Source organism: Pinus tabuliformis, chromosome X (genome assembly GCF_031772625.1).
Source record: "Pinus tabuliformis cultivar Carrire ecotype Pingquan chromosome X, CPIR1, whole genome shotgun sequence".
Lineage (NCBI taxonomy): Eukaryota > Viridiplantae > Streptophyta > Pinopsida > Pinales > Pinaceae > Pinus > Pinus tabuliformis.
This window is the reverse complement of record NC_142308.1, coordinates 1,725,952,505-1,726,096,683: the sequence shown is the minus strand read 5'-3', so window position 1 is coordinate 1,726,096,683 and position 144,179 is coordinate 1,725,952,505.

Here is a 144,179-nt window from a genome sequence, read left to right as displayed (position 1 = left end):
ATAGGACAAGCATATGTTATCCTCCTCAAGCTTGACAAAAATAAAGAGGTACTAGTCAGAAATGACTGGGGAAAAATTGGGAAGAACCTCAAAGCTTAATGGTAGCAAGTCGCTCTTGAACATGACACTTTTGCCTCCGTAAATATCGGGTTGGGTTATTATCATTCACCGGTCCCTTCACCATGGTCTCGCCATACCATCCATACATGGGGTAATGCTACCGATCCATCACATCAGTGTCGTTATATGTTCAAGAGATGTCATTCAGAAAGTGTCAACCGGGTCCCATCCACTACCATACATCATCTTTCATCCTTCCATGACCGCCACCCTGAATCATATTTCACAGATCGTTTTCACCATCATCACTAGCTCCGTTCCGTGTCACTGATGTGGGATTCATTAAGGCCCTCCTTTGACGGATCACTTCTTGTCGACATCAGCTCACTATCCAAGAAGTTGATCTAGGAACACCCCCTCAGTACTTTGAAGCTTGCATGCCTCAATGGCAAGTTTCTCACTTCCGGCGATAGGTATACATTAATGACCTTCGACCGGGAGACTTTGCGTTGTGTTCGACATCAGATCCTATATTCACGCCACGTGAATTGTGCTGCAGTACCTTGAGGGTCATCATCATTATCGGTGATTCCTCTCACGCTTGTTAACAGTTTACATTATTGACTGGTAATCAAGCGATGTCTTTCCATGTTCGACCTCAAGAAATTCTCACATGGATCGACTTGTACTAGAGTGAAGATCGGACAAGTTTGAAGACCCCGGATCTAGTTTCATCCATCCGGGCTGCGATATATATTCAGGAGATAAAAACATAGACATGTGTAGCAGATGATCATCCTACTAAAAGGATGATAATTAAAAGCAGAGAATTATCAGTCTATTATCAGACGATCGTCTGTTTATGTACAGCAAATGTATTTATAAAGCTGAGCATGGGAAATGCCCGCATCAGCTAGATCATGAAAAGAAAGTATGAAAAGATAATGTATTGTATTGTATTTTGTTACAGGTCACCTCCCGACGATTGAATGAACTTCGAATCCTCCTAATAAAGCATTTCACCCGATAAACGACCTCATACTTTAGGGGGCAACTGTTATAGACATTTTTGTGCCTTACAGCATGGAGCACGAAATGTCAATAATCTGAGGGATCCAAAGTCCCTAAACATGTTGTTCCTACCCCTAGAGGAACAAGGTCAGCAAACCACAGCACTACAGATCAGTTCTCCACTGAAAAACACTCAAAAACAGGTCAATTTTGGATCAAAGCAACTGCTCCATTAAGCATCTGCGCTGAATGTCAAAAGCTCTATGGTGTACCTGCGCTGCATAGCAAGTGCAACAAAGGCTACCTGCGCTGAGCGTACTTTGACATGTGGAGGAATCTTTTCTCAATGTGCCAGTGCCCAGGAAGCTTCCAAAATGACACTTGGATCAGAAGATTCGCCTAATGATGAGTAAAGAGGTTCTAAAACTCCAAGTGGAAGGTAGAAACTCCGAGTGGACTCAAGGACTGAAGAACAACTAGAGTTGAAGAGGACAACAAGTCACACATCAAGCTGACTTATCTTCACTCCAAAACTCTATATAAGGATCTCATCCCATGGGATCTGGAGGCCGGAATTTTGTGCAAAGAATTGCTGTTGGTTTACAGTTGTGAGTATTGGGTGATTGCTTGAGGGAGGTGAAGAGGAGATTTCTTTCCGTCGGGAAGGTGATGCTGGATTGGACCTCTCACAGTTGTATCACCGCCTGAACCTTACTTCCTTATATTAATAAAGCATTTGAGGTTCTTCTATTCGCATGTGTTTCAATGGTGTATTGTCTTACTTGCGTATTTGATTTATGCTAATCCTTGAATCAATTATGAATGCATGATTCTTGTAGTTTCCTTTTCCTGTCTTGTTCGCAGGATCTCGTGTAGCTGGGCCCGTGAGAAGACTTGGAGCTGGGAGCGAGCGGCAAATAGAGGAGATCGGATCGACCATTTGCACAAGACATCGGTAAGTGGATCTCTTCCTTTCATCTCTTGCATGTCATAAAGAAGTAACTTTAAATAGCTTTGCTTCTGCTGTTGCTAAGGAACTATCACCCTTAGAGTGGGATAGGGTCATTCCGTGTTGGATACTTTTCCCCACAACACTCCTCCTCCTGAAGAACCTTCTCATTTTCGAGGCTTGAAGCTTTCACCCTGCAATCTTGTATTCCTCTCTTCATAGAGGACTTTCACCATCTCTATCATGTCAAGGAAAGGCTTCCTAAAAACCTTCTCATCATCTATCATATTTGCAGGCTCTCCTTCAGGTGACATGCTTGCTAAAGCTTCAACTACTATTTGAGGTAGAACTGGTGGTGGATATTGTGGCAATCTTGCACTCCTTCTCCTTGACCCAACTTCAGGACCTTCAACTATCTTTCCTTATCCTCTCTTGAGCTTCAACCTTGTAAGCATTACATTCAATTGAAAATAGTTAAATCCTTCTTACACAAAGAAAACCAAGAGCTTTGATACCAAACTTGATCTGAATGGGAAAATTTGTTTTGTTGTGTTAAATTCCTCTTCAGAATATGTAAAAGTGCTTAAGGATTCATGAGGTTAAATGCAAGTTTTAACATGAGTTTTTGAGTGTTTTTATGTAACTTTTATGTAAACATTAACATAAATAAATGACTGAACAACAACATATAACAAACATGAACATCACCAAAACAATATCACAATAGAAAATGATGAAGGAGTTCACCCCGCCTGGGCTACGTCTCCGTGGTCTAGCTTCCAATGGTTTGGCCCTCTCTATTATACTCAAAAGTGTGAATACATCAGTTTACAATGCTCAAACAGCTCTGAAACCTATTCTAATGACTCCCAAAAGCCGAAAAGTGTTTGTCTAGCCTCTTTCTGCTCCTGATTTGGTCAAAAATTGAAGAAGTTATGAACTTCCCTAGCTCTTGCACTATCACTCTACAAATTCCCCCAAATCCAGCACCGGTCCTACAAATCTACCCCAGATTGTGCTAAATGGGTGCCAAATTCGTAGAATTCTAGGTGAATTTGTAGGCGCATTAACTCGTCTAGTAAGCCCTTAATTCTAAAAATTTAGGACATGTGTGATCTGAATGGAAAATGGAATCAATCCATGGTACTCATCGACCCATGGAATTTACCCATGGTATTGTAAATGGTATCCGCCCATGGTATTGTAAAATCCACTCATGGTACTCATCCACCCATATTATTCATCGACCCATGGAATTTACCCATGGTATTGTAAATGGCATCCGCCCGTGGTATTGTAAAATCCACCCATGGTATTCATTCACCCATGGAATTGACCCGTCGTATTGTAACTGAAAAATACTATAAGTAACAAGTCACATTTTGTAAAAGGACAGATTGTCCGCCACAATGTAGCCTTTACAATTCAGAGGCATGTAGTTGCCACATCTCTTCTCAGAGATAAGCTACCATCGCCCTAGCTGGTTTATTTTCCATTACTATTTTAAATAAAAGTTTCTTTGTGGTTTTGTTTATTAGGCATTATCTTATTTTTCTTCTGGCAATGCAAGTTTTTAAGATCTTGGGGGTCTCTACCCCAAGATCCATTTCAAGTTTTCAGATCTTGGGGGTCTCTCCTCCCAAGATCCATTTCAATCTTTTAGATCTTGGGGGCCTCCCCCCAAGATCCGGATTAGCGGTATCAGAGCAGGTTATGATTCCATAGGAATGACGGTTTGATGCATATTTTAGCTTCAAATTTTGCAGCAATATTCAACATACTTCAGGCATGTGCTACAACCTCCACAGAGCACTTTCTTGGGTCAAGCAGGAAGAATTTTTTTCTCATTTTTTTGCAGGAATTTTTTTTGGGCGGCGACTTTGAAGATCATATCTGCAACATTTGGTACAAAATTTACAAAAACAAATACCCGATCTGGATTCCTCTCGAAAAATCACCCAATTTAAAAAAAAAAAATGGGTCGAATCGGAGTTCGGATGTGGAAGATGTCGCTGATTTAAAATCAGCTATTTTATTAGAATTTTTGTGATGGCGGAACTATTCGCGAATCTGAGATCTCAGAGTGTCCAGATAAGGATTTCCATCACATGGGAAGATGCAAAATGATCCTTCTGCTTCCAAAAAAAGGTTATAATAAATATTCTGAGTTATATTGTTTGAGTTATGCCCATTTTAATTCTGGAGCAGCATTCGGAGTGGATTCCCATTGGAGACATGCCCTCCCACCCCACTTTAGTAGGCACCTGCTTCACATTGATCAGTTTCAACATAGCAGCATTCGGCTTAGGTTATTTGGAGACGTGCCCTCCCACCCCAGGCTATGTAGGCCCCTGCTACTTCATCAGCAACCAACATCATGGTTATGGGTCAACCGCATAAAATCCTTGTCATCGAAGTCCATTTGCTAGGCCGCACACTGTCAGAATCACAGTTGGTCACAAGCATTACAGGGTATCTCTATCCTTGGATCTTCGTTTATCAGGGTTTGGGGTTAACCACATAAAACCCTTATCTTTAGTGGCTCTCCATATTCCACTAAGGCTTCGCAGGAGGGAACTTTAAGCAATGGGGACCATTGCTTCTTAAGGAGGGAGGAATGATCCGAATGGAAAATGGCATCAACCCATGGTACTCATCCACCCATATTATTCATCGACCCATGGAATTTACCCATGGTATTGTAAATGGCATCCGCCCGTGGTATTGTAAAATCCACCCATGGTACTCATCCACCCATATTATTCATCAACCCATGGAATTTACCCATGGTATTGTAAATGGCATCCGCCCGTGGTATTGTAAAATCCACCCATGGTATTCATTCACCCATGGAATTGACCTGTCGTATTGTAACTAAAAAATACTATAAGTAACAAGTCACATTTTGTAAAAGGACAGATTGTCCGCCACAATGTAGCCTTTACAGTTCAGAGGCATGTAGCTGCCACATCTCTTCTCAGAGATAAGCTGCCATCGCCCTAGCTGGTTTATTTTCCATTACTATTTTAAATAAAAGTTTCTTTGTGGTTGTGTTTATTGGGCATTATCCTATTTTTCTTCTGGCAATGAAGTTTTTAAGATCTTGGGGGTATCTACCCCAAGATCCATTTCAAGTTTTCAGATCTTGGGGGTCTCTCCTCCCAAGATCCATTTCAATCTTTTAGATCTTGGGGTCCTCCCCCAAAGATCCGGATCAATGTGGGGGGCCACGTGCCCGGGGTTAAGGCCAATGGCCCGCCCCCGCTAGTTGGGCTCCCACTCTACTCCGCCCGCAGTACTATTTGGTGGCATGCGCTTAAGGGCTGGTCCTTTTCCCGGATGGCGCCAAACTTAATGTTTAAATAAATGTTGCATACCATATATAATAACAACTACATGTATGGCGTATTGGCAATGGCTTGGACTTAGAGTTTTGAGGTTGTAGGTTTGACCCCCGTCGTTGTTGCTTGGACCTTAACCCGATTTTTGGTGGCCCTTGGCTGGGCCACGTCGCATCTTGTGTTTTTCCACCAACAAACCAATAAAATTCGTCCAAAACTTCCCCTAGTCACTTGCCACTTGTCAACACAAAATTTGTTGGAGGTCAAACAATCACATGCATAGTCACCCTGCCACATAGACATGCCCAATCAGTAGTACGTTAGCAGGACGGACTGCTAACTAGGTTGTCTGCATATTGTTTTTAAAAATATCCTATTTAGGAAAACAAACAGAACATGTTTCTGGGAGCATGAGGAGTTTGTTTCACGTGAAAAGAGTTGCGTTGGATTTAAGATGACAAGCACTACGTGGTCGTTCAGGTTCCACACCAATCCAACAACTTTGAAATTTGAGCTATTTTTTGAGCACCTGATCAAATATGAATCGACATGGTATGGTATTGTTGCCCTGGAGAAGCCCCCATTGTTGTTTATGACCTTTGCCATCTGTGTTCCTTTGACCTTGTTAGTTTATCTTGGTATCCGACCTTTTTCTTTAAGAGTGCTTTCTTTTGTTGTGCTTGTCTTTGGAGTTGCAAAACAAATAGCAAGAACATTTTCAAGTTGGGATTCTTCTATTTCTTGAGAGGATGAAACAAGGTGTGAAATAATGTCATTGAAATAGTATTTCAAAATCTCAACAAAATTGATCTCTTCAGTTGCAGTATTTGTATGAAGACTCTTTTGGTTAAGAAATTCCTCATAAAGGGATTGTCTAAACTTGTGTAGTTACTTCTATTCTCCCTAGTCAACAACAGTCCTCTTTCAAAATCTTAGTCAAAATTATCAATATTAATCGAAATATCATCATAAATAGGTTGTTGTTGTGTGTAGGTTTTGATGTAGCTGAAAGCCCTGTAATGGTCATTAATGATTCCCCAAGGGTCATAGTCATGAAGGGGCAATGAATAAAACCAAACATGGTTGAGTTCTTCAGCCTCCTTAGATGCATGTTCTTGGTCCTTGAGGAAAACATTTCCAAAGTTAATTGGGAAGTTCGACAATTTGTTTTTCTAAAGCTTGCTCAATTTCCAAGCTTGACCATTCAAGGTAGTTTGATTCGATACCTCTCTTAAAGCGATCTTCTTTGGTATATATCTAGGAATAAGATAAGGGCTGACTTCACTTCCATAGACTTGGATATATGTGAATAATTCTTCCACGAACCAATCTCCTATGTCTTCTAAGGCCTTCACTAACCCTGGGAGAGTTTTCTCCAAACAAATATTGATGGAAAGGAGTCATCACATAAATGCAAATGTCATAAAAATGGAATTTGAAGTTACTTTCCCACAAATAGGGGCATAACTCTAAATAGGTAGTTTCTGATCAACTGGATAATTCCATTTCATGAGAGCAAACAAAATAGAAGCAATGATAATATCGATAATATAGGCTAACATGAAAAAACAATTGATCATACCCTGGAACAGATAGAATGGAAAACATAAGGGAATCTATTAAATATGAGAAAGAATTTTGGCCCAATTGAAACACTTTGAATCATTGAGTAGGATGTGTATTAAATCCATCCATTGCAATTTGCAATGCTCGGGGTCTTTCTCTCCATATAGACGGGATGCCATTTTGATGAGGAATCTAATGGGTCTTTTGAAAATGGTGACTGGATATTCTTTTGATGCCTTAAGTTTGAAGCCTTCTCTATCTTCTCATAACCAATGTTTAACAACTCTCCCATAATTCCCTTTACACTTCCTGAATACTGTGTTGTTGAAGTTATCGAGAAACTGGGTATTCAAGGAAACTTTGAGAGGATTAATCCTGTAAATTGTTGAAAGTACTTACAGATTCCAAGGGGCTATAACATTTTTGTTGCAGTCTAGTATAGTGCGGGTAGAAAACTTGAGATGTTGCATGGCCCATGCAACCATGTCTTAATAAGGAAAAAAAATTCTCTAGCACCAATTTTGTGGAGTTTTGTACCTCTATTTTTTCAAACTGGGTGTTTTTGTCCTTAGTTGAAATTTCAGGAGTTAACCAGCTTCGATTCTCAAAGAAATTATAAATTTCTTCCTACTTCAACATCCCTGTTGATCTGAAATCACCTATGAATGATGTCATTTAATTAATGTAGGTATTACAGACTCATGTGCTGGTGTGTGTGCCTATGTTATTTTAAGCAATGGATCGATAAGATTGCGAAATACACTCGCAATTGGAAAAAATAAGAGAAACACAACAAGCAAAATGAAAAAACACAACAATTTAAGGAGTTCACCCAATCCTCTTGGGTTACGTCTCCTGGTCCAACTTTTAGTGGTGGCCTTCTTTATTGTGTCTTTAAGCAGAGTTTTTACAACGAGGAGCTCAATTTGAGTCTCCTGTAACAAATGATGCTTAGTAGGGTGGTACTTGGATTCCCCAAGCCACTAGAGTACACAGACTCCTCCTTACCAAGTCTTGACCTCAACTGGTCTTAATGGGATGAGTCCAATTTGGTACTCAGTTCCCAACAGATATCCTCATAGGGATTGCTTGAACCTCTCAAGCCCTCTTGGTTTTGTCTGCTTGATGTTGCCTTAGCTTTGCAGGTCAGCTTGACTTCTCTATTCTCTGCTTCTCGCTTCACCCTCTGTTCTATCTCATTGTCTCCCCTTTGCTCTTTTTATATCCATGGCTTAAAGCCAATCTATCCCTTGACTATTCGCTTCCTCTTTCGTCTCTTCATATCGCCTGCCTCTGTCCGCTGGAATTCCCTACTTCTGTGTCATCACCACTGTGTAACGTTTCACAAAGAGGTGGCCACTTGTCTCCCTACGAACTGAGCGCCAGCTCTTCCTCGAATGGTTCGTTACTTCGGTTACTTTGTGAAATGATTCATTCACCAGCTCAGCAGTCATGTCAGACTACAAACGTCATATGCCTCAGCCTATTCCTCCATCAAATCCAGCCTCCCATTGGGTGCAATCTCCACCGTTTGATCTGGGGCCTCCAGATCCTACGGTCATCGCTTTTATTGCACGGGTGACTTGCTTGACCGTTAGCCCGCGATGAGAGCGGTTTTCTCTCTCATCCACCGGACACACATCATTCAATGTATGGCATCGCTTGGTCCTCTGCCAAACCCGCTTACCACCTAAAATGCCTCTGATATTCCATCGATTTTGGAGCATGGGACCCACCTGTCGGTTTTAGTGCTTTTCCCATGGTTTCGTCTGTTTTTCACATGACCAGGTGCCAAGGCTTTTCCTTTTCTGAGGTTTTAATCCTGCGATCGCGCATCAAAAACAACCTCTGTTTTCTGATCTGGACTCCCCATTTGCTATTTTGCACCACTGCATAGTCTCTATGGGCCAATGGTCAGCGCGCTTTGACCAAGGGTCCTCGTTGTTCCGTGTTGGTTGCAACTGCCACTGTCTAGAGGTCCATCTTGATAACTCGTTGTTCATAATATTTTTGGAGTCTGACATAATTTGAAACAATCATAGAACTCTAATAATTTTCAAGGATCCAATTCGGATGATGGCCTTCCCATTGAAAAAGCGTTTGGACCACCAAAAGTTGGTTTTCAAGCATCGACTAAGTGAGGGTACAATTGTCTCACTTGTCCAATCTCTATCCATTTTGCAATGCTTGGCTTTGAACCTCTGAGCCCAATTCTAAGGTACTCAACATCTCCCCTGCACGTCGTCTCACCTTCCTGTCTAGAACTGTGTCTTCCTGCAATTCATTAAGATATTCAGGTAGAAGATCATTAATAGAAGGCAATTGACTCTACTCTTCGGGATCCTCAATTAGTGAAGGTTCAAACAATCTCAAGCTATCTGCATTTACGACTGAGTAGATGTGCATGTAAGTTGGTAGATCAAGGAGAAAATCATTCTCACCAATTTTCTCAAGTATCTTGAAAGGTCCATACCTGATAGGCATTAGCTTTTTACCTTCACCTTGCATCCTATCCTTGCTGATATATAGCCAGACTTGATCACAAACTTGGAAACTATGCTCCATCCGATGCTTGTATTTGGCATGGCTCTTTTCTAGTTGTTCCTGTACTGCTTGGTGGATCTCTTGGATTTGTTCAATGAACCTAGTTGCCCTGTCCACATCGTTGTGTCTCTCAACTGTTGTGTCCTTACCAAAGACAAAATCCAAGGGAGACATGGGTGTGAAACCAAAACAGGTCTCAAAAGGAGATCTTTGTGTAGAAGAATGTTTTGCTAGGTTGTAAGTATGTTGCACATAACATAAATGTTCATTCCAAAGCTTAGGATGCTTACTGCAATATCCCCTAAGTAACTGGATCACTGTCCTATTGACTACTTCCATCTGGCCATCGGTTTGTGGATGGAAAGCTATACTTTTCTTCAGTTTGGTGTCCATCAATTCCCACAGACTTTACCAAAACTTTCCCACAAATCGGGTGTCTAGATCAGATATAATGGAAGTGGGTAATCCAAAATGAACCCATACATGTTGAAATAATAGTTTTGTAGTTTGTTCGGCTGTAATCTGTTTATTACAAGGTATCAAAATACACATTTTTCTGAACCTATCCACAACAACATACAGACAATCATGACCTTTCCTAGATTTAGGCAGTCCTCCAACAAAGTCCATGGAAACACTTTCCCAAGGATGAGAAGGAACTGGTAATGGAGTGTACAAGCCTAGTTTCTATTGCTGGGCTTAATTTTAGCACACATAGTACACCCTCTCACATATCTAGAAACTGTCTCATTTATTTTTGGCCAATAACAAAATATTTGCAGTTGTGCAACTGTTTTACTTACCCCAAAGTGACCTGATATTAGAGAAGTGTGTGCTTCTCGAATTATCTTTACTCTTTCAGTTTGTGGAATGCATAACTTCCCACAATGATATAAGAGTCAGTCCTTTACAGGATAATCTAATTCTTCTACTCGTTTGCCTTGACTTAAAGTTGCATATACATATTTAAAGTCTATATCTTGAGCATATTGTTCAATGTAGCTCTCATGTAACACATAATTATGCTCAAGTATAGTAGATGCATTTATAATAGGTCTAGATAACGTATCTACAACTTTATTGTGTATCCCCTTCTTATATCTGATGACTAAATGAAACTGTTGTAGAAAACCCATCCATCTATAGTGTCTAGATTGTTGCAACTTAGTTTGGGAGTGTAGATATTGAAGTGGTCGATGATCAGTATGTATAACTGTTTCTTTGCCCATTAAGTAATGTTTCCACTTTTTCACACTCTGTACTAATGCATACAATTCTTTATCATATGTGGGATAGTTAACTACTGCATAATTTAATGTCTCGGAATGATAACATATGGGTTTACCGTGTTGTGTCAACACTGCTCCCATGGCATAGTCACTGGCATCCGTTTGGATCTCAAAGGGTCTTTGAAGATCAGGCAGTGCTAGTACTGGTGCTGTAGTAATCTTTTCCTTCAAGGTGTCAAAGGCTTTCCGCTGTTTGCCTCCCCACTGAAACACCTTGTTCAATCGTGTTAAAGCATGTAACGGAGCTGCAATTAAGGAAAAGTTAGAAATGAATGTTCTCCAATATTGTGTTGCTCCTAAGAAGCTCCTAACTTCTGTAGAAGATTTGGGTTTAGGCCAGTTTACAATCACTACCACCTTAGAGGGATATATCTTCAATTCACCACCCCCTACTATATGTCCCAAATAATTCAAAGATGTTTTGCCAAATTCACATTTTGAGAGTTTAACATAAAGTTTTTCTCCTTTCAAAAAATCTAGTGTCTGCTTAACATGCTTTAAATGTTCTTCCCATGGTTTGCTAAATATCAGAGTGTCATCCAGATATAGAATAACAAAATCATCAAGAAAAGGTCTGAGTACATCATTCATGATTCTCATGAAAGTAGCAGGAGCATTAGTTAAGCCAAAAGGCATAACCAGCCACTGATACAATCCCTCCTTTGTCTTGAAAGTAGTCTTCCATGCATCTTGTTGTACAACTCTGACCTGATGATATCCACTATGCAATTCTAACTTGGAAAAATAAACAGCTTCTCTCAATTGATCCAATATATCATCTATGTGAGGAAGGGGATAACGATTTTTTATTGTTATCTTATTCAATGCTCGGTAATAAATGCACATTCTCCATGAGCCATTTTTCTTTCTCACCAAAACAATTAGAGATCCACATGTTGATGTGCTAGGTTTGATGAACCCCTTCTTGAGCAACTCCTGCACCTGCTTCTTGATTTTTGCATTCTCTAAAGCAGACAACCTGTACATTCCAATGTTAGGCAATGGAGCATCTTGCTGCAAATTAATTTCATGCACTATTTCCTTTTTGGGCGGTAGACCGTTAGGTTCTTGAAACAAGATATCATACTCTGAAACAACTTTTTCTAAATCATCTTGCTATTTAGCATTACAACCCTCAAATACATTGGTTTTATTAGGTTTCTTTTCCTTTACAACCATCGTTAAAAATTGTTTGCATGAATTTATCATTTGTTTCACCTGTCCTGAGTTTATGAGAGTGTAATTATTCTTGAGCTTATGAGCTCTTACAAAGTATTCGATTCCATCTTTAATGAGTGGATACTTGTTCTCAGCTCTATGGAAAATAGCTTTTCTGTCATACAAGTAAGGACTTACTGAAACAATTCCACATATATCCAAAGGAATTATGTCTAACTCAACCTCATCTACAAATGCTGACCCAAAAGAAAACTTGAGTTTGCATTGTCTAGTCACTTGTAGTTGTGCTTTATCACTTAACCATCCTAATGGGTATGGTTTCTTATGAGGTGTAGTCAGTAATCCCAAATTCTTTACAATTGCTTCAGAAATTAAATTTACTTGTGAGCCACTATCATACAAAGTATCAATCTTTTGATGTTTGGAAATAACTCGAATATGCAAAAGCTCATGTCTTTTTCTCTCATTTTCTTCATCAATAGTATATTGTGCATAATTACTAGTAGATGCTTCAGAATTCTTACCTTTTATACCTGTGGCTACAATGGTTGTTTCATCTCCTGAGTCCGACTCCAAATCTTTCTGAATAGCTACAGCAGTCTTCTTCTTCTTTCCCTCGAACTTCTTAGGTCTCAGCTTCAGATGCAGAATCCAACAGTGCTCATCATCATGCCCATCCTTCTTACAGTGAGTGCATGAAGACTTGCTTTTCTGTGTAGTGTTGGCCTTCCTTGCTTTCCATTTCTGTTTTCTTTTCTCCTTATTCTTGCTTGTAGTGGGTTGGGATGATCCCCCAACTTCTGGGTTTCCATTCTTTCCTCTAGCTTCTAGATGCGTAGCTTGAACAGATACCTCATCTATACTAGTGGGATTAAACATGAGGATAGTGTGCCTCATGTAGCTGTGTAGACCATCGATGTACTTCAACAGAGTCTTAGGTGAGTCTAATGAGATTCCTAGAATCAATGCTCTCTTCCTAAATTCTTGGGTGTAACCTTGTACACTTTTCCCTTTCAATTGTCAAAGAGTTTGCCAGCTCATCATGGCTTGCTGCATGTAGGCCAGTGGATAGAACTACTTTTTTATTGCAGAAACAAATTCACTCCAGACAGAAATATTCTTACCATGTCTCTTCATGTCAGCTTGGGTCCTGCCTTCCCACCAAACCAAGGCAGTGCCTCCAGGGCGTAGGCTGGCCAGCTGAATCTTGCTCTTATCTGAATCAATACTTTTCACTCTACAATAAACATCAATTTGTCTAATCCAATTGTCCAACTTCTATGCATTCAACTCTCCATCATATATTGGTAAATCAAATTTAACATCTAGTTTCATCAAAGATGTCTTCTTTTTATGTTCAGGGCTATTAGGAGGTGTGAGAAAGATTTCTTCTTTCCGTCTGCCTTTTGAGTGATCATGGAGGAGAGACTCTTCTTCTCCTTTATCTTTTTTTGAGCCTGATGAATCTTCATCTTTATGTTTTCTAAAGTCCTTATACATCTCCTCTACCATGGACCTTATGGCCAAGAAATTATCTATAAATTGAGGGTCTGGCCCCACAGAACCTTCCTCTGACATTGTCTTCTGAGGATAGACTCATCCAATTTCAGGATTAGTTTCGACCAACTCTCCTTTTCCTAATTTGAGCTTTGATCTAGTTAGCATTCAACAGCTAAATCCAACACAAGCTTGTCTAACCTTAACAGCCTAAAGCTCTGATACCACTTGATCTGAAATCACCTATGAATGATCTCATTTAATTAATGTAGGTATTACATACTCATGTGCTGGTGTGTGTTCCTATGTTATTTTAAGCAACAGAGCGATAAGATTGTGAAATACACAGGCAAGTGGAAAACAGTAAGAGAAATACAGCAAGCAAAATGAAAAAACACAACAATTTAATAAAGAGTTCACCCAATCCTCCTGCGCTATGTCTCCTGGTCCAACTTCCAGTGGTGGCCTTCTTTATTGTGTCTTTAAGAAATTTTTTTACAATGAGGAGCTCAATTTGAGTCTCCTGTAACAGATGATGCTTAGTAGGGTGGTACTTGGATTCCCCAAGCCACTAGAGTACATAGACTCCTCCTTACCAAGTCTCAACCTCAACTGGTCTTAATGGGATGAGTCCACTTTGGTACTGTGTTCCCGACATATATCCTCACAGGGATTGCTTGAACCTCTCAAGCCCTCTCGGTTTTGTCTGCTTGATGCTACCTCAGCTCTACATGTCAACTTGACTTCTCTGTTCTCTGCTTCTCGCTTCGCTCTCTGTTCTGTCTCAATGTCTCCCCTCTGCTCTTTGTCTGCACATGGCTTAAAGCCAATCCATCCCTTGACTGTTCGCTTCCTTTTCTGTCTCTTTAGATCACCTACCTTTGTCCGCTAGAATTCCCTACTTCTATGTCATTGCCACTATGTAACGTTTCACAGAGAGGTGGCCACTTGTCTCCCTAAGAACTGAGTGCCAGCTCTTCCTCGAATGGTTCATTACCTCGATTACTTTGTGAAATGATTCATCCGCCAGCTTAGCAGTCACGTCGGAATCCAAACGTCATATGCCACAACCTATTCCTCCATCAAATTCGGCTTCCCATCGGGTGCAATCTCCATCGTTTGATCTGGGGCCTCTAGATCCTACAGTCATCTCTTTTATCGCACGGGTGACTTACTCGACTGTTAGCCCGCGATGAGAGCGGTTTTCTCTCTCATCCGCCGGACACGCGTCATTCAATGTATGGCATCACTTGGTCCTCTGCCAAACCCACTTACCGCCTGAAATGCCTCCGATATTCCCCCGATTTTGGAGTGCAGGATCCGCCTGTCGATTTTAGCGCTTTTCCCACTGTTTTACCTGTTTTTCACATGACCAGGTGCCGGGGCTTTTCCTTTTCTGAGGTTTTTATCCTGCGATTGTGCATCAGAAACGGCCTCTATTTTCTAATCTGGACTCCCCATTTGCTAGTTTGCGCCACTGCACGGTCTACATGGGCCAACGGTCAATGCGCTTTGACCGAGGGTCCTCGTTGTTCCGTGTTGGCTGCAACTGCTACTGTCCAAAGGTCCTTCCTAATAGCTTGTTGTTCATAAGATATTTGGAGTCTGACATAATTTGAAACAATCATAGAACTCTGATCATTTTCATGGATCCAATTCGGATCACGTGCCATCCAGGTTTTGAAGGTGATGTCTGAAATGAGAGTTATGTTGACATTGTAGTCCTCTGGTTTTGGATTTCTAGCTCCCTTTAGGAATTCCTTAAGGTGTTGTATAACCATGATTTGATGTCGTATATTTTGCTTTCTTACCGATTTTGTGCCTTGAAAATGAATATAAAAAATCCATCTTTCTGTGAGAGATATCAAATTTACTAGTGCAATTATGTATGATACTGCATGTTTACTAGAAATAAGAAGCCTTGCAGTGACTTTGAACTTGATACTTTGTAATGAGGGATAAGTTTCATAGAACCACTTTAAACTGAGTGCGAATAGGAGAGTGCAAAATAGAGAGCGGAAAGCATGTTGCTAAATTTTGTATAAACCCTTGGGACGTCGAACAATAAGTTCTCATGAAACGAATTAATTATTCATTCAAGTGACGAGATGTTTCAACCATTTGCATGCGGAAATCGAGGTGATGTTCCGTGGTCGGAGTTGGGGGAATGTTTTTTTGAAACATAACGACTTGCCATTTTGTAGTTTTTTTTTTTTATTAAGGAAAGATAAAAGATAATTATGCTTGGCACACAAACCAAAAAATAAAATATTTTATGCTTATATAGAGCTAAAGGTAATCGGGTAGTTGGAAGTCGCCATATTGTTAAATCCAACTTTATATGAATGGTGACCATGATCCCATCCTCTACCGTGGTCAGGGAAAAACGGAGGCCAGTAGTCGGGAGGTCGAGTGTGAAGAAAATTCGTTCATTTTTTTCGACTATGTTGTCGCATCCCATTGTAGTCATGAATTGAAAAGTTAAAAACTTGTCAATTTTTTTATGAAATAGAAAGTCTCAACCTCTCACCTCCAATTTGCACATTGAATATATTTTTAGTTTTATCAAAAGTCAGGTAGTCAGAAGAGGGCTAGTCGGAAGTCGGATAGAAGTGGTAAGTTGGGTGGTCGGAAGCCGAGATAGTGTTAAAGTAATTTTTATGGCCACGGATAGCGTGACCTTGACACTCAGCGTAATCAGGCTAAGACAGAAGTCGGAAGTTGGGAGGTCGGCATCGAAGAATGTTCTTTCATTTTGTTCTAATACGCGACCCGACCCCCGTTTTAATGGGAGTCGGACAGTTGATAACCTCAATGGTGTTTTTGTGAAATAGAAAAGTTTGACCCCTAACCTCCGACCTCCGAAACTCTGACCTCCAACCTTTTTACTTTTTACTTTTTGTTTTTTTCTTTTTATTTATTTTTTATTTTTAATATGATTATTGATATTATTAATTAACTAATTAATTATTATTATTAAAATTAATAATAATGAATCAATTAATAATTATAATAATGATTAATATATTTATTAAACGAGTTGTCTGCAAGGCAGAGGAATTGTCTAGACGGCCAAAAGTGGCCAGAATTCGAGCAAAACAATTTCAAAAAACCATGTAGAGGCGGTGTTTGAATCATGTTTTTGATGGTGGAAATGGATTCACACCATCAAAAACTTCTAAGGCACCTAAAATTCTGAAGTTTGACAACTTTTACTTGGATTTACAAAAATCCTACCAAAATTTTTTCAAAATATGACCCTAATTTTCCAAAAGGGGTCGGAATCTAGGCAAAACAATTTCACAAAATCTTGTAGAGGCAGTGTTTGAATCATGTTTTTGATGGTGGAAATGGATTCAACACCATCAAAAACTTCTAAGGCACCTAAAATTATGAAGTTTGACAACTTTTACTTGGATTTACAAAAATCCTACCGAGATTTTTTCAAAATATGGTCCGAATTTTCATAACTTTCAGGACAAAAAAGCAATCTCTTTAGACTATGGCTTTATTAAATAGTATTTAATTTATTAATAATAATAATAATTTTAATTAATAATGATGAATATATTAATAATAATAAGAATGATTAATATATTGCATATCATTTTGGGATTCAACTGCGTTAAGTAAGTCATTCATGTATGACCATTTCCATGAGAGGTAGTCAATTTCTCATGATTTTTGAATAGTTCACTTAGCACTCATTGCATCGTGTGATGCTCACACGGGTGAAGAAGTGGGATTGAAACTAGTGAAATGAATCACATAGCGTGAATCATCACATCCGGGGCTCGCACCCGGTAACCAAAACTTCCTCGGAGGTCACCCATCCCAGATCGGCTCAAGCGTGATTAAAGCTGTTGAATCCCAAAATGATATCCAATATAACGCACTGGGTAAACGCCCTAATACTTAAATAATTAATATATTAATAAAATATTATTAAACATATTAATAATAATGAATATTTTAATGATAATATTTTTAATTTAATAATAACAAATAACATTTATCATGTATTTTAACCACATTTACGAATATAATTGTGCATATTACATTTATTGATTATTAATATACACTTATCAATATATACTAACCATATTTATTTTTTTAAATAAATGTGATTGTGATAATTAATTAGGGAGATTTATCTCTATTTTATTAGATTTATTTTTATTTTTATATATACTCTCAAAAAAATTGACGACATAATATTTTTACTAAATTCTAATAAAAAACTCAATATTAAAGAGTTTATTTTTTAATTATATATATTGCAAAATATTTAAGTTACAATTATATTAAATAATGTTTATTAAACTTAAAATTTAATGAAAATATTCAATTAATACCACATCCGATAATTGTTGTGGACATGAAAAACTTCTCATCGGCTTGGTTACCAAACTTCAAGAAAGTGGGGCACGCGTAGGAAACCACCTGGTTTACCGGCTGTTACCATCACAAGAGATAATGCATATCGGGGCTCCCATGTTTTTAAAACCACTATTTAGCCCCGTCAAGTACAAAAATTTGGGAAAGAGAATTTAAACGTATAATATTTTACTATCCCTTAAAAAATGGTGGGCGAGGTTTTGAAATTTGACATTTTTGGTTTTCTGGTTCCTTTATACATTCTTTATTTTATATAGTTTTGACTTTTATAAAATAATTTAAATAACTTCTATTAAAATTAATCACATTTGTTTATTTAATTAATTATTTTAATTTTTCATTAATAATTAATAGTTTTCGTTTTATATTTTATTTAATTATGTTAATTTAAATAAATTCTATTAAATTTAATCACATTTGTTTATTTAATTAATCATTTTAATTTTTCATTAATAATTGATCATTTTTATAATTAATAGTTTTCTCTTTATATTTTGTTTGATTATATATATATTTTTTTATGGATTGATTTATTTAGTTTTAATTTTTCACTTTGGATTTAGGTAATGAGACTTGGTGTAAATGGAATGGCTTGGAGGATGAAATTAATGAACCATGTCATTAATTTTTTTGTGAAGTTAATTTATGTTATAAGAGGCATAGTAGAGAACATGTAAGAAGATGGTGGAAAAGAGGAATAAATTTCTTAGGAATTACTATTAATGTATCATGGTTATTGGGTGTCCTATTAAAAAAAAAGTTCAAAGGTGTAAAGGATATGTTGTTTCTTATGATAACATATCAAGGAGGAAATTATCATTTGTTGCTAAAGTAGCTACAACCATTGCATTAAACACATTTGATAGAAGACTATATTTTCCTTTTTTAAAGCTTTATAACAAGCAATGAAAAATGTAATAATGAGGCTATTATGCATTGAGTGGTGGATGATCTATGTGAGAGGGAGTTTCCGTTATTGCTGCTCATAAAAACTACAATTATTTTGTTTTATGTATAAGTTTCGATGTTTGGTTTGTATGATATATAAGTGAAACTTAACTAAAACATTTAGATGTACATCTTCATGTTTAGGTGCCTAAGTTGAATTGGACATTAAATTTTACTTGAGCATGAGGGTGTTGGGTTCATTATTATATTGAGAGGAGGGAGGTGAATTAGTATAATACAAGTTTTACTTATTTAAACATTCAAGCAACATAAAACATCAATCTCATAAGAAAAACATGAAATGCAAGATAGACATGGAAATCGCTTCAAGAGAAAAATAAAAAACTTCTTTAAATGATAGTTCTTTGTAGCCACCAACCTACTAATACAATAATTTGTAGACACCAATTTATAAGAAGTGTGAATCCCTTTAATTTATAGGTACAAACTTGCACACACTTCATTCAAACCACCTGAAAAATTATGGTGCTTACAAACCCATGTTCTTTTTTAGTAAAACTATAGTCTGAGTGCTTCCACATATTTCTTTTTTCTATGCTGAAGTGTTTATAATACCAATGCTTTAATAGATAGATACTCCCTTCAGTCCTATTTTCCATGTAAGATTATATGCCTTAGCACTATAACATATGCTCATATAACACGTGCAATTGCTATTATATAGATATATTGATGAAATTCCCCAAATTAGTTAATACTATATATGTTTGCAAATTTGACCCTTTTCAACCCCTTTAATGGGAATCTTTTTTTGTTACAAATCAGGAAAAATTATGTTACCTAGAACCTTGAGCTAATGAATATCAATAAATCGAGATACAGGGAGTCTTGGAAACATTTATATAACTAAAAGTGTTGATATGTCAGGCTCCTAGTGGACAAACTTCCATTGTTTCCATATTTGATGTCAAATGTTGTTATTAGACTATAAACAAATGAACCTCAATTTTGGAAATGTATATTATAATATTGATAAAAATATTTAAATATTTAACAATAAAAACACTTGCAAAACATGGATTTTTGAAGTACACGACGACGAGAAATTATTTTGGTCATGTGTCATCAATTTTTTATGCCTACTCAGCTTGTTACATAACAAAATTCATCATATCAGTGAATTTAAGATTCAATGCAACAATAAAAACTCTAGTTGTTGATATGCTAAGGGATCTAAGCCCTCAAGTGCTACTCCTCAACACCCTCATGACTAGGAATAAGTCCAAGAGCTAATATATCATAATATTAATGATTTTAGGAGCCCATGAATTTTGCTAAGAATGCCAATATGGAAATGTGCCAAGGGGACTAAACCCCCAGATAATAAACCTTAAGCACTTTGTTACTGGGGTGTGACGAGATACTTATATACATGAATATCTTAAAATCATGATCCCTCCCCTTTTGGTTAAAATGCCATTATGGAAATATGTTGAGAGGGCTTACTATTCAGGTGCTAACCTTAAGCACCTTGTGACTAAGGGTTGTGACCAGGAGCTAATATATTAGGATATCAGTGATTTTACAAAGCCAATCCTTTGTAAAAATCTCAATGTGCCAAGGGTTTGGTAGATGGATTATCTACTAGTGAAAATGTCTTTGTCCGTTAATTGAGAAATATTGACCCGAAATAAAGTGATTTGTGAGCTATTCCACATTATCATAAAATTTGAGGTTCTAAATTTTTTTGACTTGCTATTTCTTCTCTGCCTCAAGCATCCTACTCATACCCTCTAATACTACTTTAATATCTTCTATTACCCGCCCTTACTTATCTACTCCTTTCCCATGTTCCTTGTGCTCATTGTAGATCAAATTTCCACAATTTGATTCACATGCTATTTCTAATCATGTTATCTATACCCATTTGATGTGCATTCATGTGTTCCCTTAATGTTGGGCTAACATATAGATATGGTTGGGTTGGCATATAAAAATGTCTTCAAACAAAATTATCCATATTATAAAGAGGGTCTTTGAAAAACATTATACATATTATAAAGAAGGTCCTTGAACAACATTATCCAAATTAGGGGTCTCCCCTAACTTTAACATGTATAAAAAAGGGTCTCATGTGCCCATCTTGGGTCTACCCTTAGCCTTGAAATCAACGAAAATACATTATTCAATGATGTCCCCCTTTGTCATTGATGGCAATCCTTAGACAAATTTGGGAGAGTGCTAAGGAACTCCCCCTATTTGCAATTTCTCCTTTTGATTGCAACTTCTTCATTTGTTTAAAATCTTTCCCCATTTGACATCGTTGGAAACAATCTACTCCCCTTGAATTGATGCTTCTCTTTATTTACAACAGTTCCCCTTTTCAAAAATCAAGAGAAAGGGACTCCTCCCCTTGAAGCTATGTTTCCTTTCATTAATGGGATGGGAGAGCTATCACTACTAGATTCTACCTTAGATATTCAAATTTCTCTATGGGATGGGGTTTGGGGAAGATATTTACAATCTATTCTTTAGTAGCAATTTATTCCAGCTTAACATTCTAATCAACTACTTGTTCTCTTAGTAAATGATATTTGATAGGAATATGCATTGTTTTTTAATGCATGACAAGGTTCTTGGAGATATTGATTGCACTTGTATTATCATAGATAATGATATAGGTTGATCATAATCCATTCTGATATCTTTCAAATTTTACTTCATCTAGAGGACTTGAGTATACCATGTTGGTACTACAATATATTCTGCTTCACTAGTGGACAAAGAGATTGAGGTATCTTTCTTGATCGACCATAAGAATAATGCTCTAACACTAGCGATCTTCTTGTCATTAAAACTTACTAGTGAATATGCATCGATATATGTTGTTAAGGTGAAATCCTTACTTCTAAAGTATCATAAGTCAAAATCCATAATTCCCTCCGAAAACTTGAAAATTATTTTTACTACCTGCACATGAGTGTCCTTTGGTGTAGATTGAAACCTTATAACCAAACCTACTATTTGCATTATATCTCATCTTGAATTTGTCAAATAGAACAAGTTTCCAATCATTTATTTGTAGAAGGTTTGATTTGCATATGGAGATTCATCATCTTTGATTAATTTACATCTTGAACCCATGGAATTGCGAATAGATGCACATGCTCCCTTTCCAAAATTATTCAACAATTCCTTAAGATATTTAGTTTAAGAGATGAATATGCCTTTATTTGAAAAAAAAAACCTACAACCTTAGGAAGAATGACGATTATCCTAACAAGGACATTCAAACTCTTTCTGCATTTTTGCTACAAAACTTTGACTCATTATGTCAACATCCGTTCTAAATATGATATCATCCACATAGAGAAAAATTATTAATATATTTTCATCATCTATTTTGATGTAAAGGTTGCTATATTTTACTCCCCTTTTGATTCCCTCATGTTATAAATATTTATCAAGTATTGAATCCTTGCCTTGGGAGCCTTTTTAAGACCAGTAAGAGCCTTTTTGAACCTGCATACATAGCCTTCATTTTTTGATAGCTGAAACTGGTTTGTTTGTTCAATACATCTTCTTCCAAATTTCCATTTAGGGAATATGATTTGACATCCATTTGATCAACATTAAAAAAATTAAAACAAAAAATGCTACGAACAATCAAATGGCTTCAAGTCTGGTAGTTGTAGCAAATATTTCTTCAAAATCAACACCTTCCACTTGAGCATATTTTTTGTAAACAAATCTATCCTTAGTTCTTACTACCTTTCCATCCTCATTTAATTTTTTCCTGAAGACCCACTTGGTGCTAGTTACATTCCTATATTTTGGTCTATGCACAAATTCCCATGTCTCATTTTTCTTAATCTAATTTAACTATTCCTCCATAACATTGACCCAATGCTTATCTTTACTAGCTTGTGAAAATTCTTGGGTTCTATTTTGGATAACAAGGCAAAGTTTGCATGCTTTTATGATCTTATGGTTCTTCTTCTAATATGAACGCCTGACTCTTTATCACCAAAAAATTAATTTTCTAGATGAAATTTGTTAACATACCTAAGTGGAATCTTTGGGTGTTCATGGCCTATCTCCTCTTCTTCTTCCTATTATTCATTTTTTTTTCTTCCACTTCTTCTTCTTCTTCTTCCTTTTCATGCTCTATGTTGATTGTTTCCTCTCCATTGTTATTTTCTTACGGATTATTATTTTGAGGAAATGTTTCATCTACTCTCACATTAAAACTTTTTACTATCCATTTGTATTATTTTGTTGTAAAACTTGTAGCACTTTATTCTATATGAATGACCAAGGAAGATTTTGTTATCTATTCTAAAATCAAACTTCCTAAAATTGCCATTATTTATCTTGATGTAGCATTTGCCTCCAAAAACTTTGAACTACTTGACAGTAGCTAGTCCATATTTCCATGATTCATAAGGAGTCTTGATATTATTTACTATGATCTAAGCTCTATTCATAATGTAACTTGTTGTATTAACTACTTCTCTCAATAAAATGTTTAGAATATTTTATTTATTCAAAATGTTTCTTTCCATCTCTTGCACATTTGTATTCTTTCTTTCAACAACAACATTTTGTTGAGAAGTATTTAGTATTGAAAAATGTCTTCTAATTCCACGTTTTCACGAAATTCACTGCAATCATTAGAAGTGAACTTTCCTCCTTTGTTTGATCTCAAGCATTTGATCCTTAGACCATTTTCATTCTCACAAATAGATTTGAAGGTTTTAAAATTTTCTAATGCTCCAAATTTTTCTTTAAGGAAATTCACCCATGCCATTCTTGTATAGCCATAAACTACAAGCATAACATATCTTTCACCTCTTATTGCTTGTGTTCTTATTAGCCTGAGGAGGTATGTATGAACAATTTACAAAGACTTGGTTGATGAATATTCTTTTGTTTTGAGAGTGAATATGGTTCACTTTCCAGGCAGATAAGGTTTGCAAATAGTGATATTTGGTTTTGAAATATTTGGCGTGCCTGTTAGTTCTTGTGGTTTTCTATGTTTCACTAGATTTTCATAACATATATGACCCATCTTTATATTCCATAACTAGGTTTCATCGAATTGTCCCATGTAACAATTTTCCCCTTTTACTTCATCTAGGATATATACATTTCTTGAGGTTCCAACTACATTTTCCACCAATCTTCCTAGTCCCACTATACTTATTTCACGTCATTTAGACCAAAATGTAAGATCATATCCTTGATCACACATTTGACTAACACTCAAAAGATTATGTTTTAAGCCCTCAACATAAAAAACATTTTGAGTTTTAGTCTTTATATTATCAAGACTAATTGTGACCTTTACATCTTCCTTGTTGATGCATTGTTTCCAAGAATCATAGTGCCTCCTTTTTCTTATTTGAAAGTAGGAAATTTACTTTGATCTCCTATCATGCGCCTTAAGCATCCACTATCAACATTCCATTGACTCTTTTTATTTTGAACACACAGTGGAAATATACATTATTCCAAATCTTCTTGCTTCCTCTTTCAGAGCTTTGTGTATTAATTTTGATTATTTTGTTGAGGAATCCTTATTCATTTGCTTCTAAATTCACTTGCCTTGCACCCATAGTTGTTATATTTATATCATTCGACATGATCCAATAGAGAAGAAAATGAATTATAATTTCTAACAACATTCTTATTGAAACACTAAGCTTGGTGTTCACATAACCATTCCTTGGAGTCTCATAGGATTGTTTTTCTATATCTCTCATATTACCATTTCTTACATATTCTCTACAATTCATTAATTGATGACCAAAATTATTACAAGAAAAACAATAAAGCCCAAGAAATTATTTTCCTACCTAGATGTGACACGCATATTTGAATAAATATCTCTTCTAAAATTATTTTGATTGTGAGAAATCTTATGTCTGTTCTCCTCATTACCTCCATTTCCAGTGTTTCTTGTATTGCTAATAGGGTCATGTCTCCACTACTTCTACCCCTTTTTCTAGAATTGTTTTCATTGTTCATATATTTTTTTAGCACATTATTAAATCTTTTATATTCTTTGTTACATTCCTTCTTTGATGTCTTTATTCTTGATTCTCCCTTGAAAATCTCATCATTTTATTTATAATAAGGACCAATTTTAATGAAGGGATACCTCTTACAACTGATAATTCTATGTAATATTTTAGTACTTTTTCAATATTTCAAGCTTTGAGTCAACTTAAGATTTTACTTCTCTAGTTATTTCCTTTGGGAGATGACTTTTGATTATATATTTTCACAATTTACTTGATTTTCTTTCAGTTGGAATATCAATAAATCTTCTATTCTTTTTTCCTCTTCTATTTCTACATTTATAAGGATTAAATGCTTCATCTAAATCATGATTGTTTTTGTTCATATTTTTTCTATAGTTCCTTTTGTTTTCTAATCTTTCTTTCAAGTCTATCTATTTTATCCAAGGAACTAAATAGTTATGCCTCAATATTAATTTCTCCATCCAAATATTCTTCCTTTGAATCTGATTTTTCTTTCTAAGTTAAATTCATTTCCTTGATCAACATTTTGAGCATCCGAGGCCATGAACATGAAATATTCTTACCCAACGTCAAATGTATAACAAACACTTTATTTCAGAAGCAATCATCATGTATAAAATTTAAAAAAATATTCTTGATGTAACTCCCCATTTTGTGTCAATGAGGTTTGCATATATCTTTATATTATTCTTCACTATCACTGTCGAATTGCTTTGAATATGGAAACTTAGTAGAAACATCACCCATTATTCTACAATTAAAAGATTTGAATTGAAGCTTACCTTTGTACTTTCTATATCATCTCTTGAACTTTATCGCAAATTGAACTTCTTTTGCATCTGAATCATAGCTACAATAATCAGAGTCTTTGTGCCTTTTTGAATTCTTTGACACTTTGAAGGGAAATTCCTTTAATCGTGAATTATTCTACTCCTTTTCTCATTTCATATGCAGTGAGGAGCCCATCCAATTCATCCATATTTAGGTTATGTGATTCTTTCATTTATTCAATAGCTAAAACCTTTTCATTAAATCTCAAGGGAAGAGATCTCATCACTTTCTAACAATTATTGGTTCCTAAATATTTTCATCAAGTCCTATAATGGTTTTAACAATCTCATCTACATGAAGGAAGAATCTTGCAATATATTTATCTTCATTCATCTTCAATCATTCAAATTGTCTTCATCTTCAAACAAAAATAACCCAGTGATCCTCTCATATATATATATATAGATATATATATATATATATATATATATATATATATATATATATATATAGATAATACTAGTGATTTCCCCATTACTATTGTCATTGTATCTCTTATTGTTATTGTTGTGTCCCTATTGTCCCCATATTGTTATTTTTGTGCCCTTATATTATTATTGTTAGGTCGGCTTTGGTTATATTGTGACCCCTTAGACTCCTATATATAGAAAGGAGGTTTTGTCATTTGTATCATCCAAGAATTGCTCATTTGTGTAATGTAAAGGAGGTTCCCCCTCGAAGAGGCTAATCTATATTTTCTATCTTTTTGTGAGCTAGTTTCATAACGTTTGGTATCAGAGCTTTGGATTCTAGGGTTTCGTTGCTCCAAAAAGGTCATCATGGAATTTGTTCTATAACTTTTTCACTACAAAGTTTCAGAAGCTAAAAAAAAAACCATTTTAGAAGAAATCAGAATGAACCTCAGATCTGAATTTTAGATCTGGTCTCGCTATATTTGCAGAGCTATGATCTGGGGAAATTAGGGTTTTTGCAAGCTCCAGAATTACATTCTAAACAAGTGACCTTGGGAAACTTGTCATAACTGTCTCTCTAAGCATCAGATTGAAATTTCGTAAGAAGCTATAAAAAGAGGACAGACTATATTTTTCTGTGTATTGTTTTCAGGTTCGCAGATCGAAACAGTGACGCGTGGCACTTCGTACAAGTTTTCTCTACTGAAAAAGTGTATAAGCAGATCATCTTGGGAGGTGGGGCATAAATATTCCTTGGAGAATCCAATTTCGATCAGACTGGTGGTATTGGAAAGAGAGCACAGAGGGATACTTCAGGTCGCAATTTCAGACCTTAGAGATCTGAAATTACAGAGTTACGGTCGTTTCAATTTAGAGCTCCTACAAAGTGAAAAAAGGTGTGTAGTTTTTTTTTTTTTTTGCATAAGTTTAGTTTGAAAAATTAGTTTGAAGGAATTCAAAGGGCATAGTGAAGAATTATTATCAGTAATTGATGCCCCGAAGAAAGAAAATGGAAACACCTAGTAAGCAACCTGGAAGCTCTAGCATGACTCATGAAGAAGAGGAAGAAATGCAACATGATATATCAAAATTACGAGATCAAGTGCAACAAGTTTCACTCGCACAAAAAGTAACAAAAGCTAAGATGGATGGTTTAAAGAAAGACATAGAAGCTAAGATGTATAGCGTGGAAGCTAAGATGGATGTTTTAAAGGAAGGCGTAGAAGCTAAGATGGATGGTTTAAGGAAAGATGTAGAAGCTAAGATGAATGACGTGGAAGCTAAGATGGATGGCGTGGAAGCTAAGATGGATGATTTAAAGAAAGGCGTGGAAACTAAGATGGAAGATTTGACAAAATTTCTTCAAGAAATGCTTACTAATAGCGAAAGGGTAGTAAAGGAAACTCATGATGAGAACAAAATAAATGTTAATCATGATTTCATAGACTCTAACTTTGGATTGAAGAACCACCATGTTCCAAAGATTGATATGAGGAATTTTGATGGCAAGGATCCCGCAACATGGATACTACAAATGGATCAATTTTTCGATCTCCATAATGTTCAAAACACACAAAAGGTATGCATTGCAACTTTATATTTGGAACCAAAACAGTTTGTATGGTATCGATGGCTTTGCTCTTGTAAACAAATTGTCACTTGGGCTAGTTTTACGGATGAAATGATAGCACATTATGAGGATACAAAAAGAAACACTTTTTTTAGCTAATTGATAAATCTCAAACAAATGGGTTCAATGATGGAGCAGATTGAGGACTTCCAAAAATTCAATATAAGGGTAAAATATATTCTAGAGGAGCATAGAATTGATGTGTTCGTAGGGAATTTAAAAGATAACATCCAACATGAGGTTTGCCTTTGGGAACCTGATTCATTAGAGAAGGCATTCAGGCTGGCAAGAAAAATGGAAAGAAAAATTATGGCAACAAGGAAGCCTACCGCTCACCATCATAAAGATGGAAGTGTTGTTGCCCCTAGCTATCCACAACCTACAAGGTTGACACCACAACAATTGGAAGAAAAAAGAGCAAAAGGGCTTTGTTACAAGTGTGATAGAAAATACACTAAAGGTCATAATTGTGTTGGGAAGAAATTATTTTACATATATTTTGAAGAGGAGGAAGAAAAGGAACAAGAAACGTCAAAAGAGGAGGATATGCACCAGGAACAAATCCTAGAGAAAGAAGCAATGAATCCGACCATATCTTGTAATGCATTGGATGGAACTGTCACTCCTCAAACAATCAAGATAGAAGGGCATATCAAGAAGAAAAAGGTAATAGTTTTGATTGATTTAGGAAGTACCCATAATTTTATTCATTGTAAGATAGCCAAGGAATTGAATTGCTTCCTGTATCCAACACCAGAGTGTCAAGTGATGGTTTCAAGTAGAGGAACCATAACTTGCTCAGGAAAGTGCCATAATATCAAGCTATCCATGGAAGAATATGTATTTAATAACCCAATGCTTTCCATTCCAGTGCATGGTGATGATGTTGTACTAGGAGTCCAATGGCTACAATCCTTGGGTACAATAGATTTTAATTTTCAAGAACTTTTCATGAAATTTTCTTCAGAAGGAAAGGAAGTTGAATTAAGGGGCATCGTAGGGAAACCAGGAAGGATAATTAGCTCTAACAGAATTACAAAGCTTCTAAAGAAAGAACAACGAGGCATAATTGCACAATTATGTTCACTAGAGGTTCCCACATCGAAATCTTCTATTTCTCTAGATCTCCAAAAAGTCTTGGACAATCATTGCAAGGTATTTGAGACTCCCAAAGGCCTCCCACCTATTCTTGATCATGACATGCTATTCAATTGATTCTAGGAAGTGTTCCTCCAAACATCAGGCCTTACAGATATCCCTAAGCCAAAAAGAGTGAAATTAAACATATGTTTGTAGAAATGATAATGACTAATATAATTCAACCTAGTCAAAGGTCTTTCTCTGCTCCAGTAGTATTGGTTCACAAGAAGGATGGATCATGGTGCATGTGTCCAGATTATAGGGAGCTCAACAAGCTAACTATTAAAGATAAATTTCCCTTTCTTGTCATTGATGAATTATTGGATCAATTTCATGGATCAATTTACTTCACCAAGTTGGATCTTCGTTCAGGATATCATCAAATCATAATGAAGACTGAAGACATTCCAAAAGCAGCATTTAGAACTCATGAGGGTCATTATTAATTTTTGGTCATGCCTTTTGGCCTTACCAATGCACCTTCTACATTTCAAGGTTTGATGAATTCCATTTTAAAACCCTTCCTTAGAAAAATTTTGTTAGTATTTTTTGATGATATACTAATCTACAGCAAGCCTTGGAAGGATCATGTTTAACATGTTGACGGGGTGCTCAAACTATTGGAGGAGAAACAATTATATGAAAAAATCTCCAAATGTTTCTTTGGGGTATAAGAGGTGGAATATCTAGGTCATATTGTATCTCGTGAAGGTGGTAAGTTAGACCATAAAAAAATTAAAACCATTAAGGAATGGAAAATCCCCACATCCATAAAGCACCTACGAGGATTTCTCGAGTTGACAGGGTATTATCGCAAGTTTGTTAAGAATTATCGGAGAATAGCAGCACCTCTAACACCATTATTGAAGAAAGATGCATTCTCATGGAATCCAGAAACAATGAAGGCCTTTGAACATCTTAAAGATGTTGGAAATAATACTGAGGGGGGGGGGGGGTGAATCAGTATTATCAACTCAGATACTTTTGGATTTCATACTCAGATTCATATACGCAGCTTCAGTTCAGTATATCAACGTATATATGCGACTGTGTTAAATGCAACTAGCGTATATGCAGTAATCTTATGATTCAATTAGCTTATCTTCAGTAAATTCATCAGAACATTATTAACCATAATAACAGTAATCAGGTGTAGTAAAAACAGAACAGATCATCACACACAAGAAGCACACATGAAGACCATGATATAAGGTGGAAACCCAATGTGGGTGAAAACCACCTGCTGCAATTCGTTTCTATCTTCCTTTATTAAGAAACTTCTTTTACAATGTACTGGTGCAGTCCTTTACCAGTACGCAGGCTACAACCTGCAGAAGGATACAACCTTCTCTCGTTCTCCAGGCTCTCCTGTAAGGGAGCTCCAACCCTCTTTGCTCTTGTACTAGCTGAGATACTAGTACGTAGGCGTCGGCCTACAATCTTCTCTCCTCCAGGTACCACATTTCATACATTTTCAGACTAGATACTCCTGAAGCACAACACTATAATATGAAGGCCACGTTTCATCCAATTTTCATACTGGACCCATAACTATCATTGAAGCTCAAAACAATCACTACTAGCATTATCAATCTCTGAATCACTGAAACACTGAAACCCTGTCAGTTACCAGAACACAGAGCAGACACAGAACTCTGAAAAATCATTCAGACCCAACTGCAACTTCAAATATCAAACTTCAAAATGTATACACTACTACGTTGAATCAAACCCACGTACACACGCGCTTTTTCCAAAGACAACCCGCGTACAGATCTAAAAATAATTTCTCATAACTTGCAGCTGTACCAGACATCAGTCATACTCATAACACTTATAGAACAATACATGCGTCAGTATGTAGATCTAGAATAAGCATCATAAAGATAGTTCATTTCGAACCATTTGATCCCGATCTCTCCTTAGATCTTGTTCTCCATCAACCGGTGAGATCCCTCCTTAGCTCAGATCAAGCAATGCATCATCAACCCATAACCTGCATCCTGGATCTCATACTTCTTCAGATATTCAAGACTTTTCGGATGCCCTTGCCTAATGATCTTCTTCTCCTTTTATAGTCTTAGGCCTTACTCAATACCACAGTCCAAAACCATAATAAATCAATACCAAGAGCCCAATACCTGGGATCAACACACTTGTCGAGATACCATGGTCCAAAACCATAGGTTGAAATACCGAGGACTAACTACCACGGACCAAAAGTAAGCTTTCCCACATGTACGCACTTTTCCTTGCGTGAAAGTGCGTGTATACGCATACGCTCCTTTTTCTCATCTTACCCACGTGTATACGCGCTTTCATCAAGTATAACCCGCGTATACCTTTCTTTTGACCTACTGCACTAGATCTGCCATCTGATTAAGTTGCCATCACCTGTATCATGCCTCTGAGTGAGTTGCCATCAAGGACAACACCTGTATCATAATGCCAACAAAAGAGACAATGTGCCAAGCACCGGTCTTAGCTACACCGAACTTCATAAAAACCTTTATTGTGGAATGTGATGCCTCAAGAAATGGAATTGGTGTTGTTTTAATGCAAGAAGAAAGACCCATTTCTTTCGAAAGTCATCCAACCAAAGGAAAGTATTTACACAAAGCTATTTATGAGAAGGAAATGTTGGTAATACTACATGCGCTTAAGAAATGGCAACCCTACCTAATGGGAAGACACTTCAAGGTAAAAACATATCATGATAGTCTTAAAGACTTTATAGAACAAATATTATCTTCAGAAGAGCAACAAAAATGGGTCACAAATATGTTGGGTTATGACTTTGAAATCATCGATAAAAAGGGAAGCAAAATGTTGTGGCAGATGCACTCTCAAGAAAGGATGAGGATGTGGGAGCATTTCTTTGTGCCATTTCCATTATCCAACTAGATTGGATAAATGAAGCAAGGGATGAATGGATGAATGACAAAGAAGTGTGGGTACTCATTCAAAAGTTACAACAAGATCCTAGTACATATGATACATTTAGCTGGAAAAATGACTCGTTATGGTACAAAGATCGGTTATACCTATGTAATAATTCCCAACTCAAACAAAAGATTCTTAGGGAATTGTACACCTCTCCCTTACGAGAGCATTCAATATTTCTAAAAAATTACCACAGGGTTAAGAAGGATTTTTTTTGGGATGGCCTTAAATCAGATATTCAAAATTTTGTGGCGAAATGTTTGGCTTGCCAACAAAATAAAGTTGAAACAATTCAGACCCCAGATCTATTACAACCTTTATCCATTCCAAGCCAACGTTGGGAGGAGGTTTCAATGGATTTTATCACAGTTTTACCCAAGTCCAAAGGAAAGAGTGTTATCATGGTGGTAATTGATAGACTTACCAAGTATGCACACTTTTTTGCATTATCTCATCCATTTAAACTGAGTACAGTTTCTATTGTGTTTATGGAAACAATTCAAAAGCTACATGGAAACCCAATGATTATTGTAAGCGACAGAGATCCCATTTTCACTGGAAATTTTTGGACAGAATTATTTTATTTTCTTGGTACTTAGTTAGCTCATAGATCATCTTATCATCCTCAATCTAATGGGAAAACAGAGATAGTAAACAAATGTTTGGAAGGATATCTTTTTTGCTTTGTATCTGATAAATAGACACAATGGGTCAAATGGTTGCCTCTGTTTGAATGGTGGTATAACAGTTCCTTCCATACTGCAACAAAAATGACCCCATTTATGGCACTTTATGGATATCATCCACCATCCATCACATCATATTTAAGAGAAAATTCTAAGGTTCAAGTAGTGGAAGATCACATCGAGCATCAACAACAAGTTCTCTAACTCTTTAAGGATAACCTCACCTTGGCTTAGAATAGAATGAAACAACAGGCAGATCAACATCGCAGAGAAAGAAATTTTGATGTAGGTGATTGGGTATTCCTATGGCTACAACCATATAAACAAATGTCCCTCAAGAAAGCTAATAAGGATAATAAATTATCACCAAAGTATTATGGCCTGTACAAGGTGTTGCAAAAGATAGGTACTATAGCATACAAATTGGTGTCTTGTCACTGTTTGGCGTGAGACATGATTTGTTTAAAATATGGATTTTTATATGCATAACTTTAGTCCAAAAATGTCTGTGGCCGATTTCTTTCTTCCATAATTGTGCTTTCCATTTGTTGCATTGTTCTATTTTGTCTTTCAACTAGATTTCGCTGAGGAGTATCTGTAATTATAAATTGTTTTTTATTCCATTTTATTCACAAAAATACATCTAACTCATTTGAATTAAGTTCCACGCCTTTTTTTTTACCTTAAACACTTTAATTTGTAGCTAGTTTCATTCTCAGTTAAGGCTTTGAAAATTTTGAACTTTTCAAATGCTTCTAATTTTTCCCTTAATAATGCGACCCAAGTCAATTTCGTGTAATTGTTAATAACCGACATAAAGCATCACTCACCACTTGGAGCCTCAGTTTTTGAAGGCCCACATAAATATGTATGGACTATTTGTAAAGGTTTGGTGGATGCATATTCTTTTGTTTTGAAAGGCACTTGAGTTTGCTTCCATATTGACATGACTTGCAAATTTCATTATTTGGATTTGTACATTTTGGTAAGTCTCTTACTTATTCCTTTTTTTTGAGCTTTATAATATGATTAAAATTCAAGTGTCCATGTCTTCTATGGCACAATAAGCTCTCATACAATTTCCCCAAATAAAACACCTTATTTTCTTCCTTCAAAATGTACATATTGGTTGAGGTTCTCACCACCTTTGCCACTGCTTTTCCTATGCTTGTTGGCTTTATTTTACAATCTTTGGAGTGCAGATTAACATCATATCCTTTTCCACATATTTGAAACACACTTAATAAGTTTGCAATTTACAACTTTGTGCATGAAATTTTTGCAAGAATAATAGTAACCACAGAATAAATTTGGGTACTTGGGAATAATTTGCCTTTGAGGATGTGATCTTCTGGTCATTTTATGACTTTGTCTTGGAGGGGAGTAAGGCTTTTGATGATTTCTTGTCTCGCCTTTTAGGTTGTTCGAAACATTGTTATAGTATTTCTTTGGTTGTTGTTGAGTTGTACTTTTACTATGTTGTTGATTTTCTGCTTGTTCAGTGTGTTTATTGTTTTCAATCTTCCTTGAATTTTGTTGAGATGTATTATTGTCATTTTTTATTACTTTTTGATTGTTGATTGATGTCATTCCCTTGAATTCCATTGCCATTACTTTTTTTCAGTGCTTTAATGAAGTTGATAGGTCTTTTGTCTTAAAAATTCATGTTGCTTATTTCTCCCTCATATCCCAAGTTGGTCTTGATGAGAGGGAATCTCTTAATACTAAGAATTTCATCAAACTTTTCATATCCTTAAATATAATTGGCGTTATGGTTCAACTAAGCCTGATTTTTCTCCAGTTCCTTTCTGAGCGAGTCTATCTCTCCCTCTAGTTTTTCACATTCCTTTCCTTTATCTTTCAGTTGTTGAGTAGAATGCATTCCATGTTTTTTTCTTCTTCTAAATATACCTTTAGAAGAACGATTGATGAGTCTTCATATTCTTTTCTTGTTTTTTATACCTAATCAATAGCTCTTTTCGTTTCTGGCTCAATGTTTTAAGTATATCAATTTCTTCTAAGGAACTTATTAATTCACCTTCTGAGTCTACTTCAACCTATTCATTTAATTAACATTCATCATGCATTTCATCTTGAATTTCTATGGATGTGAGCATGAACTCAGTAATCCATTCTTCATTAGAAGATTGTTACTTTTATCTTCTAAGGAGTTGTTGTCTTCTTGGGTATAGAAGATTTTATTTTTGAAGATCTTCTCCTTCTTAACTCTCCTATATTTATTCTCTCTTTGCTATGAGGTTTATTATATTCCTTTTTCAATGGACATTTAGATGAATAATGACCTATTTTTCCACAATTAAAGCATTTGAAAGGAAGCTTACATTTATATTTTCCATTTCCTTTTTTTAGTCTTCTAACAAACTTAGCCTCTTCTTTGTCTGATCCAAAACTTCAACATTCTTGATCATATTTGGTTTTCATATCTACTTTAAAGGTTGCTTCTCTTGATGTAGATTTGCCTTTGTTGGTTCTCATTTCATAGACAATCAACATTCCAAGTAATTGTTCCATTTTTAACTTGTTGAGGTTAGACATCTCCTTAATGGATGATGCCTTCGCATTGAATTTAGCAGGAAGCGGTCTCAACACCTTTTGAACTATAGTGGAACCTTTATAGTTTCATCAATATTTCTCAACATATTTTCTATTTTATCCACTCTAATGAAACATTTTCTATATCCCCATCCTCATTCATTTTAATGTCTCAAATTACATTCTATAAACTTGTAGTTTGACCTGTTTTACGTTAGCATCACCTTCAGATCTATTCTTCAACTTGTCCTGCATTTCTTTCATAGCCTTGCAATACATAGCTTTAACAATTTTTTATTCAAACACTCTACTTAATATTGCATTCATTACTTTGGAATTAAATGAAAACTCAAGCTTGTCGTCCCTATAAACCAATATATATGGCTTTTCATAGCCATTTATCATTGCAACCAGAAAATCTACACCAAGGGACATTATATATGTCCTCATTCTCATTTTCCAAAAAGTATTTAATTCATTCCATTGAAAAAAGGAGCTTTGTTGGTAACATTTACATCTTGGTTGGCCATGTCTCAAGTTTGGATTTTTCTTCCAGTTGTTATAAGGATCATACAGGAGCCTCCTCTGATGTTGATTGTTAGAAAATAGGAAAATACCGAGTGCGAGGGGTGAATCAACATTTTTTTCATTATTTATAAAAATTAAAAACATTCAACAATATAGCAAAGCATCAATCACATAAAGAATTGGACATTGTACCTTCACATGGAAACCCATCCGGGAGAAAACCACAAATATTTTTTTTAATTTGACGTAAATGCAAGCATCAACCTTCGTTTTACGCTATATTATGTAGGCACCAAACTACATGAGGCTTCAACCTCTCTTTTTCATTACAAGAACCCACTTGCTAGAAGCACCAACTCCCACAATTTATAGGCACTGACCTACTAATATTTTTCAGGATCCTTCATTAAGGAGACTTCAATCCCTTGAAAAAAAATGTAAATATTTGTTTTGTAAAACTCTTATAATATTCTTTCTGCAACACTCTCTCTATTTTTGATCCTATATAATTTACTTATATAAAATAGCCTTTGTTTTCACTTAAACACCACCTACAATGTTTGTTTTTTTTTTCCTTTTTTTCCTTATTTGTTTAAAAAATTTAAAATTTGATATCTTTCTCACTATATTTTTGTGAACATTGTTTCTCTCTTTCTCTCCCATTGTTAATTCGATGAGAAAAAGAGCCAAAAATTCTCTATTACTCCAAGTACTAGTTTATATCAATATCCTCTCATTACCAGTGTCTTTTCACATCCACAATTTTCAAGAATTAATAGCTTTAGGTTCATGCTGTTTGAAATTCATTGGTCCCTTCATTTCATATTCATGCCATTCTAAATTCACTAGCCTCTAAATAAACATTAGTAGTTCCCTGTCTTCACATTGCCTTAACTTCCATTTTATTCACAACTATAATTTTTTTGCTCAAACAATATGTTCCCTGAAACAAAAAAATTAGTTAAACTCTAGATTTCGTTGGCCCCAAAACATTAGATCCTTTCCCATGTGACTAGATCCACATTCAACATTGAAATTTGGTATTTGAGTGTTTTTAATTTTGGCATTTTTCCTTTGAAGCTAGATCCCAAATATTCTTTACACTATTGAACCCTTACAAAATAGACACTTAGCGCGAATCATGAAGATATGCCAGGGCATCAACCATGTCACCTACTGACATCATCACTCCCACTTGGAAGTGTCTAAGTAGTGCCATGTGTCACTTATATTTGGCCCATTGGCCACCCAAAATGTCCAAAAATAACTTGCCACGTGTCATGTTATTGAAGCACCACACCATCATACTTGCCATGTGGTTGTCATTGTTGGGTAAAATTAATTGCTTAATAAAAAAAAACTAATAACCTGAACATTAATTATCAACCCAAGGAGCATCTATTTCAAAGCAATCGGAAAATTATATGCAAACAACTACCAACAACTAACATTGGTTCTACATGATTTTTTTCTACACTACCAAGCTCATTCAACATAAAATAAAATGTAAGCCTTGAATAACAATACTAATTTAAAAAGGAGAAAGTAAATGAAAGGAAAATAATTATGCTAATAACATTGTTTGGATCGATACTAAATTAATCCACACCTTTTTGAATTATATATTTAACCTATTGCTCCCAACACAATTCAAATGCTAATCTAAAGCAATAAATTAAATAAAATCTAGAAATTGCAAGAAACAACAAATCAGGAAAATGTAGCAACCAACAAATTACTTGAATAAAAGGAAATTTACTTTAAGTAACAACAATTGAAATTCAAATAAATAAGCACAAAACTAAACTAATGTATATGTTCAAGGCAACACCTCATCCAAGATAGCAGGCCCAACTTCCCAAGAGTCAGTTCTACCTTGAAAAATAATTCAAATCATATTACAAGTAAGAGATGTAGAACTGGGTGCAATGTGAACCTCCGCACTTGAAAAGATCTTGAGAAACTGATGGAAACCCTAGCACCTGCAGTCTCTCCAAGCCGGAAATACAAATAGGGTTACAACGTTTTGCAGTTACCTCACAAGCCCTGTGGTCTCGCACTGTCACTTTCTGTTAATGGTTGGAGGCCCTTCGTGATTACCATTGTCACCTGTTGCTTTTCATTTCCATCGGGGCTGCTACAAAATGTCATACATGGAGTTAGAGGATGTGGATTATTCCAAGGACCCTAACCCCTATGTCTCTATCTAGTGCAACCCTAACCCTACATTGGTTTCCTCGCCTCCTGCTCACCAGGATCTCTCTGCTCCAGACATCTTCATTTCACCTCCCGCTATTACTCTCCCCAGAACTTTAGCTTTTGTTCTCCCCTTCGCCACCCTCTCCATTGAATCCCTGGATCTCGATTGTCCTCTGCTCTCTCCAACAACCCTTCATTTGCTAACTGCCTGTTTGCCATCCTCCCATCCATTTGATTCATCGCCTTCAAATAATTTGTCTCATTCACCTCCCTTCATGCTTCCCACCTCATTTGGCTTCGTATCAACACCCGGAATCGACCTGTCGGCATCCTCTACTCCCTCCATCCTTGTTGCGGCATCAAACCCATCTTCCATCCCCTCCGATTTCTTCGAAACCCCGATCATAAAGGTCCAGCACTCAGCTCAGCAATCCCACCAGGAGCACCAAGGCTCCCCTGACCCTTTCCGGGATCATCCGATCGTGCCTCGCTCGGGTAAGCAGAAAATCAAGTACGTGAAGGCTACGAGTAAGGATCCGACTCTCAAATTTGGGGAAGGGATTAATATGGGGGAAGTTGTCGACATGGTTGGTAAGGTACTTGTTGGTAGGGTTCAGGGTCGTGCCTATTCTGCAAAGAGACTCAGACTCTGGGTCAAGGAGATTTGGGGAAATATATTTAAGGATCTCCCTAAGGTGCAAACATTGGCTCGAGGGTGGTTTTCGCTCCATTTTCTGTAGGAGGAATACACCAATTGGGCTCTTGCCAGATATTGGCACATAGAGATGGCACCGGTCATGCTAAAGTGCTGGAGTCCACTTTTTGATCCAGAGAGGGAATAGATAGGTGTTGGACCATTATGGGTTAGGCTTCTTGGTCTTCCCCTGTAATATTGGTCTGAAGACATCTTCATCTGTATAGGTAATGCACTCGACACCTACTTGGACTATGACAAGTCTTACATCAAATCTGGTAACCAGTCATTGGCTCGCATACTGGTCTATTTGGATACCAGAGAAGGATTAGAAGAAAAAATCACATTGCAGTGGAAAATTTTCACCAGGATACAAATCCTGGACTACGAAGGAGTACCGTTCAGATGTCGTAGGTGCCACAAGGTTGGGCACCTTTACAAGGAATGCCCTTTGGTTCGGAAGGCTTTGGACCCATCCAAAGAAGCAGTGAGTGAGGCAATTAGGGCATCAACTACCATTCCCGGGAAGACTCCTTCAGCTAATGCACCTCCATCAAAGAAGGTAGCATCGGCTCAAGTTGCATCCTCGAGCACTCCACGCCCTCCATCACCGTCGATGATGAGATCAAGGGCTACTGATGAGGCTTCTCTCTCCTCGGGTACTCCTCCTCTCCCTAGCTCTGATTTTGCTTCTTCTTTTACATGCTCTGCATTGCATATGCACACTGCATTGACATATTTTCGGATCTCATTCCTCAATCTATTCTTTTCCCTCTCGTATCCCACCTTCCGGTATTCTCTACCACTCCACCCTCTTTCCCTTCCCTAGATCATACCTCTCTTACGGCCTCATCGACCATCCCTGGCATTCCGCACCCCTATAACCTCTTCCCCCGTACCTCGTGTCACACGGAATAAGTCGATCTTGCGGACAAGATAGACCTTCCTAGAATCTAAAGAAGACCTAATGACAAGCAAACCAACCAGACACTATCTTTCTCTAAATATGCTTTGATAAACAATAGCAAACAAGTGTTTTTAGGGCCTACCTTAGGTCCAACGCAAGCATGTGGATGCCCTCGCTCCTTCGATCCAAATGAGCTCCTTTTCGCGAATCTGCAAACACAAACAAGGCAAACAAATTAAATAGCACCTGAAAAGCCAATTGCATAAAACATATTTAACATGAAAGTCAAGGAGTCGATGAAACAAATAACATAAGATACTTGTTGAGAAAAATGAGTTTGGTTGTATTAATTCAAAAGAAGAAGAACTTTACAACCTTTGCCTTGACGCTATACAAGCTCCTCCCAGGGTCCAAAAAGAAGTCTCCTCTACTTTGACAAGTTTCACTCACTCCCCAATGAAGCCAAAAAGATGTGTGATCTCTCCTCTTAAGCTTCAACTAGGAAGTCTTGATTTCACCAGCATTTACCCTCAAAAATGTTCAACTTCTAACCTCTCCAACAACCAGCCCAATGCCTGTATTTATAGTGCAATGGAGGGAGGTTACTAGGTCCTCCTTCAAAGGGATAAAGCCCTCCTTCAAAGGGATAGCTCCTCTCATCAAGGGATTAGCTCCTTCTCTTTTGGGATGCATGAACCACCTCAGAGTGAACAATCCACGTCAAAATTCCTTCTAGAAACCTCTAGAATTAACCCAAAGTGAGTTTTTTAAGATAAAACTTGAGCCTTTTGACATTCACAGGGGTCCGCACCTACATCGTTAGGGACAGAGCGGGCAGGTCTGCAGTTTTTGTACACAGAAGGTGTGGGACCGCAGGTGACCATGAGAGAAAGTGCGGAACCAGAGTTACATTGATTTTTAATGTCTTTCTCTCATTTCCAAAGCTTGATTTGAAGAGTTGAGGTTTGAGACTTACTTAGGAGGACAGTACAAGTGATGATAGACCAATACTAACTGCAAATAATCATGGTGACGATATTTTTGTGTAACACCTCGTACACACCGGAGAGCTCTTCCAACTCCAAGTTGGGCCTGATTTCCCCCTCCTACGCCACCAAATCCACCAGAGGGCGTAAATATCATATGTCGAAGGCCATCCTACTTATTGGGGTAGAAGTGGCATCTGGTAAATAATCATCTCTTGATCTGGTACTTAGAGCACAAACTACCCTCCCTCTATCTCCCCTATGAAGTGGCTTTCCTTTAATTGTCGGGGTCTCGCTAGCTCTCCCAAAAAACTAGCCCTTAGACGACTCTTTGAATCTGAGCCTGTAGACATTATCTTTTTACAAGAAACCCTGGGGTTGGCTGATCATATTACTCATGTGCTTCAATCTCTAAAACCAGGATGGACCTTCCAGTCTCTTGATGTCATGGGACGTTCGGGTGGGTTGGCCTTGGGTTTTAACCCTCGTACTATTCATCTCAAGGCCTCCTGGGGTGGCGTTGGATTTATCAGCATGGATATTTTCTCCTCGGACTTGGGCATGGATCTCAAGATTGTCAATATATATGGGCCTTGTCACCACAGAGAGGCCTTTTGGAACCATTTCCTAAATCTCTCCATAATCAACTCAGATAATATCATTTTGGGAGGTGATCTGAACTTCTCCATTGGATATGGGGAATATTGGGGTATAAATGCTCAGGTGGATCCTCTGTCGGATATCATGGAGCAGCTACTTGAAATGGATCGCTTGATGGACATTCCAATGGTAAAATCCCAACCCACTTGGTGCAATCACAGAATTGGAGAGGCTACCATGGCCAGGTGCCTGGACTGCTTCCTCATCAAGGATTCTATGCTGAGCAGATTACCGCATTACGGACAATGGGTTGGTTCTGGAGGTATATCAGACTACTCCCCCATCTTCATGGAGATCTTTGGGCCATCTTAGAAGCCAAGGGATCCTTTCAAATTCAACTCTACTTGTCTCTCGGACCCCTCCTACATTCAATTGGTCATCAGATATTGGTTATCTCACCCGCGATCCTCGGGGAGATCCATGGAGGAAGACTTCAGTGCCAACCTCAATGAGATTAAGCGACTATCCATTATATGGGCCAAGGGAAAAAGAGACTGGGATGAACAAACCCTCAACTCTATCGAGCATTCTTTCACCAATCTGTTCGATGAATAGAGTCAGGGACTCACAATTGTGGAGGCTAAGTCCCATCTCATTGATTTGGAAGAACATCAATCCAAGATTTTAAGGGAGAGGGAAGAAACCTAGCATCTCTGGAGTCAGGTAGTATGGTTACAAGCAGGAGATGAAAATACAAAGTTTTTCCACAACTTTGCAAAGGGAAGGAAAGTCAGCAACACTATTTGGAACATGCCCATGGAGGATGGGAGATTGGAAACCTCCTTTAATCAGTTGGCTCACCTTGGAAACTCTCACTTTCAAAAACTTTTCAAGGTTCCCCCCAGGTCCTCTCTTGCTGAGATTGTCTGGATTGCATGACACTTCCCTATATTTGTGGATTTAGATGAGGCTAAGGAACTCATCTCCCCTGTCTCTATGGGGGAATTGGAAAGCACATTAAAATGGTTTAAAAAAGATAAGAGTTTAGGGCCTGACAGTTGGAATATTGAGTTCTACCTTACCTTTCATGAGAACATAGGACCAGACCTTCTCAAAGTGGTGGAGGAATGCAAGACTTCTGGGTGTATGTATGAGGCCATCAACTCCACTTTCATTGCCCTTATTCCCAAATCCGACTCCCCCTCTTCGTTCAATGATTTCCAGCCCATTTCTCTCTATAACTGCCTCTACAAGATTATCGCCAAGATCATAGCCAATCGTCTCAAGCCCATTCTTTCCTGTCACATATCCCCTGAACACTTTGCTTTCCTTCATAACAGAAAAATCCATGAGGCTATAAGATCTACACAGGAGGCCCTTCATTCCATGAAAACTAAAAAGCTCAAAGGGGCCATCCTCAAGATTGACCTTGCTAAAGCCTTTGATTGGGTCAGTTGGCTCTACATTAAAATGATTCTAACCCACCTGGGCTTCCCCCTTCCCTTCATCGATTGGATAATGTGTTGCATCACCTCGACCTCCTTCAGTGTTCTCATTAATGGCTCAACATCACATTTCTTTCATGTTGAGCGTGGTCTTCGGCAAGGATGCTCGCTCTCACCTCTCCTCTTTTTGATCGTTATGGAAGGTCTCAACAGACTCATTGCATCTGCCAAGCAAGATGGGCAATTTCAGGGACTCAAAATAACTGATCAATGCTTCCTTACTCATGTGCTCTTCGTAGATGATGTGCTCATTTTCCTAAATGGAAGTATAAGGGACACCTCTACTTTCTTTGATATTCTCACCCTTTTTTCCAAGGCCACTAGTATGGAAGAAAACCACTCAAAATCCACCATTACTCTCTTTGAGTGTTGTTATAGACATTTTTGTGCCCTACAGCATTGAGCATGAAATGTCCATAATCTAAGGGATCCAAAGTCCCTAAACATGTTGTTCCTACCCCTAGAGGAACAAGGCTAACTAACCACAGCAATTCACATAAGTTCTCCACCTGAAACCACTCAAAAACAAGTCAATTCAGGATCATGTCAACTGATCCACTGAGCATCTGCGCTGAATGTTAACTGCTACACTGGCTACCTGCGTTGAATGTCAACTCCAACACTAGCTACCTGCGCTGAGTGAGTTTGGACATGTGGCAGACTCATTCCTCAAGGTGTGAGAAGCCAGGAAGCTTCCAAAATGACACTTGCCTCAGGGAATTCAACTGGTGATGAGTAAGAGGTTCCAAATCTCCAAGTGGAAGCAAGAACCTCCAAGTGGACTCAAGAACTGAGAGAGGGAGAGGACACTAGTCAGATCTCAAGCTGACTCATCCTCTCTCCAAAATAACTATATATAGATCTCTCCTCCATGAGATCTGGAGGCTGGAATTTTGTTATTACAAAGAATTGCTGTTGGTTTGAGACTGGAAACATTGGGTGCTTAATGCTTTGAAGGGAGCTGAAGAAGGAATTCCATTCTGCTGGGAAGGAGATGCTGGATTGGAGCCCTCTGGGTTGTATCTCTTCCTGAACCCTGTTATCAATCAATAAAGCTATCTTGGTTCTTTCCTATATGCTGGTGTATTTTGTATGATTGCATTAGTATATTTGATTTACTTCTAATCCTGAATCATTTATGAATATGAATATTTGCCTTTGTGTTATGTTCTTCTCTTGTCGCAAGTAGCTGTTCTCTTGTCACAAGTAGCTGTTCTCTTGTGATCTCGTGGAATCAAGTAGCTATTCTCTTGAGCAAGCGAGGAGGCAAGTAGCTGTGAACACACAAAGAGAAGAGGATCTAGATCGAGGGACAAACAGAAGACAACGGTAAGTCTATCGATCTCCCCTCTTTCACATTTCATAAAGGAAGAAACCAGTGTAGCTGTATTCGTTTGTTGCTAAGGCGCTGTCACACCTTAGGTGGATAGGATCGTCCTGTATAGGCATTTTTCCCCACAACAAATTGGCGACTCTGCTGGGGATCATTTGTTTATTCATTTCATTTGTGTTTCTGTTATTTGTTTACTTCATAGACTTGACAGCAACTATTGAACTGCATCTTTCCCAGATGCAAAGTAGAAAGTTGCTGCTTTGATCCAGTTGCTGGACTTGTCTGTGATCTAAACAATGTATCCACAAATGATTTGATGATCCTTGTGATAGTATTTAGTATCCTCTCAAAGCATCCCTTTGTTTATACCTTGCTTGTGTTTCTGATTTGGCCTGAAACAGTTGATTTTTGAGCATTTTGTGACCCAGAACCCAGGGGAAATGAGAGTTTCTCCTTCAGCGCAGACACTGTGAAGGCAGTTTGCATTTCAACGCAGGTCCCGTGAAGGCTACCTGCGCTGAATGTCAAACTCACAGTGGTGGACTTGCGCTGAGCCAGTTTAGCCTTGTGCAGCTGGGGTTCTCTGCTGTCTGTTGCCCTGTTTTGATCTCTGTTTTTGCAGCCTTTAACCAGCATAGGTACCAGTCAGATAACTTCTTTTCTTTGCTTAGATTCCACCTCCTTTTGTACAAAAAGACTGTGAATGTTTTTATGTGTTTGTGGCGTCATTTACAGTTTTCCTTTGCATGAGTAAAGTAGTCATCCTGTAGCCTTTGATTCAGATCTGATTGATTGTGATCTTAGAAGAGAGTTCATTGGTTGGTTTCAGATTGATTATAGATTTACTTTTGCTTATTGGTTTGAATTTGTCTCTTTTGAAGTGTCAAAACAAGTCTTTATTTCGAAAATCGTTAAGTAGTGTAATCTCTTCTATCTTCTCTGATTTCGAAAAAAGTGAACTTGTTTGTATTGATCATTTTAAAAGCAAATTCAAAGTTGTGCAAAAATCTTTCTTTGTAGGCATTTATACTAAGAAAGTGGAAAACAAACACCTGCATTGTGCATTTTGCATTTGATAGTTTGCATGTTGGATTTAGGAAAAGTGCATTAGAGTGCGCTGATTGCTCTTTGAGAAAAGATAGTGTCTTTCTTTTCCCTTAGTAGCTAGGATTTTCAAAGTTGAAAAGATAATAAAGCTTGCTTATCATCTTAGACTGCATTTAGGAAGTTGTATCATACATCTCGTGGTGAACCTTGAAAGGCAAACTTTAAAAAGATCAACCTAAAATAAACTAAATGAACCTAACAACGCTTTGTAACATAACGTACAACATAGAGGTCTAGGCTAGAGACGTGTTCCGGCGTCGTTAAGCCTAGTGACTGTCGATCTCATGGAAGGTGGGTGATTCCTCCTGAGGGACGATAGCGCTAGTACAGATTGTGCTCCCACGTACCGTTGCGTATATATTGGGAGACACCTATAGGCATATATCTTTTATCCTTAGGAAACCGTGTCGGTCGCCCTACTGATCGCAATGCAGTGAACACAGCATTCACGAAGATCGACCGCCCGTACCCTAAAAAGTATTCTGCGGTTTTGCGAAAAGTTTGGCACACCCTCTGCCTAGAACTCCAGAGCAGTTTCTTTTGGCCTTTTTCAGACTCTATAACAGAAAAAGTCCATCCGAGCATATGTCACTTCGGGCTCGTTAAAACATCGAAGGAGACTAGAGTCATCTTTAGCTTTTTCTCGACTCTTTAAAATTGAAAAAGCAAGTTGTGTCTAAAGCGTCGTTAACAATTTATTTTAAACGGAACAATCACCCTTTAATCCTGCGTTGATCTTTAGGTTGAAAAGATGGAGCACACCAACCAAGGAATTCCTCTTGGTGGAAATCCTAGTCCCTTCTCCTCTTGGGGAGATGTTGGTGCGCCCCACATGGCCACATTGTCGCTTCCAGGACTGACAATCGGCCTACCAGTATGGCTCTTTTCAACCAATGTCGTTCAGAATACCACCATTCCTGAACAGTCGAGTCAATAGTTAGATCAGACAAGAGTTGCCTCCCAGCCTTCCACTTCATCTTCCTCCCCTCCTTCCTCTTCGCTTGACAGAACTGGTGGAACAAAAAACCGGGTTCCTAAGGAGAAGAAGGAGAAGAAGAAGAAAGAAAAGAAGAAGAAGGAGCCTAAGGCGACTGGGGGCAAACAAGTGTCATCTAACAAAAATCCACACACAGCACTCGTAAGGCCTAAATCGCCATGCGTCATATGCAAGGGAGACCATTTCCATAGAGATTGTCCCTGTATCCCCCGGATACTAAGGGACTGGTCCCCCCGTTTGCACAATTCGGTAGCATCGACCTCTGATAGCCATGTCAACTGCTCACCGTCGACTAGTGGGAGTGAAGCTCCAGGACAGAGCGGGAAAGCTAAATTTCCCTGCAGACTGTGGGAAGGCGATCATGCCATCCACCGTTGTCCCTTCTTAGACGAGGCAAAAAGAGTTCTGGAAGATCGCCCGATTTTACGAGCGCATCTCCCTCCTGGATATCAAAGACTCTTGCCAAGTCCCTCACTAGTTGAGAACCCGGCTGACCCGCCCAAGTGGTCAGCCGAAGCACCTGTCATTGAAGATGAACCGTCTGGATCCATGCCTGACGAAAGTCAAAAGGTTGATACGGCAGTTGACCCGGTTTTGCCTTCAGAGGCTCCATCTTCGAATGACACCATCACAGAGGAGAATAAAGACGACACCGTCCAGATTCTCTTCATCAGCACTGACTCTGATGATCAAGGGGGCAATGCCACCATTCCTTTATCGCAGGAAGGAAGTTCATCGGAGCGATACCCGGCCGTCTACTCGGTCCCACCACCAAGCAACCTGGTTGTGTCCTTTGATTGGAACCAACTAGGTAGACCCCGGTTGCCAGCCAGTATACCATTCAGAATTATTTGTCAAATATACAGAATGGTAATGGCTGGCACTATCATTGATGAGGGGGCATCTGTGAGTATCCTTTCCTCTATTGCTTGGAAAGCGCTTGGTTCGCCAGCGCTTTTGCCTGAGATGAGAAGTCTATCGGGCTTTGATAAAGGAACCAGTCGACCTTTAGGGATCCTCCCCAATGTGCCTATAACATTGAAAGGGAAGACTGTTCAAATGAACGTGATGGTCGTTCAAGGACCCTTGGATTATAACCTACTCCTTGGACGAGACTATATATATTGCATGGGAGCTGTAGTCTCCTCACTCTTTAGAGTAATGTGTTTTCCGCATGAAGGAAGAGTGGTCAAGCTCGTGGACCAACTTTCATTTCCCGGATCACGCATCGCAAATAGTCATGAACCATCCCTAAATGGTCTATTCACGCAAGAAGTGTCTCAACCCACGGTCCGTCCTCCTGATGAGCGCGAGTAATCCGGGAGGATATGACTGGAACCCAGGGGGCATGCGTCTTGGCCTGCTTCAGCAGGAAAACTTTGGGTATAGGGTAGGTTTCCGCGGGAGAATATGACTAGTCTGTACCCCGTCCGTGGATGGAAGAGGGGTTGTTCTAGAATAGGATTCTCTTGTCAAAGTTACGTGTTTGGCGCCAGAGTCATTCACCCTTGTCTATTTCGGTAGACATTGCCGAGGAAGTGTTTTGTTTGAAAGAGTAACGAGACAATCTTTGGGTAACCTGAAAGAGGTAAGCCTCTCTCGATTAAAACAAATGTTTTGGCGGAAGAGAAGTAGAGGTAACCTTGAAACTCTGTTTTATACCTGGGGGCATGCAAACCTTTTGGAGTGCAAGCAAGGGGCGGCTATTTATTTTTTAAATTTTTAGTACCTCTAACCCTTTAAACTCGTAGGATTAGTCGTTTCCAAACTTGCATAAAGAAAGGATCAGGAGCAAAGCTTAGTGAGATGAAGCTCCATAAAAAATAGAATCTTGATGAGACACTCTTATCTTATGACTGGGTAATCGAGCAGTTTTAGCATAAAGTTCATGCTCGTTAAAAAATAAACGCAAGATTTGAGCAGTTTTAACGCGGAATTTATTCTCGTTAAAAAATAGAAAAGCGATTGTGAGCAAGAGTTTCCTCCAGAGTTCAAGCTCATTAAAAAATGAACCTATTCCGGTAAATAACCACTGTGAATGTAATATCATCAGCCATAAAAACCTTGGTCGTGTTTTCACCTGCCGCCTCCACTTTTCATTTGGCCGATCGTTCACCTCCATATGATTGTTTACCCATTTTTAGGAACAGCTGCGAAGAGTGATTTCACCTAGCCATCCTTGTGACACTACCGTGATTGGAAAATTCCAACCTGTACCTGGAATCTGCTGCTAACCCTGTTTATCACTCGTTCCTCAAAAGACGAGTCTTCTTTAAGCTCTTTTCAATTGACTCGTAAAATGTGAAAAGATTGCCGAGTTTTGGCCTTCCAGCTCGTTAAAGGACAGGAAGAGCTATCCCTCCTCTAGATTTTAATCTTTTTGGACCTGAGGGATTATTGCACAAAAAGGTCGAGCGCTTGTTTTATTCAGCTCGTTAAAATTATTGAAAACTCATCCCTTCTTTATTGTTTTATACTTTTTCGGACTTAAGGGATTAGATGACGAAAAAGGAATTTTGGAGTTGACTTTATGTACCTTTTCAGACTCTCTAAAAATGAAAAGGACCGAGTTATCCTTGTCGTTATACTCGTTAAAATTATTAAATAGCGACAAACTTGTCTTTAGACGAGAACGAGTTTCACTATCGCTAGGCTTGTTAAAACATAGCGATGGGCTTGCCCGAAGGGCAGGTTATAGAACAAGCATATGTTATCCTCCTCAAGCTTGACAAAAATAAAGAGGTACTGGTCAGCAATGACTGGGGAAAAATTGGGAGAAAATCGAGAAAACTTTGATGGTAGCAGGTCGCTCTTGAACATGACACTTTTTCCTCCGTACCACAATCGGGTTGGGTTGTTTCATTCACCAGTCACATCACCATGGTCTCGCCATACCATCCATATTTTGGGTAATGCTACCGATCCATCGCATCAGTGTCGCCATATGTTCAAGAGAAGTCGTTCAGAAAGAGTCAACCGGGTCCCATCCACTGCCATACATTATCCTTCATCCATTCATGACCGCCACCCTGAATCATATGTCACAGATTGTTTTCACCTCCATTAAAATCATTAGCTCCGTTCCGTGTCACTGATGTGGGATTCATCAAAGCCCTCCTTTGATGGATCGCTTCTTGTCGACATCAGCTCATTATCCAAGAAGTTGATCTAGGAACAACCCCTTCAGTACTTTGAAGCTTGCATGCCTCAATGGCAAGTTTCTCACTTCCGACGACAGGTATACATTAATGACCTTCGACCAGAAGATTTTGCATGGTGTTCGACGCCAAGTCCTTTATTCACACCACGTGAATTGTACTGCGGTACCTTGAGGGTCATTATCATTATCGGTGATTCCTCTCGCGCTTGTTAACGGTTTACATCATTGACCGGTAATCAAGCGATGTCTTTCCATGTTCGACTTCAGCGCAATTCTCACATGGATCGACTTGTACTTAGAGTGAAGATCGAATGAGTTTTAAGACCCCGGATCTAGTTTCATCCATCCGGGCTGTGATATATATTCAGGAAAAATAAAGACATTTGACACGTACATCATTGCAGCAGATGATCATCCTACTCAAAGGATGATAATTTCGCCAAAATTATCAGTCTACCATCAGACGATCGTCTGTTCTATGTACAAAAAATGAATTTATAAAGCTGAGCATGGGAATGCCCGCCTCAGCTAGATCATGAAAGCAGTATGAATCATAATGTATTGTATTGTATCTTATTACAGGTCTCCTCCCAGCAAATGGATGAACTTCGGACCCTCCTGGATAAAGCATTTCACCCGATAAACGGCCTCATACTTTAGGGGGCAACTGGTATAGACATTTTTGTGCCCTACAGCATTGAGCATGAAATGTCCATAATCTAAGGGATCCAAAGTCCCTAAACATGTTGTTCCTACCCCTAGAGGAACAAGGCTAACTAACCACAGCAATTCACAGAAGTTCTCCACCTGAAACCACTCAAAAACAAGTCAATTCAGGATCATGTCAACTGCTCCACTGAGCATCTGCGCTGAATGTCAACTGCTACACTAGCTACCTGCGTTGAATGTCAACTCCAACACTAGCTACCTGCGCTGAGCGAGTTTGGACATGTGGCAGACTCATTCCTCAAGGTGTGAGAAGCCAGGAAGCTTCCAAAATGACACTTGCCTCAGGGAATTCGACTGGTGATGGGTAAGAGGTTTCAAATCTCCAAGTGGAAGCAAGAACCTCCAAGTGGACTCAAGAACTGAGAGAGGGAGAGGACACTAGTCAGATCTCAAGCTGACTCATCCTCTCTCCAAAATAACTATATATAGATCTCTCCTCCATGAGATCTGGAGGCTGGAATTTTGTTATTGCAAAGAATTGCTGTTGGTTTGAGACTGGAAACATTGGGTGCTTAATGCTTTGAAGGGAGCTGAAGAAGGAATTCCATTCTGCTGGGAAGGAGATGCTGGATTGGAGCCCTCTGGGTTGTATCTCTTCCTGAACCCTGTTATCAATCAATAAAGCTATCTTGGTTCTTTCCTATATGCTGGTGTATTTTGTATGATTGCATTAGTATATTTGATTTACTTCTAATCCTGAATCATTTATGAATATGAATATTTGCCTTTGTGTTATGTTCTTCTCTTGTCGTAAGTAGCTGTTCTCTTGTCACAGGTAGCTGTTCTCTTGTGATCTCGTGGAATCAAGTAGCTGTTCTCTTGAGCAAGCAAGGAGGCAAGTAGCTGTGAACACACAAAGAGAAGAGGATCTAGATCGAGGGACAAACGGAAGACAACGGTAAGTCTATCGATCTCCGCTCTTTCACATTTCATAAAGGAAGAAACCAGTGTAGCTGTATTCGTTTGTTGCTAAGGCGCTGTCACACCTTAGGTGGATAGGATCGTCCTGTATAGGCATTTTTCCCCACAACAAGTGTTCTCCTCATGAAGCAAGGTTCACACAACAAAAATTTCCTTTTCATAGCCATCACCTGGAGGATCGAATCAAATATCTGGGGTTTTGGATCAAACCTCATTGCTACAGGATTGTTGACTGGATCTGGCTTGTGGTCAAGATCTAGAAACTATTACTCAATTGGAACCACAGATTCCTCTCCAGAGTTGGACGGTTAGTCCTCATCAAATCAATCTTGGAAGCTACTCCTGTTTACTCGATGTCTCTGGCTTGGATTCCTAAAGGAATCTTATCCCGAATACAAAAGATTTGTTGCAGATTCCTTTGGAATGGATATAAGGAGGGAAAACCTTTTGTCTGGGTGGGTTGGAGTCATATTGCTCTACCGAAGAAGTGGGGTGGATGGGGCCTGAAGGACTTATCTACTTTTGCACTTTCACTGGAAACCAAGATGGGATGGAGCATTTTCACATCTAAAAGTCTCCAGACTAAAGTCAGTTATCATAAATATATATGGCCACTTCAACTTATGGATTGGATTCGCCTACCCTCCTGGAAACAAACTGGGATATCCATGGTCTAGCGTGCAATACTTCACACTTTTCCTACTATCAGAAATGGATTAGCATGACGAATCAATGAAAGTACTTCGGTGCGCATTGGTTTGGATCCCTAGTTGGGAGATGGGAATATGTTTTGATTACCTCCTGATCTCATTCATTTTCTCAATCATAGGAATATCAAGGTGATTGCACAGGTGGTTGATTTGGAGAATAATACCATATTTAAACAAGCTTGGTTATCAACAGTGCATTTAGGTATTCTCGATCAATGGCAGCAGGACTGGGAAGGTTATGTCAATGTTCTGAATGAATCCCGTGCTCGTATAAAAGTCAGAGTCGATGAGCTTATCTAGATCCCTGCTGCTCACAGATTATACTCCCCTAAAGTTGGATATCCCATCATCCACTCCACGCACAGACCACTAATACTCTTAGATTGGTGGGGAAATATTTGGAAGCTCAAAGCCCCGCCGAGAACGAGGCTCTTCATGTGGAATGTCATTTGAAACAAGACACCAATAGGTAACAATATTATGCATCGATATTTCTACGATCCGACCTGGTGTGTGCTCTGTCAATAGGCAGAAGAAACCAATGATCATCTCTTCCTTTCCTGTCCGATGATTGTAAAACTTTGGAATCAAGTCATAGAAGCACTTTCTCTATCCATCAGATGGCATGGCCAATCTGTAACTGTTGCTTGGGATTTCTAGCGAGTTGCTAGTTGTGATACAAAAATTCATTGCCTACCTCTCCTTGTTTTCTAGTCCATTTGGCTGAAAAGGAATGGGATTATTTTTAGGGGAATACAGGCAAGATGGCCAATCAACATAACTAATATCATTATTGCTTATCATGAAATACCGAGTGAGGATCACATCCCTTCAAACCGTGTAGTTACTCCTGAAACTATTGATTGTTCTATACCATGGGATTATTTCGATAGTGCAACTCCAACACAGGGATTTGGTGGGGGAATTTTAGTCCATCTAACTAAACACCACCACTTAAAAAATCAATTGGGGTTGGGAGTGGGAATTAATAACTTTGCAGAACTGATTTCCATCTCGTACATTTTGCACTGGCTCATTCACGCATTCATCTACAGATTTTCAACGACTCCAAAATCATTATAAGTTGGTTCAATAACATTAATGCATGCCATGTGCACTCACTCAGGAACATATTGGATGAAATTTTGATTTTAAAAGCACAATTTAACTCTGTTACATGTCAACATATATGCAGGGAACGTAACTCGACTGCTGACAAATTATCCAAGGAGGCTACGACACATACCAAAGGCCTGTGGTTGTTACAGGAACAGATCAGAGAAGAACAATATCAGTATTATCACCAGCCCTACATTGATAGGGCATATCTAAGGGTTAAAAGGCCTTAAGTTATTTTTGTTTATTATGAATAGTTTTTAGTCTAGCTACTTGCAAATGTTATGTATATATCTATACTCCTGCTTACAGACTTATCAGTATACCCTACGTGGTAATATATGTACAGATCTATACTTTTTGCAATGACTTCGGTCATATGTTTTTGAATACTACTTGAAGGCTTCGGCCAACACACTGCATATGCCATAGGCATCTACTACATGTAATTTTTCAAATTAATGGAAAGTTATGATTTTTCCTTGGGAAAAAAAAGAGATGTAGAACTCAATGGATAACTTATTTCATTCAAATATCTCATAGAAATAATTACACCAGAATGAATTTCTTAGGTTTTCCTCAAATTCAACAATTGTTCATTCTCCTCTGTTTGATCTCTGTTTTCATTTAAATACGAAGAGAGCAAAGGGAAATTACAACTAAATTGATTACAAATTTATTTCAATTACAATTTTTTATTTTCCAAAACAAATTGATCAGCAAGATCGGATCTGAAATTTATCTCCATCATGATTCAGTTAGAACAAGTCAAATCTAGTATTGCAATTGGAAGAATTTGGAAAATTGCCACAACAACAAATCTAAGAAAATCACCTTGAGAGAAGCTTGCATTTCTCCCATTTCATAATGAATTTTGGAAAAATTCTTGATAGTAAACTAATTTGGTCCGTTATACACAAAACCCATGTCTCGGATTTTCGAGATTACTCTTCATTTGTCCAAAACATCCAATGCAAAAGTGTCACTTTTGATCCCAACGAATTTCTAAGTTGGAATATTTGATTGTGAGTAGGAGATCAAATTTGCAATATAGAAGAGATCATGGAGGCTAAAATGGTGAGTGATGTTATAACAAATTAATAAACCATCATTGGAAAAATCATGCATAATAATCATCAATCTATTAAAAATAAAGGAGAATGAGTATTACTTATACATAAGAGAGTAAACAATTATGAAATAAAATTATATGATAAATTATGATAAATAATGTGATAAACGAATAGTAGAATTGGATTAAATGGATCTTAAGAAGTGATAATAATAATGACAAATTAGTGACCCAACAATCACCTGTCAACTACTCGTCTTTTCATCATTGGGCCATGTCACATTTTTGTCACATCACTGCTAGCTATTAGCCACATGTCATCAATATGGAGGAGGATCTAGGGATTTTGTTTTTCATGAAATGTTTTGTTAAATAAAAAGTTCTTATGGCATGGAATCCACATTTTTTTCCATTTTACATTTTCGTCTAACACCTTTTGTCTCATGTTGCACTCCATAACCAACACTTGTCACCTTCCTCTAGACAAAGGTATGAGTCACAACATGAAATAAATCATCAGTCAACAAAAACATTTTTGTCTATCGGAGTCTATCAATCAATCATATGCAATCTAATCTTCGTAAAAATTCTTAGCATAAACTTCCACAACGATATGTGAACTGTCATGTGTGCTGATGGAATTATTTCCATCGCTTGCCTTCTATGACTGTGACATTCTCCAATCCTAAAACATTTGTGAACCTTTTTACTTTTTCACTGTGATGATATGTCATACCAACTATCTTAATACATCATCATCATGCCATTTTCACCCAAGAAAGGGCCACTTGGACACCTGAAAATGTCAAATATCCATGCCACGTGTCACCTTCCTTGTCACGTCACATGCCACCTATCACGTCATGCCACATGTCCCATTCCATGTCATCAACACATTGGCTTGTACTATCAATTGTCTACCACATCATATTTATCATCCAATCATCTTTCGCCACTTGTGACTGTGTCACTTCATCTTGTATGAAGAAAAGGTCTAGGATCTAGTTTTTTTGTAGCATTTTCCTTTGTTAATTTTCAATGGCCTGGAAGTTGAATTCATAACACTTTCCATATCATAATATTTCTCCATCATACACATCCATTAGCTGTGCCAATGATGCCATCACCAAAAATAAATGCTTGTCTTAAAAATATCGTAGCACAACAACCATCAATTAATGGGAGGTTTCCCTTCCCGTGTAATTTGTTCACTATGGCTCCTATCCCGTGCCTCCATAGACTTGTCCAACCAAAACATCCATGGCACAACATCAAATCACAAGTCAAATAATGGGAAAATACACTTTGATATCAATTACAACACTTTTCTCAACATAAAAAAAAAGTGTGCAATAGCTGACTACAAAAATTGTTGACTAATAAGTTGTTTATAAAACCATAATAGTTGACTAGGAAGGATACATAATAGTGATAGCTTCTACAACCACTCTAGTAGCATCAACGATTGACATAAAAAAAAGAGATAAAATATGTTTGAGAAAACCCCAAAGCTAACATGGAAGCCATCATGTTTAAAGATGAAAATTAAAAAGAAGAAGTAATCAAGAAAAACATAGTAACCTAAAAAAAAATTAGTATTTTGACCTACAGAAAAATTTGGCCCAACTACAAATGTAATGTTCAACCGTATAGCCACCTCCAACACATAGATTGTAGACCTATATAATGACCTATATAATGAGGTGGCCTAAGAATCAATATCCAAAAGGAGACATGAAATTAAGGATGGTGAACAATTGACAACAAAGATTGCGTCAAATCATCAAAGGAAAATTTTGACATTGGGCCATCCAATCTGGACATTGACCTACGAGACTCAATAAAGCAAATGGTATACTACCTAATTGAGTTAAATGTGCAAATGAAAGAAGACAATAAGAAGTCTAAGGAGGATAATAAATAACTTGAGGAAGAGCATACATAACTGGAGGAAGAAGATAACTGAATGCAAGAGGAAAATTTATAACTTAAAATATATCAGACTTAAACCATCATACAGTTTAAATATAAAAAATTCCAAGGTACATGACAAAACTTAGAAAGTACAATGGATCAAGCAACAACGCTCAACATTGTTTTGAGTAATTGACCAACATACTTTGCTTGGACATATAACAAATTAGTGGTGCAAAAAAGCATCTTTGAATATTTGAAAAATAAGAAGAATTGGAGAATTGATTATAGAGTGCAACGATCCCTATGATTGCAAATTAAGGCAATGGAGGAAGTTTAAACCCAACTAGTGCAGAAAGAGAGATAATTGTTTTGAAAAGGGAAGAAAACACAATTAAAAGCAGGAAATGTGTAGACTGCGTTAATCAAATAATAAAGAAGGTGTAGCATGTGGAATAAAAAATAAGCCTAGATTTGTTGGAAGTACAAAATTCTCAATAATAAAAATTCTCAACTATCTTACATGGATAAAGTCAGTCTTAGTCTAGAAAGAGTACTCAATTGATGAATGGCGCACATTCATTCAATATATAGAGAGATTGGAACCACATACAGATCAACCTTCCTTTGCACATCTCTAAGAACCACCATAACCTTAACAAAAATCAACACCTATGTCCCCTCTTCATTCGAGATTTTAGTTTTACAGCCCTAGTACATCCATTTTGAACCTTTGATCTTTGAGCTTGCACATATCAACAAAAGTAGAAGTGTCAAATTGGATAGAAGGAAGTAATCAAGAAAGAGGAATCTAGATAGTAGATAGATGACTACCCTTGCACACCTAGTGAAAAACGATCCCAGAACAGTTGGTCATTCATGTGGTGCAAACATAAGAAATGGCAGAACAAGTAAAACCCCTTTAGGAACTAGTCACATCTTCAATGAAATAATGACACATTGAGTAGCCAAGTGATTGAGCATATAACATGATTCTAGTAACTTCTTTTGTAATTATCTCTTTCATAATAATTTATGGAACTTAGTCACAATCTTCCCTTGCTCGACATGAGCAAGGATTTTGGGTAGTGGGAGATAATGGAAGAGCTAGTCAACTATGTCAACTAGACCTAACAGTTGACCACGTGAGATATGTAAGTCAATTGATTGTCTAATCAAACAATGTAAGTCTATTGGTTGCACAATTGGGGCAACTAATGAAGGTGATTAGATAATTTCAACTACCTAATAACCAATTCTTCAAATATAAGTATGTGACTATGTAACTAAGAAATAATTTTTTTTACTATATAATATACTAATAAAATGTGTATTGTTGTTGTTGGCTCCCCCATTACTTTTGTTCTTTTCCATCTCTTATGTGTGTTTGTGTTTGTATAACATTGTGTATATTGTTACATATTTGCATATATTTCTCACAAATCCATATCTTATAATAAAAAAATAAAAAAACTGAGTTATCACATTATTATTGGTGAGTGCAAGAATGAAAACATGGTTGTTTACATATCAAAAAGATTTGTGGAGAATACATCAAGTGGTATTGACACAACCTATCAAATCTTCAAAAATATATGAATATTTGGAATAATGCTTATACTAGTATATAGGTAAGATTAGATTGTTGGTTGTTTAGTTTTGTTGAGATATTTTCTTAACCAGGAATTTCTTAGTTTGGAAACTATTAGATCTCATGAGCACTATGTATACAATTTGTAATTTGGTTTTGGGGTGAATATACTAATAATTTTGTGAGAGATTTATGCAACATGTCTTCTCCTCTAATTTCGTACTTAGTATCAGAGGCCATATGAGCTTGACTCCTCCAGGGAAGGCTCAAGAAGATGGAAGAGATTTGAGGATTGATTTTCTGTAAATAGAATAGAAGTGTGTACAGATTTATGGCGTGTTTTACTCTGAGATATAAATTTGTAGTTAGATAACTCCAGTTTCTCTGATCACATGGATTGAAAGGAGTAACATCATCAACCACAATAATTTGAACAATTGATCAGTTCACTTGGAATTGGAGCCAGTGCTTGTCGGCGTAATCTCTCCCTGACGGTGAATGAAGATCCTGTTGTTGTTACGGCTTTGCTTTATGGATGATGATTACATGAAAAACAGCTTGGATGATGAATAACAATGAAAAACAGCTTGGATGATGAATAACAATGGTTACAGGTGAAGCTCCTTGGTACACCACACACTTCTACCCATAATTCCACTGGCGACTATCGAAAACATTGTTACTGGATTTCATATAGATGGAATCTATATTGGAGCGTCTATGCGCTCAGCTGTGAGAATTCGTGGCAGAATCTGTTGAATAAGGTTATCTAGTGTTATTACCGCTACTTTGAATAGAGGATGAATACTATATAATGCAGTATCTCTAATTACTTTCGTTGCCAGGATATTTGGTTCAGTCAGCCATGCTAAATCTCATTCCTCCCTACATTCTCTGAACCGTGTTAGTAACCCATCACACGGCACTCCAATCAATTGTGTCAAACGTAAATGGGAAAAATGCTTGTGTTGAATTGCTAAGTTTTCATGAGCTCTCCTTGGAACTAGTTACATTGGGCATAGACACGAATGACTTTGAATGAATGTTCTCTTCTCAAAGAAATATATAACACCCAAACAATTTTACATTGTTTACATTTCCCATAGTCTCGCCTGATGACCCAGAAGCTGTGAAAAATATCGCCAAGGACTTTGGCAACTGTACCCGTTATTTGTGGACTAGCAAGATGCAATAAGGTCGATATCGATGTCCGGTGGGAAGTTGTTTGATACGCCTTGCAACCGAGAATTGATACTTTCGTAACATCTTTAACATTTTTTTATTTGCTTCTATGTGTAGTGTGGCTTGAATAACTTAGTGCTATTTTATTTGACAACATAAGATTCATTTTTGTTTAGTGGAGAGCAGTTATTGGTCTTGTTTTCTATGGGCTATGCTGTTTTCTTTGTTAAATTTGTTGTTGTATTTATAGGAAGTGCAAAACTGATTAATGAACAAAAGAATATAATTAAATTAGTGGTTTTCGACATTTTTCGTTGTCGAGAGAATGTATCACTAATTTTATTGTGTGAGTTTCTTATAAGCTAGTGGATCTTGTTGTGCTTACATTATTTTTATGAAATCCATGTGAGTGAGACAGGTCAACTTGTATGGTCAAATTTTGAACACATTCAGTACACAAACAACTATCTTAGATGACTGTCAGATACATTGAGCTATGTCATTTGACATATGAGAGCTTGTCCATATGATGGTTCATTACTTGGCTACTTTTTGTGACAGTTACAATGAGCTATGTAATTTGGTAGAATTAAAGTATGTCAAAATTGTTGATCACAAAAGTTCTTCAAAGATGGTTAGAGGCATTTATGTTTTAAATGGGGTTCATGTGACAACTCCAAGATGGGTTGGTGAAAAAAGAGCAATATTTGCGAGATTCTGAAATGGATGTGAGTGTTGATGAAGACGAGCTAGATAGATGTGACTATATGTAATTTATGATTCTTGTAATAATATTTGCAATGATGTAAGGTAAGCATTAAAGAGGTACTTGGAATGATGCTTATAATAGTATATAAGTAAGATTAATTTGTTGGTTGTTGAATTTTGTTGAGAAATTTTCTCAACAAACAATTTCTTTGTTTGGAAATTGTTGGATCTCATGAACACCATTTATATAGGTTGTAATTTGGTTTTAGGGTGAATATACCAATAATTTTGAGACTAATTGGTGCAAACATATCTTCTCCTCTAATTTCTTACTTGAATGACTATTAATATTTAAAAGACCAAAATAAATAAATAAATATGTATTAAAAACCATAAACCAGATTCTATCGTTTGGACCACAACCACTGCCAAAACATGAACCAAAATCTATCATTGTGGAATACATACCCATTATACTCAGACATAAAATCATGAAATTGCATTTGACGTAGATTTACAGTGGTATACAAATACGTAGTTATCATATTAAAGTGGTATATTAACCATGTCTTTATTGACTTAGGGTGGTCTCAATGAACATGCTTATGAACATACAATTCTCCAGAAGTGTATACAAATTATTTTTAATAAGAAAATAGAATAATAAATTACATTTTTTTTTATGTTACAATTTTTAATAATTAAAAATATTAAAAAAATACCAATGTGGTTATATACGTTGATAGACATTTATCAATCATATAATGATTTCTAATTATTAATAACTCCATAAATAATAAAAACCATATTATTGTATATTTACTTATTTACACTATTATATTAATATTGTATTATAGGTTAATATAATATTATGTTATTATATAATATATTATTATTATTATTATTATTATTATTATTATTTATTTATCTCTCATCATTATGTTATGGTAAATAATTATTATATATTTATATTTTTTAGGTTTATTATATGTATAATTGGAGTATATTTATAATATTAATTATATGTAGACTATATATTAAACTAAAATATAATATAATATTATTTTTATAAACCTGAGGGAATAATATTATAAACTCAAGGGATTACTAAACTTAAAGGATTGATATTGTAAACCAAGGTACTAATATTAAAAAAAATTAGCTTCTATATTATAAGACCAAGCGATCAATATTATAAACCCAAGGGATAAGTATTATAAACCAAACTCATCATAAAGCCAAAAGAATAAGATCCAAGGGATTTATAAACCAAAGGGACTAGTATTATAAACCCAAAAGATTAATATCAAACACTACGATTAATATTATAAACTTTGTTATTAATATATCAAACCTATGATTATTGTTATAAACCCTCATATTAAAAAACCTAATATTATAATTATAATTATAATTATAATAATAACTATAATATAATATAATATAATTATAATTATTATAATATAATTATTATTATAATGTTATTATTATTAATATAATTATAATTATTATAATTATATTATAATTCAGTGTGATTTTGCATAAGAATTAGGTCCACAATAGTTATTTTTGTGTCAAAGTTTCATGTCTATAATAATACTCATTGTCAAAACAAAATCCAATATTTGTAACAATGTGATGTTGGACCATCGTTGACCATGGTTTACCATGGCTGACTATGGTTTACCATCATTGATCACAGTTGACCATCCTTAACCACAAATGACCATGGTCAACGATCATTATTGACCAAGGTTGATCGTCATTGACCATTGTTGACCATAGCTGACCATGGTTGACTATCAACGAATTAAACCAAGGGATTAACACTAAAACCCCAAGGGATTATGAACCCGCGGAATAATATTAAACCATTAGGGGAATTTTGAAGTCTAAAATGGGCCTCCTAAGAAAAATGTACAATCAAACTAAACTTTATAAGAACCAATAGGATTCAAGATGATAATTTCAACCATGGGGTGATTCACCATTTTTGGAGTGATAAAGTAAAAAGATTAAAAATAATAAAATAATAAAACTATTTTTTCAACTCATATTTTCAACTTATCTCTCTAAGGTTTTACTCAAATTTTGAATGGGAGTACTCGTTGGATGCAAAATTTAATTCCTTATCCAAGGTGTACCCATGTTGCATACTTTCGATGGACCCTTCTACACAAAAAATGAGAAATACATGAAAAAACATTATTACAATCACGTTTTTCATGTATTTCTCAGTTTTCATGTAGTAGGGTCCATCGAAAGTATGAAACATATGTACTCGTTGGATGAGGAATAAAATTTTCATCCAACAAGTATTTCCACTCGAAATTTGAGTAAACCCATAGGGAGATAAGTTGAAAAAATAGTTTTCTCCCCCTCTAAAATTTGATTATGTAATCTAATCTTATTTTATTATTTTCACTATTATTTTATAATTTCCTTAGGAGGCCCATTTTACACCTCAAAATTCCCCTAATTCCATGGGATTAATATTATAAACACAAGGTATATAAACCCTAAGATAAATCTTATAAACCCTAAAATAAATATGGTTGACCATGGTTACTTTTCATATTGAGGCAATCCTTGTCACAATGCAACATAGGACCATGCTCAACCATGATTGATTTTCATATCGAGAGAATATTTGTCACAAAGCAACAGTGGACCATGGTTGACCATGGTTGATTTTCATATTGAGACAATCTTTGCCAAAATGCGACATTGGACCATAGTTGCCCATGTTTGAAACATGGTTGACCATCGTAAACCATGATTGGCCATATTTGACCATGGTTCACCATGATAAACCATGGTTGTAAACCCTAGGATTAATATTATAAACTCTAATATTAATATATGAAACCTATGACTCATGCTATAAACCATAATATTAAAAAACTCAATATTATAAACCCTAATATTATAATTATAATTGTAATTATTATAATTATAATAATAATTATATTATATTATATTATAATTATATCTTAATATAATAATAAATATATTATATTATAATTATAATTATAATATAAACCCTAATTATTGAATTATAAACCCTATGAATTATATTATACTTTAGGAATATGAACTCTTAGAGCAATAAATCGAAGGGATCAATATTATAAACCCAAGCTATATGAGCCCTAAGATAAATATTATAAACCCTAAAATAAACATGGTTGACCATGGTTTATTTTCATTTTGACACAATCTTTGTAACAATGTGATGTTGTACCATCGTTGACCATGCTTAAACATGGTTGTAACCCATGGTTGACCATCATTGACAAATGTTGACCATTGTTGACTATTGTTGACCATCGTTGACTATGGTCAACAATCATTGTTGGACATGGTTAACTGTCAATGACCATGGTTGACCATCGTTGATCATAGCTGAGCATTGTTGGCTATTGTTGAATAAACCCAAGGGATTAATACTAAAACACCAAGGGATTATTAACCCAATGGTATAATATTAAACCCAAGGGATTAATATTATAAACCCAAGGTATATAAACCCTAATATAAATATTATAAACCCTAAAATAAACATGGTTGACCATGGTTTCTTTTCATATTGAGACAATCCTTGTCACAATGCAATGTAGGACCATAGGTGACCATGATTGATTTTCATATAGAGACAATATTTGTCACAAAGCGACCCTTGACCATGGTTCACCCAAGGGATGAATGTTATAAACCCAAAGGATGAATAATTATAAGCCTAATGTATATAAACCCTAAGATAAATATTATAAACCCTAAAATAAACATGGTTGACCATGGTTGATTTTCATATTGAGACAATCCTTGTCACAATGTGACGTAGGATGATGTCCGACCATGCTTGACCATGATTTGTTTTCATATCAAGAAAATATATATCACAACGCGACGTCAGACCATATTAACCCAAGGGTTGATTTTCATATTGAGACAATTTTTGTCACAGTGTGACATTAGAATATGGTTGACCATGATTAAATTTATAAAACATGGTTGACCATGGTTGACGAACATTGACCATCATTGTCCACTATTGACCACGAGGGATTAATACTAAACCCCAAGGTATTATTAACCCAAGGGAATAATATTAAACCCAGGGGATTACTATTATAAACCGAAGGTCTATAAACCCTAAAATAAATATGGTTGGCCATGGTTTCTTTTCATATTGAGAAAATCCTTGTCATAATGCAACATAGGACCATAGGTGACCATGGTTGATTTTGATATCGAAACAATCTTTGTGACAAATTGATGTTGGACCATGGTTAACCCAAGGGATGAATATTATAAACCCAATGTATATAAACCCTAATATAAGTATTATAATCCCTAAAATAAACATGGTTGACCATGGTTCACTATGGTTGATTCTCATGTTGAGACAAATCTTGTCACAATGTGAGGTAGGATGATGGTTGATCATGCTTGACCATGATTGATTTTCATGTCGAGATAATATTTATCACAATGCAGCTTCTGACCATGTTAACCCAAGGGTTGATTTTCATATTGAGACAATCTTTGTCACAATGTGACATTGGAATATGGTTGACCATGGTTGACCAACATTGACCATGGTTGAACATGATTGATATTATAAACCCAAGGGAATAATAAACCTAAGGGATTAATACTAAAAATCCAAGGGATTATAAACCCAAAGAAATAATATTAAACCCAAGGCAATAATATAAACCCAAGTTATATAAACCCTAAGATAAATATTATAAACCCTTAAATAAACATGGTTGACCATGGTTGATTTTCATATTGAGACAATATTTGTCACAATGTGACATTAGACCGTGCTCGACCATTGTTGAACCCTTGGATTAATAAACCCAAGAGATTTTTATTATTATTCCCTTGGGAATAATAAACCCACAAGATTAATACTAAAACCCCAAGAGATTATGAACCCAAGGGAATAATATTAAAACCAAGGCATTAATATTATAAACCCAAGCTATATAAACCCTAAGATAAATATTATAAACCCTAAAATAAAGATGGTTGACCATGGTTGATTTTCATATTGAGAAACCACATTTACCAAATATATTAGAATCCCAAATATATGAGAGACTGCATTGGTAAATGTGGATTAATATTAGAAACTCGAATATTATAAACCAAATATTCAATGAATAACTTTGGTTAACAATGGTTGACTATAATTGAATATGGTTGATAACCATATGATTGATAATTAATAATATTAATTATTTAATAATATGATTATTAGTAGAATATGATTGATAACCATAGTTGACTAAGGTTGACAATGTAAACATGTTTTACCATGGTTGATTTTCATATTGAGACAATCCTTGTCACAATGCAACATAGGACCATAGGTGACCATGGTTGACCATGATTGATTTTCATATTGAGACAATCTTATGTGACATTGGAGCATGATTGACCATGGTTGATTTTCATATTGAGACAATATTTGTCAAAATGCAACGTTGCACCATGACTAATATTATAAACCTGAGGGAATAATAAACTCAATGGATTAATATTGGAAACCCAAGGGATTATAAACCCAAAGGAATAATATTAAACTGAAGAGAATACTATAAAAACAAGGTATATAAACCCTAAGATAAATATTATAAACCCGTAAATAAACATGGTTGACCATGGTTGATTTTCATATTGAGACAATCTTTGTCAAAATGCGACGTTGGACCATGTTTGACCATTGTTGAACCCTTGGATTAATAAACCCAAGATATTTTTATTATTATTCCCTTGTGAATAATAAACCCACAAGATTAATACTAAAACCCCGAGGGATTATGAACCCAAGGGAATAATATTAAAACAAAGAATTAATATTATAAACCCAAGGTATATAAACCTAAAATAAAGATAGTTGACCATGGTTGATTTTCATATTGAGAAACCACATTTACCAAATATATTAGAAACACGAATATATGAGAAACCACATTGGTAAATGTGGATTAATATTAGAAACCCGAATATTATAAACCAAATATTCAATGAATAACTTTGGTGAACAATGGTTGACTATAATTGAATATGGTTGATAAACATATGATTGATAATTAATAATATTAATTATTTAATTATTAATAATATTTTCTATAAACAAATAATAATATTGTTGAATTTAACCTTCTGTGATCCATAAGTTTAATGAGGAGATTTTTCAGTGGAAATCAAATTAGAGTATTTTTGTCGACGCGTTTCGAACCAACAAGTGTGACGATGAACCACACTCGTTGGTTCGAAACGCGTCGACAAAAATACTATAATGTGATTTCTGCCGAAAAATCTTCTCATTAAACTTATGGATCACAGAAGGTTAAAATCAATAATATTATTATTTATTTATAGAAAATATTATTAATAATTAATAATAATATTATATAATTGTTATTATTGTTATACCATTATGAGTGAGTGATATTTAATTTAAAATTAATAATAATAATATTGTCAAATATTTTATTATACTATATCCATTATTATTAATATTAATAATATATAATATATAATATTAAAAATTATTATATTATTGTTAATACCAATGATAATATTATAAAACTTTATTTTAGTATAAAGTTAATCCTAATTATAAATTAATTCTAAGTAACAAAATTTTTAATATTATTATAAACTTAATAAAACTTAATATTATTTTTATATTACTATTTTAATTAAAAATTAATAATTAAAAAAATTATAAGAAGAATTAAAAAACCTAAACCTAATAATAATAAAAACCTAAAAAACTAAACTTAATAACAAACCTAAATCTAAATTCAATAATAATAAAATATATTCTATTATATTAAAACCTAATAATAATAAAAGAAAACCCTAAAAACTTTATAAAACCAACCTACATATTAAAACATTAAAAACCTAAGAATAATGAAATTAAAAAAGTGTCATGTAATACACCTTGACTAAATTATAAACCATTATCATTTACCACAGTTTATATTATTATACACTCTCTTACTACATTAAAACCGTCATTATCATATTATTATAAAACCATTATATATATTTAATATATAACCATTATTATACAAACATTAGGTATAATATGTAATATTTTAAAACATTAAGACTTGTTATTTTATATTTACAACATTGAAAATTAATAATATTGTATATATCTTATTATATCGCATTAAAAAAAAATCATATTATATTTGTATTGAAAGTAAAACCTAAAACAACTAGGGTCGCAAAAGTTAAATTCAACAACCAATGCTCAGGCTAAATGTAAGGCACCCCCACGTTTTCAATTGTATTTATCATTTTAATTTGATTATTTAATAATTCGTATATATATGTTTTTATTTTTCACTAATATTTATACTTGGTGATAAAGAGAAGGTACAGTAAATTTTTAATTATAATTTTTTAAAAATTAATTTTAAACGAGGTTTAAATATTTGATTTGAATATATAAGCAAATTATTACTTTCAATTTCATCCGTGATAAAGTAGCGACCATGATAATATACTCACATTTTCCAATTTAAACCATCAAAATAATTAAAGTAGTAAATTCTAATTAAAAAAAGGCCTATCACTATTTTTTTATTAAAAAAATATATTTATAAATAAAAGGATTATATTATCTTTTGGATAGTTGATTTGGTAAGTTACTATTACGTGAGTGATAAGTTTGTGTTTAAGTGGTGTCTTATTATTATATTATACATAGGGGTTGCAATAGTAATGGGTTATAATAAATAGTTATTGTAATCTATTTGATGATGATGATGATGATGATGATGATGATGATGATGATGATGATGATGATGATGATGATGATGATGATGATGATGATGATGATGATGATGATGATGATGATGATGATGATGATGATGATGATGATGATGATGATGATGATGATGATGATGATGATGATGATGATGATGATGATGATGATGATGATGATGATGATGATGATGATGATGATGATGATGATGATGATGATGATGATGATGATGATGATGATGGTGGTTAACGTCCACTGAGACCAAATAATGGTCTATCGGACCTGATGATGATGATGATGATGATGATGATGATGATGATGATGATGATGATTTGATTCGGACCTAAGATTTTATTTCTATGCTCAAAAAGCTTGGAGAGAAGCCTCCCGAGCTCACTATAATTTTGACATTGTAAAAGGCTAGGAAGGTCAGTATTGTAACAAAGATTGTGAAACTGAGATCTAATGTGGTTATATGTGGGGCACTCTAAGAGGAAGTGGTTTTCATCCTCGATGTTCCTATTCTCACATATACGACAGATCCTTTCCGTCCATGGCATTTTAGGAACTGCCCAACGACCTGTTTCACTATGGAGCTCATGAGAATTCGTTCTAATCTTTGCTATATTAATTTTCTTCTTTGAGCTAGTTAAAATAGAGAGATACTTTTGATCTTCTAGGGTGGGGTTGATGACCTTCTTATAATAACTTAATTTTCTTTTAGTCACTAAGTCTTTCTCACACCACATTTTTTCTTTGAACTTAGAAGTAACAATATCTTTAATGTTATTTATGTTTTGCAATGCATCATTTTCGTTGATCTCCCAATAGTTTAACCAGGCCCTTGTGTCTTTATGCCACCCTCGATTGAGCCTTAGGTGGTTTTGGCTAGAATTTAAAGCTAGCTTAGGAAGTCTATGATCGTCTATGTTACTGATTTTGTGCTTGTACAACAGAAACCTAAGCATAGCTAGGCTCTCAATAGGGGAAAGACCTGCTTCTATAAGGAGAATAGGATAGGGTGTATTACTTTTAATTTTCAGGTTATAAGTTATAAACCGCTTCTGGATTTGCTCAATCTTTCTCCATGATTCTCTAGAGATGATGCAACCCCAAACCTCACAGCCATATAAGATAACAGGAGTGACTAAAGTTTCAAAGAGGAACTTCTTTTTATCCCACATTACAAGGTTTGCTATTTTACAATTATTTTCAAGACCAAAGTAAGCTTTCCACCCCCCATTAATCTTTTTCTCAATGCTATGGTTCCAGTTGAGCTTGTGATGAATATCAATTCCTAGGTACTTGTAAGAATACACTTCCTCGAAGTTATTATTGTCATACATAAAATTAGCGTAAGAAATATATATATATATATATATATATATATTAATGATGAAAAATGTGATTACTTATTTAATTTTGAAATCTACCATATAATAATTAACTAATTACAAAAAAATATTTATTTTTGAGATTTTAAATATACAGTGATTGAATATACTATCAAATAATTTCTTAATATTAAAATGATTAATTCAATATTTATAAATAACTTTTTTAATAAAAACATATATTTAATTTTCAAAATAAATTTAAAAAGATCAAAAATATTTACATTTTAATCCTACTTTTTTTTTAAGATATACTGATTAAAATTCTATAACCTTTTTCAGGCGTAAGTTTTTCCCCTTTTCCCACTACACATAATTAACTTAGTCAACAAAAATCTTTTCCAAAAAATATGGGAAATTAAATTGACGGTGTGTGGGGAAATTTTGTCAATGGACCTGAAGTTAATGATATTGTCATCATACGCATTGGTCATAAATCTCTTTATCCCAACCTTTTTGGTTTAAGATTTTGTAAAACATTAAAATCTTCATACTAGGGGTTTTCAAGATTATAGTTAGATAAAATGATTTTTTTAAGATATTATTTATTTATTTATTTATTTTTAGCTAAAATAACTTGAGTTGAAGTATTTAATCTATAGAAATTTAGTGTCTTAAGGGATTATTCAGGGCTTCAATCTATTTATGCATTCAAAAATGTATTAAAAAAAAACACACACACACACATTTTTTCTTGAATTTATTTTCCCTAATTCTAGTGACAAAATCTATTTCTATTTCGTCAATAAGTTAGAATACGCCATATATATATATATGTGTGTGTGTGTGTGTGTGTGTGTGTGTGGTGTGCCCGTGTGTGTTTTATTATATTATTAATATATTTACATTATATTGGAAACCAGGTCAATAATAGAAACGGAGGGTTATTTTCAAAATATCAAAAAGAGCACATCACAGTAGTAAGGTTTATCTAAACGAGTTTGACTAAACATTTATATGAGCTTGTCTATCTATAGAAATTGATAAAAATCTAGTGCAAACAACTCAGTCTCCATGGACAAAAAACAAACATTTTTCTTCTCTATACACTAAAAAAAAACATTGAAATATAAGGAGCCATTGAAAACCATGGGTGAAACCATGAGGAGGAGGTGGACACATCAATTAACACTAGATATGCCGATTTCTTTGGCAGTGTTGGGCCTTTCCCATTGAGAGGAAGGCTTCAATGCGGGCTACGAAGTTATCAATTTTAGAAGAATTTCATCTTTGGTGTCATTATTTCAAGGAGGACTTTGTCAAGCAAGGAATTTATCTCGCAATAGAGGTCTATTGTATGCAAGTATTGATTATGGAAACCTCTTGTGTGACCTGTATCAGAAATCCAATATGCAGTAGTAGCACAAATATTAATAACTAAATGGCATTCCCTATCAATAATGACCACTTCTTCTACCTCCTTGATTTCCTCCTACATGTCACGAGGGTTTGCTTGTGTTATTGATGGGTTGAAGACTAGGCTCTCACTCAAGCTTTGGATCTGTTGTCTATCCCTTTGTTTCCAGCTCCTCAATGACATTGTGCTTTATGTCCAAACATCAAGTCATAGGAAATGGAGTGGGGAAGCCTAGACTCCAAATGCCAAGGGATGAAAGGAAAGGAAAGTAACTCCTGAAAGGGTGACGATCAAAGATAAAAAAGACCAATATCGAGGTTCCTTGGGAATGAGAAGTATGTCAGGGGAGAGTGGCCCAGGATTAGAGAAGTCCAGATAAGGATAGAAGTAAGACCATAAACACAAATAGTCTCAAGCAATGGTATCAAAAAGTGGATAGACAAACTATCCATAATATTTACAAGCCCCTGGAAAATCCACCACTTTAATAACATAATAAATTGAGACTGGAAAAAAGGTAAATGAAGCTTCTTGCACCTTGTAATTGTTGATAGAACTTTTAACTTTGATAACATATAAATTTTGAGAATATATCATAAAACCACAATGCTATATCATATAAAGAAGTGTAAGACTAGCCCGGACCCTCCATTACCTTAGTTTTAATTCATTCTAAAGAAGTGATATTAGCTTTTGTGCGGTGCTTGATGCCATGAGGTGTTGAGCTACTTGCTAGTTGAGCATCAAGCCTCACTTGAGATGAAAGTGCCGAGTGGAAACAACTTTGAGGGACAAGGAGAAAGCACACAGGCTAAGTGGGGGAGGCCATGCTAGGAGGGCTTGGTCCTTCCCCTAGTGAAAAGGAAGAAAGCTTAGATGCAAGAAAAAAGATCCGAAAGGATGGCGAGCAAAACTAGTTATCAAGCCATAAATGCAAAGCCAAAAGAGTAAAGATTGATGGAGACGAGCATTTTCAAAACCAACAAACTGTTATAATCATTTGAAACCATTATAACCCATGAATTTTAAGCACCCAAAATCTTTTCTCAAGATTTTCTAGTCTTCATTAATCTCATAACACACAACATCATAGCTAAGTAATGAGATGTATGATTCTCATATAACCATAATGTAACCACTACACCTCCCTCATAAATTACTCAAAAGTGACGTTGAGGTGACCATCTAAAACGTTTTCCTTTACTTCATTTATCTCCCCGTTCAATAAATCATCAAACACATTTATCACACAAGTTTATCAAAATCATTTAATACAATTGTATTTAGATATAAAAAATTAATTTTATATTAATTGAAAATTAAATCAATAATAATATATATATATATATATATATATATATAATACCACCTCACAATAAGATTATAGTGTAATATATGATAATTCATATATCAATGTTAAATGTTAAAGTCTAAAAGCATTGTATGATCATTTAGTCATTATCGAAGAAATTAAAAAATGCAATATGGATAGCTAAACTCAATATTACTAAGTATATAATAATAAGTTCATTTTCATAAACGATAATTAAATAAGTATATAATAATGAGTTCATTTTCATAAACGATAATTAAATATTATTTATTTATAAAATTGGTAGTAAAACATCAAATTTTATCCTAAAAGCAAAAGGAATTTAAACATGTTGATAAACCGTTATTAATAATATATTATATATTCGCACTATGATAACAAATTATATTCAGATCGTATTAATTCCATATATACTAATTATTAATATTGTATAAATGACTAAATGATATATATAATATTTGCAAAAGTATATGATGTGAAAACAAAAATTCCACATGATTTAAAGTTGTCAAGTAAGGTATATGATGCGTGAAAAAAAAATTCACATGATCTAAACTTTTCAAGTATAAAAAAAATGACTTTTTTTATCATAGTTTTTTTTGTTTTTTTAATTCAATTTAATTTTATAATAAAATTCTATTTTTTAACAATAAAATAATTTAAAAATAATTCTAGATGACTAAGTTGAAAAAAAGTCCAAAAGGTCAACGAGACTAGAAAAAAAGAAATGGATTATTATTAGGAAGAGAAAAGTTATTATTCGAGATAGAATCCAAAATAAAAACGATAAATAATGATTAAGATCACTCAAAATCCTCTTTTGGAACTTTCGTAGTTTTCCATGGCATACAAGTCCTATGTTAAGTTGGATTCTGAGTGATATTGACCTTATTTTTCTAGTTGAAACTTAGGAGCATGATGAATCTAGGGTTCCTCACCTTGACGGATTCATTCTTTGGTTTGCTTGGAACAAGAAATCCTCTCGAAGGGCTCTTAGGGGTATAGGATGTTATATTAAGAAAATTGTTTCTTCTCACATCCAGCGTCATACTATTGACCCCTTCAATCAGTACATTTGTATCAAGATCTTTGATCCTTCCTCCAATAGAAATTTTCTTACAATCTACTATTTCGCTCCTATCAACTCTACCTCCTATAAGAAAAACAATTTAGATAAGAATTGTCCTTTCACTACCTTAGGAAAAGACATTCACAATGTGAGGAATGAAGGTAATATCCTTTTGCTTGGGGACTTCAATGTTAGAACTGCTACCAACCAAGTTATTATGTTAAGTAACCACTCTAACCCTGACCCCTTGTGGCTTGACGAAGATGATGAATTAGCTAATAGATTCAAGAGAACCTCTGAAGACAAAACCAGAAGCTATTTGGCACTGAGCTCCTCATGCTTTGTAGTTCCCAAGACTTGATTATCTGTAATGGTATTAGCAAGTGACCTTCCTCTAGCCAAATGACCTGTTTACATGGGTTGGGCAGTACTGTGGTGGACTATGTGATTTCAGACACCCGTGTCCTTAACCGTATTACAAAATTTGAGCTTCTTAAATATTTTGAGGCTGACTCGGACCATGGGCATGTTTCTTTAACCCTCAATCTTGTTATGCATACCAACCACATGCAGGATACTAGGGAAATCCAAAGACATACTCGTTTCAATCGGAGTAATATAGACCTTTTTGTTAAAGGATTTAAAAAGGGATTTAAGTTCCCTAACTAATAATAACAGTATTGATCAAATTTATCACAATTTTATTACTACCCTTTCCACTACCATTAACAAGTTCTCTATCGAGGTTTCATACAAGAATATTAATAGAACTTCCAACCCTTGGTATGACAAAGACCGTAAAAGTGCCATGAAAACTTTTTGTGACTCTCTTAACAAAATTGTAAAGCTCTGAAATATTAGTATATACAAAGGCTTCATTAAAGAGAAGAAAAGTGATGATATCTTAATAAGAGACAAGAACATCTTCTTCACCTATCTAAAGTTTCACCCATAAAATTTTGGTGGAATGTGCTTGTTCGTAAATCTAAAGATAATCATTCGATCCCCTTAGAAAAGCAAGACATCTATCTTACGAAGTTGTATGCCTTCCTAGACACCATGGACAACATCGTTAGCACTCCTATTAAGGAAGCTATATTTTCTCTCGAGGACGTTGAGTCTAGGATTAATAAGCTCGTTGTTGGGAAAGTTAAAGATTTTGAAGGATACCAAGCTCGGATCTTAAAGTTGGGAAGATCTATCCTCATTCCTCATATCCACAAGATTCTCAATTTGGCTGTAAAGCATGGCTTCCCTAAGCCTTGGGACACAAAGCCTTATTGTGCCTAACTTTAAAAATGGCGACAAAACGGTTCCCTCTAACTACAGTACCATTATGGTTAGCCACATCTTAGCCAAGCTTTCTTGTCTCATTTTGGAAAAAAAGATTGGCCATTAGTTTGAAAGCCATGTTAAAAGGGCTAAAGAGAAAGCTTATTTTAGGCGATACCACTCAATTATCGACCATCTTATCACTCTTAGGAGCATTGCCGAGGAATTCCGCAATAATAAAGTTGATCTCTTTTGCTGCTTTGTGGACTTTAGAAAAACCTTTGACACTATTCTCTGAGATAAGCTTTGGAAAAGACTTGATGAGATAATGATTCCTCAGTTGAAGATTGATGTGATTTGCCTCTACAAGATGGTTGTTGCCAAGCTTAAGACCAACGAAGGGTGGTCTAAAGATATTAAATGCAATATCAGGGTTAAGCAAGGGTGTCCCCTTTCCCCTACCCTTTTTGGTATTTACATTGATAAGCTAGAGGAGTGTTTGGAAATCGCGGGGTGAAAAGGGACCGAGCTTGGTAGTATTATCATTGCTCTTCTCCTCTACACCGATGATATCGTTCTTCTCTCTAGAAACCATGAGGACCTAGACAAACAACTTAAGACTCTTCATGATTATTGCTCCAAGATCGGTATGACGGTTAATATCAACAAGGATAAAATCATGATAATTAAATCCAAAAATATTACCCATAGAAATTTCGTCTATTATAACAATTGCTTGGAACATGTCTCTTCCTATAAATATTTGGGTATTGACATTCCTAATCACCTAAAATGGAATACAACATTGAGAAAAGGATTATTGGAGGCTAGAAAGCTTATTATGAGCTTGAAAACAATTGTAAGGTTGCCAATGTTTGTATTTGGAGTAAAAAAGTGTTCCTCTTTGAGACCCTTGTCACCCATGTTGTCCTATATGGTTGTGAAGTCTAGAGTTGCAGTATATCTAGAGAGTCATGGAGAAAGATTGAGATGATTCAAAAGCAATTCATAATCTACAATCTCAAGATCAAGGGAAATACCCCCTACCCTATCCTCCTTATCGAAGCTGGCCTAGGGCTATGTTTAAGTATATAATGTATAAGAAGAAACTTTACAACATGGAATCCAAGAACCTTCCTAAAATTGCTTCTAACTTTAGTCAAAACCCCCACCTTCGCCTCAAGTGTGGATGGCATAAGAATGCCCAGTCTTGGCTCAACCATTGGGGGATAAATTAAGAGATCATCGTGGGAAGCAAGGATAGTGTCAAAGATACTATCGCCTCTAAATTTAAAGATAAGCTATGGGAGGATAAGGAGTTGGAGGGTAAAAGGAAGATAATATATTATAAGGAGGTGATCAACCCCACCCTCAACAAGAATTATCTTTCTATTTTGACGAGCTCGAAGAAAAATATGAACATTGCTAAGATTATGACTAATTATCATGAGCTTGAAGTGAAACTGCCAAGACTCCTTGGACAATAGAATTTGTCACCTTTGCGATACTCAAAGTATGGAGGATGAAAAACACTTTCTTTTAGATTGTCCGGCCCTTACTCACTTCCAATCTTTTTGACTTGTTAAGTCAACCCAACTATAGTGATCTTGGTAAACTTCTTTCCCTTCTTTTTGAACATAGAATAAGATTCTAAAAAATTACATTTAGATTCTTATTCCTTTTAAAGTATAATAAATTATATTAATCTTAATAGAAATTAATCCTCTATATTATATATATATATATATATATATATATAAATTATCAAAAATATAATTAATACACATTACTTACTCAATGACTCATAATATCAAGGGATACCTGGAATCTTATCGATTGAAACAATTGAAATCATGTATCGCAATAACTTTTTTTTTAACCTTTTGTGACAACTATCACATAAAACCTAGATTAGGGTTTCAAAAGATTTTTTAACTTTCGGATTATGTCACTTATTACCAAAACATCACGTTACAGAACTGAGTCACTTACAATATGATATATTCCCCATGGTCTCAAACTACGTCACCATAGCCATGTTACCTTTACCTCTCAACTATTGAGAGGCGTTGTCTCAACGAGCTACGAATGGGTCTATGAGGCTACGAATTAGTATAAATGACAAATTTAATTAAAAAAAATTGTGGAAATGGATTGAACATTATCTAAAACTACTAGACACTCAAAATTCTAAACTTAAGAACACCAAATTCCAAAAGTTTCCACTCAATCTCATCAAAATCCCACTAAATTTGCCATTATGAAACCATTTCCAGAATAAAACAATTGAAATAATGTGTATAGGTATAACTCTGTTTTTTTCAACTTTTCTGAGAACTATCACATAAAACCTAGATGAGGGTTTCGATAGATTGTTGAATTTTCAGATTAGGTCACTTATTACGAAAGCATCAACGTTACAGAACTGACAATATCATATATTCCTCGGGGTTTCAAACTACGTCACCATAGCATCCAGATGTGTCACAGACCGATTTGCCGTGTGATCAATCAAGAATATGCTCAACTTACACCATCAAAGAAAATATTCACAGAAAACAATGTTTTGATTAGATTACTAGATATACGGATTGTCCTGTACAAAAGATCTGAGAGATTCGTCTGTCTTTATGGCCAAATTACGAAAAGCCCGGGTTTTCGTGTTATGATGTTTGTCATGAGTACAAAAAATTATTAGTAATATAACCCGTGGATTTTTCGTGTATGATAAGTCTGAGTACTGTAGTTGCAGACAAACAGATGTTTGAAGACCAGAGCACCTCTCCTTTCCTTTCATGTAACAACATTATTGGTTCTATGACGAAGCGGGGCTTCAACATTCTGCACGGCCGGAAGAATTGAGTGCTTTCATTGTTGAAAGTGCGTTGATGAGATCTTGATTTAGACGCTTCTGCACTCTCGCTAATCATTCCAAACTTTCATTCTATTCTTTTGCACTGAAAGCGACAGGGTGACGTAGTAGGGCGTTGAGGGACCTTTTAGGTTATAGATCGATTTAGGGATAGATTTTAGGATCTTCCCAAAAATCAATCCGGTATGGGAGAAAGGCTTATTAGCGAATCATGCTTCTATGCCGTGTAGAATCACGGTTGAATCTATCACTGTAAATGGAAGCGTTTTCGATGAACTCACCGAGAAGAAAGGGGATAAATTTTATCATACGCAACGTAGGTATTTCTTAGAGTGTGAAGATATAACAACGTGGGAACCCGACTGGGTCGGAACGACGGAGCTTCAATTTAGGTTGATATTCACTTGCCAGAGAATTTAAGCGCGTTGCCTAATGCAACCCTAGGCAACCAATATTTCACCGGGCATATCTATTAATAGGCTTATAGACCGGGAAATATGTATAATTATTGTCTAATTTATAATATTTACTTGTCAAAAGATTTAAGGGTGCTTTCTGATTATTATAAGTTTTGGATTTTTTTGGGCTGAAATTCAGTAAAATAAATTATAAATTTTGGATCTGATATTTTATTATTTCAAATATGTTTTGTATATGAATTCAATGGAAAGTACAAGTATTTCAGTTAACTTTTGCTTGATTTTGCTCCACTTTGAGCATTTTAAATGTTGAGATTTTTTGTTTTATTAAATTTGACAAAAATCTCATGTATGTGACAACAATAGGATTAGTTGCTATATTAGCTCCAGTATTTTTTGAGGAGGAGTTAATGCATCCTATATTTGTTGTGAGGGAATTTATGATTCAGTTTTATACTCCAGTTATAAGAAATGTAATCCCGTAGAGGATTGAATGAGTGTAGAGAAAATAGGGTGAGCTAAGAGTATGTGTGAAGAATTAAAATTGTTGTAATCTCCTGTTGAATAATAAGATTGTCGATGCCTCTGTTCTGGTGGACGTAGCCCAGATTGGTTGGGTGAACCACGTTAAAATCTTTGTGTTATGGTTTGTGATTTTGTATGTGCTGTGTGTGTATGTTTATTTTTATTTCCGTTGCGCGTTGTTTGGTCTAACAATTGGTATCAGAGCGGCGCAACAGAAGCGTGGAGGGCCCATAACCTACAGGTCTCTGGTTGTGGAGCTGGTACGTGTGACAGAGACACGGAAAGTGAAGCTTTTTTGGTTGGCGCAGTTTTGGCTGGAACAGCAGCGCCAATTTTGAGCTAAAGAAGGGGCTGGCACGGTTTATTCAGTAACAGTCGCGCCAATTGGCGCGGAAGTTCCAGGAACAGTCGCGCCAGCGTGCCAACGCGCCAGAAAGGGCTATTGGCGCGGAAACGAAAGGGTTAATCGCGCCAATTTCCTGCCTTGCACGGATTTTGTTTCAGGCGCGGGTCTTCTGCCGTCGAGGAGCGCCAGGCATTTCAGGCGCGGGTTTTCCGCCGTCGAGGAGCGCTAGGCAGTTTTTCCTTCTAGTAAACCTGCAATTTTTTGTTCTGTTTTCAAATTGTAATTACACGGTACGACAGAGGCATTTTATAGTATAAAGAAAATGCATTTTTTAATTTGGAATTGGAGATTTTGTTTGTTACAACATGGCAAAAACTCAAAGTGCTTGTTTTGAGATTGAGAAGTTCAATGGCAAAAATAACTTTGAAATCTGGAAAGTGAAGATGCATGATCTACTTGTGCAACAAGGCGTGGCGAAGGCGCTGTTGGGAAAATCCAAACAGCCTTACACCATGACATATGATGAATGGAATGAATTGGATGGAAGAGCTCTGAGCGGTATTCGACTGTGTTTGGCGGATGATGTTTTGTTTAACATCGTGTCAGAGAAAACTGTTGTTGGTTTGTGGACAAAGCTAGAGAAGCTGTACATGACAAAATCTTTAACCAATAGAATTCTTCTGAAGCGACAATTGTACAGTCTGCGCATGAAGAAAGGTACAACTATTACTGATCATTTGAATGTCTTTAATACTCTCCTGGTGCAATTAGAAAGAATAGAAGTAAAATTTGAATCAGAGGATAAAGCTATAACTTTATTATGCTCGTTGCCCGAGTCATGGGATCATTTTGTTACTTCTATAAGTCTAAGTATATCAGAAACCCTTGAATGATGATGTTGTTGGAGCTTTGTTGTCCGAAGAGACAAGGAAGAGGTCAAATTCCGAAACCTCTACATCAGAAGCAATGATGGCTAGAGGTTGTTCTAGAGAAAGACGCTCCAGTAAGCACAATGACTCGCGTTCAAAATCGAAAGGGAAGAAGAGTAAGGTAAAGTGCTGGTTTTGTGGCAAATCGGGAAATTTGAAGAAGGATTGTTGGAAGAGACAGCAAGCATCCAAAGAAGACTCTTCAATAGAGAAGAAAGAAGAAAACACGACAAATACAGGTTCGACATCCAAGACATGTATGAGTGATGAAGTGTTATCAGTTGATTTGTCTAGTCATGATCAACATTGGCTGTTAGATTTTGGTGCATCAAATCACATGTGTATTCATAGGGAATGGTTTAAAACATATAAACCAATCAATGATGGAGTAGTTTACATGGGAAATTATGTCACATGTAACATTGTGGGAATTGGAACCATTCAGCTTAAAATGTTTGATGGGACAAATAAAATTTTAACTGATGTAAGACATGTACCTGAACTAAGGAAAAACCTCATTTCATTAGGAGTACTAGACACTGATGGATATAAAACCTTTATTCAAGGTGGAGTGATGAAAGTTTATAAAGAAATTTTACTAGTAATGAAAGCAAAGAAGGTTGGAAATCTTTTTCAGTTAGAAGGAAGAACAGAGTCAGATCATGGTTCTACAGTGTCTGAAAACGACAGTAATTCTATTCGTTTATGGCATCAAAGGTTGGGCCATATGAGCGAAAGAGGTTTAAAGATTTTATCTGATCGTAAGTTACTTCCTAATTTAAAGTCTGATAAGTTAGATTTTTGCAAACATTGTCTGTTTGGGAAACAAAGCAAGCAGAAGTTTAAAACTGGAAAACATACTAGTAAGGGAATCCTTGATTATATCCATTCTGATGTTTGGGGTCCGTCTCCTACAACCTCATATGGAGGTTCGTCATATTTTGTATCTTTTATTGATGATTTCTCTAGAAAAGTGTGGGTCTACATGTTAAAGAAGAAGTCTGATGTGTTTACAGTTTTCAAATAGTTTAGAGCATTAGTTGAAAACATCACTGGAAGAACTATTAAATGTCTAAGAACTGACAATGGTGGTGAGTTTACTTCAAAGGAATTTGATAATTATTGCAAGGAAGCTGGGATCGAAAGACATAAAACCACTGTGTATACTCCTCAGCAAAATGGAGTTGCTGAACGCATGAACAGGACTCTTTTAGAGAGAGCAAGAAGTATGCTGAGTAACGCCAATTTGCAGAAGGAATTGTGGACCGAAACGGTTGCTACAGCTTGATATTTGATAAATCGATCACCATCAACTGCAATAGGATGTAAAATTCCTCAAGAGGTATGGAAAGGTCATCCTTGTGATTATTCTAAACTGAAAGTTTTGGTTGTGATGCATATGATCTAGTTCCAAAACATCAACGTTCTAAATTAGATCCTAAATAAAAAATATATATCTTTGTTGGATATGGTGATGGGACTAAGGGATACAAATTGTGGGATCCTACTACTCACAAGATCATCATTAACAGAGATGTTAAATTTAATGAATCCTCACTTGAAAGTTCATATGTAGATGATAAATTGAAACAGGATAATGTATCTAAGCTTCAACACATTCAGTTTGAAACCAGTTCAAATACTGATGATGATCAAGATGAACATGGTTCAGATGCTAGTCATGAACAAAATTCAGATGTAGATCATGAACATGTTTCAGATGCAGATCATGAAGAAGTTCCTACAAATAATAATCAGCGAATTGTGGAAGTACCAGAAACATCTTTAAGGAGGTCCACGAGAATTAAACGTCCTCCTAGAAGGTATGATGATTATGTTACTTCAGTTGCTTTAACCGCTAACGATGATGAACCTTTGTGCTATCAGGAAGCTATAGAAGGTTCTAAGAGTGAAAAGTGGAAAGAATCTATGAAGGACGAGATGATGGCATTATACAAGAATGACACATGGGATCTGGTAGAACTTCCTAAAGACAGAAAAACTGTGGGATGTAAATGGGTGTACAAATTGAAAAGGGGTGTTGATGGTTCAAAGGACAGGTACAAAGCAAGGTTGGTCGCGAAAGGTTTTTCTCAGAAAATAGGCATTGATTTTCATGAGATATTTTCAACAGTTGTAAAAATTGTTTCAATTCGAATTGTATTAGCATTAGTTGCCTTACTTGATTTAGAATTACAAAAACTAGATGTTAAAACTGCATTTTTACATGGAGATTTGGATGAGGAGATTTACATTGAACAACTGGAAGGGTTTATTCAAGATCGCAATAAGAAATTTGTCTGCAGGCTCAAGAAATCATTGTATGGTCTAAAGCAATCGCCTCGACAATGGTACAAGAAATTTGATTCCTTCATGTTGAGTCAAAATTATATAAGAGGTGAATATGATCATTGTGTTTACTTTAAGAAATTAAGTAATGGCATGTTAGTGTTATATGTTGACGATATGCTTTTAGCAAGCAAAAGCATAATAGAGATCAACAGGTTAAAGGCTCAGATGGCTAGTACATTTGATATGAAAGATCTAGGAGCAGCAAGACAAATTTTGGGCATGGAGATTTTCAGAGACAGGAGCAATGGTAAGCTGTGGCTATCACAACAGAAGTATATTGAGAAAATACTCTTGAGGTTTGGTATGAACAATGTGAAGCCTGTTTTAGTCCCTTTAGCTTCCCATTTTAAGCTTTCTTCAAGTTTATGTCCTAATACAAATGAAGAAAAGGAATATATGTCTCGAATTCCATATGCCAATTAGTAGGTTGTTTAATGTATGTGATGGTTTGTACTCGACCAGATATTTCACATGCAGTTGGGGTTGTCCGCAGGTTTATGGCAAATCCAGGAAAAGAACACTGGTCAGCAGTGAAATGGGTGCTTCGGTATTTGAGAGGCACAAGTGATTATTGTATCACTTATAACAGAAGTAGTGAATTTGTTTATGGATATGTTGATTCCGATTTTGCAGGTGATTTGGATAAGAAAAGGTCAACTTGAGGGTATGTCTTTACTCTTGCAGGTGGAGCTATTAGTTGGATGTTAAAGCTACAGAATATTGTTGCTTGATCCACTACTGAAGCAGAATACATAGCTGCTTCGCATGTTTGCAAAGAAGCGGTTTGGTTGAAAGGTTTGACTGGTGAGTTTGGTAGGTTATAGGACAACATCAAGTTATCTTGTGATAGTCAAAGTGCAATTCATTTGGCTAAGAATCCAGCCTATCATAGTAAATCTAAGCATATACCTACCAAGTACCATTTTGTAAGACAGGTTATCACTGAAAGGGGTGTTTCTCTTGAAAAAGTGCATACGAAGGAAAACTGTGCAGACATGTTCACGAAACTAGTTTTGTTAGAGAAGCTACGTTGGTGTCTGGCTTCTCTTGGCTTGCAGAAAAGATAAAAATAATAAATGAACAGGGTATTAGGCTAATTGTTGTCAAGGTGGAGATTGTTGAGATTTTCTATTTTATTAAATTTGGCAAAAATCTCATGTATGTGACAACAATAGGATTAGTTGTTATATTAGCTGCAGTATTTTTTGAGGAGGAGTTAATGCATCCTATATTTGTTGTGAGGGAATTTATGATTCAGTTTTATACTCCAGCTATAAGAAATGTAATCCCGTAGAGATTGAGTGAGTGTAGAGAAAATAGGGTGAGCTGAGAGTATGTGTGAAGAATTAAAATTGTTGTAATCTCCTGTTGAATAATAAGATTGCCGATGCCTTTGTTCAGGTGGACGTAGCCCAGATTGGTTGGGTGAACCACGTTAAAATATTTGTGTTATGGTTTGTGATTTTGTATGTGATGTGTGTGTATGTTTATTTTTATTTCCGTTGTGCATTGTTTGGTCTAACATTAAATGTGTTTTATATATGAATTTAGCATTTTGAAAAACTAGAGCACTTGGATTAGAGAAAGCCCAAGTATTCCAACAATCCCTTCTAGATTTAACGCAAATTCACATAGGAAAATATATTTGGAAAAAAGAAATCTAAAGTTGATAATAAATAGAATAAGGTGAATTTAAGATGCAAAATAGATGAAATCTCCAAAGCAAGAATTCCTAGGACTATACATTTTCACATTAATATTTTTTTAATTAAAATTTTAACTTTTTAGCTCTGTTACATGGGAACCGCTCCCAAGAGTTGGGAAACCCATTCCAATGGTTCTCGCGCTCCCAAGAGCTTTGGAACTGTATGGGAATGTTCCCTTTTCAGAGGGAGCTCCATGGAGGCTTGGAACTGTAATGGGAAACCCATTCCAATGGAACCGCTCCCAAGAGTTGGGAAACCGATTCCAATGGTTCCCACGCTCCCGGGAGCTCTGGAACTGTATGGGAACATTCCCTTTTTAGAGGGAGCTCCAATGGGAGGCTTGGAACTGTATTGGGGAACCCATTCTAATGGAACCGCTCCCCAGAGTTGGGAAACCCATTCCAATGGTTCCTGCGCTCCCGGGAGCTTTGGAACTATATGGGAATCTTCCCTTTTCATAGGGAGCTCCAATGGGAGGCTTGGAACTATATGGGAACGTTCCCTTTTCAGAGGGAGCTCCAATGGGAGGCTGAACTATGCACAAAACATGAGCCTATGTGCAGGAAGAAAGGCCAAAGACATCCTTTACACTCATATCTTAATTGAGAAACTTGAGCAATCCCCTGATGGGTTAAGGAAGTGTATGGCACCTCGATGTAAGGGGGATATCTGGGATGTCATGCTGATGAGTATTTATTTTGTTGTTTATGTATATATATTGCAAAAGATTGTGTGTGCATATTGAATGTGGGAGTCAATGCTTAAACATTAGAGTTACTTTACTTTTTCTCTTAAGAATAACTAGAGAAACATATGTAAAAGTGTTCCTTTGTATTTTTAAGCCAAATTGTTTCAAAGACTCGTCATGTGTCGTTATATATAAAAAAGAGAGACTCAGGGAGAGAGACACCCAAAGAATATATTTATATAAGAGAGATTATATATTTATTATTTATATATTTAAATTGATTTTAATATTTGAATATTTTGATTCAATATTAAATTTGATTATTATGTAAATTATATAATTAAAAAAAATAATTTTATATTATATATTTTTAATTTTTTTATTATATAATATTACCACTTCGGATTAGCCGTTCCCTGTAAATTTGGGGGAAACCTCTAACCGTTCCCAACACTTGTATCCAAGTTCCCAACATTCCCACCTTCCAGAAACTCATGCAACATAATTTTTTAATAACAATTAAAGAAATATAAAAATTTTAATTTTTTAATCACAATTTAAAAAAAATGATATATTCTAGTAATATTCTCTGCATCATCAATGAATTGAGTTTTAACTAATAAATTTCTTAGATCTCTTCCCTGTTTTCAAATAGTTGATCCACTTACTGATAGTATCGTATTAATGAAAAGTAAAATGCCTGGCTATGTCCTCTCTTACATATTCTCCTCTATTATATATTCTTATGAAAGGTTCCCTATTCGTGGTTCCTGTACCATTCAACAATTTCACAATTACTGCCAATACGTATCAAATCCTATCAACGTTCACCAACGGTGACTAAGCCCACTGTACTGTGAATCATATATAAGGATGGCATCAGTTAAAAGCGACGGGTTGTCCTTTCCACTCTAATTAGCTCTACCGGATGCTGTGTCCAGTGCATGGAGAGCTATACCTATTATTTGAATGCTACTAATGCCTTTACATGCCAATCACAAGTTATATCATTTCAACGAATCGCTACAAAGGCAAGCATTTCCATAGTGAATATGTTAAATATGTAGTAAATATGCATCATTTTAATTAGGTTAAAAAGGAGATCCAATTCGGTCAAGATTATCCACTTTAAACTGACCCAAATACATTGCGAAACAACTCAAAATGTGAATGGTTAAATGGCTGTAAAGGGCAAAAATTGCGACAAGTATCGTTATACTTATCATAATCCTCAAAGCAACCTAATTTTTTTTCCGTCGTGTTTGTCTTTTTAACGTCGTAAATTTGAGAGTGGGAAGGTAGTTTTTATCGTAGAACGTAAATCTTATTTTATTCATATGGCTTTACGTGAACGTAATTTTTGTTTATAGGATTAGGGTAAACGCAAGTTTCTTTTTAAATGCAAAATTCATCCTAGTCTAACCTAAGATTTTCACAGGTAATCGTAATTTGCATATATATATTAACTTGTCATTATTATTAAAAAATCACACCTTCTAAATTATTTTAAAAGAAATCATCATTCAAACGATATTATTTTTAAATATGAACTTTCATTAAAAAAACTCATGCCACCTAATATAAACTACTCAGGTTACCTAAAATGAACTATTTGCTAGGATTGAAATGACTTGATCATGATTCATTAGGGACCAAACGTCCACTTTTACAAAATGCCTTTTTAAGTTTGTGTTTTTATGAGTGGGCAAACATAAATGACTAGGTCATGATTTAGGGGAGTAAATATTCATTTTCTACTTCTAGAAGATGCTTTTATGTTTTTTTGAAAAGAATAGTGGGCGGTGATAAATGAGTAAATTTTTATTTTTATTAGACTTTTATTTGTGGGAGATGTTTTTAAATTTTAAATAATTAATTAGTGGGCAAATTTTCACTCTTGCCATATATTTCTAGGGCTTGATTATTAACATAGTATCTAGCAAGAAACTTCATCTCCTTTATGTTCATCACAAAAACTTCCTATAACAAAATTATACACTTTCTAATAACATTTAGCATTAAACTCATATGGAACAATATATCTATATATATATATAAACACTATTTTTTAAATTATGGATAAATTAACCTAGAATTATAAAATTTAAGATGAAATATATATATTTTTAATTTTTTTTAATAAAATTATGATGATGGTGGTGGTGTGAACCTCCAATAAGTCTAATATGGTCTATATGACTTTAAGAAGGAAAGTAAGTGATTAACTAAGGTTCTTTAATATTTTATTTCTATGATTTAAAAGAAGTGAGAGAAACTTTCGGAGATCATTGTAATTGTGCTGAATTAACAAGTCATGAAGGTTGGCAGTGCAACAAATGTTTTGAAAATGAGAACACATATGAGTAAGGGCCCTGAAATCTAAGAGAAGGTGTTTTTCATCTTTAACACTCATATGTGTTCTCAAATTCAAAAACATATTAATTTTATTAAAGATATTATTTATTTACTTGTTGTTTATTTTTAAGTATAATAATGAAGAAAAATATTTAATAGATAAATATGATGATACAGTAATTTCAATAATTCTCTATATGTTGGTTAAGATTTCAAAGAAAAAGTAAAAAAAAAATTGTATTCAAGGGTGTAACATATATTTGTCATTGCAAAATAGAGAATTGAGAGCATTTTGAAAATGTATGATATGATTAAGAATTTTTATAAATATACTATTGTTGTTAGAAATATCAAGAATAAAATAAAAGAGTGTGATAAAAAAATGCATATAATTAAAAAGGGGAATTACAATTGGTACGAAAAATAGAGAGGTTAGGATGAAGTTAGGATTCGATGGTGTACAGAATTGAATGAGTATAAACACAATTTTCACAAGTGTAATTACATTTTCAATTTCTCTTATATTAGTAAGGTCCATTTTGTGTAGGTTTATACCTAACCCTAATTTAGATACATATTCAAAAAATTTCACTTAGCTTGATAAAATTAATTTAATCCTCTTTTACATAAAAGAAAGAAAATTTACTTAACATGGCAAAGTTTGGGAACCAAAAACTTTAAGTATGGAAAAGAAATAACATGTTAGTCATCAAACAAACAAGGAATAATAACATTGATAACATATGATTGGAGTATTAATTCAAGAAGACAAGGTGTCTAATGTTTCATTACATTGCATTTAGAATGACAGAAATGGTCAATAAAGTGGTATTATTATGTGCGGATGAACTATGTGATAGGTCTAATATTGTGAAATTATTATATGTAGATGAACTATGTGATGGGTCTAATATTGTGAAAGGGTACATCTTATCCATGATAAATAAGAAGCAATTAGAATTGAGATTATTTTAGTATTTACAAGCGAAAGATAAGTATTTTGTATTGATTAATTGATTTATTAACATTTAAATTTATTTGGCATAATATATCTTTGGCATTCATAACATAGACATAGTAAATCTAATCAATTATTAAAATATATTTTTTATTTTGAAAATTTTATAATTATTAAAAAAGACTAATAAATTTAAAAATAAATTAAAAAAGTATTATTTAAAATAATTTGTAGAAGAATCTAATCACAAAAATACTTACAAATTTATAAGCTCAATTATTATCGTAAATAGATTAAATAATATCACATCAATTTTTTATATATTTAAATATAATGATTTATTCTCCCTATGGAACTTTAATTAGTTATATTATTTTAGAGTTCAAATTCAAACCTCCCTAGATAGACCAATCAAAAAATAAAATATTTCGATTCATTTATCATACAGCCAACACCGCAAACACAAACATAGTGCCAAAAACTACAAAACTTTGAACTCCCATTTCAAGTCTAAAATTCAAATTAAACATTAACTAATGTAAAGATACATAGTTATGTATATGTCAGAGTTATGTATGTATATATACATAACTATTTGAACCTCTCTATGACATATATACATAACTATTTGAACCTCTCTCCTCTTGACGAGTGTCTATGACATCCGGTTTCATTACGTAGAGCACCATACATCCTTGTACACCTACTTTATCCTCGAAAGTTACAATTCTCTCCATCCAATCATTGTATGGTATAATTGTCACAAATTAGCACAAAAAGGAAGAAATGAAGTTCAAAATGTGTATGAAAACGTTTAGTAATTATGAGTATCAATTTGTTCGGGTCTTACTAGTGTTAACTTTTACTATTCATCCAAAGGTAAACTCAAGATAATAGGGGATTCATTTTCATTGAATTTCTCTTTTTTTATGCTTTATATTTTCCAATGAAATTATTAATATTCACTAAATGTGTGTTTTTACCGTAAGGAATTATGTTTTTTCCCAGCATTTACAATGGTTGATTCTGTTTTGTATTAAGTTGAAGAAATATGGGAAAATATAGTATTATATAATATTTCTTCCTATTCCATTCTCGTATGGTTGCCCAATATTTATCTCAACTTCCACCTTTATATACTTTTAAGTGAAATGCAATATAATAATGTATTTTCAAATTTAATAAAATCTCATGAGTTTGATTATGTTCATTCTTCATTTTATGAGGGAACTCTCTAAGGTGGGTTATTTTATTTTAAAAAAATATAAATATTTATGAGTAAAGGGAATCTGAGATTTGACATAGAGCATTGGTATATTTAATTGGAAGTCATTGTTAAAATAGATGCCATTTCTCATGTATATGGTGGATAGTTACCGAGAACCAAAAGACCCGTATTGTTATGATAAGGGGTGTTATGGAGTAATTTATCATTAATTTTCATCAATACCACATATATTATTAATTTTTATTAATTTCATCACTATCATGGTACACATATCTACATTAAATTATAGATAATGAGAATGAGATAGATTCTTTTATTTTCTCTTTTATTCTAACAATATATTGATGTTATGTTACACTTAGATTTGTTCACTATAAACTCATTGAATTATTATATAGAAATGTGTTTTTTTTAATATTACATTTTAAAAAAGTTAATTACTTGTAAATAATTGTCCTCAAATATATTCTTGTAAGCTTTTAAAGTTAGTATTTTTGTAAGTTATATTGTAAATTTTTATCATTTATAATGTTTTGAAATTCTCATTTAACAAGTTTAAATTTGTTGATTAAATTATTCGTAAATTATTTGGAAATTAAAATGCCCACCAATTGTTTCTTTGATAGTGAAGGGGCAAACAAGACAAAGTGAAAGGCACCCATTGAAATTTGATAGTATATATCATAATAAGGATTGTGAACATCATTAGATTAGAAAATCCAACAATAAGGTAAAGAGTAACAAGACTTATTGATATTAAGGTACATTGAACATATTTATTGTAAGAAGACCAACAACTTTTAGAAAAAGGTTAACATTGATTGAAGGTAATCAACACAATGTTATCATGAATGTAAAAGCGATAACTACATAATTTTTTTAGTCTTTATTAAGCATTACATGCTCTTTCTTTTCAAAGGGGGTGGATTATAGGCTCTAGCTTTTACATGACATGGCTAAAGGTTCTTCCTTGAGTGAGGCCAAAAACAAAAGACAAAAAACATATTTATTGGTAGTGGTAGAATTGATTTTGAAAATGGTGTGATCTCTAATGTTTACAACATATCTATCACCTAGGATAGAAATAAAGTTGGAATATTTCTTAATAATTTGTTGTGAATGTTGTTAAAATTATTATGAGGTTGTTGTTGAATTTGTCTTCATCCCAAATACAAATTATTATATTGTGATTTTAAAGTTTTATAAAAGAAAGAGAATATTATTTATTCTTCCAACTAGATCCAATGATAAAACTTGAATATGGCATGAAATACTAAGACTATCTAAATCTCAAAAGTGTGAAGTTGATGGTTTTGAATATATTTCATGGACATCTTATATTGCTTCCAACAAATAGTGTATGAGTGTCTCATTCTTGGTAAGCAATTATAACGAGACGTTTGAGAAGGGGAGTATTGGAGGATGGAGACATCATTAGAGCTTGTGAAAAATGATTTTTTTTATGATGAACCATGTTATTTAGATGATGAAAGTTATAGAGTCACTTTCTTTAATGATTTATCTATTATTACTTATATTTATTTTATGATGATAAAGGATATTGTTTTTTAAATTCAAAGAGTTATAGCATTCACTAAAAGGAAATGTTGTCTACTCATGGAATTTTTTAGGTATATTAATGGAGGATAATATGAGAGTAAACTATTTTAAGGATACCTATCATAGAATGGTATCTCATGGAAAATAATTATACCTTACCATCCATAGAATGGTGTTGATGAGAGAAATAACACAATTTTGGTGGAAAGCAATAAATATTTTCTCGAGAAAAAATAATACCAACCAATATTTAAGGTAAAGGTTGTTATGTGCTCCAACTATATTTCGAATATCGTTATGACGAGACTAGTGGGGATATTAGTCATACTGAGAAATTGAGTAGAAGTAAACTATAACTTATATACAATAGAAACTTTAGAAACTTTAGATACATAACTTGGGCTCATATTCACAGAGACAAGTTAAAGAAATTGGACCCTATTGAAGTTCTCAACAAACCCCAAGTTCTATAACTTTGGACCCCAAAATTTTGTGTTAATCATTCTCAAATAACTTTTGCTTCTCTTGTCATCCATTCTTTTAATGATTATTGCCATTTTTTTAAAATTTTCTTTTGACTTGAAGAAATTACTTAAATGTTAATTACTTTATTTAGTCAATTTCTCACCTCTTCTATGTTCTTGATGCAAGCCTCTTTATTCTTTGTTAGCTTTTTTATTCTTTGTATTAAGTGAAATTGGTAATTAATTATATTCCCATTTTAAATTTAACTTCTTTTCTTCTTAAGGAATTTAGACTTCTGTGATCCATAACATTGTTTAGAAAATCTTCGGGAAAATCACATAATCAATCTTTTGTCGACGCGTTTCGAACCAACCAGTGTGGTTCATCGTCAGGACAAGTTGAAGGACTGACAACTTGTCCTGACGATGAACCACACTGGTTGGTTCGAAACGTGTCGACAAAAGATTGTTTTCTTCTTACGTGAAAATAGTTTAATGATACTTTTGCTTTCTTAGGTTTCATGGTTAATTGGTTTTGGGTCATATTTGAAGTTAATTACGTGATATCAAATTCAAATGTAAAGGTGGTTATCTTATGTATAAAAACCATTACTCATTAATAATTTTTTGGGTGGATCTATTGGATAAATGCATCACAATGATGGTAATGCTTTTATAATTATTTGTGACTTGTGTCTTTACCTATAATGGTGGTCCAATTCATTTCTTGGTATCAAATTCATAATAAAATATAATTTTCTAAGGTTGAAACTCTTACATTACTCTCTTTAATAGGAATGAAAAGATCCAAGTTTCCATCCTTATTCAAATATATAATTCGAGCTCCTCCTAGGTTATTTAAGGGTTGTATCTCTTTTTCAATTGGTCTCTAACATTATTTCTTAAAGGTAAGGTGGACGATTGTTAGGTAAATATAATCTTCAAATACCGATTTGTTAGTTTGGTACATTATTTTCTTTTTATTGATCCTTAATTGATCCTTTTCTTAATCGATCCTTCTCTAAATCCTATATTTAAGGATATGTTTCCTTCTTAGATTCTTCATCTTGGTATTGCTCATGCTTGTAAATTCCTCTTACGCCTAGCGAATGGACTTCAATTATTTGATAAGATCCTATTAAAAAAATATAAAATGAAATGTCTCAATTTCCTATATTCCATCAAAAACATACTTGAGTGGGTAATAATATTCCATCATAAACATACTTGGATAAACATACTTGGAGTGGGTAATAATGTATAGTGGGTAGCAATTAGATATGGCAGGAAATAAATTTTATGTTTAGTGTGAAGTGCTGCATTCAGATGATTGAAGGTGGTTCCATATGTCATTTTTAGTAGGACCAACCTGTTTGGTATGGAGTTTGGTAAGACATAAAGGTCATTTATGGATTCCACTTGATGAAAATATATATTGTCTATTTATTGAAATATCAATTCTCGATGGTTTTTATTCTTTATTTGGATTCATCTAAAATTATAAGGCATGGTTTATCGCCTATCTATTCCTATCTATTCATATAGTTGTCTTCCAAGAAGTTGTACTTAAAATTATACTTTGACTACCATAATTCTCGGCAATAAAAATAATATGATGAATCTCAAGGATTTAAATTTCACGTCGTTACACAAATTTGTTAAAGGAAAACCTAATACCGAGAAAATATGAAGAATGTGAAACTTTTTCTTTGGTCCATTGGGTATCATGCACATTTTTTTATAGCCATGCTAGAGATTCTTAACAATATTTCCTTTCCTCCATATAGTCTACACAATCTATAACATCTATCATAAAGGGAATCGAACTCCTCATGTTAAATTGTGGAACAATGCTTATAGAATGGTGTGGCAAGGTTAGACCAAACTTCCCTCATTTCACCCATGTCAGGGTGTGTAAATCATTGCTTAGCTAGATGCCATTTATATAGTACAAAGTTGTATATAATATATGGCTAATTTTTCTTGACCCTTTTATGTTATATCTATTCTCAAATCTACGTGGGTGAGATTATTGGTATCGTTTATGATAGGGACAAAATTGATGTATTTGTGATAGAAACGTAACAACTGCATAAAATATCTTAGACACACACTTCTGTGCGTTAATTTTGATGAAATGATACTTATATGTTTAATGATTGAATGGATTAGAATGTATAAAATGATGTGAACCTAATGGATGGATCATTGTTTCATGCTTAAATTAATTATTTAAATATGTGTTGCTAATAATTTAATTATGGATGCTATTAGTTAATGTGAGTATGGTGGGGTGGAAATATATGCAAGGTTATATAATGGATATGTATGATGTTACTAGTTTAGTAAGATTATAGAGTATATATTTTTAATTAAAAAATATATGATATTATGGAGGGTTGAAAGTCTATTATTATATGAGGTCTTGATGTGATGATATGGAAACATAATGAAATGATTTTTTTATAATTATTTTATTATTTATGTGTGTAAACATGTGCTAGATGTGTTGTAGTGGCTATAACACTTCACAAATTTTTCACCTTGTACACTTAAAATTTTGGGTCCCTCTTTTTATTACAAGCCTTTATAGATATTACTGATGTATGTTTTAGACATACTCTTCAAAATGTCCTAATCACCACTAAGTGTTATTCATGAATGAACCACAGTCATGCTAGGTTTTTTGTCTGTATAGGTTTTATGCATTGTCTTTCGATACTTCATCTTCAACTCTTAGAATTATGTTTGAATATGAACATCAATTTTAATATAGATGTTCAAATTGTTTCATTTAGCCTAGAAGGACCATGATTGTGAAACTGAACTAAGGCTTGCTGGAAAATTTCCTGAAAGATAGGCCCTACGTTGCTGCAACAACCTTGAGTCATATGGGTTTAACATTTGTAAGATCAAAAGGACTACTTTCATTAGTGGATATCATCACATATATGTTGCTGCAATCTCATTTATAAAGGAATTTTATCCTTGGAACAAATAAATGAATATTGCATATAATTTGGGGCAAACACACAGTGCCCAAGTTGAGAAGACTTGCTCTTTATCAAAGAAATGTAAACATGTTATTGAAACTAATAATAAAGACCATGGAAGTGATTCAGGCCTTATCCAAAAACATGGCTCAATCCAATTGTTAATGCCAAAGACTCAGAAAAAGAAGAAGAAGAAGAAGAAATTAAAGTAAAAAATTAATAAATACAGAATCAACCTTATAGAGAGAGAAAATGATGTAGATGATGCTCAAGTGGCTATATCTAGCATGCTAGAAGATAACACAACAGAGCAGGGAACCAATAGATTACTTTATGTGGATGAATTTTTAGCATGGAGAAAACATAGACTCCATTCTTTTCTTGAGAAGGAAATTTATGCACAGGGCTTCAAAGAGCCTACACCTATACAAAAACTTTGTATACCTACAATTTCTCATCAGGGGAAGGCCAAATTTTAAAGTATGTAATTGGTGCAATAAAAGCTGGGTTATGAAAAACCCTTGCACTCCAACTACCAATTTTGCAACGTCTTTTAGAGGAGCGAGACAAAGCAACATGGAAGGAAGGCCTCATAAGAAAAAAGGAAAGAACATTTAAGGGAAACAAGAACGGAATTCCTCTTCGATCTCTTACTGTGACTTCAACAAGAGAACATGCATTACAGGTATGTGATCATCTTAAAGTTGCTTCCAACTTTACAATCATCAGGTTAGTTCCTATAGTGGGTGGAATGACACCACAAAGTAGGAGTTTATTTTAAATCAAAGGACACATCTTCTAGTTCCTGTAGTGGGTGGAATGACACCACAAAGTAGGAATTTATTTTAAAGCAAAGGACACATCTTCTAGCTGAGACACTGGCGTGACTATGGGAACTTATGGATGACAGGGAAAGACACCTTGTTGAGCTACAATCCCAATATTTCTTTGTTCTTGATGAGGTTGATTGAATGATAGAGAAAGGTCACTTTCATGAGCTTCAATCTATTATTGGGATGCTTTTAGTGGTCTTAGACCATTCTTTAAAACCTGTAGGTGCATATTACACACAACTTTCTGAAAATGCCTAAAAGATTGATAAGGAAATGTACAATTATGAAAGAAAACGAAGGTAGCCACTGTATCACTCACTATTTGATTTTGAAATAAGCTTAAAAAGGCCATCATGGTTCAAAGACTAGTGTTCTGTATGGAAATGAATCATTTGCAACACTATTTGAAAAATTAGGTTTACAAGAAAATGTGGTACTTTTTTGTTTGACATCATCAATTTTTGTGCTACACTATTTGGAAGAGTTAGCAAAGAGTGTAGAGAAGAAGACAAAGATGCATATTTATACTATATTCTTAAGGTTCATGGATGTGGTTGTACCATTGTTTTATGCACCTCAGTTGCAACATTGCAATGAATTTATGCAATCCTACACATTTTAAAAGCCGATGCTTAAACACCACATGCTTAGATGCAGTAGAGATCTTGTTTGAAGGTAATGGATCATTTCAAGGAAAATAAAAACTTTGTTCTTGTGGCAGTTGATGCTGCAGCAAGAGGTATTGACATTCTTGGTGTTAGAACTGTCATTCACTATTAACTACTGCATTTTGCAGAGATTTATATTCATGAAAGTAGGAGAAAAACTTGAGTTGTTACTAATGGATACAATATTGGGCTTATTTCACCTAGTGATCAGTCAAAATATATATCCCTCTACAATCCTTTTGAGTTTAAGTATTTCTCTGTGCTTATTTTCTTAGCCATGCACGTAAGGTTAAATTGGTATTTTTTTTTAAAGAATAAAAATAATGCATAGGCTTCTAATCTGCGACGACAAAGTTTTCAAACATTCCACACAAAGCCAGTGAAGGGTAATGCAACTCAAGGGATCTCTAATTACTATAATATTCACTATCATGTTGCTAAGAGTTGGACAAAAATGCAACCATGTTGAGAAGAATTGGATAAGAATGTGAATTAGATAAGAATGTAACTATGTGGCAAAGAGTTGGGTAGGAATGCCACCATAGCACAAATAGTCAAATAAGGAATGATTCCCCATTGTGATATCACAAACAATGAGTTTTCTCTCTGAAAAATTGCAAACACGAGATGGTCCCTACACTATAAACCAACACAAAAAACTTTATAGCGTCACCTCCATGATTAACGAATAGTCTGTTAGTTTTTGTAGCATTGGAAAGGTGTTCTAGTATCGAGTTTGGTCAGAGAGGATAAGAAACACAAGCTCTCCAGAATCCAGAAAAAAATCCAAGAGAAAACACCTAGAGATAGCTCAGTTGAATTAATTGATCAATATTAAGAATTTCCTAAGTCTAACTTAGCAAAAGTGATTAATTAACATCAATTGATTGAGAAAGGTGGGAATGCTCTAAAAACTCACACATATTGAGTTCAATATGATCTTAGTCATTGATGGGGATTTAATAATTGCCAATGGTTCTTCAATGAGAGATTATAAGAGTAAGGCATTAGGTTGGAGATAGATACACTTGTGAGGCAGATTTCCTTGGCAGATTGAGCTACCTAGTTGCAAAGATCAAGCAAGGGAGAGAAGCTTGAGCTAGAAGAGACACAGAGACAGAGAGGGAGCAACAGAAGTGAATTCTAGAGGAGTTTCTAGTTCCAAAGAGGCAACATCAAGAGGTCAATTTTTCCATTGGAGGTTGTGCACAGACTGCATAGGTAACTTTAGAGGACAGTTTGACTTGACTAAGGAGGAGATCAATTCAGGCATCAAAGGGAAAGATAATTTCTTAAAGGGTTCGAGAATCATTTCTAGTAGCAGCAGTAGGAAAGACATCTTGATCAGAGGAAAATTCAGGCTGTGTGAGTTATAGGTTGCACAACATCAACAAAAGGGACTATACAAGGGTATTTGATAGCCAGTTCAAGAGGCCAGATTGCTTCTGGATTGCTTGTGGAGAAGGGAAAAAATACATTAGTAATTTTGGCTAGATTATTTTTTGAGGATTGCTAGTTTTCCATCCAAATTAGACTCAGAAATTCACTACTACATAATAATAAAAAAACCCTCATCTATTGCACCAATTTTCCCGCATTGGATTTTTCCAAGGAATATTGTCCAAAATAGAGGTGTCAATTTTATTATGTGTGTGTGTTATATTTTATCTGTTCCACTTTTTATTTTCCGTAGGTTTTTTATGGTGAAAATTTTGTAGTGTGATTTATTTGTTATTTTGTTGTAACAAATTAAACTGCATAATTTAATTAGTTAGAAGAATAAATTCTGGTTGTTTCATTTCAAGGAATCTTCACATGGTATCAGAGTAGTTTTGATCAGATCAGGAGCTTAGTAGTGAAGATGGATAAAGTTCACAGTTTAGAGAGTGTCTCAGCGAATTTCTTCCAGGTCTACACAAAGGTCTATCGAGGCAGTGTGATTTGTTGGGCAAGGGTTCGATTTCTAGTTGCAGGTGCAAGAAATGTTTGAATAAGCCAGTAGTGGTTTTAGAAAATAGTGGTGTTGCTGGGAAGTAGTTCTCATGAGCAGATCAAAGATTTCGTTGAGCAAATGTGGGTGCATTTTTTTTGTAGCTAGACTAGCAGTAATATATTAGCATTAGGTGGAAGGGAAAATCACACACAGAGGACTTTCTCAGAGGGTTTCTAGATCTAGTTATATGAGGAAATATATGATTTCCAGTTGTATAAGGTAATAGCAGTAGGAAGAATTGCATGTTCCAAGAGGGAGTGTGAGTAGCTGAGTAGGCATCCGAATAGTAAAATGAGGAGATTCATTTTCATTTTCTTAGTTTTGAGATTTACAAAAAATTGCCTCAATAGGACTTTGAGATCAGAATAGGCTAGATGAAGCCTCAAATTATTATATCTAGAAAGCCAGAATGTCTTTCTTGCTAGATGAGAATGGTCTGAAGACGTATGTAGAGAGAGTTGTAGAAGTACCTACAAACCCACAATAACTATATAATTACAATAAGGAGATGGCTAAGGCAAAGAGATTGATCCTTGATGCTGTTCGGGATCATATAGTCTCACATTTAGCGGTCAAGATATGACCAAATAAATGCGGGACGTAGTTACTACGCTTTTCCAGAATCCTTCCGATAACCAGAACAGGTTCTTGAAAGATAAGTTTAGTACCACCAGGATCCATAAGGATGAAGGGGTAACTCCTTATCTCACCAAAATTTAGAATATCTAAGATGAGCTTGTCGTAGTTGGAGAAACACCTAAAGAGAGTGAGCTAGTGCATACAACTCTCAATGGTTTTACCCCTAGAGTGGGATACCTTTATCCAAGGTATCATTGGAAAGGATAATTTACCAGGTTGGGATCAATCGTGGGTTGATTTCACATAGGAGGGGATGAGGCTTACTCTAGTTGACAACGACATCAACAACAACAATAGCAAAGGACCAAAGGGTGTGAATGAAAAGGAGAATGTAACCCTTGCAACAAGGGGGGAGGTAAAGAAAGGTCCCATTCAAGCATAAGGATGACAAGGAGGAGAAAAGAAAAATAAATATTTATTGAAGATAAGGTGCTTCAAATGTGGTGAGTTTTGTCACTACACTACCTAGTTTCTGAGGACGAAAAAGGAAAATAAGTAGAAGAAGGAGCGGGTAGTACCTTCAGTGGAAATAAAAAATTTATTTTCCAGGTTGGAGGATGAATTCACTTTGTATGTAGTTATACTTCCAAGAGAGAGGTGGGGAGACATTGAGCTCTAGTTCCCAGAGTTGTAGATATTTGGGTAGGATCCATGGAGGATAGCATCAGACACATGTTTCCTCATAGATCATTACCCTTGCTACAAGGGACCATAACTTTTAGTACTAGGTGGATCAGTGTTAGCATGGAGCAATCAAATATTGAGGGACAATTGTAGAGCTAGTAGTATTCAGATGCTTAGGGGCGCAGATTAGTTGTAGTACACAAAAGTACTTCGTAGATAATGTAGAGGCTAGTTGTAGCCAGAGGGCTCAGGAGATAATTAATACATAGTTGATTCAGAGTTTGGTTCTAAGTTGCAATAGTTGCAAAAGAATCAACAACATGAGATCAGTAGTAGCATCTACAACAGTACAAGGCGGTATAATGCAGTGTCAACAACAGTGCAGATGCAAGGTGATTCAGCTACAGAGTGGTAAATGAATCAGAGTATACACAGTGACTTGGTGGACAGTGGCATATTCTTGAAGATGTCAAGCATCAGTAGCCTATGGGAGGATGTTATGAGATAGTAGAACACCTTCATTGCTAAGAGGGAGTGTTAATTTTTGTAGCATTGAACATGTGTTCTAGTCCTGACCTTTTTTGGAGAGGCTAAGAAACATAAGATCTCCAGAAACAAGAAAAAAATCCAAGAGAAAAAACCTGCAGATAACTCAATTAGATTAGTTGATTAATAATTAAATATTTCCTAAGTCTAACTTAGGAAAAGTGATTAATTAACAACAGTTCATTGAGAAAGGTGAGAATTCTCTAAAAACTCAGAAATATTGTTAGGCCCCTATAATATAAGTGATTCCCCCATTACTATTGTCATTGTATCCCTTATTGTTATTATTGTGCCCTATTGTCCCCATATTGTTATTAGTATGCCCCATAGACACCCACTATTTTTATTTTTGTGCCCTTATGTTATTACTGCTATCTTTGCTTGATATTTTTGTGACCCCTTAGACTCCTATATATAGAAGGGAGGTTTAGTCATTTGTATCATCCAAGAATTGTTCATTTGTGTAATGTAACGGAGGTTTCCCCCTCGAAGAGGCTGAATTCTAAGGTGTTGATCTATATTTTCTATATTTTTTGAGTTGGTTTCCTAACATTTGGTATCAGAGCTTTGGATTCTAGGGTTTCATTGCTCCAAACAGGTCATCGTAGAATTTTCACTGTAATTTTTTTTTTGCGACGTTTCAGAAGCTAGAAAAAAACCCATTTGAACCGAAATCGTTTTGAACTTTGGGTCTGAACTTCAAAGATTTTCTCGCTATATTTGCATAGATATGATTCGAGGAAGTTAAGGTTTTTGCAGACTCCCGATTTACATTCCAAACAGGTGACCTGGGGAAAATCGTCATAACTTTTGTTTTGAGCATCATATTGAAATTTCGTAAGAAGTTCCAAGACGACATGTAGTTTTTTGTGTATCGGTTTCAAATACTAAGGTCGAAACAGTGACACGTGGCACGTCGTTCAAGTTTGCTTTACTGAACTAGTTTATAATCAGGTCACCATGGGAGATTTGGCATAACTCTTCCTTGGAGAATCCAATCTTGATCAGACTTGTGGGGGTTAGAAAGAGGACTCAAAGTGATACCGCAGGATGAGATTTCAGATATTCGAGATACGTAGTTACAGAGATACAAAAGATTCAATATCGAGCTCTTACAAATAAAAACAAAAGGTGTGTAGTTTTTTTAAAATTTTGCATAAGATTGGTTTGAAAAATTAGTTTGAAGGAATTCAAAGGGAACAATGAAGGATTATTAGCATTAATTAATGCCTCGAAGAAAGAAAATGGAAACACCTATTAAGAATCCTGAAAGCTCTAGCATGACTCATGAAGAAGAGGAAGAAATGCAACATGATATATCAAAATTACAAGATCAAGTACAACAAATTTCACTATAACTAAAGGTAAATGAAGCCAAGATGAATGACGTGGAAGCTAATATGAATGCATGCAAGTTAAAACTGATGGTGTGGAAGCTAAGATGGATGGCATGGAAGCTAAGATGAATGGCATGGACGCTAAGATGAATGGTTTGGACGATAAGATGGAAGAATTGAAAATAAATTTGAATAAGTTGTTACAAGAAATGATCACTAATGGTGAAAGGGTAGTAAAGGAAACTCATGATGAGAACAAAAGAAATGTTAATCATGATTTCATAGACTCTAATGTTGGATTGAAGACCCATCATGTTCCAAAAATCGATATGAGGAAGTTTGATGGCAAGGATCCGAAACATGGATACTACAGATAGAGCAATTTTTCGATCTCCATAATGTGAAAAACACACAAAAGGTATGTATTGCAACTTTATATTTGGAATCAAATCAGTTTGTATGGTATCGATGGATTTTCTCTCATAAACAAATTGTCACTTGGGCAATTTTTACCGAAGAAATGATAGCACATTATGAGGATACAAAAAGCAACACCTTTTTAGCCAATTGATAATTCTCAAACAAAAGGGTTCAATGGTGGAGCACATTGAGGACTTCCAAAAATTGAACATAAGGGTAAAATATATTCCAGAGGAGCATAGGATTTATATATTCATAGGTACTTTAAAGGATAATATCCAACATGAGGTTTGCCTTTGGGAACCTGATTCATTGGAGAAGGCATTCAAGTTAGCAAGAAAAATGGAAAGAAAAATTATGGCAACCAGGAAGCCTACCACTGACAACTATAAAGATGGAAGTGTTGTTTCCCCTAGCCTTCCAAAACCTACAAGGTTGACACCACAACAATTGGAAGAAAAAAGAGAAAAAGGGCTTTGTTATAGTTGTGATAGCAAATACACTAGAGGTTATAAGTGTGCTGAGAAGAAATTATCTACATAGATTGTGAAAAGGAGGAAGAAAAGGAACAAGAAATGTAAAAAGAAGAGGATATACTCTAGGAACAAACCCTAGATAAAGAAGAAATGAATCCGACCATATCTTGTAATGCATTGGCTAGAATTACCTTTTTATTCTTGATATGTCCTCCTTTCTTGATAAAGTACCCATAATTTTATTCATTGTAAGATAGCAAAGGAATTGACTTGCTTCCTATATCCAGCACCAGAGTTTCAAGTGATGGTTGCAAGTGGAGGAACCATAAATTGCTCCGGAAAGTGCCATAATATCAAGCTATCCATGGGAGAATATGTATTGAATAGCCCAATGCTTTCCATTCCAATGGGTGGTGCTGATGTTGTACTAGGATTCAAATGGCTACAATCCTTGGGTATAATTGCTTTTAATTTTCAAAAAAATTTCGTGAAATTTTATGAAGAAGGAAAGGAAGTTGAATTAATGGGTATTGTAGGGAAACTAGGAAAGATAATCAGCTCTAACGGTATGACAAAGCTTCTAAAGAAGGAAAAACAAGGTGTAATTGCACAATTATGTTCGCTAGAGGTTCCCACATCAAAATCATCTATTTCTCCATATCTCCAAAAAGTCTTGGACAATCATTCCAAGGTATTTGAGACTTCCAAATGTCTCCCACCTATTCGTGATCATGATCATGCTATTCATTTGATTCCAAGAAGTGTTCCTCCAAACATTAGGTCGTACAAATATCCCTATGCCCAAAAGAGTGAAATTGAACGTATGGTTGCAGAAATGCTAGAGGTTGGTATAATTCAACCTAGTCAAAGTTCTTGTTTTGCTCCAGTAGTATTGGTGCACAAGAAGGATGGATCATGGCGCATGTGTCCGGATTATAGGGAGCTCAACAAGCTCAATATTAAAGATAAATTTCCCATTCCTGTCATTGATGAATTATTGGATGAATTACATGAATTAGTTTACTTCACCAAGTTGGATCTTCGTTCAGGATATCATCAAATCAGAATGAAGACTGAAGACATTTTGAAAATAGCATTTAGAACTCATGAGGGTCATTATGAATTTTTGGTCATGCCTTTTGGCCTTACCAATGCACCTTCTACATTTCAAGGTTTGATGAATTCCATTTTCAAACCCTTCCTTAGAAAATTTGTGTTATTATTTTTTGATGATATACTAATCTACAACAAGTCTTGGAAGGATCATGTTGAACATGTTGACAGGGTGCTCAAACTATTGGAGGAGAAACAATTGTATGCAAAAAGCTCCAAATGTTTCTTTGGAGTACAAGAGGTAGAATATCTGGGTCATATTGTATCTCATGAAGGTGTTAAGGTAGACCCTAGAAAAATTAAAGCCATTAAGGAATGGAAAATCCCCACATCCATAAAGCATCTACGATGATTTCTCGGGTTGACAGGGTATTATCGTAAGTTTGTTAAGAATTATGGGAGGATAGCAGCACCTCTAACAACATTATTGAAGAAAGATGCATTTTCATGGACTCCAGAAGCAACAAAGGCCTTCGAACATCTTAAAGAGGCAATGTACCAAGCATTGGTCTTAGCTATGCCGGACTTCACAAAAACCTTTATTGTGGAATGTGATGCTTCTAGAAATGGAATTGGTGTTGTTTTAATGCAAGACGACAGACACATTGCTTTCGAAAGTCATCCAATCAAGGGAAAGTATTTACAAAAAGCTATTTATGAGAAGGAAATGTTGGCAATACTACATGCACTTAAGAAATGGCAACCCTACCTAATGGGAAGACACTTAAGGTAAAAATGGATCATGATAGTCTTAAATAATTTTTAGAACAAATAGTATCCTCTGAAGAGCAACAAAAATGGGTCACAAAGATGTTGGGTTATGACTTTGAAATCATATACAAAAAAGGGAAGCAAAATGTTGTGGCAGATGCGCCCTCAAGAAAGGATGAGGATGTGGAAGCATTGTTGTGCGCCATTTCTATTATCCAACCATATTGTTTAAACGAAGTAAGGGAGGAATGGAAGAATGACGAAGAAGTGTGGGCACTTATTCGAAAGATACAACAAGATCCCAGTACATCTGATACATTTAGCTGGAAAAATGATTCATTATGGTACAAAGATCGCTTATACTTATGTAAGAATTCCCAACTCAAACAAAAGATTCTTATGCGATTGCTCACTTCTCCCTTAGGAGGGCACTGAGGATTTTTGAAAACTTACCACAGGGTTAAGGAGGAATTTTTTTGGGATGGCCTTAAATTGGATATTCAAAAGTTTGTGGCGGAATGTTTGGTTTGCCAACAAAATAAAGTTGAAACAATTAATACCCTAGGTCTATTACAACCTTTATCCATTCCAAGCCAATGTTGGGAGGAGGTTTCATTGGATTTTATCATAGGTTTACCCAAGATCGAAGGAAAGGGTATCATCATGGTGGTAGCTGACAGACTTACCAAGTATATACACTTTTGTGCATTATCACATCCATTTAAATCCAGTACAGTTTCTAATGCATTTATGGAAACAATTCAAAAGCTACATGGAAACCCAAAGATTATTGTAAGTGACGGATATCCCATTTTCACTGGAAATTTTTGGACAAAATTATTTTCTTGTCATGTTACTCAATTAGCTCCTCATCTTATCATCCTCAATCTGATGGGAGAATTGAGATAGTAAACAAATTTTTGGAAGGATATATTTGTTGCTTTGTATCTGATAAATAAACACAATGGGTCAAATGGTTGCCTTTGGCTGAATGGTGGTAAACACTTCCTTCCATATTGCAGCAAAAATGACCTCATTTATGGAACTTTATGGATATCATCCACCATCCATCACATCATATTTAAGAGAAAGTTCTAAGGTTCAAGCAGTGGAACATCACATCGAGCATCAACAACAAGTTCTCCAACTCTTAAAGGATAACCTCACATTGGCACAGAATAGAATGAAACAACATGCGGATCAACATCACAGGGAAAGAAGTTTTGATGTAGGTGACTGGGTATTCCTATAGCTACAACCATATAAACAAATGTCCCTCAAGCAAGCTAAGAAGGATAATAAATTATCACCAAAGTATTATGGTCCATACAATGTGTTGCAAAAGATTTGTACTATGGCATACAAATTAGAGCTTCCTACAGCTTCCCGAGTGCACCTAGTTTTCCATGTTTCATGTTTAAAGAAGGTTATAGGTGACAAGCTCCCAGTTCAAACAATATTGCCAGAACTTGACGAGGAAGGAAAAATCATATTGGAACCGGAAGCAGTCACAAAAATAAGAACTTGACAGCAACGAAATCGATCAATTTCAGAGTATCTCATCAAGTGGAAGAACTTATCTGTTGGAGATTCCACATGGGAGGATGAGAATTTTATACAGAAGTATCCATAACTACTCAAGCGTTGAGGACAACGCTTTTCTAAAGGAGAGGAGCATGTTAGGCCCTTATAATACTAGTGATTCCCCCTTTACTATTGTCATTGTATCCCTTATTGTTATTATTGTGCCCCTATTGTCCCCATATTGTTATTAGTATGCCCCATAGAAACCCAATATCGTTATTTTTGTGTGTAGTACTGTTATGTCGGCTTGATTATATTGTGACCACTTAAACTCCTATATATAGAATTTGGGTTTAGTCATTTGTATCATCCAAGAATTTTTCATTTGTGTAATGTAAAGGAGGTTGCCCCCTCGAAGAGGTTGAATTCTAAGGCATTGATCTATCTTTTCTATTTTTTTGTGAGCTAGTTTCCTAACAAATATTGAGTTTGAGATGATCGTAGTCATTGATGGGGATCTAATCATGGCCATTGGATCTCCAATGAGATATTATAAGAGCATGGAATTGGATTGGAGATAGATACACTTGTGATGTCGATTTCCTTGGAAGATCGAGCTACCTAGTTGTAGAGATTGAGCAAGAGAGATAAGTTTGAGCCATAAGAGACACAAAGATAGAGAGGTGGTAGTAGAAGTGAATTCCAGAATAGTTTCCAGTTCCAGAGAGGAAACAACAAGAGGCTGAGTTATTCCACTGGAGGTTGTGCAGGGACTGTATACGAAGCTTCAGAGGACAATTTGATTTGACTTAGGAGGACGTCAATTCAGGTGCCATAGGCTAGGATAATTTTCCATAGGGACTAAAATCACTTCCAACAGTAGTAGTAGGAAGAATGTCTTTATCAGAGGCAGATTCAGGAAGTGCAAGTTATAGGTTATGCAACATCTACGCAAGTGCTTTCTTAGGGGTGGTGGATATCTAGTTCGAGTGGCCATATTACTGTCATATTTCTTGTGGAGAAAGGAAAAAAAAACCTTAATCATTTTGGCAAGATTATTTGTCGAAGATTTCCAGCTTGACGTCTAGATTATTCTCAAAAAATTCACCGTTGAATAATAATAATAAAACCCTCATATGTTGCATTATTTTTCCCACATTGGATTTTTTCGTGGACTAATGTCCAAAATAATAGTGTCAATTTTATTTTTTGTGTGTTCTGTTTTCTCAATTCCATTTTTATTTTCGATGACATTTTTATGGTGAACAAATTGCAATGTGATTTATTCATTATTTTTTCGTAGAAAAATAAAGTGCATAATTTAATCATTTAGAAGAATAAATTCCAATTTCTACTTCAAGGAATTTTCACACAATCTAGGATGTGTAATCAACCAATAGAACGAATCTAGGAAGTTGAAGCAACTAGTGAAAAGTTGATGCTCTTAGAGGAAGACTCATTCAGAGACTTACATCTGTCATTACACACCATGTACTAATACTGAAGAGATTAACTCTTTCAATATTCGATAAGGAAGTTTGATAAGGTTTACAAGTATTGAAAATATGTTTCTTCCACTATAAGCTCTTATAGTTCTTCTCCCTCTACCAAAGATGAGTGTATAAATCCTATTAGTAGTCCAAAAGGACAAAATGGTTGAATTTGGTCTGGTTCATCGATGACTTATAAGTCATTTGAATCCCAAACTCTGGTTACTCCTGCCATTGATTGGGAAGTAAGACTTAGTGCCCAATTTGAGCAGAGCTATGATGAAAAAGTGCATGCATTTCCTAAAGATGTTGAGAAAAGGCATACAACTGGGAAACTCTCTTTGCTTGTTACTCCATCTGAATAAGTATAAATCATAATTATAACATCACTAGATGGAAGGTTTTGGATGCTAGTCTTTAGGCCTTGAAGAGTGATGGTGTTGAGGGAGTTTTGATGGATATTTGGTGAGGTATTGTTGAACGAGAGGATCCATGATAGAATTCATAAATACAAAGAGTTGCTGGAAATGTTGAAAAGCCATGGGTTGAAAATTCAAGAAATGTTAGGGATCCTGCCATATTCCATGGCCTAAATTGGTTGTTGGAAAAAAATATAAAGATAATGATTTGGCTTAAGGACCAATGGGGTAGGATAAACTACAAATATATATCATTGGGATGCGATAATCTCCTATTCTTGATGGAAGGAGTGCTTGTTTAATGCTACACTAATTATATGAGGAGTTTCAAGAAGATTTTTAAGGATCTTTTAGGGGAAACCATTGTGGGAGTTCAAGTGAGAACAGGTCCTATAGGATAGCTTCCATATCCATATTATCTTGAAATCAATGGTACATGAAAATCCATAGGGATTGGAGACTTTCAATGTCATGATAAGTTTATGATCTCTAACCTTAAACCCATAGGTAAAACTGTTAACAAGAAGGAATGGGTTGTTTCGTGTAAAGAGAAATTCTCATCCAAGATTTGATCAATATGCACACAATTAGAATACTAGGAATTCCAATCTCTTATTACCAAAATATGGTCAAAAACCACAATTGAACTAATGTGTGAATTCCCTTATTCGAGAGCAAGCCAACATTTCTTCTAGTTTGAGAATTGGAGGTTATTTGTCTCATTGGTTAGGAAAGCGACATAAGGAGGGGTGACCTCAAATTCATGAGAGAAATAACATATAATTCCAAACGCATTTGTTCATACTACAAGCCCACTCATCCAAGAGGCCACTAGATATTTATATACAATGGTGGAAATATTAAGGAAGTTGCTTGCAAAAGGTGATATCTTATTTGATATTGGATGATTGAGGCTAAAATTGAGAGGGAAATCAAAGCCTAGAAACATGTATTTGCAAACGCTGTCTTGTTTAGCATTTAAATGTCCATGGTAACATGATATGAAGATTACATAATGTCTTATTATTTTTCTAAATGAGTTCACAACGATGGTTGGCCTATTCATACAATGGATGGACAGGGTATTTCAGGGTAGTTTTAAATGTTAACTTGCAGTACATGGAGATAGGTTATGTATTTCACCATGTCAGCTAAGATGTGGGGTGCAGGTGGTGATCAAGGATCAATCAACTCAACAACTAGTACAAATACAAGAAAATGGACATCCATTACAACAATTCTATAGCAAAAATCCTTATTTAGTAGCCCATGCAATCTTTTATGATTTAAGAACAACAACAACAACATCACCAACAACAATTTCTCTTCCTTATCATAATTTCTCCTTATGTTTTGTTGTAAATAAATTGCCATAATTCTACAATGATAAATATCAAAAGGTCATGTAATAGTTACAATATTATCAAGAAGGTGATAAGTCATCACACGAATATCAAAAGGTCTTAGGAATTGAATAGGTCATGAGGAAATCGAAGAGTCATGAGGAAGTTGAAGAGTCATTGGGAAGGTGAAAGGTCACCTCCCTATTTGCATAAATATATCCTCACGCCTCCAAGGAAAGGGGGATTTTAGCATTTGATTTCTTCTAACACTTAGATAGTTGTGAGAACTTAGCTAGCTTTGAGCACTCTTTCTTTTGGTGTATTTTAGATTGGGTTATGGTGAGGCCAGGGGCTTAACTTGGAGATGATATGAGCAACCCGCCTTCCACTATTGGATTTTGATGGACATACTACACATGTGCTCGAATTACAATATTACCAATGAGAAGCTCTTCACTTTTGGCATCGATTCCCATGCACTTTCATGGTGGTGGTAATGGATATCTAGTACTGCTATTGTGTGTGCATCTGTGTGTTCATATGGGTTATATGATGATGAACTAATCAATGGATTATTTCTCATGCTTTTACTTGAATATTTTCTCTTTCATTCCATGCTTACACTAGTAACTAGTTGTAAACTAATTTGCAACCTATTGTAGCAGCTGCAACACCCTCCAAAATTTTGGCTTGCATCCAATTTCAGAGCCTTCCTTGGATTTTTCCTTGATGTTTGCAAGCACTCTGGCTCATCTGGTGAGCTCATGGTGAGTCTTTACACCCTCCTCGCTTGACCATTCATCAGAAATCATTTTCATGTTGGTCACAATGTCATGCTTGTAGCCATGTTCTAGCTATGCACAAAGTCCCTCTTCGTGTGTACAAGTTGCATTCGCTATGTAAACATCTCTCGCATTCACACACGAAGTTGTATGCATTGTCGTGCAAGCGTCATCGCGGTCGATCAACGATCTATCACAATCGCTGCAATTGTCGCTCGCACTGTCGGTCAGTCACACTGAGTGTATGTGGTCTTAATGGTTCAAGGTGTCTTGTTGTCAAGTCATGTTGAATGTGTGTTCGCAAGTTCATGCATGTACAAAGTCACTCGTTCACATACTTAGTCATTTTTGTTGGAGCTATGTCGACCAGACCAACCCCAATAGTCGGACCTTCGTTGAGCTGCACTGCGGAGTTTCAGTCATCAGTGGACATGTACTGTTGCCCAGAATTGCGAAGAGCTTGAGGTTGTCTCCCAAGCAGTTTGCGTTGTGCAATCCTAGAATCCACTTGAATGACTGTCACCCAAAACAACACATAAGTTTCCTAGAAATCCATCTTAATCTGTGCTGCCCACAAGAAAATCAACCTTGAAGCCTCCAACTGGTCAACTAGAGAGTTTGACCGGGCAGTGACCCCGGGCCTCACTCCTCCAAAAAATTACGCAGAAGTTGCCAAGCATGCCCACTTCTGCTGAATGAAGAAACTTTGGAGACATTTCAAACAGACACCCGCTGCTTGTCACTGCATTGCCCTAAAAAATTGCACAATTTTTCTAGCCATTCACCCTATCAGCCAACCTACTGCTCATCTTGAAAACTTCACAGTTTTCATGAGTGGTCTCTTAGCTTCCCAGCATCCCTCTTAGTTCAAAGACTAAGAAAGGATATCCAATAGGCTAGCCTCCCATCTCTACATAGTTTTTTCTAGTAGCCCTCTGCCATCTCCCCAAAAAAATTACGCAGTTTTTGCCAGTAGCCTGCTACCAGCTCCTTAGAGAAATTGCGTACCTTTCACTGCTAGTATCCCTCTGCTGCCTACACTATCTCCCTAAAAAAATTGCACATATCTACCCTCCAACCAAGCCAAATCCCGTAGACAATCATTACTAATCCGGATTTCCCATCTCAGCCTCCCAGTGACCTCCATGCAGTTTTCATGAATAGTGCCTGGAACCTGCATCCCGGCTTGAAATCTACCTTGCACAGTTGTAGAGCCTTGTCCTCTCTCCTAGTCACCTTCATCCAAAAGAAAAAAACAATACATCATGGTGGACTAGGGGATCTCTAGATTTGATGTCGTCTCGTCATGAGTTAATGCAGATATAGGTACATGGATGAGAGATGACACAACGATGAATGAGATGAATAATGAGTGCATGCAAGGAGACTTGTTTGTGAATAGATGAACACAAGAAGCATGCCAAAGTACAAGCGAAGGAGCAACGTGCACATGAAACCTCAAGTGAACACAAAGACCATCGAAGACTTCGCGCACCTTGCCATGCAGAGGTGAAGCTATGATACACCAAGAGCACATCCATCACTCAGCAGCACTGTAGCTCAACATGCACACCACCAACAACATGAACATACCAGCTTTGTCATGTCGAGTCATGTCATGAGTCATCTCAGCCACATCACTACTGTGGGCCACACTGTTGTAATCAATGTAATGTAACGTGGAAGTCCAAGAGACCCACATGTAAATCTAAAGAGTCATGTAAAGTTGAAGAGTCATGTTAAACAGTCATGAGGGAAGTCGAACAGTCACAAGGGCCAGTTTTACCCTTGGCTATAAATACCCCCCATTTGTACATGTAAAGGACTTTTCACCTTGGCTCCTCCCACATAGTCTTGACATTATGTAGTATTTTCTTTGAGGAACGAGTAGTGGCTCCAACGCCCCGCTATCAGGGCTAGTTATCTATGGTGTGCTGATGTGTCTTGGAACTTTCGCTTAATTCAGAAGCCTGAAAATAGGCCAACACGTTTTCACACATGTATTGTATTTCTTTGTAATACTATTCTTTGGACACTTGTAATGCATGTTGCTTTAACCTGTATTAAGACAGTTGAACTATTTCGGTTGTTCTAATACATATTCTTATGAAAATGTTGCGTCGTCCGTGTCGGATATCCCGCTGGGCACTCCACAGAACCTTTCTCATAAACTTGTTATAAAAACTGTCGCACTTGTGTGGACTACTCCGTTGGGTGTTGTACGTGTTATCCGTTCACTATGTGTTTGCGATTAGCGCATCTGCGTGGACTAATCCGCCGGAAGTTGCCCATGTTCTGCTGTGTTGTGTGTCTCTGATAGAGTTGGGACTATTCCCTTTGGACTTGAGACACACTTTCACCCTCTCCCTCTGAGGTGAAAGAACCTTGAAACAAGTAACACTAAGCACTCACCAGGCACACGAACCTCATTATTCGAATACAAAGAAGACCACTCTCATGTGCTGACAAGCAAGAGCTAAGGAAAACCTTTAAGATAATGATAACCAGGTCATCGTACCAGATGGGACTCCTACACCAAATGGTGTGAGGTCTAGTTGAGACTTCATACCGGGGAGATCCCTTGAATGTTGGTGGGTCCAGCACTGTCAACATTTATGGCACTAGAAGGAGGGCCGCTGGTTGTTTATGGTTGAATGTCCTCTCACCCCCACACATCAATCATCTATTCAAGGCAGTAACTTGCACTCCTTTTCACCTATGCGCAAATATGAAGTTGGTTACTCCTCACCTCCCAGACGTGAACACGAAATTTCATATCACCACCTCCCCTCTCTCTGTCCCATCACCCGCCAGTTCGCGAAAGCAGTCAGACTGATCCCAGTAATACATCATCTTCCATATGTGTTAAGGAAGCTAGAAAAAACTCCCATAGGGGTTGCTGTATCATCGGTGGAAGAAGAAGTTCTTGCCACATTTGAAGTTTTGGCAGAAGTTATTGAGAACGAAGAGGAAACTTTGGTCTTCCAACATGCAGAATGAGACACCTTCATGATCTTGGGCTCATATTTTGGTATAGGAGGTAGAGGGGAAGATAGTGGAGGAGGTGGAGGCAGAGACGAACCAATAGACTCAGAGCCAGAACTGTCAGATTCTGAAGAAGAGGAGGAAGACAAAGAAGAGGAAGACATGGCTGACCAAAAATTGGAATGGATGACTCAGGGACCATTGCTCTCTTGGGTGCTTTGGAAATGATTCCAAATCGTTTGGAGAGAATGCTCACAAAGTATGACCCTGATAGAACAATGAAGGTAGAAGATCACTTGGACAACTTGCAGTTGTAGATACTCGAGGTATGGTACGTCGATGTTGCATGTAGACTGTTCCCGTGTACCTTGGATGGTCATGCAGCAGTATGGTATCACAACCTTCCTGTCAACTCCATCCATAATTGGGGTATGTTCAAACATTGTGTTTCTGGAAAAAGTTGTTGACGACAAGACCCCAGCCATGTTGCTCAAAGAGTTGGGTAGCCTGAAGATGGAGGCAAAAAAAAAGGTAAAATACTTTAATCAGAGGTTTCTGCGCATATTGAACAAATTTGCAATGAACATGAAACCTCATGACTCCATCACTTCTGATTACTACACGTCCACACTGCCAACCAAAATTGCATAGTTCGTCAAGTGAGTTGCAAAACTAGCATTACTAGAAAACTACGAAGAGGCAATTGTTGTAGAGAAGAACCTGCATGCGATTGGAGTCATCAAGGATGAAGGACTCTAGAGAGGCGAGTAGGAAGCCCCAAGCTGTGACAAGAAAAGGTAAATACAAGGAAGCAAGCGATATTAAACCCTTACTTGTCTTGTTAAGAACTTGACAACAAAAGTGTCCGAGCTCAAACAACGAACAATTGACACATCTACAAGAAGCCAACCGCCCAGACAAATACATGGAAGCATGTCATTAGGAAGCAATCACTGCCTGACTAAATCTGCACAAAGCTCTAGGTCAATGTTCTAGTTAGAACAATGCGTGAACAACGTATTTTTCTCATTTCATGAAGATAAGCACCCGGAAGGGTCTTGTTCGGATTGGAAATGAGTTGCAGACTCAGTATGCAACCATATACCAAACGTAGCGAGCAGTAAGCAAGGCCATTCGGGAGACATGGACGATGACAAAGATGTTGCACCTGAGGAGACATCAAGCACTGGGAAGGTGATCACCATGTATCAGTGCTCATGAGCAGTGCAAAAAACAAACACCGAGAAGCAGCCCTAAAAGAAAAATGGCCGATACAATCTTAGAAGTCAAGGGGTCCCCCCTAAAATTGGGGAAATGCGAGAAAAGGTTGAACTGGTGAGGAAGGTTGATCGACCAGCTGTCCAAAAGCAAAAAACACAAAGCAAGCCCGGGAAGACAGCGACAGACAAGAATATGTCCATGAGAAGCAAACTGTAGAACACTCCATCGGACAACACGAACACATGTCTAACCCCGAACATCTCGGTAAGTCTACTCGATCTTGAGTTGGCTAAGATTCAGAGTCAGCGGGATATTCTGTTGCACGCACTGTGGGATAAATCTACAGACAGTGTAGCCTCTACCAACAAGGGAGCAAGCACATCTCCCGGTTCACTCACTACTGTTCTCAACACACTCCATATGGAAGAAGAAAACTCTTTTTTCCCTCCATTCTTGCTTTCATTTGAAAATTTTAACTGCAATGTTCACAACTGTTTGGTTGATTCTAGTGCATTAGCCAACGCCATGTGTTACACAATAATTTGTCACCGTCCCTGTTACCCCTTTCCCGCACAGTGGAGGACTCATTCCGGGACCTGTGAGCAGTGACATAGCCTAAAAACACTTGCAATATGTTCCCCTCAGTATGGACTTCATTTGCCCTGAAGACACCTCCTGTAAAATATCCCTAAAAAGTGCCTCTTTTCCATTAGCGCGGGTCCACAGAGTAACACCCGCGACCATTGGCGCTCTGTCATAGAGAAATACTCGCGCCAACCAAATTTGGGAAAGATTTTTGGCAAGCACGCGCCCGGATGTTTTTTCCCTTCATTGTCATTCAGTCTTTTTGGGATAAAGCTGGCCTTCTAGATGTCGAGACTCATCATCTATCCTCATCATCTATCCACAGCGGCTTTTCGGGGATAATGTCAATCCACAATGAGTGTCTGGATGCATTGTATCTTCTTCCCTTCTCCATCTATAAAAATCCATCCTCATGCACTTGACAAGCTAGTTCTTGAGTTCTGAAGTATTGATGATAGTGCTAGTATTGATTATACTTGTCTTGAGTGAGGTTATGCTGCCGGAAGTCTGAGCTGTATCCACAAGTAAAGAGAGAGAGAGATCTATTGCAAGGCATATGTAGCTGCTCGCCCAGCCAGAGGAGAGATTCAACGTCAGAACATTGGTTGTACTTTTCTCTGCTTGTTCATTAATAAACGACTATTATTATGGTTCCAATCTTACTGTTCATAATGATGATGATTGATTTATGTCCTTTCTGACTGACATATAGTTGTATATCGTGGATTTTATGCTTGTATTCGCTTTGTTCTGTGCATGTGCAGGTGTCCATATGCGGAGATCGCTAGGATTGTGACCTGCCGGAGCTAGAGAACGGGGATATCAACTCGTCTACGACAATAGCGTTGGATTCCAGGTTGGTTCTTCTTATCCACTTTCGATTTACAACTAGGAACTTGCATAATAGCGTGATTGATTGTTGCTAGACCCATTTTGGGCTAGTGGGATCGCCTCTGTCCGCAGAGGGGATTTACCACTCCAACAATTTGGCGACTCCACTGGGGAGGAGCTATTTGTTGTTTGATTCATAAACCTTGGACAGAGTCTGAAGCACGGCCAGGCAGCCTTTGAAACGCTATTGCTTTGCATTAGCGGAGTAGATCAATGCCACTTCAGTCGATCTCCTGTTTGGTTTATGAACCGAACGGCTTGGAGTTTGTCTTGCATGTTAGTTTTCTCTTGCTTGCTTGTGTAAATGAGCTTTCTGGGTCAGTTTTACAGTTGCTTCTTGTTGTTGGATCTGTCTTAGTACTGTTGACCAGACACTGGGCTGTTTTATTTAGTTTTTGGGCCAACAAACCGTGTTAGCGCGTTTTTCCCTTTGACAGTCGCACCAGTTGGCGCATGTTGCACACCAGCAACTCGCGCCAATTCTTTAATAGCGCAAGTTACAGGCTGACAGTCGCGCCAGTCCTGTAAACTTTGCCAGTGTGTGTGTTGTAAGCTCTTCAAATTCAGATTTTTGTCTTTTTACATGTTTTGCAGCTTCTGGAAGTGTGTAGAAACTCTGTTTGACTGGTTTTTATATTTTCCCTTCGGTTGTTTGCCTATTTCTATTGATCTTGTATCCCAGCCCTAGTGCGTCTAGTGGCTTGGCACTTCTAGCCTTCCGTGGGAGTGTTTATCCAGTCAGCTCTTTGCTTGTTTCCTGCACTTGTCTAGTGGTTGATAAAACCTTTGTTGCGTGTTTAAGCAAACCACTTGTTGAGCATTTGGAGTTCACTTGACTTTGTGTTGGACTTAGATCACATAGTTCATTCGAGTCTTTGTGAGCTTTTTGGGAAAATTGTCTTGGTGTTTCGGATTTGGTTCTACTTTCATTAATTAGATTTGTTTGTTTCTTTGTGTGATCATCTCTCAAACTTGTTTATATGCATCATGCCATTTTTAAAAAAGAAAGAAAAACAAATGATCTTGTTGCATTACATTAGTTAGCATTTTGCATTATCATTGGCAATTATTCACTTTTAAAAAGAAAAGAAAAAATTCTCATTTCTTGTTATTAGTTGCATTAGGATCTTTGTTAATTGCTTTATCATTTTGTTTGTATGAAAAGATCTCAACTCTCCCGTAGATAGCATTCATTGAACGAAATGATTTATTTTGGCATATAGTTTGCATGTAGGAAATTGTTGAGAGATCACATACGGTAGGACGTAAAAACTGAGACATAATTCAAGATAAACTGTAAAATGAACTCAATGAACATAACAACGCATTGGAACCTAACGCAAACATTCTAGGGGTCTAGGCTAGAGACGTGTTCCGGCGTCGTAAAACCTGGTAGCTTACCGTCGAGTGGTTGGGTGATTCCTCCACGGTGAAACGATAAGTGCCAGTACGGATTGTGCTCCCACGTACCGTCGAGTATATATTGGGAGACCCCTATAGGCTTACAACCTTTTATCCATAGGAAGCCGAGTCTGCCGCCTTACAAGCCGTAATGCACTGAACACAGCATTCGGGAAGATTGACTGCAGTACGGGAAGTCCTTGGTTTTCATCTGATTGCCAAGGTGTATAAGCAGTTTTACGGATTGTTTGGTAAACCTCTTACCTAGTTCTCCAGAGTAGTCACTTTTGATCCTTTTCAGACTCCTTAAAAGAAAAGGTGCTAGTGAGCATCTTGTCACTTCGTGCTCATTAAATATTCGAAGGAGACTAGAGTCATCTTTTTGTCCTTTTCTCGACTCTTAAAAAATGAAAAGGTCAAGTTCAGTGTCTTAAAATTTATTTGACCACGATAACATATTACCCGGTTATATTTTGCTTGCGTTAGTCTGAGTAGGGTCTTGTCTCGTTAGATTCCCTAGGGGTTTGTGAAGTCCCATCCTGGCAGAATTACCAATTTCGTCTTCCGAGATACCGGTTGTGAGTGAAACTCTTTCTATTGTTCCAAGTATACAACCGCTCAATTCTCGTGCTCCAGGCGACGAGACATACCAGTTCCATTGGAATCCTGTTTGGGAACCTTCTGAAAACGGTATCCCTTTTTGGGAATACACTTCTCCTCGGGTTCCACCACCACCATTTTCTTCCGATATGGAAGACACATCCCCTACTACGACTGACGAATCCGGTGCGCCAGGTGGTGAAATTCCCACCGCAATGGCATCTACACCTGTTAGTAGCACTCCTGCTACTGAGGGACTACCTCCCGGCTATAGAGAAATACGCAATGTTATGTCGTCTCCCTTCCTGGGTTCTATCTGGTCACACCCTACTTTTTCCAACATGGAGCCTTTGACTCCACAAAGTCGTGGTACAACTGTTACCTCAGTCACAACCCCTCCAACGGTATCTGTGGCTTCTTCAACTCCTATTTTTAGTCAACCTTCGGCCTCTTTATTCAGAGGTTTTGATCCTACGTTGAATGTCCCACCAGAAGGCCAATACGATCAGTATCAGCAGGTACAACCTTCCGGGCAGGTAGGCCAACCTCAGTATCAGCAAGGTTATCCTTCTGGCCAGATAGCCCAACCTACAGGACAGCCTACTGGCGCTGCTCAATCCGGTCCTTGGCCCCAAGCGGGACCCCAAAACCCATCTGGTCTTCAGATGCAAGCTGGAACTCAATCCCAAACATTTTATCAAACTCAGCCTGGTTCTCAAACTCAATTTGGAGTCCCACCACAGTATGGCTACCAACAACCTCAAGGGCAACCTTTGTTCGCCCCATACCAGAATTACCAACAACTGCAGGCGAATCCTCTGCAGAATTATCAACAACCATATGGCACATCTGCAGCATCGTTTGGTAATCCTTACGCTAGGGGGCAAAATACAAATCCATATGGCCAATACACTATGGGGCCAAATCCGTCCGGGCAAAGCCCATGGGGGCAACCACCACCTGGTTGGAACCCTGGTGCTCCATCCTACCAGCAGCCCCAGATGTCTTTCAATCCTCAATTACCATTCTTAGCGACTTTAGAATTACCGGATGTGTCCAAACTGACAAATGATCCTATTCTTCATAATCCTTATTGGCCTCCGGTTCCAACCAAAATTCCTGGTGACTGTCCCAAATTCGACGGTAAAGCTAATGAAGATCCACAAGCTCATGTCATGACTTATCACCTGTGGTGTTCATCCAATTCATGGCTTGATGATTCAATACGGCTTCGCCATTTTCAACGGACTCTCACTGGCTCTGCCGCTAAGTGGTATATTGAGCTTAATCGTGGATCCTTTCAGGATTTCAACTCCTTGGCTATGGCATTCCTCACTCATTTTCAGTTGCCCATTCAATATGAAACGGGCACACACCTCCTCACATCCTTACGACAGACAACGGCTACGCATATCTCTGATCACATTCATGAATGGAGACGGCGTAGACGTATGATTAAATTTTGGATTCCCGACCAGCTTCTTACAGATTGGTTCACGACTTCGTTCGTTCCTCCAATCGCTCGGGACATTGCTATGGGAGCGTGTTTTACTCAAGAGCAAGCTATCGCGCACGCTCAGTACCTTGACTTGGTTTATTCTCAGTCAGGTACATTGTATGATTATCTGCCTGATGCCCCAAGACCAAGAACATCCAAAGCCCCGCCAACACCCACTGTTGACGGTATTATTGGGTATGTTAGTTCATCCACTAAGAAAAATTCTGCGAACCCTGGGAAGCAGAAATCAAATGCTCCAATTGAAACCACTTCTCAGGTAATACCTACTTCTAATAGTACTTCCGAGGTCAATGCCGTTCAGTCCACCATGGCGGATAAAGCCTCGAAGGCAAAAAAGAAAGGGAAACCGAAGAATAAGCCAGATCAACCTAAACAGGAACCCCCTAAACCTCAACCTGAGGAAGCTGCCAAGCGCAAACCCAAGTATCCTTGTCTTATCTGTGATGAGGATCACTACACCAAAGACTGCCCTCGGTGGTCCGAAGTTAGTCGTTTGTTGAAAGGCGTTCCCGGGGTCCCTGCGGTGCTTAAAGAACCTTTTCCCTCACAGCAAACTCAAATGGTAGCTGACCCCTCTCAACCTCCCTCTTCCTTCGGTTCCCAAGTGTTTATGGCTGGAACGATACCTATTAATATCACTACTCGAACAAAATATTATCCGTCTACCGGGAAAGAGCCTGAAGTCCCCTCCAGTGCTCCCCCGTTCAGTTCAGGCCCACTCCATATTGAGAGACCTAATACCGAAACGCCTCTTCGACCCCCTCCAAAAGGAGTACCCCAGAAATCTTCTTACAACCCAAATGCTCGTGCTGCACAGCACTACAATATCGTTGAGGACTTGGCCCAGACTCCATCGGCCATGTCCGCCTTAGAAGTTCTCCAGAGCTGCCCTTCTGAGAGGAAGTCCTTTCTATCCGCTATCGGCGGCATAGACCCAGCTGACTCGGATTTAATCACTTTTGACTTAGAACGCCATACGCAGAGACTGCCTCCCCAAATCGCATTCCTTATACAGGTAATTATTGATAAGAAAACCATCCATCGTACAGTCATTGATGAAGGTGCTTCCACTTGCATCATGTCTGTTGCCTGTTGGAAAGCTATTGGATCTCCCACGCTGAGCCAGTCTCCTACAACCTTGGAAACTTTTGATGGAAGAGCATCCCGTCCTTATGGTATACTCCAATGTTTACCTATCTCTTTGGAGGGGAAGACGGTCGAGATGGAAGTTGAAGTTGTTGATGCCACTCTAACCTACAACCTCCTTCTCGGACGCAGCTGGATATACGCGATGCAAGCTGTCGCTTCATCTTTCTTTCGTATTATTCGTTTCCCTCATCAAGGGAAGATCGTTACTGTGGACCAGCTGTCCTTCTTCGCTTCCTCTTCGGAAGGAACTATTCCTTTCGTGGAGCATACCTCCAAATTGACTGAGAGTCTGGGTCACGGGTTTTTTAAAGATCCCGCCCTCATGGGTGTTTTTCCAGCCCCTCCTCCTAACGTCGCTTCCGTCAATATGATTTCTACTTGTTCTGATCCGTGGATCCTCCCTCCCATCGACCAAGTAGATTCTTGGGGCGACCAGATGTCGTTAAGTCCTGCCGAGCTCAACTACGTCGAAATCGTTGCTGCATCGGCTCCCTCTTCTGAACTTGCTCCTTCGAGCAAGGTTTTTCACTCGTTCGCTCCCTCCCTAGGGCTTGTAGATGACACTTCTTCGGATCCTTTAAAAGAAGCATTTTCCTCCGACGAAGCCATTATTGAGACTATGTCTCTCGAGGAACCTCCTTGGCATGATACTCACCATCGTTCCTCGTTTTTACCTGCCCATCAGGATATGCTTACTTGTGTTGAGCGGTTTGCTTCTCGTTTTCCAATCCTTCAACCACCTATTCCAGTTTATCACGTGTCCTCTGAAGGAAATATGGCAAACATTACGCAAACCCAACCTATCGACATCTCTGTCAAGCCAGGGATTGTCGAACACCTTCATATTGGAGTCACTTGTACTCCAGAGGAGATTCAACTTTATTCCAACCTTTTTCGCGAGTTTCTTGATGTTTTTGCATGGTCCTATGAAGAAATGCCCGGCATTGATCCTAGCATAGTGGTGCATGAGATAATCACGTACCCAGGTGCTAAGCCTGTTCGTCAACGTTTACGTCCTGTACACCCTAGAAAGGCTGCAGCGATTAAGGCCGAAGTAGAAAAGCTTCTTAAAGCCGGTTTTATTTATCCTATCCCGCTCACAGATTGGGTTTCTAATATCGTACCTGTGACTAAAAAACAGGGTACAATTCGTGTTTGTGTCGATTATCATGATATTAATTGGGCCTGTCCTAAAGATAATTTCCCCACACCATTCATTGATCAAATTATTGACGAGTGCGCGGGAAGCGAAATGTTTTCTTTTATGGACGGTTTTTCTGGTTATAACCAGATAAATATTGCCCCCGCTGATCAACACAAGACCGCCTTCATCTGTCCATGGGGTACTTTTGCCTATAAGAAGCTACCTTTCGGTCTCAAAAATGCCGGTGCTACCTTCCAACGTGCAATGTCCTATGCTTTCCACGACATTCGATACATTGTACAGCCATACCTGGATGATCTTCCAGCTCATTCAGCGAAACGTCAGGACCACCCTTCTCACCTTCGCGAAATATTTCTTCGCTGTCGACACTACTGAATCAGACTTAATTCTCATAAGTGTGTCTTCTGCGTAGAATCGGGTCGACTTTTAGGATTTGTCGTCTCCCGGGAGGGCATCCGATTGGATCCCCTCAAAGTTGAGGCTATAGTGAATCTTCCTCCCCCTGCTACCTTACATCAATTGCAGAGCTTGCAAGGTAAAGCAAATTTTCTACGTCGTTTCGTTCCAAACTATGCCGAAGTGGCTAAAGGTTTCACACGATTACTCAAACGAGATGTCCCTTTTCATTGGGATACCATGGCTCAGGAATCTTTTGAGCGACTCAAGGGCCTCCTTGTTTCTGCTCCATTACTTCGCCCTCCGAACTACCATCGTGACTACACCCTATATTTAGCTGCTGCTGACACCACTATCGGCATGGTTCTTGTTCAAACCGACGACGATGACACTGAGCATGTTATCTATTATCTCAGCCGCAATCTTTTAGATACGGAAACTCGATATGCTTATGTCGAGAAGTTGGCGTTAGCCGTCATTTGTGCAGTCCAACGTTTCCCTCACTATATTCTGTTGCGCACCACTACAGTGATTTCTGATTGCAACCCCATGACGTATATCTTGTCACGCCAGTTGCTGGGGGGCAAGTACTCAAAGTGGATTGTCATCCTCCAAGAGTTTGACTTGGAATTTACTACGGCCAAGTCAAAGAAATCCCTTGTCTTTGCTGAGTTAATGTGCTCTTTGCCATCTTCTTCCACGCCCTCTCATACAGAGGATCAAATTCCGGATGAAACTTTGTTTCTCACCAGCACCCTCGACCCCTGGTACGGTGATATCATTCTATATTTGCAAACGTCCTCCTTTCGCCCTGACATTTCCAAAGACGCTCGGCGGAGGATTCGTCATCAGTCTCAACCATACCGTATCATAGGGGATACACTGTATCGCCTCGGCACCGACTCTGTTCTCCGCCGTTGTCTTACTCATGAGGAAGAAGAACGAGTCTTGAATGATTGCCACTCTGGTGCTTGTGGTGGTCACATGTCTGGATATGCAACTGCCCAGAAAATCCTCCGTGCTGGCTACTTCTGGCCCTCTATCTTTAAGGATTGCATTCTTGCTGTCCGTTCCTGTCATGAGTGCCAGATATTCCAGCGGAAGATGCGAGCGCCTCCCGCTCCATTGCACCCTGTTGTCACCATCGGCCCTTTTTCAAAATGGGGCATTGATTATGTCACCTGTAACCCTCGCTCGGCCGGGGGGCATGGGTTTATTATCGTTGCCGTCGATTACTTTACTAAATGGGCCGAGGCGATGCCTACATTGACTGAAGACGGTCACACAGCGGCGCAATTTTTATTCAATCATGTTATTTCGCGATTCGGCGTCCCTCAAGCCATCGTCATTGATCACGGGAAGCATTTCCGTAATCATATGATGATGGAACTAACAACCCAGCTAGGCTTAAAGCATGATAGTTCCACTCCATACTACCCTCAGTCCAATGGCCAAGTTGAAGCGATCAATAAGATTTTGGTTACAATGCTTCAGCGTACCGTTGGCATGCATAAGTCTAACTGGCATTTGATGTTGTTCCCTGCCTTGTGGGCTTACCGAACCTCCGTGAAGGATGCCACTGGTTTCACTCCATTCCAACTAGTCTATGGACTAGAGGCTACCCTTCCAATCGAGTGTGAAATCCCTTCGTTAAAATTGGCTGTCGAGCTACTTCCCAACACTACCCCAGTAGAAGAACGCCTACTTTATCTGGAACGGCTAGATGAGACCCGTCGCCTAGCCTCTTTGGCCATCGAAACACAGAAGAAGCGAGTCAAAGCTCACTTCGACCAGACTGTGCATCCACGTTCTTTTGTTGAGGGAGACTTAGTTCTGCTATACGATCAGGCAAACAATAAGCTAGGAGCAGGAAAGCTTGAGTCTATGTGGCTAGGCCCTTATATTGTCAAGAAAGTTTTGCAAAAAGGGGCCTATGAGTTAATTGACTATGAAGGGAACCCTCTCGCACAGCCCCGAAACGGGCTGTATTTGAAAAAGTACTATGCGTGATGCTGGTACACTTCATTTTGTATATACATGTACTCTAACAAGTGTGTAGTATGTATGTGTGTCAGTCTTAATAGGCGTGATTGTCGCTTATTGTGTCTTTCGCTTCTTGTGCAGATGTCTAATACACCTTATATTGGTTTCGCTGATGGTGCCTGCCGCAGTACTCGCAACTTGTCCTCTGCGGCATGGGTGATCTATGATCCTCATGGCGAGCTGATAGATCTTCAAGGTGTGTGTTTGGGTCGTACCACTAATAATGTCACCGAATATTGTGCTGTAATCGAGCTACTTGCTGAAGCAGTTAATCTCGGCATACGGGCATTGGTAGTAAACCTGGACTCTCAACTTGTCGTCCTCGAGCTCAATGGGCATTATTTCGTCAGAGACCATCATATTTTGAGGTTGTATTTACGTGTGAGATTGTTAGAAAGGAATTTTGATTTCATTACATATCAGAATATTCCACGACAATTAAACACATTATCTGATGCATTGGCTAATCATGTATTGGATAGACATTTGCGTAATTTGTAAATAAAACATTATACAAGCAAGCACATGAAAACACAATAATAAACCATAGGCATATGTATATATATACGTGTGTGTCAAAATGTTTGCGCACCGCGCATTACATAATCCAAAAAATAATACATGTCCAAAACTCATATAGCCGCTGACAACATGTCTCTCAAAAACATGCAAAAATGAAACCTAGGCGTCTAATCACGGTGATGCTCATGATAGCATGACACCGCTCGCACCAAACGTCTCAACAGACGATGGACACGAGTAGATACTCCCACCGTGTGCCTCTGATACGCTCTGGGCACGTCTGCCAATCTGCCATAATCTGGAATTCCTCGAGTAAGTGCCTCCAGGTTCTGTACTAGATCGTCGTCCGCATCACCCCCTACCTGAGGGTCGGCTGCGGGCTGTACCCTCCGTACATTGTGAGGCAAGTCAGCTGGCCGCTCTGCACCAACATCTGCATACATGTATATATCTGTTGTCAGAGACTGGCATGTATTACAAAAAAAATTAAATACATAAAAACATCAAAAACACAAAGAGTTCTTACCTAGCTCCTCATCCCAGTCTACTCCCGCAGGCAGTGGGAGATCTGGATCTCCAATAAAATCCGTGCCCGCATAGGGCCAGTCCTCTATGACGATCATCTGGTGACGGAGCCAAATGAAGAAGTCGGGCCTCCAGGCCATCTGCTGGCCCCCTCCTCCTCTGGGCATGAGTGCTGCCCATCGAGCCAACCGTGGCTCCCGTGGCACTGGATCTGCCACCATACCACCCTGAATCCAAAATATCGGCAGTCGCTCCAGGAAGAAAGATACAATGATAGATCCGTATCCGAACTGTTTATTGCCACGCTTACATTTCGTAAGCTGCCTCTTGATGTTTGTGGTCACGGCTGTGGCCCAATCAAACAAAGTAGGATTCAGACACTCGGTTGCCAACAGAAAATGATTCTTGCTGGCCTCATGGGGTGCTTGTACCCCAGCCGTCCGTGTAATGGTGAACAATATCACCCGCAACACCAAATCAGGAACTGTCACAATATCTACTTTGGCACTGTTTGTTCCAAACCGTGCCCTAGGACAAACTCGTTCCATCACCTCTCCCATCTTCTCACCGGAAGGCCTACTACCAGTCAAGATGGGCCGTGCACCTCGCCGTGATAGACCAGTGATAAAGTAGACATCGGAAACATCTAACTCCAATGTCTGATCCTTCAGGCGGAATACCTGATCCTCTGTATCCCAGGCATCCACGATGAATCTCAGCAACTCAGGTTGTGCACGTAAGTATGAGGTAAGGAAGAATTTCTTCAAGCCGCAGTCTCTAAGAGCATCCATGCATGCATCATCCTCTAATGCCATGGCATCTATGGCATCATGCTCTCTTTCTCTCCATTCCACAGCCATTCTGACCAAACCCTGCAACCAAAAAGTCGAAAATGTCATCATTAGATCAATGGTGAAGACAAAAACCAGGAAAAATTGCAAATTCCACGGTCAAAACTATGTGAAAAATTGGTTCGCGCGGTTGGTGCGACTGTCTTAAAAACAGTCGCGTCAATGTCGCGCGCCTTTTAGGAAAACAATCCCATTGGCGCGAACCCGTGCGGGAAAATCGCGCCAATGGGCGCAACCCTAGTTTTTGCAATTCCCCTTGCAGAGGATCATTCTGTGGATGGAAAAATGAAAAAATAGAATGAAAATGAAGCTAAGGATGAGGCCTCTTACCTGCTTCAGACGGTGGATCGAATGACCTCCTGGATTGATCGCAATCAGCAGTTGAAGTTTGCACCCAAAACCCTCCAAAGGTAAACTCACCAGGTAAAAAGTGAAAAGTAAATTTATTTTTTGACCATTTCACTATTTTTAGCATTTTTTGACCTAAATTTCATTAAAAATATTATTTTTTGGGTTAAAGTAATGTCAAAGTGGGTTTTATGCTATTTTTGTATGATGACAGGGATCGGTGCAACTCAAGCAACGAAATGAGCTCCTTTTTCTACTTTTTCAAGCTCAGTAAAATATGTAAAAGGGTTATTTTAAGGTCTGCTTTTAGCTCTTTTCTGACCATTTAAAGAGGAAAAGATTGCCGAGTTACTCCTCTTGACTCGTTAAAATGTTAAAAAGGGGCAGTCGTTTTAAGTTCTTTTTGTCGACCGTTAAAACATAAAAAGATTACCGGGTTTTTGTCGTTTCAAACTCGTTAATGGTTACGAAGCGACGTGGTTTTGATCGCTTTTTTACTTTTTCAGGTCGAAGTCACTATTTATGAAAATTACTCCTCGGTCGTAATGGTCGGGCGATTCTTTCGGGTGTTGTTTTATACTTTTTTGGGCTCGAGAGACACAACTTTACGAAAAAGGACATCCTGGAGTTTCCTTTTCTGCTGTCTTTTCAAACTCTCTAAACATGAAAAGACGCCGAGTTCTTCCTTTGTCAGACTCGTTAAAACCTGATGACATCGGATTTTGTCGAAATGACACACTGCAAGCATATGTTATCCCCATCAAGCTTGTTAAAAATAATTGGGGTACTCGCCAGAAATGGTGGGGGAAAAAGAAACTTTTGGAACCATAACTATTGTCGTGTCGGCAGTATGTCGCTCTTGAACATGGCACTTCTCTGCTTTCGTGTCTGGGTGGGGATATCTCATCTTATTTTTCACTTGCCTCCGTGGACTTGGGTAATCCTGTTTGACCTCTCATCTGCTCATTGCCTCGTCACCATGACCTCTGATACATTGATGTCAAATACTGCCAATTCCACTGTCGTGCCGCCGATATGTTCAAGAGAAGTTGACCTTTGCAGAAAAACAACCTCTGATAGCTCATATAATCCTGATTCACAACATTATCTCTCTGTCTCGTGTCGATGATGTGGGAAACATTATGGCCCACCTTCGATCAAGGTCACTTCCTGTCAACTTCAGCTCATTATCCAGGAAGTTGACCTAGAGACTCCCTTCCGGTGCCTTGGAGCCTGCATGCCTTAATGGCAGGTTCTTCGTGTTCGACGCGAGGTTTTCATCATTGGCCTCTGATCGAATGATTCTACGGGTGTTCGACATCAGATCACTAATTCGCACGCCGTAGATTGTACCTATAGTACCTTGAGGGCCATTGTCATTATTGGTGGTACCTCTTGCGTCTGTTAACAGTATCCATTATTGACTGGTAATCAGACGATGTTCATGCATGTTCGACGTCAGCTCATATATTCGCATGCTTGAACTTGTACTTTCGTTCGAGTCGAGATGGAGCGCAAGACCCTGGATTTTGTTATTGTAATCCAGGCGTGATTCTTGATACATGACTCAATAACTGGATGGTTGCGACCATACCTGAGTCTATTCATTGATCCTAACCAGATGGCTGCGCCCATACTATGGATCTAGATTATCATGTACTCTCTTATGGATGGCTGCGACCATACCGCATACATCATGTACTTAAGCTATCAGTTGTATCTCTCGATGCAGATTTTCCGCGGCGGCTACATATGTTCTTGTAAAGCATTTCACCCCTCTCTCTCTCTCTCGAGCTTCATGCTTTTGGGGGCATCTGTTACACAGTAATTTGTCACCGTTGGTCACTGTCCCTGTTACCCCTTTCCCGCACAGTGGAGGACTCATTCCGGGACCTGTGAGCAGTGACATAGCCTAAAAACACTTGCAATATGTTCCCCTCAGTATGGACTTCATTTGCCCTGAAGACACCTCCTGTAAAATATCCCTAAAAAGTGCCTCTTATCCATTAGCGCGGGTCCACAGAGTAACACCCGCGACCATTGGTGCTCTGTCATAGAGAAATACTTGCGCTAACCAAATTTGGGAAAGATTTTTGGCAAGCACGCACACGGATGTTTTTTCCCTTCATTGTCATTCAGTCTTTTTGGGATAAAGCTGGCCTTCTAGATGTCGAGACTCATCATCTATCCACAGCGGCTTTTCGGGGATAATGTCAATCCACAATGAGTGTCTGGATGCATTGTATCTTCTTCCCTTCTCCATCTATAAAAATCCATCCTCATGCACTTGACAAGCTAGTTCTTGAGTTCTGAAGTATTGATGATAGTGCTAGTATTGATTATACTTGTCTTGAGTGAGGTTATGCTGCCGGAAGTCTGAGCTGTATCCACAAGTAAAGAGAGAGAGAGATCTATTGCAAGGCATATGTAGCTGCTCGCCCAACCAGAGGAGAGATTCAACGTCAGAACATTGGTTGTACTTTTCTCTGCTTGTTCATTAATAAACGACTATTATTATGGTTCCAATCTTACTGTTCATAATGATGATGATTGATTTATGTCCTTTCTGACTGACATATAGTTGTATATCGTGGATTTTATGCTTGTATTCGCTTTGTTCTGTGCATGTGCAGGTGTCCATACGCGGAGATCGCTAGGATTGTGACCTGCCGGAGCTAGAGAACGGGGATATCAACTCGTCTACGACAATAGCGTTGGATTCCAGGTTGGTTCTTCTTATCCACTTTCAATTTACAACTAGGAACTTGCATAATAGCGTGATTGATTGTTGCTAGACCCATTTTGGGCTAGTGGGATCGCCTCTGTCCGCAGAGGGGATTTACCTCTCCAACACCATGTCACTCTCCATTGGTAAGAAGATCAATGTGCAATGGAGAAATACATATGTGCAAATCATCCAACTCAATCAGACATGTGTTCTAGCCATCGGTGAACTTCGAGATGTGATCATTCGACTATCTCATGACAGCTGAGTTCACCAATGCATAACATGTGTTGTTGTGGACATACCAGAAGTGTATGGCTTACTACTCAGTAGAGACTGGTCTAGCAAGTTGAATGGATACTTTTCTATAGACTGGTCACACTTGTGGCTTCCGTATCAGGGCAAAAGCAATCAAATCTAGGTGTTATTCGAGAGATACATGAGGCATAACATCACTCCCATCAATGGTGAGAATGAACCATTGGCCTTCGTAGAGCTCATGTTCGACAACTGCCTCTTGGAAACAATGTTGGGGTGTTATCTTGCATAGCCAACTCCAACCCCACTAGACATGCAGTTGGGTCTCCTTCCTTGCCCAACTAATGGAAATGAAACTTGTACAACACATTGTAACACTAGTAGCAGTAGCAGTAGCAACAGTGGTACAAGCGCGTTAAACGGTCCGTGTACAAATGAGTGGTGGACCATGTACTTTGATGGATCAAAGACATAGAATGGCTCTAGAGCCGGATGTTCCTTGATCAACCAAAAACATAAGAAACATTTTCTTTCGAGCCACTTGGAGTTCATGTGCACAAACAAAATTGCTAAATACGAAGCACTCTTGTTGGGCTTGTAAAACTCCATTAGCCTTGACATTGTTACACTCGAAGTGGTAGGTGATTCAGAAATAGTGGTATGGTAGGTACATAACACCATACACTATTTATCACCTCATCTCAAAAGTTACCAGCAAGAGTTATGGTGACTGATCTCTAACTTCCAAGAATTTAATATCACTGTTGTGCCAAGAACATGTAATGTAGCTTCCAATGCTTTAACAAATGTAGCTTCTAGGATGTCACCACTAAGGAATAGATTTACTATTGAAATTTTGTATAAGCCTTCTATCCATGATAACATAACTAATCTATGTGCTTTTGGTGATGATCAACAGATACTACATTTCATGGACAACATTGATGTCTTCAAAGACACAATGATTGATGAAGACGAGCACGAGCAGTCTCTGCAAGATGGGGCTGATGACAAGAAAGGAAACCTCATCCACAAGGGTGTGGTATCTTTGGAAAAGCTCCATGAATTGTAAAACTACTTACAAGGGCCAAGGAACAACCAAACCCATAGCTCCACCATGATGCATGAATAGATAAACCTGGGAACAGAACAAGATCTGAAGTTCATCAATCTCAGTCTTTGCTACACGCAGCAAGAGCAGTAACCCTTTGTCCAGTTGTTCAGACAGTACCGGGATGTGTTTGCATGGTCATATGATGATCTAAAAACATACGACACACAAATAATCCAACATGTCATTCCAATCAAAGAAGGGGTCAAGCCATTTCAGTAAAAGATGAGGAAAGTACATCCGTCACTTACACCCCTCATACAGAAAGAGTTGAGAAAGCTATTGGATGCACAAACGTATACAGAGTTCATCATTCCACATGGGTTTCCAACCTTATTCATGCATGTAAGAAGTCCGGGGAAATCCACTTGTGCCTTGATTTCTTAAACTTGAACCACGCCTTAGACAAAGACAATTACCTTGTGTCATATATGGAGCATATTTTATAGACAATATCTGGGGCAAATTTTTTTTCCTTACTTGACGGGTTTTCACGATATAATCAAGTCGTGGTAGCAGAACCTGATCGACTCAAAACCACATTCTGTACCAAGTGGGGTATGTTTTCATACAGACGAATGCCATTTGGGCTTGTGAATGTAGGTGCAACCTTTTAGCGCAATATGGACATTGCTTCCATTGACTCATCAGACATAGCATAGTGGTATACCTTGATGCCATGACTTTGTTTTCTAGAAAATGGTCAGACCATATACTCCACCTGAATAAAATCTTTGAGCGATGCCAGAAATACGAGATTTCCTTAAATCCCAAAAAGTGTGTATTTTCAGTGTCTAAGGGGAACCTCCTTGGGAACATCATTGCCAGAAGTGGGATCAAGGTTGATCTAGACTGGGTCCGGACCATTACATAGATAACTCACCGAGCCAATAAGAAAGCAATGCAATCCTTCTTGGGAAAGATAAAATTCCTCCGGAAGTTCATCTCGGAATATGCACAAATAGTGAAACCATTGAAATACATGATCAAGAAGGATGCAGTCTACAGCTGGGGCAAGAGGGAAAAGAATGCGTCCAAATGTATCAAGTAGGCTATAGCAGAAGCACCTACACTTTACAGCCCAAATTTCAACAAAGATTTCTTGCTATACACCTTCACCTTCGAAAACTCGCTTGCTGTAGTACTCACTCAGAAAGATGAGTTGGATGACGAACGTCCCATCTCCTTCATGAACACAAGCATGCAAGGACCTGAAATCAACTACCTCATCATTGACAAACAAGCATATGAAGTATACAAGGCGGTGAAACACTTCAGACCCTACTTGTTGAAGAACCATTACATAGTCTATGTGCCTCACCCAACAATCCTCTCACTGCTTGTACAATAAGAGATGGGTGAACGATGTGTAAATTAGATGACAGGCTTGCAAGAGTATGATCTTGATATCAAGCCAGTTCACACTATCAAGGTTCATAGTCTCTGCAGATTCACAGCTGAGGCAATACATGCACAGGAGGAAGAAGAAGAGGTCATTGGCTGGGAGAAGAAATTGAGATGTATGATGTAGAGCGAGCACCACCCACTACATGCAGAAACTCTTGGTACGAAGATGTGTGCCAGTACCTTGAGCATGGCACCATGCCCTCTCACTTCTCCATGAGACAGAAGAGGGCATTGCACCTCAAATCTTTGTCCTAGCAGTTGGCGTACGAAGTGATTTACAGAAAGCACAGTAACAAAGTCTTGCTTAGGTGCCTAGAGGCACATGATTCAAAGAAGGTCTTGCATGATCTGAATGATGAACCAGTCGGGGGTCACTTCATGGGAAATACCACTGTGCACAAAGTTATGCGAGCTAGTTTCTATTGCCCCACATTGTTCAAGGATGCACACACTTATGCCCGCAAGTGCGTAGTTTGTCAGCGATGTGTCGACAGAGCATGAAGGTCAGCAGCCCCGCTGAACCCTGTTGTAGTGACTAAACCATTCCAACAATGGGGCCTGGACATCATCAGGGAAATTTTCCCACATTCGTCAAAACAACACCACTACATCTTAGCACAAACTGATTACTTAACGCAATGGATAGAAGCAGTTCCACTCAAGCAAGTGAATGACTAGGAAGTCATCATCTTCCTCCAACAGAACATCATCTCAAGCTTTGGATTTCTGGTATCACTTGTGTTTCAAAATGAAACTTACTTTTCATCTTTGAATCTTTACGATTTTGCATTAGAATATGGTATTGTGATGACACACTCATCTAACTACCACCTGCAGGGAAATGGTCTTGCAAAATCCATGAACAAAAACCTTATCCACATAATCAAAAATACCATTTACTTTGAGAAGTGTAATTGGCACTTTGCCTTGACGAATGCCTTATGGGTTGACCGTGTAACGCCCAAACCCTCTCTGAATACTTCGCCATACTTCTTGGTTTACAGTAAAGAAGTCATACTACCACCTAACATCTACTTGCATGCACTCCAATTGTCCCAATAATCCCAAGGCAAGCCTTGTTTGCTAGTTCAGCATAGGATGGATATACTTCACATGTTGCAGGAAGAAATGATGAAAGCAAAAGAAAAAATTACACTCCACTAGAACCGTATCAAGAGATGGTTCGATAAGAAGTCTACATGGAATTCTAACTTCGATGTTGGTGGCTTAGTCTTGAAATGGGACAAACCCCATGAAGACAAAGACAATCATACGAAGTTCCAATCCCTATGGATTGGTCCATACACTATCCACGAGAAGCTTGGCAGACACACATACCATCTGAAATCACTTGGTGGGAGGATTGAAAACCTTCCTATGAACGATCTCAAACATTACTTTCAGTAAGTCGGGGCCACACCTCGCGCCATGTACATAGTTTGTTTACTGCTTGTTGTCTTTTCGCTTTGCTTACTATTTTTTTTTTTCGTTTTGTTTTGTTTGCTTAGTATCATGCTATTTTTGGTTTTGTAAATAAGTGTTTCACTCTACTAAATTTTGGCTTTTGAATGAGTGTGTGGTTGAGATCTAAAGAGTATTGTGACACTGCAACACTTGACCAATCGTGTGTTTGTCTTCTTTGTGTTTGGTTATAACCTTCGGCCGATGTAGTCCTGATGGAAAATACGATCCATCTACAAGAGAAGCTTGGGTACAACCATGAACATGTGTCCACATTGGGAAACCCCGTGCCCATACTCAACCTTCTGCTCTATGTGATCAAGCTCATCCAACTAGTAGAAACAGAGAAGGTGAAAAATCTAAACGAGAAAACCTATGTCAGAGGTTTTACATGCTTCTCTGAAGGAACAACCTCTTTTACTCTCAATAAGTCAGGACCCCTCTTCCGCCCATAAAATAAATAAGTTCCTATTCACAATCCTCTTAAAAAATACAAAGGCGAAAGAAGAGAAAGGCTTCCTGCGCAGAGAGGTGAAGCATGCAACTCCACCGGGGTCCTGACCAGGCTCACTAGTAATGGAGAAATGCGTGTATTCCTACGTGAATCCGCCGGGGTACTGTCCAGGCCTGCTAGTAGCAGAGCAACACTAGAGATGAAAACTTATACTCTGAACTTTTTTAACCTGTGAGCCAAACTACCCTTCCCGATTTCGAAACACTGTGATCAAGTTGAAACTTGTTGTTGTGTTTGACTAAGTTGGCGAAAGGTGAACCATGTCTGTCCATGGGGTAAGTGGGGAAGCCGAAGTAACCCGCACAATGATTCAATACTCCCTAAAAGACCAAGGCCCTGTGTTGTCAATGGACCAAAACAGAGAAGCTAGAGTTCAACCAGTGTGTCGCCAAGTGTTGTAGCAGCTACAACACCCTCCAAAATTTTTCCCTACATCCAATTTCGGAGCCTTTCTTGGATTTTTCCTTGATGTTTGCAAGCACTCAGGCTCATTCCGTGAGCTTGTGGTGAGTCTTTTCACCCTCCTCACTTGACCATTCATTAGACATCTTTTGCATGTTGGTCACAATGTCATGCTTACAACCATGTTCTGGTTATGCACAAGGTCCCTCTTCGTGTGTACAAGTTGCATTCGCTGTGTAAACATCTGTTACACTCACACATGAAGTTGTATGCATTGTCGCTCAAGCATCATTACGGTCATTGAACGATCTATCATAAGTGTTGTGCTTGTCACCGTCAGTTAGTCACATTGAGTGTATGTGGTCTTAATGTTTCGATGTTTCTTGTCGATAAGTCATGTTGATTGTGTTTTCGCAAGATCATGCATGTATGAAGTCACTTGTTCACACACTTAGTCATTTTTGTTGAATCTATGTCGACCAGACCAACCCCAATAGATGAAACTCCAATGAGTTTCACTGCGTAGTTTCAGCTCTCAGTGAACAGGTACTGCTGCCCTATATTGCGTAGAGATTGAGGTTTCCTCCTAAGCAGTCTACTCTATGCAATCCTGGAATTGACTCGATTAAATGTCACCTAGAATAGCGCAAAAGTTTCCCATCAATCCATCTCAATCTGCAATACCCGCAAGAAAATTAACAAAGCCTCCAGTTGGTCAATTGGAGAGTTTGACTGAGTAGTGACCTGCGGCCTCACTCCTCCAAAAAAATGCACAGAAGCTGCCAAGTATGCCCACTTCCACTGATTGAAGAAACTACACAGACATACCAGACAGACACTCGTTGCCTGTCACTGCACTGCCCTAAAAAATTGTGCAGTTTTTCCAGCCAATCACCTTGTCAGTCGGTCTGTTGCTCATCCTTAAAACTGCACAGTTTCATGAGCAGACTCCTAGTTGCCTAGCATCCCTCTCAATTCATAAATTGCACAAGGATGTCGAGCAAGCCAACCTCCTAGCTCTACGCAATTTTTTCAGCAGCCTCCCGTAGCCCGCTTCCAGATCCCCAAAACAATTGCGCAGTTGTTTCTAGCAGCCTCTCGCATCTCGTTGCCATCTCCCCGGAGAAATTCCGTATTTTTCAATGTCAGTCTCCCTCTACTGCCTACTTTGTCTCCATGAAACAATCGCACAGATATGTCCTCTAGCCGAGCGATATCCCATAGACAGTCACTAATGGTTCAAATTCCCATCTTAGCCTCCCAGTGACCTCTGTGTAGTTTTCATGAATAGTGCCCGGAGCTCGCATCCTGGCTTGAAATCTACCTTGCACAGTTGCAAAGCCTTGTCCACTCTCTCGGTCACCTTTATATGAAAGCGAAAAACAATGCATCATGGTAGACTAGGAGATTTATGTGTTTGATTTCATCTCGTCATGAGTGATTGTAGATACAGGTACATGGATGAGACATGGTGCGATGACAAATGGGATGAATAAGGAGCACATGAAAGGAGACTTGTTCACGAACAGACGAACACATGAAGCATGGCAAAGTACAAGCGAAGGAGCGAAGTGCACATGTAACATTAAGCGAACAGCAAGACCATCGAAGACTTTACACACCTTTCCATGTGGAGGTGAAGTTATGATACACCAAGAGCACATCCATCACTCAGCAGCACTACAACTCGACATGCACACCAGCAGAAACATTAACATACTAGTTTTGTTGTGTCGAGTCATTCATGAGTCATCCTGGCGGCATCACTACTTTGGGCCACATTGTTGTAATCAATGTAATGTAACGTGGAAGTCCAAGAGACCCACATGTAAATCTTAAGAGTCATGTAAAGTTGAACAGTCATGGAAGTCAAACAGTCATGAGGGAAGTCGAATAGTCACAAGGGCCAGTTTTACCCTTGGCTATAAATACCCCTCATTTGTACATGCAAAGGACTTTTCACCTTTGCTCCTCCCACATAGCCTTGAGAGTCTGTAGTATTTTCTTTGAAGAGCAAGCAGTGGGTCCAACGCCCCACTATCGGGGTTAATGATGTATGGTGTACCGATGTGTCTTGGAACTTTTGCTTAATTCAGAAGCCTGATAATAGGCTAGCACATTTTCACACATGTATTGTATTTGTTTGTAAGACTATTATTTGGACACTTGTAATGCATGTTGCTTTAACCTCTATTAAGATAGTTGAACTATTTCGGTTGTTCTAATACAAATGATTATGAAAATGTGTTGTATAAGTTGTTAATGTTGTGTCGCCCATGAGGGTTATCCCTCCGGACACTCGACATAACATTTCTCATAAACTTGTTATAACGACTATTGCACTTGTGTGGACTACTCTGCTGGGTGTTGTACATGTTATTTGTTAATTGTGTATTTCTGATTGCCGCATCTGCGTGGTTACTTTGCTGGAAATTGTGCATGTCCTGTTGTGTTGTGTGTTTCTGACATAGTTGGGAATATTCCCTTTCGACTTGAGACTCACTTCCACCCTCTCCCTCTATGGTGAAAGAACATTGACACAAGTAACACTAAGCACTCACCAGGCACACGAACCTCGTTGAGACAAAGCAAACCACTCTCATATACTAACAAGCAAGAGCTAAGGAAAACCTTTAAGATAATGGAAATCGGGCCATTGTACCGAATGGGACTCCTACAACAAACGGTGTGAGGTCTAGTTGGGACTTCATACCAAGGATATCCCCTGAATGTTGATGGGTCCAACACCGTCAACTCAACCATCTTATAGTACTTTCTTATTCTTGTATGTCTCAAGTGGTTTTAGTTAACCAACTCCTCTTTGAGATGTGCTTCTTCTTATTGTTTTGCTATTATATTCTTGTGTATTGTTGTACGAGTTTATAATTGTGTGCTAATTTCCTCCTCGTTCTCTAGGTATTTCATACTTTTCCTCACATTAACATCTCTTCCTTTGAAATCAAAGAGAAAATACACAAGGTGTCAGCCAAGTCCACTTTTCAGATGGGACCCCTATCCCAAATGATGTTAGGTATAATTGGGACATTGCACTAGGGATATCGATTTACTATTGGCAATACATTTTTCCCCATCAATAAGATGTTATTTATTGGTGTACAAAACTAATCTATCTAATGATTGAACATGGTGGTGACTATTTGGGAGAGCTCTAAGTTGGAAGTAGGACAATAATACTTAGTAAGGGTGACTTGTGAATTGGAATAATAATTTTTTTTTATTTTTTACTTATTTATTTTTATGTGTATGTTGTTGAGATACTTGTTATGCGCATATATGTGTGAGCATGATACGAGATGAAGCCTTTCCAACTCACTAAAATACCCTTGGTAACTCAATAAACTATGGGCATGGTACATGAAAAGAAACTACATTGGGATGAATGTAGGTGCTTAAGCTTGTCTACCTAATTATATATTTAAATAAAAAGTCTCTTTCTACATATATGGGACAAGGAAGTTTAGTAGTTTGTAAACCCATCTATATGGGAATAGAGGTGCATCAACTTACTTACTAGAGTACTTTCACCATGGGAGGTGACATTCTTCATAGTTATGATTTTATATTTAATTGTTAGTGGTGACGGGGGTGGGGGATGCTAGGTGGAATTACATGATATGATGATTATCTACTTTTAAAGGCTTATTTATCTAAAAATATTTTAATGAAAAATAATAAGTTTTATTATAATGACACATGAATACCTATATAATTACTAAACTAAGAAAAAGGAGAGAGAGTGTGAGAGACTCCTTGGCATGAAATTTTAGGAATTAAGATAAAAAATGAAAAATATTCCAGATATTAATGTGTAAAACCTTCTTAAATATAGAAATCCAAAAATACCTCCATGAATTTTACACAGGGACGTGAGTATCATAAGGAAATGTTACTAAATTCCTACTAGAATTTTCTATGGGATTGAGTAAGATTATAATATTGAATGTGAAAAATAATTAAGTGGTTAGAGATGTTGTTACTTTTTGGTTGAAAACCCATCACTTAACTATATATTGATAATGAAATTATTTTGATCTCTTAGTTTAGTTGTGATTCCACATGGCTTAGGAGGTCTCAGGAAAATAAGTTTTCCTTGGATATAGTTGGGTGGAAACAATGGGTAGCTTTTGAGTTAGAAAAGGAAAGTGTTTTCAAGAGTTCAACTTTTTTATAATTTATTGAATCGGTATTTTGATATGTTTAATTATACATGATTTATGGGTACATGTATTTTATTAATATTTTATGGATAATAAATAAAAAATTCATATATATTTTTTTATATTATAACATATGATAGTGGTAGAGACTAATAAGTGTTATAGTGAAGGATCCCATTAATTTCAAGATAGTTGTGATAATGATGGTAGTAGTTTTAGATATAAATAAATTCTAATGATTATAAAAAGAGAAATTATCTTATTCTATTAAACTATAGATTCACTTGACATGTAATTTTAGAAAAATGATTATAAATTATATTCACAACTGTTATTATTAATGTGGTTTTACAATAGGTTATGATTAAGTATGATTTTATTTAATAGAAATTATTTTAAATTATATGAAATCATTTATATTTTATAAAATAATTTCAAGCATTGCATGTTGTGAAATTTTTAATGTTTTTAAGAAACTTTTTAAAAATTCTTAGCGGCATGAGTGTTTTAGAATTGGAAAAATCATGGAAACTTATGGGTTCTCCTTAAATTAGGCAACAACTAGCCACACTTCTTAGTTTCATTACCTCAACAACTAGCCACACCTCTTAGTTTCATTACCTCAACAACTAGCTGCACCTCTTAGTTTCATTACCTCAACAACTAGCTACACCTCTTAGTTTCATTACCTCTGGGTAAGTCATATAAGTATTATACAGTTTTGGGAAATGGGGAGAAAATTCAAAGCTAATTGTAATCCATGACACTTAGAGGTTTTTTCTCATGAGAATAGTGGTGCATGATTAAGTCACTTTAAAATTTTAGCTTACAATATTTAAGGTGATTAATAATAAAGGAATAGATGCAGTAATGCTAAAGCTAGTTCTCTTATTTTAAATTTAAAAATTGATTGATTAGAAAATAGTGTTTTTTTAATGGATGTAATTTTGTTTGAGAAATAAGTATGTTACATACAAATAAGGTAATTTGGTATATTATAACAATGAGAGAAGTTAACGATTTTTATCACACTTAACTTTGGCATATTTTATGTAATTTTTAAGTTTTTCTTTTTTTATTGCTCATAAGTCTAGAGGCTTATTTGATAGAATGATTTTAGTATCTATAGAATGTAATTTTGTTCTTTTTTCAAGTTGAATAAAATTACAATTTTTTCTTTGGAAATTTTTTTATAGAAAGAATATGTTTTGTGAAAGTTTTGTATCAATTTATTTATTTTAAGACCTTATTTGAAATTTTTTTAATATAATGTGTGAATTAGATAATATGATATTGAATTAAACAATTTCCTCTAGTTCTATAACTTAAGAGCTCTTTTGAACTTTCACTACTAAATTTTGAATTTTCAAAAAAAAAATTATTCATAACCTTGCTTTAAGAAATTTTTAAAATTTTTCAGAACTTCTTTTTAATTCAATTTACAATTTAAAATTCTAATGGATATAAATATGACTTATTTAAAAAATAATTATTAATAAGTCATTAGTATTCATTTATTTTTAATCTTTATTCAAACAACCCTAAGACCAAATCCAAAAATCCATTACATATTTGACCATCTTTTCCATTTGACAGATCCATGTACTTAATTTGTTCTTATCATGATTTTCAAAGCAGGCACACTTAATTTGAAAGTCTCATCCTTTGTAGAGTGTGCAATGGTGGTGCAATAATGTTGTGCACCCATCAACGAAATTCACTTTTTTTCGTTACTTACAATCACTCATGTGGGCACATTTCACAAGGATCAATGATTTTGACTCGCACAACTTTCAAGTTTGCATCTTTCTAAGTTTTGTGACATGATAATGCTATTATCTGTGTATTTTGTGTATTATTGAAACTCATTGCGTATTCTATGAAAATATCAATCTTTTCACTCTGTGCCACATTGTGTATTTTCCATATAAAGGTCACTTTTTGAGGACTATCCGATGTATTTCACTCTTTCAAAAAATTCACTTATCTGCGTTCGTTAGTGATTGATTGGTTTTCTGCAAAATACTTCAAAAGCGATCGTGTCATTTCATCCCAACCTACGAAAGCGTGTTTCGTCTGAAGCCTAAAGTCATTGCATGGATCACCAAGCAATTATCATTGTGACAAGTGGATCATATTACAGGTCCTTCAGAGTTTATCTTTATAGCCCATGGTGCGATGCGAATTTATTGAGATGCGACTATGTCACTATCTCTCGTGCATATGCCAAGTCATCTTAAGGTAAAAGTTGAAATTTTCAAATAGTGTGGCCATAGGGTGAGTCTCAAACGGTTTTATGTTTGCAAGAGCCACAGTTATAGCACCAAGTGCAAATTCAGTATTGAAAATGGCGCAGCTACTGTTCAACTAACAAGTATATATAGAAATGAAAATCAATTGAAACTCATACGGCATGTCTCGTCCTTTTACTATTAAGTAGATATTATAAGAAGTCTTGATATAGAAATGAAAATCAATTAAAACTCATAGGGCATGTATCCTCCTTCTTACTATTAAATAGATATTATAATAGACTTGTTAGAAATATGATTCGCACTCTTTAAAGATATATAAGACTAACATATTTTAGAAATATCTTTCAACCCATTGTGAGAATAAGTCATTTAACCTTGGAGATTATATTTTAAGATTACTTTTAATTTTTTTAATTTTAATTCTTACATAATCACTAATAATGTTTAATGGTTATAAAATAAAAAACAATAAAATATCTCTTTTTTGATATCTAAATCTAAAAAAATAGAAAATATATGTTATCATTATTGACCAGTGCACAAATGAAGTGATAGTTAGAGTCAATGTGTTTGTGTTTGTTGTGAAACACATGGTTCTTTGACATTGCAATTGCAAAAAATAGAAGTTGGCTCTTTCTCCACATGTGCAAGATATTTCAAAAGTCTTCTTAGCCATATTGTATGTCATGATGATGTAGTAATTGCTACATATCCCCCTGTCACCTCAAAGTCATGGACACTTCTAATGCATTTTTTTTTAACAAAGCCACCATAAAAAGAAACAATGTGAGTTATGCTCTTGCACCTTTAATAACTTACGTGGGAACTATGCCAAAATGTGGCTCACAAATTCATTGTCTTAATAAAACAAATCAATTGCTCACACATAAATTATCAACCACGGTAAGTCTACTTACTTCAAGGTTATCACATTGCACAATATATGCAGGAACAATTGCTAACTGACATTGACTAATGCCTTATTATTGTTAAGCATTCTTTTGCAAGAACTTGACACTCAATCAAAACAAAACTTGTCGTCACTCTTCATACTTGCAGGAATGAAATCAATTCAAGAAAAGTCTAACTGTCAAATCCTCACATCCATAAAAATAACACTTTTGCAGAATAAAATATCACCCATCCACTCTCAAATCACTCTTGTGGGGAGAAGAAAGAGCCTTCCTTAAAACCAATTCCTCACTTGCACAAAACCATTCAATCAGAATCCACACACAACCATCAATCCAATCGGAATCAACCCACTCATTAACTGCACAAGACATTGTATCAAATGTAACAACAACTAACTAATATTATATATCAACATTGAATTATAAATCAATAACAACAATTGAATAGTATCATCACACAATTAGTGAGGATCGATCTAGGAATAACTATACTCGTACATTAGTAATATGTATGCAAGCCAACTTGACCAATAGTAACGAGAATATATCATCAAGAACTTGTAACAATTATGAATTGAAATTGCAACAAGAATTAAAATACCATAACCTACAATGAATGAAAATAAAAAAACTATGCTACCTCTTAAAATGTAACAATCCTTGCCAAAGATGAGGGCCCTTCCTCAAAGCAGGGACTTGCTAATTTACATCCCACATGTTAGCACAACAAATCATGAATAAATCACAAACTTGTAAAAGATTGAATTAGATGTGGAAATGAAAATACAAGATGCACAATTTCAAAATGATGGTGCCACCCCCCTAACCTACCCTGATTCCATACATTTTATAAAAAGAGACAAGGGGATGAATTGGAACCAATTCCCCCAAATCTGGACTATCAAAATTATGGACATATTTAAAATATAGCATGTTTGTTTATTTTTGGAAGATATTAGTTGGAAAAAAACTCAATATATGGTTACATTAGATTGATCTATCAAGAAACCATCTAAGGATAGGCTGGAGTCGTTTAATTTTCTAATTCACTACTCTGTTTGGATTGTTGTTTTATCAATCATTCCAACAAGAATATCTACCTGAAAGAATTGCATGTGGCTCTCAAATCACACACTTTTAAGAGAAACCACTTGTGAATCACTTAGTTGAGGATGTTTTGGGAAAAAACCCATGTCTTGGATTTTCCATATTCATCTTTATTTCTCTAGAAATCGCGCTTGAAGTTAGTTACCCAATTCCAACTAGCATGAGTTGTCTGAACTCTAGACCATGAGAAGGTACCTTACGGAGTAGATCTAGGTATGATTTAGGTAACATGAATCCATGTCAACATCCATAAGAATAAAACCCATGTGTCTAAAATTCCTGCTAGGGCCAAGTAGATATGCCAAGTATGGAGGTTGGTTACAGTAACTACACAAGAGCCATACGAACAACACTAGGAAAACAATCATCATTAAAACAAACAACATTTCATTCTAATTCATCGCAAAAGGGAAAATAATGATAATTAACTAATTTAAAAATTGTAAGCTTATTATGGCACATTCACTAAGAAACATAGCAAAAAGGGTAATATATAGTCACAAAAGTGCAATAAAATAACTGAAAATGGTTATTTAGAATGGTGAAAAAGGTGACAATTTAGTGACCCAACAAATATGAATATTGCAAATGAATTGAGTGATTTTATCTCTATTTTTTATTTGGGGTTTTCACAATGTATTTCATCATGGAATCCATAATCAAGTGCATAGGATTTGTGAATGTAATGTGGCCTAAAAGCATTGGAAAATGATGAAATATAAGTTGTAGAGGTTCTTGTTGAATGTCTTTGCATTCATCCTTTCTAATAATGAATTGTGTGTGTAATGTTTATTTAATAATGGATTTACTATTTTGGTGTTACCTATGAGTGTATTCTTTATGCAACTTTGCTTATCAATCCCTACATAGTGCATCAAGTGGTATCAAAGTGAGTGGATCCTAAGATTCAAGGCCATCTAGTGTAGTAGACAGTTCCAGGAAAGAGTGTAGTTGTTGGGTCCCTATAATACTAGTGATTACCCCATTACTATTGTAGTTATACCCCCTATTTATATTGTTGTGCCCCTATTACCCCCATATTGTTATTTCTGTGCCCCATAGAATCCCTCTATTGTTATTTTTGTGGCTTTATATTATTATTGTTAGGTCGGCTGGATTATATTATGACTCCTTAGACTCCTATATATAGAAAGGAGGTTTTGTCATTTGTATCATCCAAGAATTGTTCATTTATGTAATTTAAAGGAGGTTGCCCCCTCGAAGAGGCTGAATTCTAAGGCGTGGATCTCTCTTTTCTATCTTTTTGTGAGTTGGTTTCATAACATTTGGTATCAGAGCTTTGGATTCTAGGGTTTCGCTGCTCCAAACAGGTCATCGTGGCATTTTCGCTATAACTTTTTTTTTTGTGACGTTTCAGAAGTCGCAAAAAAACCCATTTGAGAAGAATTGGCGCTGAACCTTGGGTCCGAATTACAGAGCTTTTCGCGCGATATTTTCGGAGATATGATCTGAGGAAGTTGGCCTTTTTGCAGACTCCTGAATTACATTCAAAACAGGTGACCTGGGGAAAATCTTCATAACTCTCTCTCTGAGGATCGGATTGAAATTTCGTAAAACGGTACAGAAATAGGACGGACTGTAGTTTCTTTTCTGTGTGTTTTAGATTCAAAGGTTGAAACAGTGACTCGTGGCATGTCGTACAAGTTCGCTCTACTGAACCAGTCTAAAAGCAAGTCATTGTGGGAGATTTCACATAACTCTTCCTTGGAGAATCCAATTGGGCTTAGACTTGTGGCATTGGAAAGAGGACGCAGAAGGCTACTACAGGTTGCAACCTCAGAATTGGATGATCTGAAATTACAGAGATACATCAGATTCAATATCAGGCTTCTACAAAGTGAAAAAAGGTGTGTAGTTTTTTTTAATTTTTGTGTAAGCTTGGTTTAACGGAATTCAAAGGGCATAGTAAAGCATTATTATCGGTAACTGATGCCCCGAGGAAAGAAAATGCAAACACCTAGTAAGGAACCTGAAAGCTCTAGCATGACTCATGAAGAAGAGGAAGAAATGCTACATGATATATCAAAATTACAAGAACAAGTGCAACAAATGTCACGCTCACAAAAGCTAACAGAAGCTAAGATAAATGGCGTGGAATCTAAGATAAATGGCGTGGAATCTAAGATAAAGGGCATGGAAGCTAAGATGGATGATTTGAAGACAGATTTGAAGACAAACATGGCAGATTTGAAGGCAGATTTGAAGACAGACATGGTAGATTTGAAGACAGATTTGACAAATTTTCTACAAGAAATACTTACTAATGGTGAAAAGGTAGTAAAGGAAACTCATGATGAGAACAAAAGAAATGTTAATCATGATTCCATAGACTCTAATGTTGGATCAAAGACTCACCATGTTCCAAAAATCGATATGAGGAAGTTTGATGGCAAGGATCCCGCCACATGGATATTACAGATGGAGCAATTCTTCGATCTCAATAATGTGCAAAACACACAAAAGGTACGTATGGCAACTTTATATTTGGAACCAAATCAGTTTGTATGGTATCAATGGCTTTGTTCTCGTAAACAATTTATCACTTGGGCAATTTTTACGGAAGAATTGATAGCACATTATGAGGATACAAAAAGCAACACTTTTTTTAGCCAATTGATAAGTCTCAAACAAAAGGGTTCAATAATGGAGCACATTGAGGAGTTCCAAAAATTGAACATAAGGGTAAAAGATATTCCAGAGGAGCATAGGATTGATGTGTTCATAGGGTCTTTAAAGGATAATATCCAACATGATGTGCGCCTTTGGGAACCTGATTCATTAGAGAAGGCATTCAGGTTAGCAAGAAAAATGGAAAGCAAAATTATGGCAACTAGGAAGCATACCATTCACAACTATAAAGACGGAAGTGTTGTTGCCCATAGTCTTCCACAACCTACAAGGTTGACACCACAACAATTGGAAGAAAAAAGAGCAAAAGGGCTTTGTTACAATTGTGATAGCAAATACACAAAAGGTCATAAGTGTGCTGAGAAGAAATTATTCTACATAGATTGTGAAGAGGAAGAAGAAAAGGAGCAAGAAAGGTCAAAAGAAGAGGATATATTCCAGGAACAAAGCCTAGATGAAGAACAAATAAATCCGACCATATCTTGTAATGCATTGGCGGGAATTACCACTCCTCAAACCATCAAGATAGAAGGACAAATCAAGAAGAAAAAGGTAATAGTGTTGATTGATTCAGGAAGCACCCACAATTTTATTCATTGTAGGGTAGCAAAAGAATTGAATTGCTTCCTATATCCAGCACCAGAGTGTCAAGTGATGATTGCAAATGGAGGAACAATAAATTGTTCTGGAAAGTGCCATAATATCAAGCTATCCATGGGAGAATATGTATTGACTAGCCCAATGCTTTCCATTCCAATGGGAGGTGCTGATGTTGTACTAGGAGTCCAATGGCTACAATCCTTGGGTACAATAGCTTTTAATTTTCAAGAACTTTTCATGAAATTTTCTGTGGAAGGAAAGGAAGTTGAATTAAGGGGTATTGCAGGGAAACCAGGAAAGATAATCAGCTCTAATGGCATGACAAAGCTTCTAAAAAAGGAGCAAAGAGGTGTAATTGCACAATTATGTTCGCTAGATGTTTCCACATTGGAATCATCTATTTCTCCAGATCTCCAAAAAGTCCTGGACAATCATTCCAAGGTATTTGAGACTCCCAAAGGTCTCCCACCTATGCGTGATCATGATCATGCTATTCATCTGATTCCAGGAAGTGTTCCTCCAAACATCAGGCCGTACAGATATCCATATGTCCAAAAAAGTGAAATTGAACGTATGGTTGCAGAAATGCTAGAGGCTGGTATAATTCAACCGAGTCAAAGTTCTTTCTCAGCTCCAGTAGTATTGGTGCACAAGAAGGATGGATCATGGCGCATGTGTCCAGATTATAGGGAGCTCAACAAGCTCACTATTAAAGATAAGTTCCCCATTCCTGTTATTGATGAATTACTGGATGAATTGCATGGATCAATTTACTTCACCAAGTTGGATCTTCGTTCGGGATATCATCAAATCAGAATGAAGATTGAAGACATTCCGAAAACGACATTTAGAACTCATGAGGGTCATTATGAATTTTTGGTCATGCCTTTTGGCCTTACCAATGCACCTT